The sequence below is a fragment of the Oncorhynchus tshawytscha genome, linkage group LG06 (assembly GCF_018296145.1).
Source record: "Oncorhynchus tshawytscha isolate Ot180627B linkage group LG06, Otsh_v2.0, whole genome shotgun sequence".
Lineage (NCBI taxonomy): Eukaryota > Metazoa > Chordata > Actinopteri > Salmoniformes > Salmonidae > Oncorhynchus > Oncorhynchus tshawytscha.
The window spans coordinates 49,756,792-49,900,970 of NC_056434.1; the positions used below are offsets into that span (position 1 = coordinate 49,756,792).

General features: G+C 42.5%; 2 protein-coding genes, 1 long non-coding RNA gene and 1 pseudogene across 3 annotated transcripts; 1 reads left to right on the forward strand and 3 right to left on the reverse strand.

Annotated features, from left to right (window-relative positions):
- Positions 1-3,494: 3,494 nt before the first annotated feature.
- On the forward strand, positions 3,495-77,587 carry LOC112253493 (copine-8-like). The gene is made up of 20 exons (XM_024425450.2): positions 3,495-3,721; positions 26,636-26,676; positions 30,788-30,834; positions 30,952-31,055; positions 42,234-42,273; positions 52,310-52,386; positions 58,416-58,479; positions 58,808-58,911; positions 60,929-61,033; positions 65,884-65,925; positions 66,275-66,350; positions 66,912-66,968; positions 68,149-68,210; positions 68,718-68,764; positions 69,024-69,205; positions 70,327-70,454; positions 74,234-74,336; positions 75,499-75,556; positions 76,481-76,554; positions 76,904-77,587. Exons 1-20 carry the CDS (start codon positions 3,627-3,629, stop codon positions 77,108-77,110), a joined length of 1,713 nt encoding a protein of 570 aa, XP_024281218.2. The 5' UTR covers positions 3,495-3,626; the 3' UTR covers positions 77,111-77,587.
- Positions 48,751-50,969, reverse strand: LOC121846684. The gene is made up of 3 exons (XR_006083628.1): positions 50,634-50,969; positions 49,867-50,216; positions 48,751-49,723 (listed from the first exon to the last, which is right to left on the reverse strand). It is a non-coding gene; the product is annotated as an uncharacterized LOC121846684 (long non-coding RNA).
- Positions 77,588-102,959: 25,372 nt separating the features above from the next.
- Positions 102,960-117,912, reverse strand: LOC112253494 (annotated as a pseudogene).
- Positions 117,913-118,777: 865 nt separating this feature from the next.
- On the reverse strand, positions 118,778-120,558 carry LOC112253389 (alpha-1,3-mannosyl-glycoprotein 4-beta-N-acetylglucosaminyltransferase C-like). The gene is made up of 3 exons (XM_024425370.2): positions 120,422-120,558; positions 120,213-120,345; positions 118,778-120,101 (listed from the first exon to the last, which is right to left on the reverse strand). Exons 1-3 carry the CDS (start codon positions 120,548-120,550, stop codon positions 118,960-118,962), a joined length of 1,404 nt encoding a protein of 467 aa, XP_024281138.2. The 5' UTR covers positions 120,551-120,558; the 3' UTR covers positions 118,778-118,959.
- Between the last annotated feature and the right edge of the window lie 23,621 nt (positions 120,559-144,179).

A 144,179-nucleotide genomic window follows, 5' to 3' on the forward strand; every position in this document is an offset into this window, starting at 1 on the left:
ACTTCATGATGACGGAAGTGAGTGCTACGGGGCGGTAGTCGTTTAGCTCAGTTACCTTAGCTTTCTTGGGAACAGGAACAATGGTGGCCCTCTTGAAGCATGTGGGAACAGCAGACTGGTATAGGGATTGATTGAATATGTCCGTAAACACACCTTGACTAGGCCAGCTGGTCTGCGCATGCTCTGAGGGCGCGGCTGGGGATGCCGTCTGGGCCTGCAGCCTTGCGAGGGTTAACACGTTTAAATGTCTTACTCACCTCGGCTGCAGTGAAGGAGAGTCCGCATGTTTTCGTTGCAGGCCGTGTCAGTGGCACTGTATTGTCCTCAAAGCGGGCAAAAAAGTTATTTAGTCTGCCTGGGATCAAGACATCCTGGTCCGTGACTGGGCTGGATTTCTTCTTGTAGTCCGTGATTGACTGTAGACCCTGCCACATGCCTCTTGTGTCTGAGCCGTTGAATTGAGATTCTACTTTGTCTCTGTACTGACGCTTAGCTTGCAAATCAGTGGAGGCTGCTGAGGGGAGGACGGCTCATAATAATGGCTGGAATTGAGCAAATGGAATGGCAAACAAATAGCAACCATGTGTTTGATGTATTTGATATCATTCCACCTGGTAAACTCAAGCCATTACCACGAGCATGTCCTCCCCGATTAAGGTGCCACCAGCCTCCTGTGGTGCAAATGAATAATGAAATCTTCGAGGAACTCATTTGTGACACTACAAAGGCAATCATGGCCCACCTGCTTTTCAATGCACTGGCATGCTAGCGAATTCCTGACTTTTCCAAACAAACCACAATTTGCTCTCAGACATTGGGTGTCCTGTGTCTACCTGGTTTCGTCTCAAATGAGTCTTTATCAGCTTGTTTAAATCATATTGTACACATAGTTATCCGCTTGCTTGGGTTTTGACAGTGATGAGAAGCTGCCTTTATACAGGCAGTGCAATTTTTATATGTTGTCCCTATTTGGTCTTTTGACCAATCAGTTCAGCTTTGAAAAAGATCTGATTGGTCAAAAGACCAATTAGTGAAGAAAAAAAATAGAATTGGGCTGCCTGTGTAAGCAGCCACAATGATAAAATGAAATGAAATGAAATTGTATTGGTCACATACACATGGCTAGCAGATGTTAATGCGAGTGTAGCGAAATGCTTCTAATTCCGACAGTGCAGTAATATCTAACAAGTAATCTAACAATTCCCCAACAACTACCTAATACACACAAAGCTGAAGGGATGGAATAAGTATGTATAAATATGTACATATAAATATATGGATGAGCGATGGCCAAGAGTGTGCAAGATGCAATAGATGGTATAAGGTACAGTATATGAGAGGAATAATATAAGATATGTTAACATTATTAAAGTGGCATTGTTTAAAGTGGCCAGTGATTTGAATCTCCATGTAGGCAGCAGCCTCTGAGTTAGTAATTGCTGTTTAGCAGTCTGATGGCCTTGAGATGGAAGCTGTTTTTCAGACTCTCGGTCCCAGCTTTGATGCACCTGTACTGACCCTGCCTTCTAGATGGTAGCGGGGTGAACAGGCAGTGGCTCGGGTGGTTGGTAATGATGCAGATGGCGCAAAGAGACCACCTGAGAAATTTCCTCTATTAAGTGAATGATTTCTCTACCAGATGCAGCAGCCCAATGAGCTAAAATATGAACAGCTGTGTCAAATTAGATTAGACACTGAACAAAAAGCTTATTTTTCTCAAATGTTCAGCACAAATTTGTTTACATCCCTGTTAGTGAGCATTTCTCCTTTGCAAAGATAATCCATCCACCTGACAGGTGTGGCATACCAAGAAGCTGATTAAACAGCATGATCATTACATAGGTGTACCTTGTGTTGGAGACAATAAAAGGTCCCTCTAAAATGTGCAGTTTTGTCACACATTGCCACAGATGTTCCAAGTTTTGAAGGAGCGTGCAATTGGCATGTTGACTGCAGGAATGTCCACTGGAGCTGTTGCCAGAGAATTGAATGTTCATTTCTCCACCATAAGCCACATCCAACAAAACTAAGGAGATGATTGTGGACTTCAGGAAACAGCAGAGGGAACACCCCCCTATCCACATCGATGGAACAGTAGTGGAGAGGGTAGCAAGTTTTCAGTTCCTCGGCATACACATCACAGACAAACTGAATTGGTCCACTCACACAGACAGCATCATGAAGAAGGCGCAGCAGCGCCTCTTCAACCTCAGGAGGCTGAAGAAATTCGGCTTGTCACCAAAAGCACTCACAAACTTCTACAGATGCACAATCGAGAGCATCCTGGCGGGCTGTATCACCGCCTGGTACGGCAACTGCTCCGCCCACAACCGTAAGGCTCTCCAGAGGGTAGTGAGGTCTGCACAACGCATCACCGGGGGCAAACTACCTGCCCTCCAGGACAGCTACACCACCCGATGTTACAGGAAGGCCATAAAGATCATCAAGGACATCAACCACCCGAGCCACTGCCTGTTCACCCCGCTATCATCCAGAAGGCGAGGTCAGTACAGGTGCATCAAAGCTGGGACCGAGAGACTGAAAAACAGCTTCTATCTCAAGGCCATCAGACTGTTAAACAGCCACCACTAACATTGAGTGGCTGCTGCCAACACACTGACACTGACACTGACTCAACTCCACCCACTTTAATAATGGGAATTGATGGGAAATGATGTAAATATATCACTAGCCACTTTATTAAACAATGCTACCTTATATAATGTTACTTACCCTACATTATTCATCTCATATGCATACGTATATACTGTACTCTATATCATCGACTGCATCCTTATGTAATACATGTATCACTAGCCACTTTAACTATGCCACTTTGTTTACATACTCATCTCATATGTATATACTGTACTTGATACCATCTACTGTATCTTGCCTATGCTGCTCTGTACCATCACTCATTCATATATCCTTATGTACATATTCTTTATCCCCTTACACTGTGTATAAATAAGACAGTAGTTTTGGAATTGTTAGTTAGATTACTTGTTGGTGATTACTGCATTGTCGGAACTAGAAGCACAAGCATTTCGCTACACTCGCATTAACATCTGCTAACCATGTGTATGTGACAAATAAAATTTGATTTGATTTGATTTATTGTCATTCAATAGATGTTCAAAGCACAGGCATTACAATGATTTAGCCTGTTAATTTGGCTACAAATCCCTTAATTGGTTAGACTGCATGTATGCAATAAAGCATTTGCTAATTGCAATGGTTCCCTAAAAGCATCAGCACAGACTAGGCCTTAAACTATAATGTGTTATCGTGTTTGGTTCTTTATTTTTGTAATTGTGTAACATTTCCCAAAGCTGAGATCTGCACATGTCTTGGATGCACTCCTCCCGGGAGTCGCGCCCTCCGCACTATCACCCATATTAGCCTGGGTCTATGCCTCGCTCTCAACTCTGCATACTAGCACGAGCTGAATCTTTCAACGGTTACACATGACGCTGGGCTGTTATGGGCGACGCTCTTGCAGCTGGCTGAGCGACACGCCTCCCGAAGCCTCGTGCAACAGCGACCCTAAGCAGCGCACCGTTTTTAACGGTTTCTTTCTTTCATGCGACCGAAGAAGGCCCGTTTAACGGGAGATTTCGACGATGAGTAGCTTCATGAATATGGCGTGTATTGGAGACTTTGACCCATTCACCGCTGCCATTCCCGCCACCAGAGTTGAGCTCACGGTGTCGTGTAGGTGAGTAGAGGGGCACTGATGTCAATTGAGTGACAGAATGCTTCTGGTATAGGCTAAGATTGTGGAGAACGGTGGATATGTTTGGTGAACTGCTAAATATAAATAGTTTAGTCCGAATTTAGTCAAGCATTCTCGCATTAATTCTGTATTTTTGGGACTTGGCCAGAAAACAGACATAGCCCATTAGGCTATAAAAATAGCATTTAATCTATACATTTGATTGAATTAAATAGTACCATTGTCATGATGGTCCATTGCTTTAGTTTATCAATCACGGTTAGTCTACATTTGAGGGATGTTTAAATTAAGTTTATGACGGTGGAACAATGTGCGTGCTATTAGTGTTTCCTAACATGACAGCTCACGATCCCTTTTGGGCTCGGCTCCACTTAATTAACTAAACAAACCGCAGTCCAGAAAAATGGATGCTGCTGAGAGAATTGATGAATGCTTTATCGTCTTAGATTAAATGTGACTTGATACAACTATAGTAGCGGGCAGCAGCTGGCTGGCTCGGGCTCCTGTGTTGCGTAAGAGCCACGCGCCTCTGTAAGACTGGGGTCTCCGCGGAGTTCCTTCTACCAGAGAGAGCTGATGATCCCGCGACTGGTCGGTCTCAGTCAGTCACAACACTCACTGTGGAGATCATTTAACACACACAGAGAGGGAGAGACGTGGAGTCGCTCAGTGCGGTGTCGGTGCACACCTGAGATTGTGGTGCTGAAGGTTGGAATTTCGATTCAATCACTGTCTGCGTCAATGATGCTCAATCTCCGATAACCGCAATTACAGCTTCTTTGATTAAGAGCCAGATCGCAATTTACTGGAGGGGAGAGTTGTCAATCTTTTCTTTTAATTTGCAGAGGGTTGTGTGTTTTATTTTATTTTATTGGGCACAGTGGACGTTAGTGCGTTTTTCCTGGTTAACATTATTTTGCAGGTTTTACTAGGCTATATAATTTCTTCCATCCTAGCCAAATTTCCTCATCTGCTTGCATGCGCCTCCCCTATATCAAGGTGGGGACTTCCCTTGTGCACTACGCTTTTCCATGTGCTAACTTTTATTATAAACTGGGTGGTCAGCCAATGCGGATTGGCTGACAGCCGTGGTATATCAGACCGTACACCACGGGTATGACAACACATTTATTTTTACTGCTCTAATTATGTTGGTAACCAGATTATAATAGCAATAAGGCACCTCTGGGGTTTACGACTAAGGGCTGTGTCCAGGCACTCCGCCATGCGTCGTGCATAAGAACAGCCCTTAACCATGGTATATTGGCCATATACCACACACCCTCGTGTCCTATTGCCTAACTACACCACAGGTCTATCAGTCTAGCTGTCGATTCTCTCCTCTATTCACCATTCATAGTGACAATAGTAGTAGTTGGATCGTTTGTCCAGATTTGCAACAGGCTAACGAGCAATCATACTACAAATAAAGGCATTCAAAGCTGCATCAATTTTCAATATGAATTGACAAGAACAAATGGGAATAGATGATAGGCAATGGACAGGCCAGGTGCATCATTGGGCATGAAAGAACAGTGAAGACATGAAACACACAGCTCAGAAAGCTCCGCTATTGATCTTGTTTCGGGACAATACAGTTATCCTACCCAGACTATAGAATTCATAATTGCATTATTGTTTTCAATTGAGTACACAATTCTACTCTAGGCTGCAGTGAAAATGTAATTTGAATGACGGCGCAAAAGCCCTGTGATTTGAATGTTTAATTCGATTTGGATCCGTTGTGGGTCCACTCTCAACAGTTTATACGGTCTAGAAAGGCACAGTAGCAGGCCAGTCTGGCTGTATTTTATTTATATTTTTACTTCTGATACAGAATGCGCTGTCTGTTTCAGATCATCATTCTTCAAAGTCGTCCTATAATAATGTCGCCACATACGCTCCCTCCGGGCAGGGCCATTCAGGAAAGTTTAACACGCACTCTGCCTTCTCTCCAATCCGAGTGGCTATTCCTCGCTCACCTAGAACCTAATGCTTCAATGTAGCCTAAATATGTATCATTTAACTTTTAAAATGTATTACCTGTGTTTACTTGCATAAACACAACCAGTCACAATGTTTTAATCTGATTAGGCTACTTCAAATGTATCCTGTAGGCATGCGCGCGTTCATCCAAAATATAATTCCAGCATCCTCAAAATGGCTTGACATTAACCAGGTTTCCATCCAACCTTTTCATACAGTACAGTAGCCTACAGTACACATTGGATAAAAAATGTCACGCCATCATGGAGTTTCCTGCAGTTTATTAGGCAACATATGAAATTCATGATGATGACTTCACAGGGTGACGAAAATGCACAGTGATGAGCGTTATGCTTGTTTCAACTAAATGGAGGGTCATATTCTTGTGACATGATGATCGATGATTGGCTGGCATTTGACAAATACAACTAATCTCACTTTTGTCCGTAGTAATCAGATACGTATCTGCAAGCTGTTGGCTAGAGCACACGTGTCAATACTAGAGTGGACACATTCGCTATATCAATGCAACATTTATTTGTGAGAAAAAAACATCGGTAGGCCTAGAGTTGAAAATGCGATGGAAACCCATTTAATTTCTGTTTTTTATTCGGTACACATTAATTTAACCTCAAATTATTTTCACTACGCATTTACACACAGACATTTATCTGCAACGAGTCAATTTGATGGAAACACAACTCTGATGGGAAAATGCACAAGGATCTCCCTTGGGATTTGATTTGACGTTACGAGTGAGAGACGTCATCAGAGCGCGCAACAGGACACTGTACTCTCTACACTCGTTTTGTTGTTTACATTAAAACGTTCTCATTAAATCGATTTTAATCTGAACTGAAGTTTTGTTACTAAGGATTCCACAACGCGGTTAGCCTTTACGGCTGGGACTGCAAGTTTCTGTTCCCTTTTTGTTGTTGCGTGGATTCCGCGAGTACTACAGACACCTGTCGTCGTCGTGGGAAAGACTCATTGTTATCTTTTCATAAAACAACTGGTTGCAGTATAGAGCTAATCTGAATACCAAGCAAATCCTGAGGGAAATCGACGAGTACCAACAGCTTTACGCTATGGGGGAACAACATACTCCTTCGTGGAAAGATACGAACACTTCACAAAATAACTTTAACTCGACAAAAAAAAAAGAATAACAGATTCATCTACAGACACGGACGATTTACTTACCATTGAGTTAGTGTCTAGTGCTCTGGCTGGAATCCATGCAACAATGGAAAAGTTGTGTAAGGTAGCAGGGCTGAGGCTGAGTTTGGAGTTCAGCCAGAGTGAAATTCTCAAGCTCCAAAGAGAAAACAAGACACTCACAGCCAAGGAAAAAATACACAATCCCAACATGGATTGTCAACTCAGAGAAACAAGGTGATGAAGTACACTCTACTAGACATACAAAGTCGTAGCATGCGTGAAAATCATTTTCTTTTCTGGTATTCCTGAGGACGCATCCAATAATGCGGAGGGTGCGATCAGAGAATTCATGAAATCCGCATTGAAACTTCCTATAGAGACTGTAAACAAGGTGGCTTTCCACCGGGTACACAGACTTGGAGCTCGGAACGACAAGACCAAGGGTCCCCGACCGATCATCGCAAAATTTGAACACTACCAACAAAAGGAGCTGATCAAAAGCAGAGGAAGGGAGCTTAAAGGGACCATATTCGGTCTCAATTACCAATTTCCGAAGGAGATGAACGTTGTAAGAGACTGTATCCGGTACAAAGACAACAAAGGATGGATGGTAGGCGTGCCTTTATCATTGTGGACGAACTCTTTATAGATAGACAGCTCAATAAAACTGTGGCTGTACAAAATTTTACAGGGACTTCAGGTTACGAAAAAAAGAAGGTATGGGAACTGTTTAAAATATCTGAACATTATGAAGTGGATATGAACACACACGTACTCAACTACATGGTTGCTTACACATACAGACTTATACATACACACACACACACCTGATTTCGCTCTCTTCTCTCACTTTCTCTCTTTTGTCTTCTCTTCTCTCCCTCTTATTGTCGAGAACTGTTTTATAATTGAATGTGTTTATTGTTTGTCTATCTTTTTTAATGTATTTGTCTACAAGTTTATATGTGTTTACAAGAAGCAAGGGGAAGATATCAGAATGGGGCATTGGGGAATAATAACATATTGTACGGAATATATTTGTACTGTGGTGAAGCCGTCTCTAGAGTAATGCACATGATCATGTGAAACGTCAATTGCTATGGAGATGCTGGGATGTGTTTTTCAATTATGTTAAAGGTAATTATGATGCGACTATGATGGTGATACGATATGGATTACAATTATGAATATTAAGTCTATACGCACTACATGTTACACACGTAGACACTCAAACATGCAAATTGGCAGAGTTATTATTTATTTGGACATCACACATTCTAGTCTTACTCTTATACAGACATCATACACACACTCATTATATCATATCCAACATCAAACACATCAACATACTCAGATTTGTTACACACATCATTTGTCTCAATTTTCTAACATCTGTGGCATTGGCTCAGAGGCAAACAGGCAAGGGAATAAAACAAATATTGCTAGAACCTATTTCTTGAATTCTAAATATCAGATATTTAAAAGCTCTAGTTTTGACCTTCATAATACCTCTGATGGCAATAACTTTACAAACACTAATTATGGTCACTTTAGCCTGAGAATAGTATCTAGTTATGGTAAGGGGTGAACTAAGTATAGCTAGTTATAATTGTAACGATTTGGCAGATTTAAAAAAACGATCAGTCTTTACATGGTTAAAAGAAAAGGAATATAGCATATGCTGTTTACAAGAAATCCACTCTACATCCTTAGATGAAGTTGTGTAGAAAAAGGAATGGGGTTGTGAAATAATTTTCTGTCATGAACAAAGGATATCAAATCAAATTGATTTATATAGCCCTTCGTACATCAGCTGATATCTCAAAGTGCTGTACAGAAACCCAGCCTAAAACCCCAAACAGCAAGTAATGCAGGTGTAGAAGCACGGTGGTTAGGAAAAACTCCCCAGAAAGGCCAAAACCAAGGAAGAAACCTAGAGAGGAAGCAGGCTATGAGGGGTGGCCAGTCCTCTTCTGGCTGTGCCGGGTGGAGATTATAACAGAACATGGCCAAGATGTTCAAATGTTCCTAAATGACCAGCATGGTCAAATAATAATAATCACAGTAGTTGTCGAGGGTGCAACGGGTCAGCACCTCAGGAGTAAATGTCAGTTAGCTTTTCATAGCCGATCATTGAGAGTATCTCTACCGCTACTGCTGTCTCTAGGGAGTTGAAAAAAGCAAGTCTGGGACAGGTAGTACGTCCAGTGAACAGGTCAGGGTTCCATAGCCACAGGCAGAATAGTTGAAACTGGAGCAGCAGCACGGCCAGGTGGACTGGGGACAGCAAGGATTCATCATGCCAGGTAGTCCTGAGGCTTGGTCCTAGGGCTCAGGTCCTCCGAGAGAGAGAAAGAAAGAAAGAAAAAGAAAGAAAGAGAGAGAGAAAATTAGAGCATACTTAAATTCACACAGGACACCGGATAAGACAGGAGAAGTACTCCAGATATAACAAACTGACCCTAGCCCCCCGACACATTAACTACTGCAGCATAAATACTGGAGGCTGAGACAGGAGGGGTCAGGAGACACTGTGGCCCCATCCGATGATACCCCCAGACAGGGCCAAACAGGTAGGATATAACCCCACCCACTTTGCCAAAGCACAGCCCCCACACCACTAGAGGGATATTTTCAACCACCAACTTACCGTCCTGAGACAAGGCCGGGTATAGCCCACAAAGATCTCTGCCACGGCACAACCCAAGGGGGGGCGCCAACCCAGACAGGAAGACCACGTCAGTGACTCAACCACTCAAGTGACTCACCCCTCCTAGGGACGGCATGGAAGAGCACCAGTAAGCCAGTGACTCAGCCCCTGTAATAGGGTTAGAGGCAGAGAATTCCAGTGGAAAGAGGGGAACCGGCCAGGCAGAGACAGCAAGGGCGGTTCGTTGCTCCAGTTCCTTTCCGTTCCCCTTCACACTCCAGGGCCAGACTACACTCAATCATAGGATCTACTGAAGAGATGTGTCTTCAATAAAGACTTAAAGGTTGAGACCGAGTCTGCGTCTCTCACATGGGTAGGCAGACCATTCCATAAAAATGGAGGTCTATAGGAGAAAGCCCTGCCTTCAGCTGTTTGCTTAGAAATTCTAGGGACAATTAGGAGGCCTGCGTCTTGTGACCGTAGCATATGTGTAGGTATGAACGGCAGGATCAAATTGGATAGATAGGTAGAACCAAGCTCATGTAATGCTTTGTAGGTTAGCAGTAAAACCTTGAAATCAGCCCTTGCCTTAACAGGAAGCCAGTGTAGGGAGGCTAGCACTGGAGTAATATGATCAAATGTTTTGGTTCTAGTCAGGATTCTAGCAGCCGTATTTAGCACTAATTGAAGTTTATTTGGTGCTTTATCTGGGTAGCCGGAAAGTAGAGCATTGCAGTAGTCTAACCTAGCAGTGACAAAAGCATGGATTCATTTTTTAAAATTTTTTGACAGAACATTTCTGATTTTTGCAATGTTACGTAGATGCAAAAAAGCTGTCCTTGAAACATTCTTGATATTTTCGTCAAAAGAGAGATCATGGTCAGGAGTAACGCCGAAGTCCTTCACAGTTTGAAATGCTGTGTTTGTCACAATATAATAGCCTGCACTTATAGTCTCTATAAACAATTGTTTGATTTACTTTTGATATTACCTAAATAAAGTTTAGAAGATTTTGTGAAGGTTTGGTGTTGCTATTATTAAGCTTTAGCTACTGCAAGCCTGTGATATGAAGGCCGTGCGCACCACCACTCAAACTGACTCCCAACAGTTGAACTTGAGGCGAGGCAGGATGCTTTAAGGCCTACCAGAGTTACGCCTTATAATCTAGCAATATTATGCTCGTCTTTATACAAAATACTGTGATTGAACATGAACAAATGAACCTCCTTCTCCTTCCTTCTACATCTGTATAGAAGACACAGTAGCTATCTGACGTTGAGATATGCTGGTGACATGCATTTCTTTCTCTTGGGATAGGCCTAAGCTTCTCTAATATCATACAGTAGATACCTGAGCCTAAAGGCCTATACATGCAATGCCCTGATGCATTTCGTGCTCAAATCTCCCACAGGTGAGCCGCAAGGTGGACAATCATTGTTTTAGGAAAGTAGCATAAAAAACAATAAAAGATATAGGCTATGAAGTTTAGCATATGCTACACATTGAAACACAAGGACTATGTTTTTTGTCATTTGTTATAGGCTGTTCAGGACATTCAGGACATGTAAATGCTGCTCATTTTGCCAATATCCCTAGTTTGATAGTGCTGGCTGTACCAAGTCAGATCTGAATGCATATTAATGTCCTGTAAATGTATTCTCGGTCACGTTGTCTGGTGCCAAAACCATGAAATGCTCATATTGTTTTATATGCAGATTTTAGAATATTCACGTGAAAATCTGTCAGAGGTGGGGCTTGGTTAGGGAGATGACCAAGAATCCGATGGTCAATCTGACAGTGCGGAGATGAGAGAACCTCTGTAAAAGGCACATGACATTCCGCTTGAATTTGACTAAAGGCACCGAAAGGACTCTCAGAGCATGAGAAACAAGATTTTCTGGTCTGATGAAACCAAGATTGAACTCTTGGGCCTGAATGCCAAGCGTCACATCTGGAGGAATCCTGGCACCATCCCTACGGTGAAGCATGGTGGTGGCAGCATCATGCTGTGGGGATGTTTTTGAGCCGCAGGGTCTCGGAGACCAGTCAGGATCGAGGGAAAGATGAATGGAGCAAAGTACAGAGAGATACTTGATGAAAACCTGCTCCAGAGCGCTCAGGACCTTAGACTGGGGTGAAGGTTCACCTTCCAACAGAACAACGACCCTAAGCATACAGCCAAGATAGCCACTTCTACGTTTCGGGACAAGTCTCTGAATATCCCTGAGTGGCCCAGCCAGAGCCCAGACTTGAACCCGATCGAACATCTCCAGAGAGGCCTGAAAAACACTCCCTATTAAACTTGACAGAGCTTGAGAGGATCTGCAGAGAAGAATGGGAGAAACTCTCAAATACAGTTGTGCCAAGCTTGTAGTGTCATACCCAAGAAGTCTTGAGGGTATAATCGCTGCTAAGACCCCTGCAATCTGCTCTGGCAACCTGTCAATTAACTTCTGTGCCACATCCTGACTGATGGCAGCCCATTCTTGCATAATCAATGCTTGGAGTTTGTCAGAATTTGTGGGTTTTTGTTTGTCCACCCGCCTCTTGAGGATGGACCACAAGTTCTCAATGGGATTAAGGTCTGGGGTGTTTCCTGGCCATGGACCCAAAATATTGATGTTTTGTTCCCCGAGCCACTTAGATATCACTTTTGCCTTATGGCAAGGTGCTCCATCATGCTGGAAAAGGCATTGTTCGTCACCAAACTGTAACTGGATGGTTGGGAGAAGTTGCTCTCGGAGGATGTGTTGGTACCATTCTTTATTCATAGCTGTGTTCTTAGGCAAAATTGTGAGTGAGCCCACTCCCTTGGCTGAGAAGCGAGCCCACACATGAATGGTCTCAGTATGCTTTACTGTTGGCATGACACAGGACTGATGGTAGCGCTCACCTTGTCTTCTCCGGACAAGCTTTTTTTCCGGATGCCCCAAACAATCGGAAAGGGTATTCATCAGAGAAAATGACTTTACCCCAGTCCTCAGTAGTCCAATCTCTGTACCTTTTGCAGAATATCAGTCTGTCCCTGATGTTTTTCCTGGAGAGAAGTGGCTTCTTTGCTGCCCTTCTTGACACCAGGCCATCCTCCAAAAGTCTTCGCCTCACTGTGCGTTCAGATACACTCACACCTGCCTGCTGCCATTCCTGAGCAAACGCTGTACCGGTGGTGCCCCGATCCCGCAGCTGAATCAACTTTAGGAGCCGGTCCTGGTGCTTGCTGGACTTTCTTGGGCGCCCTGAAGCCTTCTTCACAACAATTTAACCTCTCTCCTTGAAGTTCTTGATGATCTGATAAATGGTTAATTTAGATGCAATCTTACTGGCAGCAATATCCTTGCCCGTGAAGTCCTTTTTGTGCAAAGCAATGATGACGGCACGTGTTTCCTTGCAGGTAACCATGATTGACAGAGGAAGAACAATGATTCCATGCACCACCCTCCTTTTGAAGCTTCCAGTCTGTTATTCGAACTCAATCAGCATGACAGAGTGATCTCCAGCCTTGACCTCGTCAACACTCACACCTGGGTTGACGAGAGAATCACTGACATGATGATGTCAGCTGGTCCTTTTGTGGCAGGGCTGAAATGCAGTGGAAATGTTTCGGGGGGATTCAGTTCATTTGCATGGCAATGGGGGACTTTGCAAATAATTGCAATTCATCGGATCACTCTTCATAACATTTAGGAGTATATGCAAATTGCCATCATATAATGTGAGGCAGCAGACTTTGTGAAAAATAATATTTGTGTCATTCTCAAAACCTTTGGCCACGACTGTATATCCACAGTAAAATGAGTCGACAAAATCTATTTCGACATACCCTGAAAGGCTGCTCAGCAAGAAAGAAGCCACTGCTCCAAAACCAACATAAAAAGCCAGACTACGCTTTGCAACTGCACATGGGGACAAAGATCGTACTTTTTGGAGAAATGTCCTCTGGTCTGATGAAACAAAAATAGAACTGTTGGGCCATAATGACCATCGTTATGTTTGGAGGAAAAAGGGGGAGGCTTGCAAGCCGAAGAATACCCTCCCAACCGTGAAGCACGGGGGTGGCAGCATCATGTTGTGGGTGTGCTTTGCTGCAGGAGGGACTGGTGCACTTCACAAAATAGATTGCATTATAAGGAAGAAAATGATGTGGATATATTGAAGCGACATCTCAGATCAGTCAGGAAGTTAAACCTTGGTTGGAAATGGGTCTTCCAAATAGACAATGACACCAAGCATACTTCCAAAGTTGTGGCAAAATGGCTTAAGGACAACAACCTCAAGATATTGGAGTGGCAATCATAAAGCCCTGACCTCAATCCTTTGGAAAATGTGTGGGCAGAACTGAAAAAGCGTATGCGAGCAAGGAGGCCTACAAACCTGACTCAGTTACACCAGCTCTGTCAGGAGGAATGGGAAAAATTCACCCAACTTTTTGTGGGAAGCTTGTGGAAGGCTACCCAAAACGTTTGACCCAAGTTAAACAATTTAAAGGCAATGCCACCAAATACTATTTGAGTGTAAACTTCTGACCCACTGGGAATGTGATTGAAGAATAATGAAATCAATAATTCTCTCAACTATTATTCTGACATTTCACATTCTTAAAATAAAGTGGTGATCCTAACTGACCTAAGACAGGGAATGTGTACTAGGATTAAATGTCAGGAATTGTAAAACTGAGTTTAAATGTATTTGGCTAAGGTGAATGTAAACTTCCGACTTCAACTGCAAATAAAGGTTAAATATGAAATTTAAAAAAACAAAATGGATGTTTCTGTTCTTCCATCTTTGTGGCAACAGTTTGGGGAAGGCCTTTTCCTGTTTCAGCGTGACAATGCCCCCATGCATAAAGCCCGTACAGTCAAAACCTCTCGTGCTCTTCAGCATATCATATTAGGTGTGGTAACGTGACACTGCAGTAATACATCACTGCTTAGGAACAGCATAGTAACAGATATAGATCACAGATACTATATTAACGTTTAAGAATAATTTTAAATGTTGCATGTACTCCTGTCTCCTGCCTGGTCATTTTCTCCACAACACAAGTATTACAGTTATCTTCACACATATTTTAGACACTTTTCACTGACAGCTGCAACTAAGTTAGATAAACCTTTTGCCAATCACAATACCCCAAATCACAGGCTTCCCGAACACACTTACGATTTTTCACTGTCTTTTTACTGTTTTTATTTCTTTACTTACTTATTGTTCACCTAATACCTGTTGTATTCGGCGCACGTGACAAATAGACTTTGATTTGATTTGAAACAATCCACAGCAATTTTTTTAAATTAAGAATGATCCTCTGTGGCTAAGTCATGCTCCCTGGTCAAGTATTTTTAATGAAATCAATTTACTTTAGGGCAATCCAGCATCCTAACAGTACATTGCACCCACCAACTTTCCTTTCCAATTCTCAAGAGGTTGAAACCAGAGCTCTGTATATAATGACGAGATGCTCATGTCTCCGCCCTGACAATGGGAGTCTTTGTCCCAAAAGCGGGAAGGCAGGCGACAAGCATAGGTCTGCATATTATTCCCATAGAAAGGCATTGAGCTTATACTGGACAGATTTTGGCGAAAGTGAGCCCTCTCGCTTCGCCTCTTCCTCTCTGCTGAAACTATATCATGTGAGAAAGCATCCGAGCAAGCGAAACGGCTCCCCTCTGTATGTAGCCCGTGTATCTGATGCTGTCTGGACAGAAATAGTATGACATGCCATACTCTTTCTGTCCAGACTGCATCAGATACACGGGCTACATATACTGAGACAGACGGGAGCTGTTTCACTCGCTCGGATGCTTAAACTGAGATTGATGTGTCTTTCTGTTGGCACACATCTCAATCAAATAAATGATCAATATTTCAATATTTTATTTGGACGGGCTAGGAGGTATGGTAGGGCGGGCCAGGCCCCGTAAGGCCTGCCCATAACGCCGGCCCAGGCCTAAACTTAATGTTTTAACCCTATCGTAAATCTTGACACTTAGCCATTCGGAATGAGTGCCTAAACTTAACCCTTAACTTGAAAATTTGAGAAACGGTACAATATAGAGCAGTGGTTTCTAAATTTGACATTTGGAGAAACATGGAGACACTTCTACTTTTACAGTGAGCGCTTGTTGGTGTAGATACAGTGTCTTCAGAAAGTATATATAACCCTTATTTATACTCCAAAACTTATTCCACATTTTGTTGTTACAGCCTGAATTCGAAATGGATTAAATATATACTTTTTTCTCACTGATCGACACACAATACCCCATAATGACAAAGTGAAAACATGTTTTTAGACATTTTTGCAAATTTATTGAGAATGAAATACAGAAATATCTAATTTACATAAGTATTCATGTTAATACATGTTAGATTCACCTTTAGCGATTACAGCTGTGAGACTTTCTGGGTAAGTCTCTAAGAGATGTGCACACTTGGATTTTGGACATTATTATTTAAAATTCTTCAAGGTCTGTCAAATTGGCTGTTGATCATAGATTTTCAAGGGGATGTGTGTATATTTGTCAATAACAGCTGGTGCGCGATGTCTAACATTAAAGATGTCTCGAGGTATTGCTCACCTGAGGTAGAGTACCTTACGATAAGATGTAGACTGCGTTATCTATTAAGAGTGTTTATCTATATTATTCGTAGCCGTCTATTTACCACCACAGACCGATGCTGACACTAAGACCGCACTCAACCAGCTATATAAGGCCATAAGCAAACTTCAATCTGTTTTACCTCATTTCTACCAGCATGTCACATGTGCAACCAGAGGATAAAAAACTAGAGACCACCTTTACTCCACACACAGAGATGCATAGAAAGCTCTCCCCCGCCCTGCATTTGGCAAATCTGACCATAATTCTATCCTCCTGATTCATGCTTACAATCTAAAACTATAGCAGGAAGTACCAGTGACTCGCTCAATACAGAAGTGGTCAGATGACATGGATGCTACGCTACAGGACTGTTTTGCTAGCACAAACTGGAATATGTTCCCGGGATTCATCCAATGGCATTGAGGAGAATACCACCTCAGTCATCGGCTTCATCAATAAGTGCAACGACGACGTCGTCTCTACAGTAACCGTACGTACATATCCCAACCAGAAGCCATGGATAACAGGCAACATCCACACCGAGGTAAAGGCTAGAGCTGCCGCTTTCAAGGAGAGGGACACTAATCCGGACTCTTATAAGAAATCCCGCTATGCCCTCAGACGAACATATCAAGCAAGCAAATGTCAATAAAGGATAAAGATTGAATCCTACTTCACCGGCTCTTAACTAGGCAAGTCAGTTAAAAACAAATTATTATTTACAATGACTACCTACTAAAAGGCAAAAGGCCTCCTGCGGGGACGGGGGCTGGGATTAAAAATGAAAAATAAAAGGACAAAACACACATCACTACAAGAGACAACACACATAAAGAGAGACCTATAAGACGACAACATAGCAAGGCAGCAACACATGACAACACAGCATGGTGGCAACACAACATGGTAGCAGCACAAAACATGGTACAAACATTATTGGGCACAGAAAACAGCACAAAGGGCAAGAAGGTAGAGACAACAATACATCACACAAAGCAGCCACAACTGTCAGTAAGAGTGTCCATGATTGAGTCTTTGAATAAAGAGATTGAGATAAAACTGTCCAGTTTGAGTGTTTGTTGCAGCTCGTTCCAGTCGCTAGCTGCAGCAAACTGAAAAGAGGATTGATCCAGGGATGTGTGTGCCAAGTCTAGATTTAACTTTAGCCTGCAGCTTTGATATGTGCTGAGAGAAGGACAGTGTACCGTCTAGCCATACTCCCAAGTACTTGCATGAGGTGACTACCTCAAGCTCTAAACCCTCAGAGGTAGTAATCCCACCTGTGGGGAGAAGGGCACCCTTCTTACCAAACCACATGACCTTTTGTTTTGGAGGTGTTCCGAACAAGTTTAAGGGCAGAGAAAGCTTGTTGGACACTACAGTGGTTCCTCCTTTAAAAGTTGTGTCATACTGCAGCACACCCTGCGTGCTGCTGCAGTATTCTGTGGCACGTCATTCAATTCTCAGACATTTCTTCTGTTACTGCAAGTTATTGCTAGTTTGACCAGCAGAGGGCATCTTTGAGAAGCATTTATTAGCATTCCGTATTGGCATTACCAGAGAATTTAAAACCTTTTTTGTAATAACATAGTAAAGGGATTGATTTTAAGAAATTTGACTTAATTAATTAAATTAATATTGTGGTGTTTCCATTCAGAGAAAAATTGTCCGTTTGTAAATTCTGACCGTTTCGCTCTCGGAGCGCACACTGGACGTTCGGGCCGAGGAGTAGGGTTGATTTGAGCAATCTAGCCTTAGAACGGCAGTCAAGCACACAAGCTAATGTTGGCTAGCTACTTCCAGACACAAATGAGACCACTCTGACCATTTTACTCGCCCTAGCAGAGCTGGTAAGGCAGTTTTTGTGTTAACCAGAGCGAATGGTGAGGTGATTGTAAATGTGCTGCTGGAAACCAATTTAATTATGCTTTTTTCCCAACGTTTACTGACACCGGCCATATTCAACGGGTGTTGAGCGCTCGTTAAGTAATTATTCTGCGCTCTGGTACACTCAGACAAGAGTGCTCTGAAATCCGTGTAGATTAGTAGGCTGGACACAACGTTCTTTTCTGATAAAAACTAGTTCATTGCATCCGCCGTGGAGCCCAGTTTCATAATATGACCATATTTCCCAGCTGCTTGCCATCGTTTTGAAGTAATCGCGAAAAAAAACGGCTTATTTTTGTGCATTTTTCACCCTGCCAGCTCCTATAAGTTCTATTGAGCACCGTGGCACCACTCGCCTTCCGAACGTTCTATTCCCAGCATATTGTTCAATGTCACAATGCCTGCTTCGCTATTGTTGGCAATGAGACCTGCTCACATTGTTTTATAGTTCAAATGTAAACAACAAAATGTAACCAACCAAAAATAATATTGGAACTCTGCGGTCTTCCCATTGTTTCATATGGGGGAAATATAGACATGCTAATAGCGTTTCAATCGGTGACGTCACTCACTCCGAGACCTTGAAGTAGTTCTCCTTGCTCTGCAAGGGCTGCGGCTTTTGTGGAGTGATGGGTAACGATGCTTCAAGGGTGGCTGTTGTCTATGTGTGCAGAGGGTCCCTGGTTCGAGCCCAGGTAGGGGCGAGGAGAGGGATGGAAGCAAACTGTTACATGTTATAGAAGTTTTTATTTTTTCCATACTTTTTCATTACGCAGACATAAGCACAGTTGACACCATTGAGCTGCCGATGTTTACTTTCTACACAAGCTGTTTCTTCCAGTTTCGTCCGACAAACCGATTGTAGTGGTATAATAAAAAGAGATACATTTTTAATGGAATTCTAAGCATCGCTCCAGTCAAACAGGCTCTGCCAACGTTCGATTCCATTAATTTGCTATGGACTCGCGCTAGTGTTCCAGTTTAGCCAACGTATTTAGAATTCAAGGCACACTTAACCAGCATGGCTACTACAGCATTCTGCAGCGATACTCTATCCCATCTGGTTTGCGCTCATTTGTATTTCAACAGGACAATGACCCAACACACCACCAGGCTGTGTAAGGGCAAATTTGACCAAGGAGGAGAGTGATGGAGTGCTGCATCAGATGACCTGGTATCCACAATCACCCGACCTCAACCCAATTGAGATGGTTTGGGATGAGTTGGACTGCAGAGTGAATGAAAGGCAGCCAAGAAGTGCTCAGCATATGTGGGAACTCCTTCAAGACTGTTGGAAAAGCATTTGAGGTGAAGCTGGTTGAGAGAATGGCAAGAGTGAGCAAAGCTGTCATCAATTCAAAGGGTGGCTACTTTGAAGAATCTCAAATATAAAATATATTTTGATTTGTTAAACACTTTTTTGGTTACTATATGATTCCATATGTGTTATTTCATACTTTTGATGTCTTCACTATTATTCTACAATGTAGAAAATAGTCAAAACAAAGCAAAACCCTTGAATGAGTAGGTGTGTCCAAACTTTTGACTGGTACTGTATACATACTGTGCATTCGGAAAGTATTTTCAAGCCCTTGACTTTTTCCACATTTTGTTACGTTAAAGCCTTATTCTAAAATGTATTACATTATTTCTCCCCCTCATCAATCTACACACACTACCCCATAATGAAAAAAACAAAAACAGGTTTTTATAATTGTTTGCAAAAATAACCCTGGAAATATTACATTTACATAAGTTTTCCGACCCTTTCACTCAGTACATTTGTTGAAGCACCTTTTGGCAGCCATTACAGGCGTGTGTCATTTTGGGTATGACGCTACAAGCTTGGCACACCTACAATGCATCTGGATAGTATTCAGACCTCTTGACTTTTTCTAAATTTTGTTACTTTACAGCCTTATTGTAAAATGTATTAAATAAAACATTTTCCTCATCAATCTGTGCACAATACCCCATAATGACAAAGCAAAAACAGCTTTTTAGACATTTTTGCAAATTCCTTAAAAATAAAGAACAAAGACCTTATTTACATAGGTATTCAGACCCTTTGCGATGAGACACGAAGTCGAGCTCACGTTTCTATTGATCATGTTTCCATTGATCATGCTTGAGATGTTTCTACAACTTGAATGGAGTCCACCTGTGGTAAATTCAATTGATTGGACATGATTTGGAAAGGCACACACCTGTCTATATAAGGTCCCACAGTTGACAGTGCATGTCAGAGCAAAAGCCAAGCCATGAGGTCAAAGGAATTGTCCATAGAGCTCCGAGACAGGATTGTGTCAAGGCACAGATCTGGGGAAGGGTACCAACACATTTCTGCAGCATTGAAGCTCCCCATGAACACAGTGACCTCCATCATTCTTAAATGGAAGAAGTTTGGAACCACCAAGACTCTTCCTAGAGCTGGCCACCCGGCCAAACTGAGCAATCGGTAGAGGAGGGCCTTGGTCAGGGCTCTAGAGTTCCTCTGTGGAGATGGGAGAAACTTCCAGAAGGACAACCAGCTCTGCAGCACTCCACCAATCAGGCTTTGTGGTAGAGAGGCCAGACGGAAGGCAATCCTCAGTAAAAAAAGCATATGACAGCCCGCATGGAGTTTGCCAAAAAGGCATCTCAAGGGCTCTCAGACCATGAGAAACAAGATGCTCTGGTCTGTTGAACCAAGATTGGCCTGAATGCCAAACTCACATCTGGTGGAAACCTGGCTCCATCCCTACAGTGAAGCATGGTAGTGGCAGCATGATGTTGTGGGGATATTTTTAAGCATCAGGGACGCAGCCTAGACAACGCAGGAGTGGCTTCTGGACAAGTCTCTGAATGTCCTTGAGTGGCCCAGCCAGACCCCGGACTTGAACCCGATCGGACATCTCTGGAGAGACCTGAAAATATCTGTGCAGCGACACTCCCCATCCAACCTGACAGAGCTTGAGAGGATCTGCAGAGAAGAATGGGAGAATCTCCCCAAATGCAGGTGTGCCAAGCTTGTAGCGTCATACGCATGAATACTCGAGGCTGTAATCGCTGTAAATGAATACTTATGTAAATCTGATATTTCCTTTATCATTATGGGGTATTTTGTGTGTGTGTAGATTGAAGGGGGAAAAATGATTTAATCAATTTTAGAATAAGGCTGTAACGTAACAAAGTGGAAAAGGCAAGGGGTCTGAATACTTTCCAAATGCACTGTAATTAATTCACCAGTTTCTTGCAGTTATTTATTCTCTCAAATCTACTGATAATTTCATCTCATTATATGCAGACAATATTTTCCAATATCTAGACAATGTATCTCAATCGCTCCCGAACGCATTGAAGATCATTAGATAAATTCAGCATCATCTGAAGTTATGAAATGTATCTAATCAATTCAGCCCGACTGCCTCTCAAGACCCTGTTGGATTTATGCAAATTGTTTCCCATTTTAAATATTTAGTGGTAGATACAGTGTATTTCCTTCCTTAGATAAAACCATTAGCAGATACTTTAACAGAATGCTCAAATCAAATTCAATCCGACCTCAGTAGAACCTTCCAATTACTTTAACCGGAAGAATATCTATTTTCAAATGGAATATTTTGCCACGGCTGAATTTCTGTATTTTAATGCTTCCTACAGTATGTCTCCCACTTCTGGCTATTGGGATCAAATCCAAACGTAGTCCTCCTGTGTCTTTTTCCTCTATCTGTACCAAATTGTAAAATGTATATTTAATTTTTCATTTAACCACCCCCTCCACAAAAATTGGATTGGTCACGAAAAACAAAAGTTAAGATACAATATGTATTTTATGTGGAATTAATTCCTTCAAAAAATGAGGTGCATGTGGCACTCTCTAAGAGATTTTTTTTATTTTGAAAGTTTCCATTACAGAAGCCTAGATTGAGAAGCTATTATCTGCCTGGTCTGAGCTGCGGGAGGGAGGCAGATATATTATGTGTGACCTTTGGGCAGAAAGGATATGAAAGGCTGTGATGTGGCTGTATTGAGCCGGGACACCGACCTGCTGGTACTTGACTTTAGATCTTAGTGGAGGCAGGTTGATGTGTCATCCTGGGTAGGAATGAATAGAGTCACTGTTTCCTATGAGCACATGCATACTGTGAATTAAGCTCTGTACAGAATTATATATTTTACTCTCGGGGGGATGCTGGATGTCTCTTAGGGGTGCCCAACATCAATACCTTTGACAATTTTAAGAGCCCATATTGATGTTTATATTCTGATGGCCCTGATTGGTTATGGGGGTGCCCAGCCCTCCTAGCCCTGTTGGAATTACGAACCTGCTTGTGAGCTATTAGAGCTGTAGCAAATAATTAACAACACTGCAGGACATAATATAGAGGCCACAGAAGGTTAAATTGTTCAAGACCCAGAGCATAGAGGCTCCAGTGGCCTAAATAGTACCAAGACCTGGACAGACGCAGATCAAGATTGTGTAGCCTTCAGGTCAGGTGGCCCCGGGCCGAGCCCCACGGGGTGGGTTAAAGTGGTTGTGTGAGTGGCACAGAGCTAGAGCCACAGCCCCAGGGGGGTCATGCTGAGTGACTACGTTAATGAGCTTTTCAGAAGAGCCATTTGGTCTCATTAAGGCCACACCAGCTCCTCCGTGACATTAACTAGTTACTTGACAGAGAGGACGGCGGGCACCTCCATCACTTTCACATATTGTTTGACGGTTATTTCTCTCTCTGTTTCTGTCTGTCTTTCTCGACTTGCTCCCCCATTACAAAATTGTTTTTTTCCCCCTTGAGCAGTGCCCTATAATTCTTGACACGATTCTTGAGTCACTCAGAAGTTAGTTAGAATGTGGAACGTGTTTTTTCTACTCTTTATTAATAGCTTTCATTTTCAAAAACGCTGTTGCTGATACTTCAGAGATGTCTCTCTTTCGAAGGTCCATTGATTTACACTGCGTCTGATTTAGTCCCACGCCATTGACCTCATTGATCACAACAGAATGCGGTCTTCCCCAGAGACTTGGTCTAGTGTGTTTATTTCACTCGGACAGTGTTTGTTTCACTCATATCAATGAGACTCTTTTTTAAAACTAGAGATTGCCATTCTACCTTATTAGCATTTTACGTTATCAGCATGTTTATTATAACACTTCTCAGCATGCCCCATTTTGCTATCCTCCCCTGTTTTACAAGTGTGCTGTGTTATTTACAGCGTTTGCCTTCACTTAACGCCTTATCACCCGTGAAATAGCATTAACTATTTGTTTGCCTCACATGGTGTGCAGTGATTCTACAGATTGGCATGGAATATTGACTATGAGACTGCTTTTTGTCAATCCCTGTCACCTCCTCCCTCTCCTAACAAATGACCAAACACGCCCCCCGAACGAAACATGAAAGGAAATTTGAGAATTACATTCAACGCACCCGTTCGACCGGGAACCTACTGACGGACGGACGTCTGACTTCTTGCTGCTGTGCTACAGTAGTTTTACCCTGTACACATAGTGCTCGTGTTACTTATAGTCATAACTACTAGCCTCTCTATAGGTTTCTATACATTTCTAACTGGGGGCTTAGTGGTTTTAAAGCGAACCATTCAAACAAATTATTTTTACGCTATTGTCATCTTTTTTCTACGTTTTGAATTGAATAAAGAACCTTTGACTGTGCTTCGGCCTGTCTCTGTAGTTGTTTGCCGTGGGTTCTTAGAACTCTGCTTTTGACATTATATTATATGATATAATATTACATTATATTCACAGTAGGGTGCGGGTGTGCATGGCTAGTGTTAGAAGAATTGTCCATATCACATAGGCCTAACACCATTACATGTGACTTTGTCTTTGCGGGAGGAATAATAGACAGCTTACACGGAACCCAAACCGGCTGCGTGCGTGCACCATCGTGCATACATTCATTTTGTCCCCCCACACCAAATGCAATCACAAAACACAGTTTAAAATATTAAAACAAACTCTGAACCAATGACATTCATTTGGGGACAGGTCAAAAAGCATTAAACATTTATGGCAATTTAGCTAGTTAGCTTGCACTTGCTAGCTAATTTGTCCTATTTAGCTAGCTTGCTGTTGCTAGCTAATTTGTCATGGGATATAAACATTGAGTTGTTATCTTACATGAAATGCACAAGGTCCTCTACTCTGGTCCTCTACACAAGGTCCTCTACTCTGTTCAACCGAATTGTTTCTGGTCATCTCTCCTCCTTCCAGACCTTTTCATCTTTGAACTTATATGGTGATTGGCTTCTAAACATTCATAGTATTACTAAGCCGACCGGCAACACAGTTGGTCTTTCAATCACCCACGTGGGTATAACCAATGAGGAGATGGCACGTGGGTACCTGCTTCTGTAAACCAATGAGGAGGCGGGAGAGGCAGGAATTGCAGCGCGATCTGCGTCAGAAATAGGAATGACTTCTATTTTAGCCCTTGGCAACGCAGACGCTCGCGCACGCGACGCGAGCGGTGTGGTCAGCCTGTTAGGGGTGTTCTGTCTGATGCTATTTCTATCATGGAGAGACAAAACATTGAATGGAGGTGAGGAGGGAGACTTGAGGAGAAAGATTTTAAAGATTTAAAGATTAAGATTTAAAGATTTTTTTTTTTTTTAAAGAAAGAAAAAAAAGAATTGAAAGATTAGTGAGAATTTAGCAGTTTGGTCAATGCAGCAGTCTGGCAATGTTGAATGGATGTTCTTATTCATTGTTCAGTGATTCTCATTATTGTTCATGTGCTGTGTGTCCTTTACCTGCATAGGTAGCAGAAGCATCTTCTCTGAGTCTGTGGGTTTTCCCTCTCTGCCTCTGTCTGATTCTCTAAAGGTCTAATGATCAGACATTGGCGTTTCATCAATAGCCTTTGCTGGTGACAGGTCGTGGTAACATAATCGTTTTGAATAATGAGTCGGCATCTTTGGGAGACCGATTGATATCACCAACAACCTTGGCCCCTCTGTCAAAGAGTGCTCTTATACTGTACTCTTGGGCTAGCTTTTCCTTTTTGTTGTCCTCTCAACCGCCAATGTCAAGAATATTTAATGCACCCCTTTTTGGGATACTGTCTCATCTCCAGTGCCATCTCAGGTGAAAGTTGGTCCCTCTCAACTCACACAGTTGACTTGGGGATAGAACAGAACTCACACAGAAGTCAGACTTGGGGATAGAACAAGGGAGATGTTAGGTGACTGCTAGTACTGCATGATGTAAGTGGTGGGATTTCAAATTAAATGTTGATGTTGTGTTGGGACTGTGCTCGTAAATGTTTGATGAATGGTGAGGAGGCACTCTGTTCGGCCCACCTGATATTCCTGGACTGTGGGTGATGGGGAAAAGGGTATTTTTTAAGATTTCCCCTGAATGACCAGTCAGTGAGAGAGAGGCAGCTTGAGTAGAGTTACACACACACACACACACACACACACGCATGCATGCACGTGCACACACCCGTTCTATCTCACACACACACTTTCCTCCCGCTCCTTGCACCTGACCCCTTTCCACCTATGGGCTCTGGGGAGAGAACACATTTTGGGTATTTTTCAAACGAAGCATAACACGTTTGGTATTTGATATCACGGCTACCCACACACTCTCCCAGACTGAGCTGTCTCCAGCCGTTATAAACAACGCAATTCTGTTGCTTATTATCCCTTATTTTTGGTTTCAGTCAACTAAGGGGCTAATTGTGCTCTGAAAGAGGCCAGGCATAGTGTGATACCATTTGGGTCACGCTGGGATCAGCACAACATGGGTGGTTGATCTAGATACATCACTAACGATCAATCGCCTAAAGACACTCCCTGCAATCCGCTCGACTGCCTTGTCACACAATGAATGCCGTGCTGTGTACACCTAGCTAGCATGATAGTGGTAACCAACCCTCTCACACTCTCTCTCTCCCAACAAAACAGAGCATGAAAGTTTGATGCAGTTTCATATAGGATCCGGCAGGAATTCAAGCTGCGAGCGGTTTTGGGTCGTCTTTGTTGGACCTGGACTCACCACCTGGTGCAAACCAGTGTGGCATGTAGTGCAGTTAGAAACCAAACAGAGTAACAGACCGATCCTGTTGCTGCTGATGTATCACAAATACACACACACACACACGGAGACTTGCTAACGAGGCATGCCGCATGCCGGGACTCCCCTCCCACTGACTCTGATGTTATGTGCCGGGGCGTTTCGTCTCGCCGTTCCTCTCCGAGTCTCTGATGCCAAAGTGATGGTGTGCATATCTAATCGCGTCCCCCTGCTTTTGAACTCCTGGGTGCCTCACTGGCTCGGTGCACCTGGAAGGAATTGGGACTTGTCTCTTCCATGCCGATTCTTACAGCAGGACAAGACAGTGGTGTCGTACGTTTGATGACTGATTGAGTCTTGACTTGACAAATGACGTGTCAAAATTGGAGAAAAAAAATGCATTTGGATTATTTGTTTGAGAAATGAATGGAGAAATGTCTATAGGCTGTACCGGGTGCTTTATTTTATGCTTTATTTTTCAGTCCCCTTTAAAATGTAGTTAGGCTAAAAATTCATGACTACATCACTACCTAATAATATATTGAACAACGAATAATGGCTTGTTTCTTTGCATTCTTGTTTTACAGAAATCTCCTGGACAGAGACACATTCTCCAAATCAGACCCAAGTAAGATGGTTTCCTACACACACACACCCTCTCGCTCTCTTCCTCGCTCTCTCACTCTCTCTCTCTCTCTGGCTCTTTCTCTCTCTGGCTCGCTCTCTCTCTCTCTGGCTCTCTCTCTCACTCTTGTGCTTCCCCCTGTGAATCAGCAGGCGTTTGCATATGTCAGAGGTTGTAATCTCAGCTCTACTTGACTGAGCAGCAACAGATTGTCATCATATACACCAGCCATAGGTTGCAGGATTCCCTTATTCCCTGCCGATTACAGAAATTCTCCAAATTACATCAAGATTTCTGAAAAATCATGGTACTTTCTGAATTTTTGCAACCCTAACAGCCATATCCGTCATGAGATAAGGATCCGTCTGTGTAGTGTGTACATATTAGTACATCTTTAAATTGAGAACATTTGGGCCACTGTAGGAGATGTGGTCAGACTCAGCACAAGGAGGGAGGAAGGCCATCTGATCCCAGGGGCCTGCTGGCTGGCTTCTGTAGTATGTTTATCCAAGGAGGCACTTGTGCTGTCTCTGCAGTGCTGACGGTACTGGCCTCAGTCACACAGCATTAGACCTCCTCAGCACTGTACTGCAGGCCAGGGGGCCAAAGACGCACATGCACACACACACACACACACACATATGCTGGCCACAGGGAGCCTTACACACATTAGGGTAGGCTAGCCTATAAGACTTGACAACACAACACTGTTGACAACACAACATGTGTGTTTTCGTGTGTGTGTATTTTCATGTGATTGTGCATGTTCCAACCTAATGCATGGGGACCATATGCAGTCCCAGCTTTCGTTAGCAGCTGACAGGGTTTCTGTGCAGTCAGACAGCTGAGCTCAACCTCACACAACAGCATAACATGACATGACATTACACCACGTACACAACAGCCAGCTCTCTTCAACACTGTTAGCCGAACCCACTGAAACATGCGAGCCCTGACACTGAGGTGGGCCAAGAGCCATGACCTCTGCCATAGCAAGCATGTGATGCTACCACATTATCTCCAGAGCTCTGTTCACTAGCATACATACAGAGCTAGTGAGGGAAGGTAGCATAGAAATATACTGAACAAAATGTCAATGATTTTACTGCGCTACAGTTCATATAAGGAAATCCGTCAATTTAAATAAATGAATTAGGCCCTAATCTATGGATTTCACATGACTGGGCAGGGGCACAGCCATGGGTGGGCCCGTGAGGTCATAGGCCCACCCACTTGGGAGCCAGGCCCACCCACTGGGGAGCTAGGCCCAGCCAATCAGAATGAGTTTGCCCCCACAAAAGGGCTTTATTACAGACAGAAATACTCCTCAGTTCAGCTGTACAGGTGGCTAGTCTCAGACGATCCTACAGGTGAAGAAGCCAAATGTGGAGGTCCGGAGCTGGCGTGGTTATGCGTGGTCTGCGGTTGTGAGGCCGGTTGGACGTACTGCCACATTCTCTAAAACAATGTTGGATGTGGCTTATGGTGGGGAAATTAACTTTAAATTCTCTAGCAGCAGCTCTGGTGGGCATTCCTGCAGTCATCATGCCAAGTGCATGCTCCCTCAACTTGAGACATCTGTAGCATTGTGACAACTGCACATTTTAGTGGCCTTTTATTGTCCCCAGCACGAGGTGCACCTGTGTAATGATCATGCTGTTTAATCAGCTTCTTGATATGCCACACCTGTCAGGTGGGTGGATTATCTTGGCAAATGTGAAATGCTCACTAACAGGGATGTAAACAAATGTGTGCACAAAATTTGAGAGAAATAAGCTTTTTGTTCATAAGGAAAATTTTTGTGATCTTTTATTTCAGCTCATGAAACATGGGACCAACACTTTACATGTTGTGTTTATATTTTTGTTCAGTATAGAATCACTCATCTTAATTCTATGGACAGAGGCTATTGAAGCTTTTTCAGAGGTGGATGGGGGCTCTGACCCCTCTGATTCTGATTAACTGGATTTGATAAAAATGTTACACTGCTCCCAGTGGAAGGAATTGGCTCAGTTTGTGTGTGTGTGTGTTTGATTTTAAACAAGATATGTTCTAGTTATTTTGGTCGATATATTTGGGTGGTATCATGTCAAATGTAATTAAATTTGTCACATACACATGTTTAGCATATGTTATTGCGGGTGTACCGAAGTGCTTGTGTTTCCCGCTCCAACAGTTCAGTAATAGCTAACAATTCACAGCAATACACACAACCTAAAAGTAAAATAATGGAATTAAGTAATGTATAAATATTAGGATGAGCAATGTCGGAGTGGCATAGACTAAAATACAGTAGAATAGAATATAGTATACACATATGAGATGAGTAAAGAAAAAATATGTAAACATTATTAAAGTGGCTAGTGATTTCAAGTCTATGTATATGGGGCAGCAGCCACTAAGGTGCAGGGTTACGTAACCGGGTGGAAGCCGCCTAGAGATGGCTATTTAACAGTCTGATGGCCTTGAGATAAAAGCTGTTTTTCAGTCTCTTGGTCCCAGCTTTGATGTACCTGTAATGACCTTGCCTTCTGGATGATAGCGGAGTGAACAGGCAGTATCTCGGGCGGTTGTTGTTCTTGATGATACTTTTGGCCTTCCTGTGACATCCGGTGCTGTAGGTGTGCTGAAGAGCAGGTAGTTTTCCCCCAGTGAAGCGTTGGGCAGACAGCACCACCCTCTGGAGAGCCCTGCGGTTGTGGGCGGTGCAGTTACCGTACCAGGCAATGATACAGCCCGACAGGATGCTCTCAATTGTGCATCTGTAAAAGTTTGTGAGGGTTTTAGGTGCCAAGACAAATTTCTTCAGCCTCATGAGGTTGAAGAGGCTCTGTTGCGCCTACTTCACCACACTGTCTGTGTGGGTGGACCATTTCAGATCGTCAGTGATGAGTACGGCCGAGGAACTTGAAGCTTTCCACCTTCTAAACTGCTGTCCCGTCGATGTGGATTTGATCGTGCTCCCTCTGATTTTTCCTGAAGTCCACGATCAGCTCCTTTATTTTGCAGACATTGAGTGAGAGGTTATTTTCCTTGCACCACACTCCCAGGGCCCTCACCTCCTCGCTGTAGGCTGTCTTGTCATTGTTGGTAATCAAGCCTACTACTGTTGTCTGCAAACTTGATGATTGAGTTAGAGGTGTGCGTGGCCACGCAGTCATGGGTGAACAGGGAGTACAGTAGTGGGCTGAGCACGCACCCTTTTGGGGCCCCTGTGTTGATGCTCAGCAAAGTGGAGGTGTTGTTTCCTACCTTCACCACCTGGGGGTGACCTGTCAAGAAGTCCAGGACCCAGTTGCACAGGGTGGGGTACAGACCCCGAGTCTTAAGCTAAAATGTACAACACCCATTGAAGATGGCCAGTGTCAGTTGGCAAAAAAGTGTAATGAGGTTGTTGCCAGCTGAGCTGGTTAAGCTGTTTTCATGTTATGCAGAGGTAAATAAATAATCTGCCAGAGTGTCAAGTGAACGCTCCGAGAGCGAAACGAGATGGGTGCGGCGAAAGCTTAAGAGGGTGTGAACGATGCTGAATGGGTGTAGACAAAGAAGAGCTCTTCACTAGATACCAAAACATTCAAAGGCCATTCTCTCAAAAGTGAGTTTACATGTTTATCAACTTTAAAAGCAGAATTACTTTCCCATTGTTCCTCAAAAATGCAGTGTATGTCATTTTGTGGCTGTGTGTCTCTGGTTTTATCCAATGTAAAAAACAACATTTCACATTTTGCTACATAAGACCAAATCCAGGAGGATAGTCACATTTTAGTTTTTGCCCTGACACTAACACTAACTAATTCTAATCAAAAGCTTGATTATAAGTGTGTTACTTTGTTAGTGCGAGTGCAAAAACTAAAAACGTTCACCCCTTTGGTTCCCCAGGATTGGGAAACACTGCCTTAGCATTCTTGCACTCTCAACTCTGCCTTTTTAAAATTTTCTCTGAGAAATATCTTCCTTGTTGCCTGAAAGGCAGAGTTACACTGACATTTAATCAGGGAATATGTCTTAGCCTAGGAGAGAACATTTGTATCTTCTGGGTTTTTCTCATGCCTTGTTTCCTCTGGATTTTAACTGTTGTTTTACTTTTCTTTCTGTTTTTCTTTCCTCTTAACAGTTTGTGTGCTGTATACACAAGGAATCGCCAACAGGGAATGGAGAGAGGTGAGTTGAGGTGAGGGGGGAGAAGGTCCAAGGATCCCTTGGAAGTCAGAGTATTGCCTAATTAATTTGAAATCAATACAAACCAGTGTCTGTTCCTCCCTCCCTCTTTCTTCATAGTTTAGTCGGACAGAGATGATTAACAACACCCTGAATCCAGACTTTGTCCGGAAATTCACCCTGGACTATTTCTTTGAAGAGAGACAGAATCTACGATTTGACCTGTGAGTTAATACCGTTCTTAACATGTGTGTGTCTGTGTGTGTGTGTGTTTGTTTGAGCATGTTTGGGTGAGAGAGAGTAGTGCTCTGTGTGAGTCTATATGTTCAAGTTGAGTTAAGAGTAAAGTATGTATCAAGTGTGAGAAGGGAGATGTGACAGTGGTGTGGAGAAGGGGGGGTCAATGTGAATAGTCTGGGTAGCCATTTGACTAGATGTTTAGGAGTCTTATGGCTTGGGGGTAGAAGCTGTTTAGAAGCCTCTTGAACCTAAACTTGGCGTGCCGGTACTGCTTGCCGAGTGGTAGCAGAGAGAACAGTCTATGAATAGGGTGGCTGGAGACAATTTTTAGGGCCTTCCTCTGACACCGCCTGGTATAGAGGTCCTGGATGGCAGGAAGCTTGGCCCCAGTGATGTACTTGGCCGTTCGCACTACCCTTTATAGTGCCTTGCGGTCGGAGGCCGAGCAGTTGCCATACCAGGCAGTGTAGCAACCTGTCAGGATGCTCTCGATGGTGCGGCTGTAAAATCTTTTGAGGATGTGAGGACCCATGCCAAATCTTTTCAGTCTCCTGAAGGGGAATAGGTTTTGTCGTGCCCGCTTCACAACTGTCTTGTTGTGGTTGGACCATGTAAATTTTTTGGTGATGTGGACACAAAGGAACTTTAAACGCTCAACCTGCTCCACTGCAGCCCTGTCGATGAGAATAGGGGCGTGCTCGGTCCTCTTTTTCCTGTAGGCCACAATCATCTCCTTTTGTCTTGATGACGTTGAGGGAGAGGTTGTTGTCCTGGCACCACACGGCCAGGTCTCATAGGCTCATGTCAAATCAAATCAAATTTTTTATTTGTCACATACACATGGTTAGCAGATGTTAATGCGAGTGTAGCGAAATGCTTGTGCTTCTAGTTCCGACAATGCAGTAATAACCAACAAGTAATCTAACTAACATTTCCAAAACTACTGTCTTATACACAGTGTAAGGGGATAAAGAATATGTACATAAGGATATATGAATGAGTGATGGTACAGAGCAGCATAGGCAAGATACAGTAGATGGTATCGAGTACAGTATATACATATGAGATGAGTATGTAAACAAAGTGGCAAAGTTAAAGTGGCTAGTGATACATGTATTACATAAGGATGCAGTCGATGATATAGAGTACAGTATATACGTATGCATATGAGATGAATAATGTAGGGTAAGTAACATTATATAAGGTAGCATTGTTTAAAGTGGCTAGTGATATATTTACATCATTTCCCATCAATTCCCATTATTAAAGTGGCTGGAGTTGAGTCAGTGTCAGTGTCAGTGTGTTGGCAGCAGCCACTCAATGTTAGTGGTGGCTGTTTAACAGTCTGATGGCCTTGAGATAGAAGCTGTTTTTCAGTCTCTCGGTCCCAGCTTTGATGCACCTGTACTGACCTCGCCTTCTGGATGATAGCGGGGTGAACAGGCAGTGGCTCGGGTAGTTGATGTCCTTGATGATCTTTATGGCCTTCCTGTAACATCGGGTGGTGTAGGTGTCCTGGAGGGCAGGTAGTTTGCCCCCGGTGATGCGTTGTGCAGACCTCACTACCCTCTGGAGAGCCTTACGGTTGTGGGCGGAGCAGTTGCCATACCAGGCGGTGATACAGCCCGCCAGGATGCTCTCGATTGTGCATCTGTAGAAGTTTGTGAGTGCTTTTGGTGACAAGCCGAATTTCTTCAGCCTCCTGAGGTTGAAGAGGCGCTGCTGCGCCTTCTTCACGATGCTGTCTGTGTGAGTGGACCAATTCAGTTTGTCTGTGATGTGTATGCCGAGGAACTTAAAACTTGCTACCCTCTCCACTACTGTTCCATCGATGTGGATAGGGGGTGTTCCCTCTGCTGTTTCCTGAAGTCCACAATCATCTCCTTAGTTTTGTTGACGTTGAGTGTGAGGTTATTTTCCTGACACCACACTCCGAGGGCCCTCACCTCCTCCCTGTAGGCCGTCTCGTCGTTATTGGTAATCAAGCCTACCACTGTTGTGTCGTCCTCAAACTTGATGACTGAGTTGGAGGCGTGCGTGGCCACGCAGTCGTGGGTGAACAGGGAGTACAGGAGAGGGCTCAGAACGCACCCTTGTGGGGCCCCAGTGTTGAGGATCAGCGGGGTGGAGATGTTGTTGCCTACCCTCACCACCTGGGGGCGGCCCATCAGGAAGTCCAGTACCCAGTTGCACAGGGCGGGGTCGAGACCCAGGGTCTCGAGCTTGATGACGAGCTTGGAGGGTACTATGGTGTTGAATGCCGAGCTGTAGTCGATGAACAGCATTCTCACATAGGTATTCCTCTTGTCCAGATGGGTTAGGGCAGTGTGCAGTGTGGTTGAGATTGCATCGTCTGTGGACCTATTTGGGCGGTAAGCAAATTGGAGTGGGTCTAGGGTGTCAGGTAGGGTGGAGGTGATATGGTCCTTGACTAGTCTCTCAAAGCACTTCATAATGACGGAAGTGAGTGCTACGGGCGGTAGTCGTTTAGCTCAGTTACCTTAGCTTTCTTGGGAACAGGAACAATGGTGGCCCTCTTGAAGCATGTGGGAACAGCAGACTGGTATAGGGATTGATTGAATATGTCCGTAAACACACCGGCCAGCTGGTCTGCGCATGCTCTGAGGGCGCGGCTGGGGATGCCGTCTGGGCCTGCAGCCTTGCGAGGGTTAACACGTTTAAATGTCTTACTCACCTCGGCTGCAGTGAAGGAGAGACCGCATGTTCTCGTTGCAGACCGTGTCAGTGGCACTGTATTGTCCTCAAAGCGGGCAAAAAAGTTATTTAGTCTGCCTGGGAGCAAGACATCCTGGTCCGTGACTGGGCTGGATTTCTTCCTGTAGTCTGTGATTGACTGTAGACCCTGCCACATGCCTCTTGTGTCTGAGCCGTTGAATTGAGATTCTACTTTGTCTCTGTACTGACGCTTAGCTTGTTTGATAGCCTTGCGGAGGGAATAGCTGCACTGTTTGTATTCGGTCATGTTACCAGACACCTTGCCCTGATTAAAAGCAGTGGTTCGCGCTTTCAGTTTCACGCGAATGCTGCCATCAATCCACGGTTTCTGGTTAGGGAATGTTTTAATCGTTGCTATGGGAACAACATCTTCAACGCACGTTCTAATGAACTCGCACACCGAATCAGCGTATTCGTCAATATTGTTATCTGACGCAATACGAAACATCTCCCAGTCCACGTGATGGAAGCAGTCTTGGAGTGTGGAGTCAGCTTGGTCAGACCAGCGTTGGACAGAGCTCAGCGTGGGAGCCTCTTGTTTTAGTTTCTGTCTGTAGGCAGGGATCAACAAAATGGAGTCGTGGTCAGCTTTTCCGAAAGGGGGGCGGGGCAGGGCCTTATATGCGTCGCGGAAGTTAGAGTAACAATGATCCAAGGTCTTTCCACCCCTGGTTGCGCAATCGATATGCTGATAAAATTTAGGGAGTCTTGTTTTCAGATTAGCCTTGTTAAAATCCCCAGCTACAATGAATGCAGCCTCCGGATATATGGTTTCCAGTTTGCAGAGAGTTAAATAAAGTTCGTTCAGAGCCATCGATGTGTCTGCTTGGGGGGATATATACGGCTGTGATTATAATCGAAGAGAATTCTCTTGGTAGATAATGCGGTCTACATTTGATTGTGAGGAATTCTAAATCAGGTGAACAGAAGGATTTGAGTTCCTGTATGTTTCTTTCATCACACCATGTCACGTTAGCCATAAGGCATACGCCCCCGCCCCTCTTCTTACCAGAAAGATGTTTGTTTCTGTCGGCGCGATGCGTGGAGAAACCCGTTGGCTGCACCGCCTCGGATAGCGTCTCTCCAGTGAGCCATGTTTCCATGAAGCAAAGAACGTTACAGTCTCTGATGTCCCTCTGGAATGCTACCCTTGCTCGGATTTCATCAACCTTGTTGTCAAGAGACTGGACATTGGCAAGAAGAATGGTAAGGGAGTGGTGCACGGTGTGCCCGTCTCCGGAGTCTGACCAGAAGACCGCCTCGTTTCCCTCTTTTTCGGAGTCGTTTTTTTGGGTCGCTGCATGGAATCCACTCCGTTGTCCTGTTTGTAAGGCAGAACACAGGATCCGCGTCGCGAAAAACATATTCTTGGTCGTACTGATGGTGAGTTGACGCTGATCTTATATTCAGTAGTTCTTCTCGACTGTATGTAATGAAACCTAAGATGACCTGGGGTACTAATGTAAGAAATAACACGTAAAAAAATAAAAAACTGCATAGTTTCCTAGGAACGCGAAGCGAGGCGGCCATCTCTGTCGGCGCCGGAAGTGATATATATATGTCACTGGCCAGCTCTCAGCTGTGCTTCCCTTTGTAGTCTGTAATGGTTTGCAGGCCCTGCAACATCCGACGAGTGTCAGAACCGGTGTAGTACAACTCGATCTTAGTCCTGCAGACACTTTGCCTGTTTGATGGTTCGTCAGAGGGCATAGCGGAATTTTTTATAAGCTTCCAAGTTAGAGTCCTGCTCCTTGAAAGCGGCAGCTCTAGCCTTTAGCTCAGTACGGATGCTGCCTGTAATCCATGGTTTCTGGTTGGGCTATGTACATACGGTCACTGTTGGGACGATGTCATTGATGCACTTAATTATGAAACCATCGACAGATGTGGTGTACTCCTCAATGCCATTGGAGGAATCCCGGAACATATTCCAGTCTGTGCTAGCAAAATAGTCCTGTAGCATAGCATCTGCTCCATCTGACCAATTTTTTTATTGATCTAGTCACTGGTTCTTCCTGCTTTAATTTTTACTTGTAAGCAGGAATCAGGAGGATAGCATTTTTGTTCAGATTTGTCAAAGGGAGAGCTTTGTATGCATCTGTGTGTGGAGTATAGGTGGTCCAGAGTTATTTTCCTTCTGGTTGCACATTTATGTTGATAGAAATTAGGTAAAACTGATTTAAGTTTCCCTGCATTGAAGTCCCCGGCTACTAGGAGCGCCGCCTCTGGGTGAGCGTTTTCTTGTTTGCTTATGGCGGAATACAGCTCATTCAATGCTATCTTAATGCCAGCGACTGTGGTGGTATGTAAACAGCTACAAAGAATATAGATGAATATAGATGAAAGCTCTCTTGGTAGGTAATGTGGTCTGCAGCTTTTCATGAGAAACTCTACCTCAGGCGAGCAATAGCTCAAAACTTCCTTAGATATTGTGCACCAGCTGTTGTTTACAAAAAATACATAGACCCCCGCCCCTTGTCTTATCAGACACCAGCTGTATGTTGATATTGTTGTTGTTCGGCCACAACTCCGTGAAGCATAAGATGTTAAAGTTTTTAATGTCCCTTTGGTAGTTTAATCTTCCCAATAACTTGTCCATTTTATTGGTTCTTGTCGGGATTCTAGCAGCCGTATTTAGCACTAACTGAAGTTTATTTAGTGCTTTATCTGGGTAGCCGGAAAGTAGAGCATTGCAGTAGTCTAACCTAGAAGTGACAAAAGCATGGATTCATTTTTCTGCATAATTTTTGGACAGAAAGGTTCTGATTTTTGCAATGTTACGTAGATGGAAAAAAGCTGTCCTTGAAATGGTCTTGATATGTTCTTCAAAAGAGAGATCAGGGTCCAGAGTAACGCCGAGGTCCTTCACAGTTTTATTTGAGACGACTGTACAACCATTAAGATTCATTTTCAGATTCAACAGAAGATCTCTTTGTTTCTTGGGACCTAGAACAAGCATCTCTGTTTTGTCCGAGTTTAAAAGTAGAAAGTTTGCAGCCATCCACTTCCTTATGTCTGAAACACATGCTTCTAGCGAAGGCAATTTTGGGGCTTCACCATGTTTCATTGAAATGTACAGCTGTGTGTCATCCGCATAGCAGTGAATGACATCCCCAAGAGGTAAAATATATAGTGAAAACAATAGTGAAAACATATAACTTTTTTTCTACATTTCGGTATAAATTCCCCTTTATGGGATGTTTTGGAACATAATATGTTCATGGGGCAAAATAAGGTTTTAGAAAGACGGATAAAAAATAACAGTTGTGAGACATGAATATGATGCTGTTTGTTTAAGAGCTATGCGGTAAACAGAGGTACATGTTCATTTTCTGCCCGCGTATGTGTGAATGCCTGCCTGGGTGTTTGGTCGGTGAGAGTATGAGTAGGTTTGAGAGACAGAGAGAGCGTGAGGGTATGCGTGTGTTTGGGTTACAGAGGGAGTGATAAGGAAAAGAAGATTGTGTTTGTAGCGTGTGTTTGTAGCTTAACTCTGTTGTGAGTGGGTGAGCATCAGGCTGTATTACCATCTACACTGATGGCCTTCCAACAGCTCTTAGCAAAGAGCCGGCGGCCGAGGCTCTGCCACACTGACATTTTACATTTGAGTCATTTAGTGCATTCATATTCATAAAGCTAGGTGAGACAACCACATACAGTTGAAGTCTGAAGTTTACATACACCTTAGCCAAATACATTTAAACTCAGTTTTTCACAATTCCTGACATTTAATCCTCGTATAAATTTCCTGTGTTAGGTCAGTTAGGATCACCACTTTATTTTAAGAATGTGAAATGTCAGAATAATAGTAGAGATAATGATTTCTTTCATCACATCCCCAGTGGGTCAGAAGTTTACATACACTCAATTAGTATTTCGTAGCATTGACTTTAAATTGTTTAACTTGGGTCAAACATTTCGGGTAGCCTTCCACAAGCTTCCCACAATAAGTTGGGTGAATTTTGGCCCATTCCTCTTGACAGAGCTGGTGTAACTGTGCTTGGTTTGTAGGCCTCCTAGCTCGCACATGCTTTTTCAGTTCTGCCCACAAATTTTCTATGGGATTGAGGTCAGGGCTTTGTGATGGCCACTCCAATACCTTGACTTTGTTGTCCTTAAGCCATTTTGCCACAACTTTGGAAGTATACTTGGGGTCATTGTCCATTTGGAAGACCCATTTGCGACCAAGCTTTAACTTCCTGACTGATGTCTTGACATGTTGCTTCAATATATCCACATAATTTTCCTGCCTTATGAAGCCATCTATTTTGTGAAGTGCACCAGTCCCTCCTTCAGCAAAGCACCCCTACAACATGATGCTGCCACCCCCGTGCTTCACAGTTGGGATGGTGTTCTTCGGCTTACAAGCTTCCCCCTTTTTCCTCCAAACATAACGATGGTCATTATGGCCAAACAGTTCTATTTTTGTTTCATCAGACCAGAGGATATTTCTCAAAAAAGTACAATCTTTGTCCCCATGTGCAGTTCAAACTGTAGTCTGGCTGTTTTATGGCGGTTCTGGCACAGTGGCTTCTTCCTTGCTGAGCGGCCTTTCAGGTTATGTCAATATAGGACTCGTTTTTACTGTGGCTATAGATACTTTTGTCCCTGCTTCCTACAGCATCTTAACAAGGTCCTTTGCTGTTGTTCTGGGATTGATTTGCACTTTTCTCACCAAAGTGCATTCATCTCTAGGAGACAGAATGCATCTCCTTCCTGAGTGGTATGATGGCTGCGTGGTCCCATGGTGTTTATACTTGCGTGCTATTGTTTGTACAGATGAACGTGGTACCTTCAGGCATTTGGAAATTGCTCCCAAGGATGAACCAAATTTGTGGAGGTCTGCAATTTTCTTTTTGAGTTCTTGGCTGATTTCTTTTGATTTTCCCATGATGTCAAGCAAAGAGGCACTAAGTTTGAAGGTAAGCCTTGAAATACATCCACAGGTACACCTCCAAATTTAGTCAATTAGCCTATCAGAAGCTTCTAAAACCATGACATCATTTTCTGGAATTTTCCAAGCTGTTTAAAGGCACAGTCAACTTCGTGTATTTTAACTTCTGACCCACTGGAATTGTGATACAGTGCATTATGAGTTAAATAATCTATCTGTAAACAATTGTTGGAATGATTACTTGTGTCATGCACAAAATAGATGTCCTAACCTGACTTGCCAAAACTATAGTTTGTTAACAAGACATTTGTGGAATGGTTGAAAAACTAGTTTCAATGACTCCAACCTATGTGTATGTTAACTTCCGACTTCAACTGTATCATAGAAATTGTATTTGTCGTGGGGATAAGACTGAATGAGAGACTCTTTGAATAGGTAGGGTTTTCAGCTGACGTCTTGTAGGTGTGGGATGGTTAAGAGACAGAGGCGGCAGTGCTAGGGTAGGAATGTATGGTTTGAGCATAGCCTGAAGGTAGAGCGAGTCAGTTCCTCTTGCTGCTTTGTAGGCAAGCACCATGGTCTTGTCGTAGATGCGAGCTTCGACTGGAAGCCAGTGGAGAGTGCACAGAAGCAGCGTGACATGGAAGAACTAGGGAAGGTTGAACACCAGGAGAGCTACAGCATTCTGGATAAGTTGCTGGTGTTTGATGGTACAAGTGGGAGGCCCGCCCAGCCAACAGAGAGATGCAGTAGCCCGGACGGGAGATTACAAGTCCCTGGATTAGGACCATCACCTCTTCCTGTGTGAGGGGAAAAATTGTACTCTGTGGATGTTGTAGAGCATGAACCTGCAGGAGTGAGTCACTGCTTTTATGTTTGCCGAGTGTGTTGTCCAGGGTCACGTTTATTTGTACTCTGGAAGGCGGACATTGTGGAGTTGTTCACCGTGATGGAGAAGTCTTGGAGCTGGCAGGCCATCTCCGGGAGGCAGGGCAGCTATGTATATCCTCACTAGTCACATGATTTCATCTGGAGAGAGAGGGGAGAAAGAGGTCAAGGCGTAGGGTACCTCTGTGTGAGTGAGGGCAGTGGACTCAATATGCTGAGTGAAGGAGGAGCGGAAGTCGTCGACATTCTTTCCAAAGTGGTTGACAAAGTTGTCCAGGGAGAGGGAGGTGCGGGAGGATTAGAGAAGGAGGAGAAGGTTTAAAAGAGTTTCCCTGAGTTGGAGGCAGAGGCTTGACATTTTGAGTGATAGAAAAGCTGCTTTAGCAGCAGATACAGAGGAAGAGAAGGTAGAGATGAGGGAGGGGAAGGATGTAATTTTCCTCCGAAATTGTTTTTCCACCATTTCCTCTCCGCTTCCCGCAGCCCTGTTCTTTTAGCATGAAGTGAGTCAGTCTGCCACTGAGTTGGGAGGGCCAAGCTGGCCGGGAGAAAAGGGGACAGTGAGAGTCAAAGCATGTGAAAAGGGAGGAGAGTAGGGTCGAAGAGCCAGTCAGGAGACAGGAGGATTTAGCAGAAGGGAGAGATGATAGGATAGAAAGAACAAAGATTGCAATGTTGCATTACCATCTGGGTAGGGGCTGACTGGGTAGGTGTGGAGGAGAGATGGAGAGAAAATAAACAAAGTAGTGATCAGAGACCTGGATGGGGGTTGCAGTGATATTAGTAGGCGGACAGGATCTAGTAAAGATGAGGTCAAACGCATTACCTGCGTTGTGAGTGGGAGGTGACTGGGAAATGGTGTGATCGAAAGATGAAGAGGGGGAAAGAAATTAATTAATTAAATTAATCAAAAGCAGATGTCGGGAGGTTGAAGTCGCCCAGTACGATAAGTTGTGAGCCATCGTCAAGAAATTAGCTTATCAAAGTGTCAAACACACTGAGGAACTCTCCAAGTGCACCTGGTGGATGGTAAATGACAACAATGTTAAAGGGACACTTTGGGATTTTGGCAATGAGGCCCTATATCTACTTCCACAGAGTGAGATGAATTTGTGGATACCATTTTTACCCATAGACTTCCAGTAATTCCACTAACGCTAGTTAGCATTGGCTCGCGAATCTAACTCTGACTGGACACATAGACATAAAAATGGTATTCACGAGTTCATCTTACTCTGGGGAAGCAGACAAGGAGGGCCTCTTAAACAAAATCCAAACGTATCCTTTAAGCTTCAGTGGACAGTGACAGTGACTGCATGAAATGCAAATGAGGACATGGACAGGTGAGCAAGGGGAAAAAGAGAAAATCTACACTTAGGAGAAATGAGTAACCCTGTGCCACCACCACGACGACTAGATGCTCACAGACTATGAGAAAATGTGTAGTCAGATGAAGAGCGAACAACTGGAGTAGCAATGTTCTCTGGGGTAATCCATGTCTCCATCAGGACTGAACTCGGCCTTGTTGATTGCAGATTTGCAGTTCCAAACGCTGCTGGAGACCAGGAATTCCACATGGGTTGTGTGCACAGTGTACACTAAATTAGAAGGGTTGCAGCCACAGGGTGGGGAGAGTCTGTAAAATGTACAGGGAGAGGAGCAAAGAGGTATAGAAAACATGCACATAGTTAACAAAGCTACAAAAGAGTGCAATTAGGTCATCTGAAAATAACTAGGTAAGATACTAAAGTGAGAGAGTGGTGTGAAGCCTTCCTCGTATTCCTTCCTCATAAGGAAGTGTGTGTGACACACACACACACATTTATCCAACCAGGAAAGCAGCCTGCCACACACGCTCAGCCGCCCGGGGGCATCCTCTCTCACAAACTCTCTCACATCAAATCAAATTTTATTAGTCACATGCGCCGAATACAACCTTACTGTGAAATGCTTACGAGCCCCTAACCACAAAGCAGTTTAAAGAATGTGTGTTTTTGTGTGTGGGTGAGACGGAGCATGTGCAGCCAAATGCATGTCGGTGTTTTTTCTTCTCCTTCTCATTAAATGAATCCTTTATGAATATCTGTGAGTGACCGAGGCAAAGACGAATAGAACATTACGCACACCTGTGCATTCTGCCGTCGGCGGGTCGGTTGCGTACCAATGTTCCCTAGTCTTATGGAATTACGTTTGCACCAACGTGGTATTGGATCATCTCTCTCCTTCTCTCAGCTGCTTGGGTGTCGGATCTCTTTTTATCTTACATGGCACTCTGTCTGTACAGAGAAACAGATACCATCACACCTGCACACACACGCACACACACACACACACACACACACACACAAACACACACACCTGCGCATGCACCCGCTCACACACAAGCTTGCACGCACTCATTAAAACACACGCACAGGGATATACTGCACTACAATAGAATTGCTCTCATCATCTTTCTTTTTGAAAAGCGTCAGCACACAGGTTGCACTTGTTTTTTAAATTTTAAATAGTTTATGTAGAACCTCCATTCTTGCTATGTCTGAGTGTTTATAACCATTGTTGTTGGCTGCCGAGCCTTTTTGTAAAATAGTACAATGATTTTCCGCAAACAGCGATTTATACGTAATTTTCTGTTTCTGTCCAGGTACGACCTCGACTCGAAGAGCGACAACCTGTCTAAACATGTGAGTTGCCTTTTCCATCTCGTGCGTAACCACTCTCACTGTTTAGTAATGATCTCATGGGACACATACGGATATTCTCTAGAAATCCTTCCAGTCCCAAACCATATTACAGACATGAAGCCAGGTAACTTCTCCAGCTCCTCAGCCTCAGCTCCAGCCCCAGCTCAGAAATTCCATCATTTAGTGTTTTGTTGATGGTGGTGCAAAACGCTGTCTCAGGCGCCGCTCCAGAATCTCCCATAAGTGTTCAGTTGAGATCTGGTGACTGAGACGTGTGCGTGTACACACACACTTTCAACCCCCTATGCTCCTTTGAGACCCAACTTTCAATGTCACTGAAATCTGTTCTTCTAGCCAAAGTAACCAAAATAATGGGCAACTGGGCATTTTTACACATGACCCTTAGCATTGATTGTTTGTTAGTCATCTCAGGAACCCTGCCTCTGTGGAAGAACCTGGTTTCAATATACTTTTGTATCCCTAATTTACTCAAGTGTTTATTTTATTTTGACAGTTACCTGTATATGATACAACAAAATAATAATATATGATAAAGGCATACTTCTCTCCGAAGGGACTCAGAACCTTTTTTCTATGTCTATGTGGTCTATGTGGGAATCAGACCTACGACCGTGGCATTGGTAGCGCCAACCTTACCAACCTTACCAACCTTACCAATTGAGCCAGATCAAATGCTGTATTTCTATTGTTTGAGCCATTGTGTCATTTACGTTTTTTTTTATGCAACCTTTAAGAACAAATTATTACAATGACGGCCAAACCTGGACAACGCTGGGCCAATTGTGTGGTGCCCTATGGGACTCTCAATCACGGCCGGATGTGATACAGCCTGGATTTGAATCAGGGACTGTAGTGATGCCTCTTGCACTGAGATGCAGTGCCTTAGACCGCTGCGCCACCTGGGAGACCAAATGGTTGTAAGGGCTTTCATAAGGCACTGTATTTCATATCTCCCGGCTAGCTGAAGGGGTCCATCAGCCAATTCTTGGGCTACAATACCTATTTTGCCAATTGGCCTGGACCATTTTACTGCCGACACGAAGCCCCGCCGATCCATCACGACTGGTCTGCAGACATAACCGTCCGAGGGGGTTTCAACAGGCTCCTCCGTCAGGACGTCCCCTGAAGGCCCATCTGCTAGCCTGCTAGCCCCGGCCCGCTAGCTGTCTGAATCGCCGTGTCTCCAGCTCGCCTAGCTACTTACTAGACCCTATGGTCACTCGGCTACGCATGCCTTTCCCAAATGTAAATATGTCCTGTCCATTGCTGTTTTGGTTAGTGATTATTGTCTTATTTCACTGTAGGGCCTCCAGCCCTGCTCAATATGCCTTAGCTAGCCCTTTTGTTCCAACCACCACACATGCGGTGACCTCACCTGGCTTAAATTACGCCTCTAGAGACAAAACCTCTCTCATTGTCACTCAATGCTTAGGTTTACCTCCACTGTACTCACATTCTACCATACCCTTGTCTGTACATGGTTAACCTAGGCCCTGCAGCACCTAGCTCCACTCCCATTCTCCAGGCTCTCTCATTTGTTGACTTATGTAACCGTAAAAGCCTTGGTTTCATGCATGTTAACATGAGAAGCCTCCTCCCTAAGATTGTTTTATTCACTGCTTTAGCACACTCCTCCAACCCGGATGTCCTAGCTGTCTCTGAATCCTGGCTTAGGAAGGCCACCAAAATTCCTGAAATGTCCATTCCTAACTATAACTTTTTCCGACAAGATAGAACTGCCGAAGGGGGCGGAGTTGCAATCTACTGCAGAGATAGCCTGTCATACTATCCAGGTTTGTGCCCAAACAATTTGAGCTTCTATTTTTAAAAACCCACCTTTTCAGAAACAAGTCTCTCACCGTTGCCGCTTGTTATAGACCCCCTTCAGCCCCCAGCTGTGCCCTGGTCACCATCTAGCTTCGGAGTTCGTACTGTTAGGTGACCTAAACTGGGACATGCTTAACACCCCGGTCGTCCTACAATCTAAACTAGATGCCCTCAATCTCACTCAAATGATCAAGGAACCTACCAGGTACAACCCTAAATCTGTAACCCTATTAGATATCATCTTGACCAACTTGCCCTCTAAATACACCTCTGTTGTCTTCAACCAGGATCTCAGCGATCATTGCCTCATTGCCTGCGTGCATAATGGGTCCGCTGTCAAATGACCACCCCTCATCACTGTCAAACGCTCCCTAAAACACTTCAGTAGGGGATGCATGGTTTCTCTTTTAAAGTGCTTTCTTCTCCATCTTAAATAAGCACGCCTCATTCAAAAAATGTAGAACCTAACCCTAACCCTTGGTTCACCCCAGACTTGACTATCTTTGACCAGCACAATAACATCCTGTGGCGTTCTGCATTAGCATCGAATAGCCCCCGCGATATGCAATTTTTCAGGGAAGTCAGGAACCAATATACACAGTCAGTTAGGAAAGCTAAGGCTAGCTTTTTCAAACAGAAAGTTGCATCCTGTAGCACTAATTCCAAAACGTTTTGGGACACTGTAAAGTCCATGGAGAATAAGAGCACCTCCTCCCAAAGGATAGGAAACATTGTCACCACCGATAAATCTACAATAATCAATAATTTCAATATTTTTTTCGGTTGGCCATGCTTTCCACCTGGCTACCCCTACCCCGGCCAACCCCTCAGCACCCCCTGCAGCAGCTTTCCCTAGCCCCCCCACCCACTTCTCCTTCACCCAAATCCAGACAGCTGATGTTCTGAAAGAGCTGCAAAATCTGGATCCCTACAAATCAGCTGGGCTAGACAATCTGGACCCTCTCTTTCTAAAATTATCCGCCAAAATTGTTTCAACCCTTATTACTAGCCTATTCAGCCTCTCTTTCGTATCGTCTGAGATCCCCAAAGATTGGAAAGCTGCCGGGTGCATCCCCCTCTTCAAAGGTGGAGACACTCTAGACCCAAACTGTTATAGACGCATATCCATCCTGTCCTGCCTTTCTAAAATATTCGAAAGCCAAGTTAACGAACAGATTACCTACCATTTTGAATCCCACCCTACCTTCTCCACTATGCAATCTGGTTTCCGAGCTGGTCATGGGTGAACCTCAGCAAAGCTCAAGGTTCTAAACAATATCATAACTGCCATTGCTAAAAGACAGTACTGTGCAGCCGCCTTCATCGACCTGGCCAAGGCTTTCGACTCTGTCAATCACCACATTTTTATCGGCAGACTCCACAGCATGGCTTCTCAAATGACTGGTTCACCAACTACTTCTCAGATAGAGTTCAGTGTGTCAAATCCGAGGGCCTGTTGTCCGGAACCACTGGCAGTCTCTATGGGTGTGCCACAGGGTTCAATTCTCGGGCCGACTCTTTTCTCTGTATATGTCAGTGCTGCTGGTGTTTCTCTGATCCACCTCTGCGCAGACGACACCATTCTGTATACATCCAGCCCTTCTTTGGACACTGTGCTAACAAACCTCCAAACGAGCTTCAATGCCATACAACACTCCTTCCGTGGCCTCCAACTGCTTTTAAACGCATGTAAAACCAAATGCATGCTCTTCAACCGATTGTTGCCCGCACCCTCCCGCCCGACTAGCATCACTACTCTGGACGGTTCTGACTGAATATGTGGACAACTACAAATACCTAGGTGTCTAGTTAGACCGTGAACTCTCCTTCCACTCACATTAAGCATCTCCAATCCAAAATTAAATCTAGAATCGGCTTCCTATTTCACAACAAAGCCTCCTTCACTCATGTTGCCAAAAAAATACCCTGTAAAACTGACTATCCTACCGATCCTCGACTTCGGCGATGTCATTTACAAAATAGCCTTCAACACTCTACTCAGCAAATTGGATGTACTCTATCACAGTGCCATCCATTTTGTCACCAAAGTCCCATATACTACCCACCACTGTGACCTGTATGCTCTCGTTGGCTGGCCCTCACTACATATTCGTCGTCAAACCCACTGGCTCCAGGTCATCTACAAGTTTATGCTAGGTAAAGCCCCACCTTATCTCAGCTCACTGGTCACCATAGCAAAACCCACCCGTAACACGTGCTCCAGCAGGTATATTTCACAGGTCATCCCCAAAGCCAACACTCCCTTTGGCCCGCCTTTCCTTCCAGTTCTCTGCTGCCAATGACTGGAACGACTTTCAAAAATCACTGAAGCTGCCTCCCGGGTGGCGCAGTGGTTAAAGGGCGCTGTACTGCAGTGCCAGCTGTGCCACCAGAGACTCTGGGTTTGCACCCAGGCTCTGTCGTAACCGGCCGCGACCGTGAGGTCCGTGGGGCGATGCACAATTGGCCTAGCGTCGTCCGGGTTAGGAAGGGTTTGGCCGGTAGGGATATCCTTGTCTCATCGCGCACCAGCGACTCCTGTGGTGGGCCGGGCGCAGTGCACGCTAACCAAGGTTGCCAGGTACACGGTGTTTCCTCCGACACATTGGTGCGGCTGGCTTCCGGGTTGGATGCGTGCTGTGTTAAGAAGCAGTGCGGCTTGGTTGGGTTGTGTATCGGAGGACGCATGACTTTCAACCTTTGTCTCTCCCGAGCCCGTAAAGGAGTTGTAGCGATGAGACAAGATAGTAGCTACTAACAATTGGATACCACGAAATTGGGGAGAAAAAGGGCTAAAAAATTTACAATTTTACAAATAAAAAACTCACTGAAGCTGGAGTCCTATATCTCCCTCTCTAACATTAAGCATCAGCTGTTAGAGCAGCTTACCGATCACTGTACCTTTCCACAGACGATCTGTAAATAGCACACCCAACTACCTCATCCCCATATTGTTACTTATCCTCTTGCTCTTTTGCACCCCAGTATCTCTACTTGCACATCATTATCTGCACATCTATCACTCCAGTGTTAATGCTAAATTGTAATTATTTCGCCTCCATGGCCTATTTATTGCCTTGCCTCCCTGCTCATCTACATTTGCACACACTGTACATAGATTCTTCTATTGTGTTATTGACTCTACGTTTGTTTATGTGTAACTCTGTGTTGTTTTGTCGCACTGCTTTGCTTTATCTTGGCCAGGTGAGAACTTGTTCCCAACTAGCCTACCTGGTTAAATAAAGGTGAAATAAGAAAATAACATACTGAACAAAAATATGAACGCAATATGCAACCATTTAAAAGATTTTACTGCGTTACAGTTCATAGAAGGAAATTAGTCAATTTAAATGCATAAATTAAGCCCTAATCTATGGATTTCACATGACTGGGCAGGAGCGCAGCCATGGGTGGGCCCGGGAGGGCATAGACCTACCCAATGGGGATCCAGGCCCAGCCAATCAGAATGGGGTTTTCACCACAAAAGGGCATTATTACAGACAGAAATACTCAGAAATACCTCAGTTCATCAGCTCTCCGGGTGGCTGGGCTCAGACGGTCCTGAAGAAGCCAGATGTGGAGGTCCTAGGCTGACATGGTTGCACGTGGTCTGCGGTTGTGAGGCCAGTTGGACATACTGCCAAATTTACTAAAAATGACTTTGGAGGTGGCTTATGGTAAAGAAATTAACATTAAAATCTCTGGCAACAGCTCTGGTGGACATTCCTGCAGTCAGCATGCCAATTGCATGCTCCCTCAAAACTTGAGACATCTGTGGCATTGTGTTGTGACAAAACTGCACATTTTAGAGTGGCCTTTTATTGTCCCCAGCAGAAGGTACACCTGTGTAATGATCATGGTTTTTAATCAGCTTCTTGATATGCCACACCTGACAGGTGGATGGATTATGTTGGCAAGGGTTGTTGCTGTTAAAGAGAATATGTTCTCAGTCAATTTACCTGGTCAAATAAGGGTTAAATAAAAATGTCAATTGCTTGTGTTTCTTGGCCCAAGCAAGTCTCTTCTTATTGGTGTCCTTTAGTAGTGGTTTCTTTGTAGCAATTCGACCATGAAGGCCTGATTCACGTTACTTGAATTCTGAGAGGCATTTATTTGGGCTGCAATCTGAGTTGCAGTTAACTCTAATGAATTTATCCTCTGCGGCAGAAGTAACTCTGGGTCTTCCTTTCCTGTGGCGGTCCTCATGGGAGCCAGTTTCCTCATAGCGCCTGATGGGTTTTTTTGCGACTACTCTTGAAGACACTTTCAAAGTTCTTTGTTTTCCGCATTGACTGACCTTTATGTCTTAAAGTGAACTGTCGTTTCTCTTTGCTTATTTGAGCTGTTTTCTCTATAATATGGACTTGGTCTTTTACCAAATATTCTGTATACCACCCATACCTTGTCACAACACAACTGATTGGCTCAAACGCTTTACAAAGAAAATAATTTCCACAAATGAATTTAACAAGGCACACCTGTTGAATTGAAATCCATGGTTGAGAGAATGCCAAGAGTGTGCAAAGTTGTCATCAAGGAAAAAGGTGGCTACTTTACTACATGATTCCATGTGTTATTTCATAGTTTTGATGTCTTCACTTTTATTCTAAAATGTAGAAAATAGTACAAAATTAAGAAAAACACTTGAATGAGTAGGTGTGGCTAAACCTTTGACTGGTACTGTATATTCTCGTTACCTCTCATTCACAGGTGTCCATTTCAATTAACTTGGGCGTACCTGGAACTACTACCACTCTCGTTGTCAGAGTCAGAGAATGCATTTGGTATCATGGCTGCAAGGATTAGGATTCTTGGTCGTCCAATCGAGTGTAGCCCTGAAAAGGCTAAGGGCATTCTCCAAATTCCAGGGCGACATTTTTTGCAAGTTAAACAAGTTGAAGGATCCCCCCCCCCCGGACGTGTGCCATGGCAGGAAGACGTGGTTAGGAGAGGACAACTCAACCCAAGGCCAAGCAGTCATGCAGAAAAGGCCTTTGTTTGAACTGCTCACACACCCCTTGATGGACACACAGACCCAGTTCTTTGTGTGCACTGTGAACCAAAGTACTTTGGCTTAAAATTTAGAGTTTTAATCTTGTTAATAAAATGAAACCTGATTCTATGACGTCTCAGTGAGCAGTAATTTAGATTCAATTCATGTTCAAATAGAATGCATTGAAACACCTTGTATTGAGATGAAGAAATGCCAACAGAGCTTTTTCAGCACACAAATATAAACCTTTTTTCTTGCTTATGGGCTCTGAAAGTAAACCACAATACAAAAGTGTGCGAGACCAGACAAGTAAACAAGTGTCTATGGAATAAAATTGAAGTCTGTGTAGTTACAAAAATTCCCGATCAGTGTCTGCTATGAACAGACGTGTGAACAACAAAAGTGTCTATGGAATAAGATAAAAATCTGGTGTCTGGCTCCAGAGATGTCAGAACAACAACAGAACAAGTGAATTTCACTGTGTTCCAAGTTGTTTGGTTCCATGTCCTCTTCTTGAAGTCATACACAAACTCATGCAGCTGGTGATCTAATTCCTGCCAGAGTTTTGGCGAGAGTTCTCCCATGAAATCAGCTATAGGTGCCAGGGCCCTGTGGATAGGATGAGAAGAGGGGTGGGGAAATTAGGATTGCCTGGAGAGCAGTGTGCATGGTGAGGCGAGGAGGAAAAATCACAACAGAAGAGAGGAAAGGGGATCGGAGGGAAGGAGGAGTCTGAAAATATTTGTATTTACCTCTGGGATAAGTCTTCAATCATTTGCAATGCCTTTGCGAGTGATGTGTTAAGTGCTGAGTCTGCAGGTCCTTTCTCCCTTCTCACACCAATGCTACTTCTGCTGCTGTTCTGTGGCACTGGTGAGGAGCAAGCCAGTAGAGTAGGTCTTGGAGGTGAGCCCAGGATAGAGCTTCCCAGGTCCTGCATGGAGATTGTTTCTAATTCTGCACTGCAGCTCAGTGCGTGAGATGGGCTGGGGCCGATGACCAGTCAATACCGAGGGCAGATGTAGTGCTTGGGCTAGTAATAGGCAGTGCTGGGGCGCAGAGAACAAAACCAGGTGCTGTCTCCATTCACTGGTGTTTGTGCCTTAAAATAAAAAAGTTTAGTACACATATCCAAACCATCCAAAACGATCAATGAACAAAATATCAAATATCATTAACCGAGATTACAATAGACTATATAATGTTGCAAACGTCCTGGCCTAGCTTCTTATCTCTGTTCAAACATTTGCACATTTTTCACTAGCTGGACCTTGCTACCAAACTTTGACTTTGGTGTTACCAATGTGGGAAGCTTATGATTTTCTTTCTCTGACAAAATGATTTTTGATCAAAAGTTGTAAAGATCTTTAGTTTAGTTGATTGGCTTGCTTTCACTGCACGACTATGCTGCTAGGCTAGCTAGCAACTAGCCAGCCATGTAGCTAGCGCCAGAAGGCTAGCTATTGTTAGCGAAACATGGCTACTCTTTTCATCAACTACAATAGAAAATACAATATACCTCATCTTTTGGTGAAGACGGCATGTAGCTTTCAGTCTTCCCATGCTCCACATGCCAAAAAAAAGCCAGCAGTAACATTCCTGAAGTAGCCTTTCCACCGGCATCTCCACTGCTGCCCTTGTTTCCTTTCTTTGCCTTGAAAAACTTGTTGTGAAACCTACCCCACTTTTTCCAACAAGTGGTTTGTTCGGATCCCAGTGTCTCCTCAATCTCCCTACAAGAATTTGCATTTACATGTTGGTCTTTATATAAGGCAGTAGTTGCGAAGGTATTTCTGTACCTACTCGGTCAACCGATGCTCAAAGTTGTCGTTCGAAATGGTTGAATCCACGCCGAGTTTCGGGCTGAACCTACAAGAAGAAGAAACTTGCGTCACCCCTACAGTTGACCAATCACGGACGAAGGGGCACAGACCTTTCAAACTTTGGCTGGCCTTGAGAAAAATGTTTGATTGCCAGCTCAGCTGACTAAGCCCTAGCTGAACACCAAAATGAACAAAATGTCATCATAATATATGCATAAACTGTTCCGAACTGTTTCGGTTGGGAAGCATGCGCCCGCCTATAGCCTAGCTGAGACTAGGCCTATTCTCCGGGTTCTGATGTGTACAAACCTGTTCCTCTTTGCCTCTACTGGAAAGCTCACCACCACCTTTAGCCCGTCCCGCATATTAGTGACAGCACAATCCCCCGGGTGTTCTAAAATATACACTGAAGGAGGGATGGCTGTTTTCCACACTCTCTCTTTCCGTAGAAGAGCAATGGGCCTAAGTTGCACGGTGGGACAAAAGGAGAGGAGTGATAATCACCGACAGGCAGAATAGATCCTGGGAGCAGCTTTCTGCCCGTTGGACCAAACACAGCTCATCTGTCAAGTGAATTTATTATACGCAGAGCCAGGCTGGGCCCAGTAGCATAGTACAAGGCCTCACTCTTTTGAGTCTCGACACACTGAGTTTAATTTCATTGCTCCAGCCCAAAGGGCCTGTGCGAAATACACCATGCATACAAAACTAAACAATACTACCCTCTCTACTTATGTGAGCCACCACAGTATATTGGGCAGAGAGAGAGAGAAAGACTCAAGACCATCTGTTTGTGTCAAATGATAAAAGCTACATAGCTTTCACACCTTCCATGGCTCAGTTGGTTAAGGCATGACGGGGCGCCTACGGTAGAAGACCAGGTTGTGGGTTTGATTCTCACCTGGAACAATGCGTTAAGTGTATGTGCTATATGTGTTAACTCTGTGTTACCTGTAAGTCAGTGAGAACGAAAGCATCTATAAAATTACCTTCTTTACTATTAGGCTTTGTTCATCACGTATCAATGTCATTCTTCATCCCATATGCTCATAGGATTTAATAGAGAAGCTTTACAAAAAAATATTTAGTCGAAATGTAAATATCCTAGGACATTATCTTGGGCTGTGTGGCATGGTGGGGGGCTAAGCCAGGGGTTTGGGAGGTAGATGGAGGAATATTAGAAATCATAGCTAGAATCAGGGTCACTTTTTTCCATTTGAACCTCCTTGATCTGCTCGCATAGCATTTGTGCTCATTACGTTCTGAAAATCTTACAAAAAAATGTATATCAAATTTGTTTATTTCTCATCTATCTTTTGGGCCATTTCTCTCACACACTCACTCGCTCTTTCTTGTGTGTGTGTATGTGTAGGACTTCCTGGGCCAGGCATTCTGTACCCTGGGGGAGGTGGTGGGCTCCATGGGAAGCTGCGTGGAAAAACCTCTCATGTAAGTAATGTACTGTACCGTTCTGTCACAAACACACACACACACACACACACCCTAATTGTTGCTATTTTTGGCCTATTTTGTCCTCATTATAAAAAGCCAGGCCCAAGAGGCCACATAATTTACATGGTTTAAAGGGTTCTATTTTATTTGAAATTTTGCGTCGTTGGTATTCTATTGATGTACAGTATATTCAACATTGGGGCCAATATCGTCGCAATTCCAGTCAATTAAGGAAATAGATTGATCATTAATAATATGATTCCTAATACACTACCCCACTTTGAGAACTCTTTGTTGTTGGCTAAGCAAGGTTACCACAAATTAATGTTGAGCATTAAAAGAACCCTGTTCGTGCCTATTTAATGAAACTCAGTTGATGTACAATGCATTCGGAAAGTATTCAGACCCCTTGACTTTTTCCACATTTTGTTACATTAAAGCCTTATTCTAAAAAAAATTTTTTTTTAAATGTTCATCATCAATCTACACACAATACCCCATAATGAGAAATCAAAAACAGGTTTTTAAGAAATGTATTAGAAATTTAAAACTGGAATATCACATTTACATAAGTGTTCAGACCCTTCATTCAGTACTTTGTTGAAGCACCTCTGGCAGCGATTACAGCCTCGAGTCTTCTTGGGTATGACGCTACAAGCTTTGCACACCTGTATTTGGGAAGTTTCTTCCATTCTTCTCTGCAGATCCTCTTAATCTCTGTCAGATTGGATGGGGAGCATTACTGCACAGCTATTTTCAGGTCTCTCCATAGATGTTCGATAGGGTTCAAGTCTGGGCTCTGGCTGGGCAACTCAAGGACATTCAGAGACTTCTCCCTAAGCCACTCCTGCTTTATCTTGGCTGTGTGCTTATAGTCATTGTGCTGTTGGCTCTCTCTGTACTTTGATCCTTTCATCTTTGCCTCGAAACTGACTAACCTCCCAGTCCCTGCCGCTGAAAAACATCCCCACAGCAGGATGCTGCCACCACCATGTTTCACCGTAGGCATGGTGCCAGATTTCCTCCGGACGTGACGCTTGGCATTCAGGCCAAAGAGTTCAATCTTGGTTTCATCAGACCAGAGAATATTGTTTCTCATGGTCTATGAGTGTCTTTAGGTGCCTTTTGACAAACTCCAAGCGGGATGTCGTGTACCTTTTACTGAGGAGTGGCTTCCGTCTGGGCAATCTACCATAAAGGCCTGATTGGTGGAGTGCTGCAGACATGGTTGTCCTTCTGGACGGTTCCCCCATCTCCACAGAGGAACTCAAGAGCTCTGTCAGAGAGACCATCGGGTTCTTGGTCCCTGACCAAGGCCCTTCTACCTCGATTGCTCAGTTTTTTGCCAGGCGGCAAGCTCTCTGAAGAGTCTTGGTGGTTCCAAACTTCTTCCATTTAAGAATGATGGAGGCCACTGTGGTCTTGGGAACCTTCAATGCTGCAGAGATGTTTTGGTACCCTTCCCCAGATCTGTGCCTCGACACAATCCTGTCTCTGAGCTCTACGGTCAAATCCTTCGACCTCATGGCTTGGTCTGACATGCACTGTCAACTGTGGGACCTTATATAGACAGGTGTGTGCATTTCCAAATCATGTCCAATCAATTGAATTTACCACAGGTGGACTCCAATCAAGTTGTAGAAACATCTCAAGGATGATCAATGGAAACAGGATGCAACTGAGCTCAATTTTGAGTCTCATAGAAAAAGTTCTGAGTACTTATGTAAATAAGGCATTTCAGTTTTTCTATTTTAAAATATTTGCAAACATTTAAAAAAAAAACTTTTCACTTTGTCATTATGGGCTATTGTGTGTACATTGCTGAGGAAAAACTTGTATTTAATACATTTTAGAAGAAGGCTGTAACGTAACAAAATGTGGTCTGAATACTTTTGAAATACAAATAGAACGTAAGAATCCACTTAGATAATGACAGGTTTCTTTCTCATCCATAAATGATTTTATACACTGTATGGGATGCCAACAGTGTTGTTGTTGCCAGCTGCTGTTTTTTACACAATGGGATAAGAAGGGGCTTCACTTGCATAATGTTTCAGCATGTTTAAAAAATAACAAAGATGATGACACATTCTCAAGTGAATTATTATCAAGTTAGAAATACACATGCGTTAATTTGGGAGCCATGTCGCTATGTTAATCTGTGTCATTTTGAGGCATGATTGATCAAGGAGCCAGGAGTCTTATTGGAGATTGATCAAATTGACTAGAGTTGAAATTGAACTGGAACTACAAATGAACTACAACAGAACTTAAATGTTGATTAATATGCACTGTCACTGTCAACTAAATGTGATGAATAGTTTCCAACTGGGAAGTCTTACACAAATTGGAATTGCAAATTTGTACATTTATTTTTTAATAAAAGCATATGGCCGCTCTGGAAAAAAAGGCTAATATGGCCTGTGCTGTGCTCTACAAATATACATGCTTTATCTTCAGTGATGTATTCCAGTATAATGTAAAATACTGTACAATATGGCCTGGTATTTTGAAACAGGTTTGTTAGTGTTAGGAGCCCCTCTGTCACCTCCACTAATGGTTCCTCAGGGGGGTTTAAGTGCAAAGAGAAAAATACCTGCGTCCCAGATGGCACCCTATTCCCTTTAGAGTGCACTCCTTTTGACCTGGGCCGGTAGGGGTTTAGTGCACTACATAATGAATAGGGTGCTATTTGAATGTCCATTTATTTTCTTCCTGAGGCACTGAGAGCAGGGTGTGTTCTTCATGTGTGAACTGTAAGGGGTGGCCCTCACTCCACTGTGTGTGTGTTTGTGTTTGCCTGAGATGATTGTTTGTGTGTGTGCGTGCGTGCGTGCCTGCCTGCCTGCGGGTGTCTGACTGAGTGTGTGTGTGTCTGTGTGTATGCACGTGTGTGCATGTGGCAAATGTATATACAGAATGAATCAATGGGTTGTCGCAGCTGAATGGGTCTGCAGAAGAATGACACAAGACGATGATATAAGAATGTGCCGCTGTTGTTGAGTTATATAATCATCTCAGGCTACACTTTGTGTGTGTGTGTGTGTGTGTGTGTGTGTGTGTGTGTGTGTGTGTGCGTGCGTGCGTGCAGCCGGTCCTCTGTATCTTAAAGTGGCACCTCTATTTACATAGAGACGGCCGAGTCAGAAGCGTGGCACTTGTGTTCAGTGGAGTGGAGGAAGATTTGACAAATAAAGAGCAGAGCAAAGGAGGAGCATATGTACAGAAGTAAACAATGCTGGCTGTAGACAGATGCTCTTAGGAGGCACACCACAAACAGGCATTCAGATAATAATTTCATAATTTATCCTGATGATAATAATGACTGCCATGAACATGTCACCCAGCATTTATTATACTATTACACATGACCGGTATACCCCTTTTTACATTGTCCTGTGATACCCACCCTACTGTGCTGGTCCAGATATTTTCTTTTCACTTAAAAATGGGAAGTTGAGCCAAAAAAGTATAGATTGTCCCTGTTCTAGACTATAGGTGAGAACTTACAGTTATGACTAACTGTTCCCTGAAGGTGGGAAACAAGGTACAACACAACTATGGGGAGTTTTTGCACTACTGAAGAACATTTGAACCAATCCTGACAAGGCCAGTGTGCCTCACCGGAAGCCACAAGTGATAATCCCGAGGCACAGATAAGTTTGTTCCATTCAGTATCGCCCGCTGTTCATCGAGTGCAGAACTGGGCGGTGCGGGGCCGAACAGGTGATGTACCTCATTTCCCTCCTACAGGGAACATTAGTTACAGCCATAACTATACATTCCCTTTCAGTCGGTCAACTCCGTACAACCCAGCTATAGGGATATGAAATCACGCCCCATGCCAACCTTAGCGTACACCAAATGAAATGGCCCACGGCAGACCACCCAGAGTTCCAACCTGACAGGAAAGCCTGTTGGACCCAGGTATTGTGCAATCTGTGCGCTGCCTAATGACTCTCTCCCGTCCTAGATGTAAGCACACTGTGGGCTACCCTGGGGCGGCAGGGTAGCCTAGTGGTTAGAGCGTTGGACTAGTAACCGAAAGGTTGCAAGTTTGAATCCCCGAGCTGACAAGGTACAAATCTGTCGTTCTGCCACAGAACAGGCAGTTAACGTACTGTTCCTAGGCCATCATTGAAAATAAGAATTTAAAAGGTAAAATAAAGGTAAAATAAAATAAAAAATTAAAATAAACATGGTGTAGCTGCAGAACTTATATATGCTAAACAAGAGAGCTACACGATCAATTCCAAAATGGGAGGCAGGAATCACCAATGCCAGTACACTAGCTAGCTCGCCTTGAGGAGTCAGCTACCCTGTGGGTAGCACGCTATGCAGCTCTGTTTAGCTAGCCTGATCCCGTCCACATAAGACCTGATCATCGACCATCTTTGGGACGAGAGGTAAACGTGTTTGATCGAGGCAGGTACAGGCGGCCTGGCATGCCCACTGACCCGGCCGTCCTCTCCCTTCAAGTCGCCTCCCTTAGCCGGTGATAGATCGCAAAGCAACCGGGTTGAGCTGGGGCGGCTTTTGTGTGCCTCAGTCATAACTGGGAGACAAGATATTTAATCCGACCAAAGCCCCAAATCATCCTTGGGTCACGTAACTCATACCCAGACGAGGTACGGGCACCCGTGAAAGCCATAAGAATTCCACACGTTCCCCAAAGGAACCTGCGCGCACCATGGACTAGGGGAACAGTGACAGCTGCGTGCAAGCCAGTGTTACTGTCACCGTCCCGCACACAAGCTGACCCAAGCGGGGGGCAGATGGAGCATGCACCGCGTCGAGACAGACGACAAAACGTGAGTATCTTTTTTATCTATTTAGACAAGGTCTTGAACCCGAGCCCGGCTTGTTAGCTTTCGTTGTTTTGGTTACTTTACTCGGCCAATTAGCCAGGCTAAACACGCAGAAGATTACCTAACAGATTCAGCAGGAAAATCACGAAACCAGTTACCAAGCTTTTAAAACGCAATTTCAAGAAGGATGAGCACGTCCTCCTTAAGTCAAATCAAATCAAATGTATTTATATAGCCCTTCGTACATCAGCTGATATTTCAAAGTGCTGTACAGAAACCCAGCCTAAAACCCCAAACAGCAAGCAATGCAGGTGTAGAAGCAAGTGTGAGTGGTAAGTTGAAGTAAACCCTTGTTTTTCACGTTCCCCATGTTCATTATTTTTAAAGAACACGTGAAATTGTTCTGCTCAGCTCGAGGTGAAGCGCAGAAGAATGGAAGGAATGAATTCGTGCCTTGGGTTTATCACCTGTGGAAGGCCAGACTTCCGGTGAGGCACGGTGTTCATTGGCCTTCTCAGGCGTGATTCTAACATTATTGAGTAGAGGGCGTTAGCGTATGAACTCCCCATAGCTGTGTTGTACCGATTTCACTGACTGAAAGGGAACCATATCTACTATGTAGATCATTTAATGGAAGGACTCGTATGAACTGCAGAGTTAGTTCAATGCCATTCGTGTTCTTTATCCAGTCTTCACTTTCCTATACCCTCTCTCTCTTCCCCCCAAGGTTTTATGCTCACTGCTCACCCAGTCAGTCCATTTCAGTGAGTGCTTCTCTCGCTGGGCCTCCGAGAGCCCCGGTTGCATTTCAAAGACTCACTTCAATTTGCCATCTATTTTCCTCCATGCATGTTATTGCATAATTCCAGCAACATTATATAGCTCTATTTAGCCAAATGAAAAACAATGTTGCTCTCTCTCTCTCCAGTCTAAATCAAGCCTTGGGGTTCTGGCATTCATGTGTCTATTTTTACTTGGTCAATTTCTTTCTGTCGTCATTCTGCACAAAACGCTAGGCCTCATCTTTGTCAAGGAAGGTATTGACGGACAAGTCGTCATTGTAAATAAGAATCTGTTCTTAATTGACTTACCTGTATAAATAAAGGTGTCCTAAAATAAAATACAATAATGGACGGAGAGCCATGAACAACGCACAAATGTACAGTAAATGCTGCCAGAAGTGATGATTCTAGTCTCTCTCTTTTTGTGGTTTAACAGTGGGATTCCAGGGAAGAAGTGTGGTACCATCAAAGTGAGAGCAGAGGAGCTGAGCAATTGCAGGGTGAGTTGGTTTTTGTGTGTAAAAAAAAGTGTTCCCCTTTTTAATGAACAGTCATCATGAAAATGGAACAGCTTTAGCATTTTCAACAGTGACTTTTCAGTCATACATGTACCACACATACTCTACATGGGAGCACAACAATGACTTGTTGCCTTTTTTCCTACAAATAATCCACCAAATACTAAGGGATTCGGTCAATCAAAACAGGTCATGAAATGTAAAATAATTAGAAGGAGGGGGGGAAGCAAACAGAGAAAAATGACTATTTTCCCAGGCTGTGGTTTTCATTGTCTGTCTGTTCCATCTATCGGTAACATGTTCTCTCTAGGAGTCAGTGATGCTGCAATTCTGTGGGAACAAGTTGGACAAGAAAGACTTCTTTGGGAAATCGGATCCTTTTCTGGTCTTCTACCGCAGTAACGAAGACGGATCGTAAGTCATCACAACAAGCGTTGATTTATTATTACATACAAAATCGAATGAAAACTTGATTCATTCACAACCACTAATCATGTTTGTTTGCATACTGTATACTGTACTATGTGATGGGTGGCAGGTAGCCTATCGGTTAAGAGCATTGGGCCACTAACCGAAAGGTCACTTGTTCAAATTCCCGAGCTGGCAAGATGGAAAAATCTGCCATTGAGCAACAGCAACTGACTGCTCCCTGGGTGCCGATGACGTGGTCATCGATTTAAGGCAGGCCCCACAACTCTGATTCAGAGGGGTTGAGTTAAATGCGAAAGACACATTTCAGTTGAAAGCATTCAAACAGGCAAAGCGTAAATACAGCACTAAGATTGAATCCTACTACACCAGCTCTGACCCTCGTCGGATGTGGCAGGGCTTGCAAACTATTACGGACTACAAAAGGAAATCCAGCCGCAAGCTGCCCAGTGACACAAGCCAACCAGACAAGCTAAATGACTTCTATGAGCGCTTCAAGGCAAGCAACACTGAAACATGCATGAGAGCAGCAACTGTTCTGGATGACTGTGTGATCACGCTTGCCGTAGCCGATCTGAGTAAGACCTTTAACCTTTTTGGGATAGGGGGCAGCATTTTCACTTTTGGATGAATAGCATGCCCAGAGTGAACTGCCTCCTACTCTGTCCCAGATGCTAATATATGCATATTATTGTTAGTATTGGATAGAAAACACTCTGAAGTTTCTAAAACTGTTTGAATGATGTCTGTGAGTATAACAGAACTCATATGGCATTCAAAAACCTGAGAAAAAATCCAACCAGGAAGTGGGAAATCTGAGGTTTGTAGTTTTTCAATTCAGACCCCATTGAAGATACAGGGTGATATTAGTTAAGTTTCACTTCCCAAGGCTTCCACTAGATGTCAACAGTATTTAGAACCTCTTTTGAGGATTCTACTCTAAAGGAGGGGCTCATAAGAGATCTTTGAGTGAGTGGTCTGGCAGACACAGTGGATAATAGGTCTGTAGCTTCCAGTCGAATCTCGTATCCACAACAAGACCATGGGGCTTACCTACGGAACAGCAAGAGTCGTCTCCCGTCTGGACTACTGCATCTCTCTGTTGGTTGGGCCTCCCGCTTGTGCCCTCAAACACCTGCAACTTATCCAGAACGCCGCAGCCCGCCTGGTGTTCAACCTTCCCATGTTCTCCAATGTCACGCTGCTCCTATGCACCCTCCACTGGCTTCCAGTCGAAGCTCGCATCCACTACAAGACCAAGGTGCTTGCCTACATAGAGCACGAGGAGCTTCCGCTCCCTACCTTCAGGCTTTGCTCAAACCCTACAACCCGAGCACTCCGTTCTGCCACCTCAGGTCTCTTGGCCCTCCCACCCCTAAGGGAGGGCAGCTCCCGCTCAGCCCAGTCCAAGCTCTTCTCTGTCCTGGCACCCCAATAATGGAACCAGCTTCTCTCTGAATCTTGGACAGCAGAGTCCCTGCCCATCTTCCTGAAAACATCTGAAACCCCTACGTCTTCAAACATTGTCTTAAATAATCCTCCTCCTCAAACCCCCCCTCCCCGAACCAGCATTTGCACAGTATAGGTGGTAAGGGATGAGTGGACGTGAAAGAAAGGATGAGAGGAGAAATTAATCAAATGAAAGGCAAGGAAAATAAAGGGTGAGCCTGAGTTAAACATACATTGTACGGGACGGCTTTGCCCAGCAGATGTTTGTATGCGAGCTGACTCCCATATCTTGCACTCAACAGATTTGGCTTTTGTGCAGCTGGATATTTACTGAAGCAGTTTAAATGGCTAGCTCTGGGGCACAACAGCAGCATGATCTCCCTGACCACATGGCCACACTGTATCCTGTATAAGAACATGAAGCTGCTGCTGCTGTTGTTGTTTTGAATTCTATACAGCAAAAAATATATATATATATATATATATATATAAGTAGGAGTTAAAAACAACATGTTCTCTTGAAAGGGTCCTGACAGACATTGTGTGTTTCTAGATTTACTATCTGCCATAAGACAGAGGTGGTGAAGAACACTCTGGACCCAGTGTGGCAGGCCTTCAAGATCCCTGTCAAGGCCCTGTGCAACGGAGACTATGACAGGTAACTCATTCCTTAGATGCAGGTAACTGACAGATGCATAGATTCAACGCTTTGAAATAAAAAAGGAGAATGGCAGAGAGAGTCCCTTTGAAGTGACTTCCTCCTTCTACGCTACACCCCCCTTCAAGCTAATGAGCAGTCATTCTGACTGTAACATTCTAACAGTGTAATTCATACATTTCCTATATGCTATTGCAATTTTTTTTTATGTGGTTGTGTTTGAAGGCCTTGGGTAACATTTTCAAATAACACAATACCATTTTCATTCATTTACAGTATGTAACTGTAGGCTATATGTAAAAAAGTTATATTTGTAGAGTGCCTTTGTTGCAACTATGAAACATAAAGCATATGTTTTGGAACACGGTAACAGCTTCTTTTTATGACAACAAAATAAAAATACCCCAACCACCAAGATGCATGGTCAAGACGCACAGTCAAATTAGGAAAGCATCAATAGCCTTAACATCATTATAAGTGGCCTTGATAAAGTGGCCTTGATAAATTGTGAAACTCTATAATGGACATTAAAACCAGATAATGGGATAATTTGAAAATATATTGGGACACCTTACAATCATGAAGCAATATGCGCCTACACATGCAGACCGTACTTGCTACAGAGGTCCAACGAGGAAAAAACGTAGCTAGCTAGCATTGATTTGCAGATCATTTTGGGGGGGAGCATCTGTTGACCTAACATGATGAGTGATGAACATTTACTTCTCCGGTCCCCTCCTCCGCTAAAGCTGTCAAATCCTCCCACGTTTCTAGTTTGAATTTGTTTTTCATATTGGCGGGATGGCTAGCAACAAACTAGCTAGCTTCTAGCCTAGTGTTTGATATGCGATCGATCTCGTAATTAAAACCTGTTGGTACTAGGGGGCAGTATTTTCATTTTTGGGAAACAAAACACTAATGTTTCCAAAACTGTAAAGATATTGTCTGTGAGTATAACAGAACTGATGTTACAGGCGAAAGCCTGAGAAAAATCCAATCCGGAAGTGCCCCAGGTTTTGAAAGCGTTGTGTTCCAATGAGTCCCTATTCAGCTGTGAATGTGCCATCAACGAGCTTACGCTTTCTACGTATTCCCCAAGGTGTCTACAGCATTGTGACTTAGTTTTACACATTTCTGTTGAAGAATAGCCGTAGACGGCCACATTGCGTAAGTGGTCACATGGTGGCTCCGAGAGAGATTCTCGCGTAAAATACAGAGGTAGCCATTACTCCAATCGGTCCTACTGAAAAACTAATTGTCCCGACGGATATATTATCGAATAGATATTAGAAAAACACCTTGAGGATTGATTATAAACAATGTTTGCCATGTTTCTGTTGATATTATGGAGCTAATTTTGAATATTTTTGGGGGTTGTGGTGACTGCAATTTCCGGGCGATTTCTCAGCCAAACGTGAAGAACAATCGGAGCTATTTCGCCTAGAAAAATAATATTTTGGGAAAAAATGAACTTTGGCTATCTACCTGGGAGTCTCGTGAGTGAAAAAATCTGAAGTTCATCAAAGGTAAACGATTTAATTTGATTGCTTTTCTGATTTCCGTGACAAGGTTGCCTGCTGCTAGCAAGGCATAATGCTATGCTAGGCTATCGATAAACTTACACAAATGCTTGTCTAGCTTTGTTTGTAAAGCATATTTTGAAAATCTGAGATGACAGGGTGATTAACAAAAGGCTAAGCTGTGTCTCAATATATTTCATTTGTGATTTTCATGAATAGGAATATTTTCTAGGGATATTTATGTCCGTTGCGTTATGCTAATTAGTTTCAGGCAGTGATTACGCTTCCGCATGCGGGTTTGGGAGTTACAAAATGAACAGTCAGTGTTGACGAGTGTCCTGACGAGAAGGCAAACATTTCTAGCTATGCCAGGCAAAATCGGGCATTATCAGCTCATTGTTAAGAATACATCCAAATGAATGTCAATAGAAAACAGCTACCTTTCTGTTATTCTGGCTGCAGCGGCTGTGCCTGTGTTAGCCTTAGCTAGCTAGCAAGCAAGGGATAAGAGCGTCGCCAGCGAGCATGGCAATGGAAAATAAAGAACAAACGACTGTGTTGCGTCAGTAAATATAGAAATAATCGAGCAAACAACGGATTAGAAAGTATGAATTTGACAGTATAACAAAATGTTTTATTTCTGCTGGTAAATGTGTGCTTTCATATTGTTTTCTTTGGCAACTGTGTTATAAGAGGAATAAATGCCTCCGTTCTGTACATTACCTTGGAAAAATGAACTCCATAAAGGGACTTGGCAGCGATGTCCATTGCTTGTGTGCGTCTTCACACGATGGCATCAGTTGGATTTCATTTAGCTAACAGTTGACAAAATGTTCATAACTTTCACTTGCTTGACAAAGTTAGACTTACCTTTGTTTGGTTGTAGTGCGTAATAGTTTCTGGTTTTCACTTTATCGTGTCCCCATCACCTTGTCATTCTTCAGCACCATTGTGGAGCAGGCCTACAACGGCTGTGCAGGTGCCTTATTTTGCGCATAGGGAGGGAGCTCCGCTCTCACTTTGTTTATGGTGCCGGCCAGACTTGTTGTCTTTGCCAGCAACTTATTAGCCAATGACAGTTGAAGTGAAGAAATTGTCCATGATGACATTTCTCCCCTTGCGAACTTAAGGTTCCACAAGCCTCTTCATCACATTCTCCAACACCTGCTACCTGAAGTGGATATTGTCCCATAGATAGAAAGCTATTCAGCATGTACAATTACGCACACTCCCACTGTGTAGCGTACTCCAAGCAGGCCAGAGTAGACTGATAAGACTGCTTTGATTCGGTTGACATCTTTGAGGAAAGGCTGTTATTATGGATACATTTCGAGTATGATTGTATGCAAAATTTCTGTGCAAATCTAACTTTCATCAACGGCTTAGGTGATGTATAATTGGTTTCCTTTCTCTCTTTGTCAGTACTCGGTAACGGATGTGACAGTTAGACTCTTCATAACATGTCAGCATCACTGCAAAACACGATCGTGATAAAAAAATATATTCTTGCCCTTCATACTGCTTCCGAAGGATTTTTATGTTAGCAAAAAAGGTAGCGGGCAATCTTTCTCTATTTCGGGTGTACTCACGTTCTCATATGACCTGCAATCATGCGCTGCTCAGCTAACTGGAGCATTGCATGGGATCACATGGCACAATAAAGGTCTTAAATTCATAATCGTAATCAAGGTCTTAAAAATCCATAAACTTTCACCAGTCATGCTGAGTTTGTTTACTTCCTTGAGTAACTACGGGCCCCCCCCCAGGGACAACATTGGCCTTTATCTGTGTAGTCTGCCCTGTGCATGCTTGTGAACTGCAGCTGTCAAGCACGAGGTGATTTACAATCTGACAAGAGATGTCTACGAAAGTGTTAACCCTGTGCCACTGGTAGGTTATAGTTGAATTAAACTTTTTTTTTTTTTACCATTTCAATAAAACGAAAATGAAGAATTTGAACCCTTCGTAGGAAAGACATCACCCTAATGACACTCATTGTCTTAAATGAGTTGGTGTGTCCAAACCTTTGACTGGTACTGTAGTATGAGTGTTGATGAAGGGGAGGAGACAGATTAAAGAAGGATGTTTAAGCCTTGAAACAATTGAGGCATGCATTGTGTATGTGTGCCATTCAGAGGGTGAATGGGCAAGACAGAAAATCATAAGTGCCTTTTGATTGGGGTATGGTTGTAGGTGCCAGGCGCACCGGTTTGTGTCAAGAACTGCAACGCTGCTGGGTTTTTTACACTCAACAGTTTCACGTGTGTATCAGGAATGATCCACCAACCAAGAAACATCCAGCCAACTTGACACAACTGTGGGAGGCATTGGTGCCAACATGGACCAGCATCCCTGTGGGAACGCTTACGACACCTTGTGGAGTCCATGCCCCGGCTAATTGAGGCTGTTCTGAGGGCAATTAGGAAGGTTTTCCTAATGTTTGGTATACTTAGTGTATATACAGGCAGTTTTTGGGTCCGGTAACTTATAAAGACTGACTGATGCTGGTGAAATGCAATTCTTGAGGACCACACAGAATTTGTGTACATCGTGCCAGCCAAGGATGACAAGGCTTGGGTGGCTGCAGGTCTATTTGTCCAGTCCATGTCGTTTTTTGGACAAATGGGAGGAAGTACCATTTCATAGAGCCTGCATTTGGCAGACTGAAGGATGTGAGATTAATTCAAAGCATGAGCTTATAAAAAAAAAAACTTTGAATGCAGTTTCAGTTTTGTATATTTATTCTATTACTCAGTAGGTAATTATATAATATTTTAAATAAAACACGTGTCATTTAATGATCTAGAATGAAATGTGTCATCATTTGCTGTCTATCTTTTGGCACCCTGTCACATCCATAACGGAGAATGTCACATTCATAACACAATTTTCCTCTCGTGTTATAATGAATGTGTTTATATTTCTGTAATTGTTGAGGAATGCAGCACTCTGATTTGCAATGAAAATAGAGACGAGAGGGCTTTGTGTTGGAGCCTATTTCTTCCTATTTAGGAAATAAGAGGTAAGCCCCCCCAAGCTTTCAGGGAGGGTTTAGTTAAAATATATTTTCCTGAAGGGAAGGCCACCCATTTTCATTTCAGAGAGGTCCAATTTTCTCTATGTAACCCTTAATGTTCATTCCCTTAGTACATTGAATCCCAAAAGCAGACACCTTTCTGAGAGCACACCCTCTTAGAGCCAGACCATCCTCTTTCACAGATGAGCACCTCTCTTTTAAGCAGCAGAGATTTTCAATCAGACACACTAATTTGTTTTTCAAATGGGGTTTCTATCTCTCTCTTTCTCTTTCTCTCGCTCTCTCTCCTTCAGGAGCATAAAAGTGGAGGTGTATGATTGGGACCGAGATGGAGGGTGGGTACTGTCTCAGAAACATACGCACGCACCCACTTCACTTATTATCTGCACTTCTGCTATAGTAATTGCCCCAGGGGTAACCACATGAATAGTCTGCACTCAGAAATATTGCTTATGTATTTCATGTATGTCATGACACAATGTAGGTTATTGTTAGATGACTGCGAACAAACTTGATGCTTTGGTGTCACCCTGTGATGGAGTTTGTAACAATGTACCCGATGTTGCAACAAAGGCATTTTGAAAAGTCATGTTTAAACCATCGGATCTGTTCCTGGAAAGGCGATCCCAGCTGGAGAGAAATCCCAGCAGGTGTGTGAGACACTGTGTGTGTTTACTCTTCCAGCCATGACTTCATTGGGGAATTCAATACCAGCTACAGAGAGATGTCAAGAGGCCAGTCACAGTTTCACAGCTACGAGGTGAGACATGTTGCAGCAGGTGTACATACACACACGTTCACACACGTTAAACGCACGCCCCCACAAGGGTGTGTTTACCCAAATATTGAGCCTTCCAGGGTGGTATTGCAGAGTCTAGGAGAGGGGTGTCATACATCTGGACCACGAGGGGGTCCAATCAGGCATGCGGGTGGTTTTAGTAAAATACAAACTCATTATACTTTAAAATGACTACAACCAAATTGAAACTGTGTCGAAATGTGTAGAAACTGTCCAACTCGCTAAAAATCCCCAAGATGAAAGCTGGACAGTCAGGGAGCATTGAACATTCCCAAAACGGTGGATAGAGGACTTTTTTTGTGTGCAAATCTTGGCGGTGAGGAAATATAACAATTTTCAGTGCACCCTCTGGACCTTATTGAAGACCAAATGTGGCCACCAGGGCAAAAATTGTTTGACAAAATTTGATTGATGAAAAAAAAACAAATTTTAAGTCAGGCTTTCAGTTGCCTTGGCTTTGTGTTCAACTCCAGATCAACGAGACACAACAAAGTGAACCAAGCCGTGTTCTGTTCTCTGCAGGTGGTCAATCCAAAGAAGAAAGGCAAGAAGAAGAAGAAATACCTCAACTCGGGAACAGTGAGTCGATACCCTTTAATACTCTTTGACTTGAAAAGGCCACCTAATCTTTCAACCCTAGCTGTGTCTTAGTGGGATTGTATGTCTGTGTCTCAAATGGCACCATATTCCCTACAGCCCTCTGGGCTCTCGTCAAAGTAGTGCACTTATACAGGGAGTAGGATTCCACTTGCGATCCATACTATGGATGTAATTCTGCACTTATTTTTTGCATGTTCATAGCTCAAAGGCGTCACAGTTGAATTAGTAGCTTAGTACTCTACTGTATGTGTTTTAGCCAACTCTTCTATTGTTGTCGTGCCATATTTAAATAAGGTGTTATAATTATGATACTACTGTATTTCCACTGAAATCCTGATGTGCGGCATGGCCCTCACAAACTTCTACAGATGCACCAGATGCATTCTGTCGAGCTGCAGCACCGCCTGGTACGGCAACTGCACCGCCCTCAACCACATGGCTCTCCAGAGGGTGGTGCGGTCAGCCAAACGCACCATGGGGGGCATGCCGCCTGCCCTCCAGGATATTTACAGCACTTGCTGTCAGAAGAAGGCCAAGAAGATCTTAAGGATCTCAGCCACCGAGGCTGTCCACTCAGCTACCGTACAGGCGCATCCAAGCCGGGACCGACTGAAAAACAGCTTCTATTACCAGGCCATTAGACTGTTGAACAGCCATCACTAGCCGGCTACCTGTCCAGTACTCAGCTCTGCATGTTGAGACTAACACCCAATGTATATATGAATGCTGGTCACCTCATATTCTGTTTATATACTGTTGTTTACTCACTGTGTATGTACAATATATACTGTATTCTCGACATAGCTCATCCTAATGTACATACTCTTTTTTTTCTCCAAATTATATACTGTCAATACACACCACATTTATATTCTGGATTCTGACACATGCTCACTCTAATATATCTACGATTTTTATTTCTTGATTTCTTGTTTAGATTTTTTTTGATTTTTTGTATTTGTATTGTATTTGGGAGACATTCTACTGCAGCGTTTCGCAGCACCTGCTATAACACCCGAAGATCTGTGTACGTGAACCAATAAGATTTTTGTGTTTTAAAGGGATAGTTCACTTTTATAAAGTTTATCATCTTCATATAAAGTAGAAAATAAGCTAAAACTTCAAAAAGTATCCTTGTAACCTCCGAACGTGTTGCCAGGTAACCCTTCTGTCCTGCCTGGTGGACATGGAACTCACCTTCCTGGATTACATTAAAGGAGGGTACGTTCTCGAGTTGTATTTTTTTTATTCAAGTTTTATTTGAATAGGGACACATTGGATACGCCATCACTCTTTATCTTATGTCTACAATCCCTAGATGAGCATTACATTTACAAGTGAATCATTTAGTACAGGCTTTCTATTGTATATTGCGCTTTCTGATTGTGTTGTTCACCCATCCAACTTGGCTTGCTCGTTTTACATTCCAAGCAGCTGTTTGTGAGTACAGCAAGAGGAATATGTGAATTTGACTGGAACGATTTCTACCGTAACCTTTTTATCGAGCGCGAGGCTCACTTACATCACTAGTGTGGTAATGGAAAGGAGGAACAAACTCATAGATGAGTGGATTACTAATCAGCCCATAGGCCTATATTCATGTTGCGGGAAACAGCAGTTAATGATCCGTTATAACCCCCTTGTCCATGAATTGAGTCAGTGAGATCACGTTGAGTCATGGTGTAATCAAATGTTTTAATATCTTCCTTGTTTTGTTTTGTGTTGTAGGACTCAGATTAGTTTCACAGTGGCAATTGATTTCACAGCATCAAATGGTGAGTAGCTAAGCTCTTGTCAGCCCTTGAGAACCCTCTTGCATGTGTGGCAGCAAGGTCTTCTTGACATCAACTTTGAATCGGCAACCATCTAGCTACAACACCGTACAAGTCTCTGTTACAAAACTGCTTCATATCATGCGAACTTGCCTTGGCTAGGAATTTGAAAAAGTCTCTGACCCCTTGTCTTCCGATGTAGACCCCGAGGAGAGATGTAGCAGCTCTGAGCTCAGTTGTAATGTATTTTGTTGGATTTCAGGCAACCCCTCCCAGCCCACCTCTCTACACTACATGAGTCCGTACCAGCTGAATGCCTACGCCATGGCTCTGAGAGCTGTAGGGGAGATTATCCAGGACTACGACAGTGACAAGATGTTCCCTGCACTGGGCTTCGGAGCTAAACTGCCCCCGGACGGACGGGTCTCGCACGAGTTCGCTCTGGTGAGGAAACTGGAGACACCCCCCCCGTCCGTCTAGGGCGGCTGGTAGCCTAGCGGTTGAGAGCCCTTAACTGAAAAGTTGCTGGTTTGAATCCCCGAGCCTACTAGGTGAAACCCTAATATTTCCTGTAAATCGCTCTGGATAAGAGCGTCTGCTAAATGACCAAAGCGTAAACGTAATCTCCCTCCATCCCTCGTCCTTTTTACCTGCCAGTCTCCCGACCGTCCTGGTTCTGGACCGCTGGTCCGAATTCAGAGGACTGGCTCATTCGTATGGCTGGAATGGAAAGGTATCAGACATTACAACGAGCCCATCCTCTGATTTAAAGTATCAGGCTTTGTTCATAAGTAGTACACTATATAGGGAATGGGGTGCCATTTGGAACGCATACACAGTCCTCTACCGTATAAATTGCTATCCAGATGTGATGCCCATGCAGCCCCGGGCGCCGGCAGCCATTCCAGCTGCTCAGTTGGGTAATACTCAAGGAGAGTTAATCTAAGCATTAAGGATTTACTGAGTCAGCCTTTTAGCAAGGTGATACATGGGGGGAGAGGGAGCGAGAGAGAGAGAGAGAGGGGACACTAGAGGGACAAGGAATAAGAGATGGGGAGTATAGGACAGAGAAGGTGGGATAAAGTAGAAGAGGAAGAAGGGAGGCAGAATTAAACCAAGCTCCATTTGCAAAGCAAAGAGTGGCTGTCTTCTCCATGCTCACGGGAGGCCAACCAAAGCAGCTAGGGTCAAGATGGCTTTCTCCCACTTCACTTTACTGGGAAACTCTGTTATACAGTACACAACATAGTTTACATTATGCACATTGCATACAGTACAAGACAATTAGCACAAAAGAAAATGCATGTTAATCTCACCATAATTGCAAGGTGAAATCCAAGACTATATGGTGTTCTCCCAAAGTTGTTACTTGACACTACAGAGTTAAAAAGTGGTTTATGCATTTACTGATCTTGTATGTTCTGCTTGCTGTTTGGGGTATAGGTCAGGTTTTTGTAAAAACACTGAGATAACTGCTGTTATGCAATGTGTTTTTAAATAAATGTGATGAATTGATAACCAATTAATTCATTCCTACATTGTTTGTTCTTTGTGTGTCTGTGCAGAATGGGAACCCCCAGAATCCGTACTGCAGTGGGATAGAGGGGGTGATGGAGGCTTACTACCAAAGCCTCAAGTCTGTTCGACTCTATGGACCCACACATTTCTCCCCTGTCATTAACCACGTGGCCAGGTAGGTCGCACGCACACACACACACACACACTCATGCACACACACATGCATACGCACGTACGCATGATCGCAGACAACAGACACACACACACACAAACACTTGCACACATACACACTTGCATACATACATACGAGCTTTGTGTTAGCAGTTTAAACAGACAGCTCGGTGCATTCAGCTTGTCAACACTTCTTACAAAAACAAGTAGTGATGTCAATCTCTCCTCCACTTTGAGCCATGAGAGATTGACATGCATATTATTAATGTTAGCTCTTCATGTCTGAAAATCTCTGAAACTGAAACTCTTCAATCTCTTCAATCTCTGAAACTGGAAACACTTATCTCCCTCACTAGCTTTAAGCACCAACTGTCAGAGCAGCTCACAGATTACTGCACCTGTACATAGCCCACCTATAATTTAGCCCAAACAACTACCTCTTTCCCTACTGTATTTAATTTATTTATTTATTTTGCTCCTTTGCACCCCATTATTTTTATTTCTACTTTGCACATTCTTCCATTGCAAATCTACCATTCCAGTGTTTTACTTGCTATATTGTATTTACTTTGCCACCATGGCCTTTTTTTGCCTTTACCTCCCTTATCTCACCTCATTTGCTCACATCGTATATAGACTTGTTTATACTGTATTATTGACTGTATGTTTGTTTTACTCCATGTGTAACTCTGTGCCGTTGTATGTGTCGAACTGCTTTGCTTTATCTTGGCCAGGTCGCAATTGTAAATGAGAACTTGTTCTCAACTTGCCTACCTGGTTAAATAAAGGTGAAATAAAATAAATAAATAAATGTACATTCAAGGGCCAGCCATGCTGCCCTGTTCTGAGCCAATTGTAATTTGCCTAAGTCCCTCTTTGTGACACCTACCTGCACGATTGAAGAGTAGTCCAGGTGTGACCAAACTAGAGCCTGTAGGACCTGCCTCGATGATAGTGTTTTATTGTGGACATACTTCTCCCCATCTTAAATTCCTCATCAATCCAAGGGGATTTAACAGTTTTGACCATCTTTTTCTTAATTGGTGCATGCTTATTAGTAACTGGAGTAAGCAATTTCATAAATGTGTCAAGTGCAAACCACAGACCAGCAAATATTATTGTAATGTTATAACTTATTGTATGACCTCTTATACACTATATTAGGCCCAGCCTTTGGAACTTTGGTTTTCCTAGATATGGCTACTATATTGTGATCACTACATCCGATGGATTTGATACAACTTTAAAGCAAATATCTGCTGTATTAGTAAAGATGTGATTAATACATGTTCATGATTTAATTCCTGTGCTGTTTGTAACTACCCTGGTAGGTTGACTTATAAACCAAACCAGGTTGCAGGCACTGGTTACAGTTTTATTTTTTATATTTTTTTTGAGTGGGCTGCTTGATGAAAGCCAGTCAATATTGAAGTCTGTTGATATCACAGACATTATCAAGCATTTCACACATTCGTGAAAGTATTCGGACCCTTTTTCCACATTTTGTTAAATTTTTCCACATTTTGTTACATTAAATACATTTTGTTCCTCATCAATCTACAGTCGTGGTCAAAAGTTTTCAGAATGACACAAATATTAATTTTCACAAAGTTTGCTGCTTCAGTGTCTTTAGATATTTTTGTCAGATGTTACTATGGAATACTGAAGTATAATTACAAGCATTTCATAAGTGTCAAAGGCTTTTATTGACAATTACATTAAGTTGATGCAAAGAGTCAGTATTTGCAGTGTTGACCCTTCTTTTTCAAGACCTCTGCAATCCGCCCTGACATGCTGTCAATTAACTTCTGGGCCACATCCTGACTGATGGAAGCCCATTCTTGCATAATCAATGCTTGGAGTTTGTCAGAATTTGTGGGGTTTTGTTTGTCCACACACCTCTTGAGGAATGACCACAAGTTCTCAATGGGATTACGGTCTGGGGAGTTTCTTGGCCATGGACCCAAAATATCGATGTTTTGTTCCCCGAGCCACCTAGTTATCACTTTTTCCTTATGACAAGGTGCTCCATCATGCTGGAAAAGGCATTGTTCGTCACCAAACTGTTCCTGGATGGTTGGGAGAAGTTGCTCTCGGAGGATGTGTTGGTACCATTCTTTATGGTACCTGTGTTCTTAGGCAAAATTGTGAGTGAGCCCACTCCCTTGGCCGGGAAGCAACCCCACACATGAATGGTCTCAGGATGCTTTAATGTTGGCATGACACAGGACTGATGGTAGTGCTTACCTTGTCTTCTCCGGACAAGCTTTTTTCCGGATGCCCCAAACAATCGGAAAGGGTATTCATCAGAGAAAATGACTTTACCTCAGTCCTCAGCAGTTCCAATCCCTGTACCTTTTGCAGAATATCAGTCTGTCCCTGATGTTTTTCCTGGAGAGAAGTGGCTTCTTTGCTGCCCTTCTTGATACCAGGCCATCCTCCAAAAGTCTTCGCCTCACTGTGCGTGCAGATGCACTCCCACCTGCCTGCTGCCATTTCTGAGCAAGCTCTGTACCGGTGGTGCCCCGATCCCGCAGCTGAATCAACTTTAGGAGCCAGTCCTGGCGCTTGCTGGACTTTCTTGGGCGCACTGAAGCCTTCTTCACAACAATTGAACCGCTCTCCTTGAAGTTCTTGATGATCTAATAAATGGTTGATTTAGATGCAATCTTACTGGCAGCAACATCCTTGCCTGTGAAGCCCTTTTTGCGCAAAGCAATGATGACGGCACGTGTTTCCTTGCAGGTAACCATGTTTGACAGATGAAGAACAAGGATTCCAAGCACCACCCTCCTTTTGAAGCTTCCAGTCTGTTATTCGAACTCAATCAGCATGACAGAGTGATCTCCAGCCTTGTCCTCGTCGACACTCACGCCTGTGTTAACGAGAGAATCACCGACATGATGTCAGCTGGTCCTTTTGTGGCAGTTGTTCAAAGCTATTAATTCAGCGTTGCATATAGAGAGCATAGTTGTTAGTTTTGAAAACCAATAAGGCTTTGTACCATCGACCAGTAGACAGACACTATTGGAGACGAAGAGAGCGTCGCCTTGTCCACATGGTTGATTAATGGTCATTTTATCCAAACAGAAAACTGGACTTGGTGTCTCTCCGTAGAGTGCATTGTCCCTGTGCTGTACATGCTCTACTTGGTATTCACTATTGGGAAATCTTGCCCAGTCATCTATACACACACAAGATTGACTGTAACAAGCTTTCTCTTCCATCCCTCTTCGCCCCTCCAATCCCGTCTCTTTCTCGGTGTGATCCGTCCGCCCACGTGGCCTAAGAATAGCTTCGCCGTTCATAGCTCATTTATCTTCTGTGTGACCAAAACACACTGAGGGGAATCATTTTCACATAAATAAGCGGCTCCAGTGTCAGACGAGACCGTAATTCTCCCAATACTTGTGGCTGTATTCATTTGTCACTCAGAGAGCGTGCAGTGTGTGCGTGTCTGTTGCATTGGCCCAAAAGCCCAAGACTTGGTAACAAGTCAATGGTAACGTTATTAAACCGTAGGGAACACCCCCTAGGGTTATAGTCAAGATATGGGCCTCAACATCAGCCAAACAAATGACTAGAGTTCCAGGCCTGAGCGCAGATGAGATTAATGTAAGAGAGGTCAATAGCTAACACAAAATACGTTTCATAAATACATTTAATGGGTTGATTTATTGATTGCCCAGTGCATCTCATCCTCCTCTCCTCTCTCTTCTCCTCCCACCAACCTCTCTCTTTCTCCTCTCCTCTGCTCTCTCTCTTTCTCTCCCCCCACTCCAGGTATGCACAATCAGTCAAAGATGGCTCCCAATACTTCATCCTCCTTATCATCTCGGACGGCGTCATCACCGACATGGCCCAGACCAAGGAGTCCATCGTAAACGTACGTACATGTCAACGTTATTATTTCCCAACATTTACAGTATGCCACCAGACCTGTAAAACATAGGAAAGGAGTCCTAGGACTTCAAATGTGTTTGAAACATGTCCATTGTAAACGTGTATCTTGGGACTGTCCTAGATATAGTTGGTTGGACCCAACGTTGATATTGTTATTGTTTATGGGACAGGTGTCAAACTCATTCCACGAGGGGCCAGGTGGCTGTGGGTTTTTGCTCCTCCCGTGTACTTGTTTGATGAATTAAGGTCACTAATTAGTAAGGAACTCCCCTCACCTGGTTGTCTAGGGATTAATTGAAAGGAATATCCAAAAACCTGCAGACACTAGTCACTCGGTGGAATGAGTTTGACACACCTGTTTTGGTGTGTTTTTCTGTCTACGTTGTTAAATGCTGTTTTGGAATGCCCTGATTCCAAAATGGTGTTGCATAGAAACAGAATCGCTACTCTGTGTTACACAAGTTTCCCTTCATCCTTGTAATGTGATTGCGGAGTAAGATATGAGAACATTGAGTGCCAAGCAACCCCCCAAAATAGATGTTCCTCATATCTCTGCCAATTTAATGTCCACCTAAATGGCAATAAAAAGTTATGAAGTGATAGATGATAACATCTATCATTCTCATTCCGCCTTTGGCGAATGGCAACCCACTCGACCCACAATGCAATAGGCATCCGCTGAGGGAGAGGATGGAAATAAGCTTCATTTATAAGCTGTCAGGCTGGCTGGGGTTTAGACACAAGTTGTACATACATGAAATTACAGGTGCTAATTTAGTAATTACTCTACTTTGTAGAAAGGTTTGACAGATTCTTCTACTTTTTCACAAATAGTTAGTCCTATAAAGGCTCGGCAGAAGTTGAAAAACTTTGTCCGTCTTATGACAGTTGATCTCTAGTGTACCATTATATGAGAAGTAGGCAGGCTATTACAGTACTTAGTGTAAATGAATTGGGAGTATTTCTCTGACAACCTGTGGCGATTTTAGATAACGATGGTTATCGACACTGGCGTTGAGAAGAAACTTGTTTCCTCAGGCTCTCTTTTTTTGAAACATCTCTCTCGCTGTCTCCTCTCTATTATCTCTCTCTCTTTCTCTATCTCTCGCTCTCTCTCTCTCTCTTCCCCCCCTCCACATCCAAAGGCAGCTACTTTGCCCATGTCAATTATAATCGTCGGAGTTGGACCAGCAGAATTTAATGGTAAGACAGGAATAATTAAATGTGGGTGGGTGCGCACGCATGTGTGTGCGTGTGCATGTGCTTGCGTGTGTGCGTACGTACATATGTGTTTCTATGTGTATTCTCTAATCTCTTCTCTGCGTTAAATCCATTATTACGCCCCTCACCCAGTTCTCCCTCTTCTGCTTCTCTCCTTCCACACCCTCACCCGGCTATCCCTCTCTTCTCCTTTCCCTTTCCTTCCTCTCCCTCTCTCTCATTTGCTTCCCATCCGGCACTTTTGTTTATGTCTTTCTAAATGGCGATACTCATTTGTGATATTTTACAGTAATTTGTCCTAATTTTCATTCACCTTTTATTTCGGAACAGATCAAGTCCTCTCCTCTCCTAATATTGGAAAGAGATGTTTACAATTCATAAAACACTCCATAATAAACACGTTTCATTCCTTATGAGCAATTAGCCTCTAAAGTCAATGGGTATTAAACATTATCACGCTCATAAAGTCAATGTGCACCATAGCATGACGTCCCTCCCTGTGCCACTGCACATGGTTGCTTTCCTTTACACGTATCCCAGCATGTACGTCACCACACGCGCATCACTCAGTCACCTAGCAGCGCGCAATGTTAACTTACAACCAAGGATTTCACCACTCTACACACACATTCTCTGTACTCAAACTACACGGCAGGCGAAGGAACACTGTCATCTCGTGTAGCGCGCTAGCTTGGCTCCCTGTTGTAATGTAGTGTGTGTGTGTGTGGTCAGTGCACACGGACAGCAGTACAGTAGGTGTAGCCTACGATGTGTCGTGCTCCGTGGCTCTGACGATGTTGACATGTCAACGTTTGTTTTGTTCTGACGTGGGCATGGATGACCGATGTGCTTCTCTCTCTCTTTGTCCATCTCTCGGTGTGTCTCTCTCGCTTTCCTTCTCCTCAGAAATGATTGAGCTTGATGGAGATGAAGAGAGGATCTCATCCCAAGGGAGGTTTGCCGAGAGAGACATTGTTCAGGTATTATAGAGCTTCCTCATTATAGAGCTTCCTCTGTGCGTCTCTGCATGCCTATAGAACTCAAGCATATATTAAAGCAGACTTTCAGTGTCAATGGAAATATGCTTACATTCTAGAATCAATAGAATGTCATGTACATGTATGTAAATGTCATTATCCCATATATTCACTTGTATTCTTTATTTTTCCTCCTCTATACCGCCTCTGTATTCGTTGTATTCCTCTCTATTCGTTGTTGTCTTTTTCTAACGGAATTACTGCACTCGTTCCCTCCCTGTTCCCCCCCACTCCTTCTCCTCCTCACCTCCTCCGTCCTTTCTCTCTGCCCCCCTTTCTTTTCTCCATCCAGTTTGTTCCGTTCCGTGACTACATCGACCGCAGGGGGAACCACATTCTGAGTATGGCCCGTCTGGCCAAGGAGGTCCTGGCTGAGATCCCTGACCAGTTCCTCTCCTACATGAGAACCAGGTGCATCAAACCAGGCCTCTGCCCCCCTGCCTACAACCCCGCCCCCGCCGTGCACCCCCTCCTCACCCGACGGGTCAGCCGAATCTGAGGGGTAAGCCTCCTCCGGGGCCTCTTCCTTTCTTGCTCCTTCTTCCTCACTGGAGTTTGACGATGGCGGTCCGAAGAAGCCAACCGCCATTTCCACTCTCTTGTTGCACTTTTGTGAATTCTGACTTCCTCTCTGCAGAAAGGACAGCAAGGCATTTTGCTTCTATTTAAAGTGTCCCTCAGGAAGGACTTCCCATGAGATGTCAGAGGCCACAGTTTACTGGTCTGACCCAGGAAGGGGGTGAGTGCCTAGAACTGACCAACCAGGAGCAGCATCCAATCTGTGAAGAACCGTTCAGAAGTACATTTCTATCTCTTATTTCTATGCCCTACTCTTCCTCTCAACCCCACTTTTGTCTCACCAACGGTCTCTTTCTAAATGTTTACAAATTTAAGGATGAAGAGGAGGATTTGTACTTGTGGATATACAGTTGAAGTCGGAAGTTTACATACACTTAGGTTGGAGTCATTAAACCTCGTTTTTGAACCACTTGACAAATTTCTTGTCAACAAACTATAGTTTTGGCAAGTCGGTTAGGACATCTACTTTGTGTATGACACAAGTAGTTTTTCTAACAATTGTTTACAGACAGATTATTTCACTTAAAATTCACTGTATCACAATTACATTGGGTCAGAAGTTTACATACACTAAGTTGACTGTGCCTTTAAACTGCTTGGAAAATGCCAGATAATTATGTCATGGCTTTAGAAGCTTCTGACAGGCTAATTGACGTCATTTGAGTCAATTGGAGGTGTACCTGTGGATGTATTTCAAGTCCTACCTTCAAACTCAGTGCCTCTTTGCTTGACATCATGGGAAAATCAAAAGAAATCAGCCAAGACCCCAGAAAAAAAATTGTAGACCTCCACAAGTCTGGTTGATCCTTGGGAGCAATTTCCAAACACCTGAAGGTACCACGTTCATCTGTACAAACAATAGTACGCAAGTATAAACACCATGGGACCACGCAGCCGTCATACCTCTACTTTGGTGGAAAAGTGCCAATCAATCCCAGAACGAGAGCAAAGGACCTTGTGAAGATGCTGTAGGAAACCGGTACAAAAATATCTATATCCACAGTAAAACGAGTCCTATATCGACATAACCTGAAAGGCCTCTCAGCAAGGAAGAAGCCACTGCCCCAAAACCGCCATTAAAAAAAGCCAGATTTCGGTTTGCAACTGCACATGGGGACAAAGATTGTACTTTTTGGAGAAATGTCCTCTGTTTGGCCATAATGACCATCATTATGTTTGGAGGAAAAAGGGGGATGCTTGCAAGCCGAAGAACACCATCCCAACCGTGAAGCACGGGGGTGGCAGCATCATGTTGTTTGGGTGCTTTACTGCAGGAGGGTCTGGTGCACTTCACAAAATAGATGGCATCATGAGGCATGAATATTTTGTGGATATATTGAGGCAACATCTCAAGACATCCGTCAGGAAGTTAAAGCTTGGTCGCAAATGGGTCTTCCAAATGGACAATGACCCCAAGCATACTTCCAAAGTTGTGGCAAAATGGCTTAAGGACAACAAAGTCAAGGTATTGGAGTGGCCATCACAAAGCCCTGACCTCAATCCCATAGACAATTTGTGGGCAGAACTGAAAAAGCGTGTGCGAGCAAGGAGGCCTACAAACCCGACTCAGTTACACCATCTCTGTCAGGAGGAATGGGCCAAAATTCACCCAACTTATTGTGGGAAGCTTGTGGAAGGCTATCCGAAACATTTGACCCAAGATAAACAATTTAAAGGCAATGCTACCAAATACTAATATAGCGTATGTAAACTTCTGACCCCCTGGGAATGTGATGAAAGAAATAAAAGCTGAAATAAATCACTCTCTACTATTATTCTGACATTTCACATTCGTAAAATAAGTGGTGATCCTAACTGACTTAAGACAGGGAATTGTTACTAGGATTAAATGTCAGGAATTGTGAAAAACTGAGTTTAAAATGTATTTGGCTAAGGTGTATGTAAACCTCCAACTTCAACTGTATATGTATTTTTCTTTGTTTGTACTCCAGATGCACTCTGTCTCTGGTTGTAGCGATGACAATGATTATGATGATGCTGACGACAATTGTACAAAGAGACCCAGGAGCCACATCCCATGTGTGGTGGGTATTCTTTTTTAAACGGAGCATGTTCTATATCTAGTAGAGGGGTATGCATGCCGAGTGAATCCTGCACTCAGGGCCTCCTATCCCCTTTCAGACAGGACCTTCACCGTCTATAATCTTCCCACTCGCTACCTTACTTGTCTGCCTGCCTTGACTCACAAGGGGACTCCCTTCCCTTCAGAGTCTGGTCCTGTCATATACAGCAGGGACTCAACCAGCCTTACTCTCTCTCTCTACATAACAAATTGTACTCTTTTCCTTACATAGTGCACAACTTTTAGTGCACCCTATGGGCCCTGGTCAAAAGTAACGCAGTGTATAGAGAGTAGAGCGTAATTTGGGACACAGCCTCTCTCTGTCGGTTACATTCACAGTTGCCATTCTCATAAGGATTTTGGAATAATGGAATCTTCATCCATGCCCAGGAGTCAAAAACACACATACCAGTTAGTTACACCACTTCCACGTGTGTCCTCTGACTCGTCTTACTTTTTTCAAGTTTGAAGCCCGTGAGAAAATGTTGTTTGTATTTTCAGAAGGGTTCTCTCTTTTGTTTCTACCTCTCACTTTGCGTCATGCCGCTAAACCCTGTGTATGTATGTTTTGGAAAGGCAGGATATTCAGTAAAATTATCAAGAAATATTTCAGTTAACCTTTTGGTTTACGACATTGCCTTTGTCTGTCACAAAGTGAAATTATGTTTTACATTTACTTTCAACATTTTACTCGTCTATATTCAGAACATAGAGTACCAGTCCAAAATTTGGACACAGCTACTCATTTAAGGGTTTTTCTTTATTTTGACTATTTCCTACATATAGTGAATAGTGAAGACATCAAAACTATGAAATAACACACATGTAGTGTGTTTTTTCTAGTAACCAAAAAAGTGTTTAAAAAATCTAGATATATTTTGTATTTGAGATTCCTCAAAGTAGCCACCCTTTTCCTTGATGACAGCTTTGCACACTCTTGGCATTCTCTCAACCAGCTTCATGAGGAATGCTTTTCAAATAGTCTTGAAGGAGTTCCCACATATGCTGAGCACTTGTTGCCTGCTTTTCCTTCACTCTGCGGTCTAACTCAACCCAAACCATCTCAATTGGGTTGAGGTCGGGTGAATTGTAGAGGCCAGGTCATCTGATGCAGTACTCCATCACTCTTTTTCTTGGTCAAATAGCCCTTACACAGCCTGGAGTTGTGTTGGGTCATTGTCCTGTTGAAAACAAATCATATTCCCATTAAGCGCAAACCAGATGGTATGGCATTTTACTGCAGAATGCTGTGGTAGCCATGCTGGTTAAGTGTATTTAGATTTGTTTAACACTTTTTGGGGTACCACATGATTCCATATGTGTTATTTCATCATTTGCATGATTTGTTTAACACTTTTTTGGGTACCACATGATTCCATGTGTTATTTCATCATTTGAATGTTTTCACTATTATTCTACCATGTAGAAAATAGTATGAATAAAGAAAAACCCTTGAATGAGTAGGTGTGTCCAAACTTTTGACTGGTACTGTATGTATTAATGTATTCAAAGGAGGGGCAGAGGGTATAGGAAGGAAACATACGATAATAATGTCTTACATTCTCCCGCTATTGAACACTCTATGGAATAGTCTAGAGATAAACAACTATAACAGCCAGTCTTCAGCTTTATATCGAAATATCACTTCACTCCCACTTGGTTAACCATCCATTTCAGTCAACTTTAGATCTATATTCAAGATGTAGATACTGTATGAAATTGGGGAAATAAAGACATTTCAGGCTCATTTTTATGAGTTTGCCCTCAGGAAAGGGAAATAGAAGCTAATCTCAGAGTATATCCGACCGACGAGTGGGGAATCACATTTAACACACACAGTGAACAATAGCAGGATTTCAAAGTGGGCTTTGTGAGGGTGGGTTTGTCACTTGCGCTCGCACACTGCTGTATGTGTGAAATCAAACAGACCGTCTCTTCAAGTCTATGAAAATGTGTGAGTATAAAAAACAATATAGAGCATTTATTGGAACAGAACACTAAAAGTGTTCGCATGGCGAACAAAACAAACCACACACTTCTTGTGGATAAAAAACAGCTTAAATGAAGAATACACGGCCTCCTCCCGCAGACAATGATGTGATGTGCGTCCGTTTCACTTTGCCAAGTGACTGCCCAGCTGAAACAGAACGTTCCCATGACGTTCCCTAATAAAGGTTCTCCTCTTCTTTTTCCACAACGTTCTGGGTACCAAAATGTGTCAGCTGACTGACTGTAACAGAACGCCTCAGAAAGCCCATGTATTCTTATACACATGACCTTTGTTTACTTATGATACTCCAGTGATTTATAATTGAATGCTTGTGATAATACTACTATCCTACTGTTTTGACAGTAGACCATAGCATGCATCATGTTTAACAGTAGATAATAGCATGCATCATGTTTTGCATGGATCATTTTCTATAAAGGAGATGCACCGGTATATTGTATATTATGACATGATTATGTGTATTCAGAAATACTATTCAAACATTGCCTTAAAATCTCACTGAACTCTTGGAATTGTCCAATGCCTTCAGATAAAGTGTATAATGACTGATTATCAATGTGTGAGTGCTCTGTTGTTTTTGTATATTCATTCACAGCCACTCTATAGTGCTCTCAGAAGCAATGGTAGGAATCATAGAACTAGAATGCCATTCTATTTCTATCGTTGGAATGATCTGAATAAGAGGTGTTATGAGCTGAACAGTCAAGTCTGTGATAAAGTAGTGCTCTATGTAGGGATTAAGGTGCGAATTGGAATGCTGCTTGTGTTGTCTAGCTCCCAGGGCATGGCAATCATCGAAACAATATAAATGTTGTATCAATTACTTCAATCTGATCTCCTATGCTGATTGGGGATTGTTTCATCAATGTTGCTTAATAAGAACAAATTATTATTTACAATGACAGCCTACCAGGGAGCAGTGGGTGTTAACCTTGTTCGACAGATTTTTACCTTGTCAGCTCCGGGATTTGATCCAGCAACCTTTTGGTTACTGGCCCAACGCTCTAACCACTACGATACCTGCCGCCACAATCCTTAATCATTACATTAGTAATAGAGAGTGGCCCCAGACCTGCAATGAGTCAGAGGCTTTGATATTTTCCCATGTTGCAATATTAATTATCCAATACCTCTCAAAATCAATCGTCTAAATGCTTGTGTTGATAATGCTTGTTTCAAGAAATACACTTGTAATAGAACTGCAATCCATATTTGAAATCGTTTCAACTTCAATTGAATACTGAATCAAGCCGTAATGTTGGAAGGCAGCTGACACAGCACAGCTTTGACTCTTCGTATTAGATCAGATGAAAACCACTGGAAATAATACAAATTAATATTTCTGTATGAATTTTCAATATTTAAATAAATATTTGTATCTAACAGTTTACATTTTTCAACAATCATTCAGCTCTGAACATTGCACTATTTAGTAGGATGTCAGAATAAGGTCATTGTTGGTTACATTGCATGGTATAGAGCTGACGCAGAGTTTTCTATACATTCTGAAAGTGCTTGAATTGTGCAAGTTCTCCCACTTAAAAAGATGAGAGAGGCCTGTAATTTTCATCATAGGTACACTTCAACTATGACAGACAAAATGAGAAGGAAAAAAATCCAGAAAATCACATTGTAGGATTTTTAATGAATTTATTTGTAAATTATGGTGGAAAATAAGTATTTGGTCAATAACAAAAGTTTACCTCAATACTTTGTTATATACCCTTTGTTGACAATGACAGAGGTCAAATGTTTTCTGCAAGTCTTCACAAGGTTTTCACACACTGTTGCTGGTATTTTGGCCCATTCCTCCATGCAGATCTCCTCTAGAGCAGTGATGTTTTGGCTTTCAACTCCCTCCAAAGATTTTCTATGGGGTTGAGATCTGGAGACTGGCTAGGCCACTCCAGGACCTTGAAATGCTTCTTACGAAGCCACTCCTTTGTTGCCCGGGCGGTGTGTTTGGGATCATTGTCATGCTGAAAGACCCAGCCACGTTTCATCTTCAATGCCCTTGCTGATGGAAGGAGGTTTTCACTCAAAATCTCACGATACATGGCCCCATTCATTCTTTCTTTTACACGGATCAGCTTCAAAGCATGATGTGTCCACCCCCATGCTTCACAGTAGGTATGGTGTTCTTTGGATGCAACTCAGCACTCTTTGTCCTCCAAACACGACGAGTTTTTACCAAAAAGTTATATTTTGGTTTCATCTGACCATATGACATTCTCCCAATCTTCTTCTGGATCATCCAAATGCTCTCTAGCAAACTTCAGACGGGCCTGGACATGTTCTGGCTTAAGCAGGGGGACACGTCTGGCACTGCAGGATTTGAGTCCCTGGCGGCGTTGTGTGTTACTGATGGTAGGCTTTGTTACTTTGGTACCAGCTCTCTGCAGGTCATTCACTAGGTCCCCCCGTGTGGTTCTGGGATTTTTGCTCACCGTTCTTGTGATCATTTTGACCCCACGGGGTGAGATCTTGCGTGGAGCCCCAGATCGAGGGAGATTATCAGTGGTCTTGTATGTATTTGGTTGTGGACAGGTGTCTTTTATACTGATAACAAGTTCAAAAAGGTGCCATTAATACAGGTAACGAGTGGAGGACAGAGGAGCCTCTTAAAAAGATGTTACAGGTCTGTGAGAGCCAGAAATCTTGCTTTTTGTAGGTAACCAAATACTTATTTTCCACCATAATTTGCAAATAAATTCATAAAAAATCCTACAATGTGATTTTGGTTTCTCATTTTGTCTGTCATAGTTGAAGTGTACCTATGATGAAAATTACAGGCCTCTCTCATCTTTTTAAGTGGGAGAACTTGCACAATTGGTGGCTGACTAAATATTTTTTTGCCCCACTGTATAGTCAATCACATGTACAGTATCACACACACACACACACACACACACACACACACACACACACTGACAGACACAGAACAGCATTCACAGACTCACCCTGTTGTTATTCATTTTACCTCAGATTTGCTGTGTTTCGGTTGTTTGGAGGAGAAACAAATACAAAAATTCAATAAGGAAGCTCTCAAAGCAGTGCATATCCGAGTTTAGTAGATTTCTCTTTGTAGTGAATGCTCTGAAGATTAGAGATTCAAAAGTAATAAAGGTGGTTTTCACAACTCAGCTGGAATCCAATATATCAGCAACAGACAACCTGAGCATCTTGTAAAGCGTTGTTGTTTTATGTCCATGTTATTTCCCCACATGACTGTAACACTGCTATTAACCAGTAAATGCAAGACGGACCCAACCAATCACATCTTATTTGTCACATGCTGAATACAACCTTACAGTGAAATTGTCTCTCATCACCTGTCTCGATCAATTAGAGAACTTGAAATAGACAAAATGGCGGTGTACGCTTTGTTGGATTACTTAATGGGAAAAAAATAATTGAAAAAAAACGTAGGATTTTCTCAATTCAAACGCATCCCCTGTGTCATGACTGTCCTGTGAGGATCAAAATGGGTCAGATCAGCTTGGCAATGGCTGACAGTAACCATTCCTTCTCTCACCCACAGGAGAGGGGAGGGGGGAGCTGGTCTGGGGGTTTTGACACCTCACACCTTGTCGTACATTTAAGTAGAAGAGGGTTCTCTTTCTCCCCCCCAGTATTGGTGAAAGGAATGGCCTTTGTTAACAGTCTGTTTCCCGCCGAAACTCTAACCCGCTCAAAAAAGTGAATACTGGAACAATATCTCTAACATAAGAACATGGGGAATGGTCAGTGGGGAGCTATAGAAAACTAATGTCATGTTGTTGTTTTTTATTTTGTGATGTCATTAAATATGGTATGGACAAAACACTGTAACTTAAAGTATTTACACTACAGGTATGAGGTCTCCGTCAATGTTGTGTGTGAAATATGAACAATTTTGGAAATAGTTTTGTTAAGATAGGAATGTGATTTTTGGAGCCATATGAGAAGTTTTACATAACTTTGTACAAGTAAGTAGCCCCGCCCCGAGTGAGGTCAGAGCACGTGTCATACTGACAGAACGTCCCCTTCGGCCAGACTGCATAAAAGGATTGCCAATAGTGTCACGCCCTGGCCATAGAGAAGCTTTTTATTCTCTATTTTGGTTAGGCCAGGGTGTGACTAGGGTGGGCGTTCAATATGATTTTTTTCTATGTTTTTGTATTTCTTTGTTTTTGGCCAGGTATGGTTCTCAATCAGGGACAGGTGTCTGTCGTTGTCTCTGATTAAGAACCATACTTAGGTAGCTCTTGCCCACATGGGTTTTGTGGGTAGTTGTTTTCTGTTTTGTGTTTCTGCACCTGACAGGACTGTTTAGTTTTCGTTTATTCTCTTTGTTGTTTTGTTTTGTGTTCAGTTTAAATAAAAATAACATGAACACTTACCACGCTACGCTTTGGTCCACACCTTCTTCATACGACGACCGTTACAAATAGAGATTAACATTAGACCAAGAAACATGAGGAGGGATCTACACATTTGAAATGGCTCGAACTTTTAACCTCAACACAAGGTGAAGAAATTAACTCACCTTCCTTTAGACGAGAGAGAAGGTGAACTGCAGCTCATTTTCATCGTGGTCCAAATCCTGAATACCAACACGATGGGGAAAACAAACTCCCCTCACATACCATCACTGAGACAGCTGGCTTCAGTCAAATATCTAGGAAAGCGAATCTAAGTGAGACTTTCCTACAACGCTCATCACCAATGGGAACCGTCGACACGGTTGGCTAGTTATCTTCCAGAGTGAACAACAGTATAAGACGGGAAAGGGGAGACCCCTTTTGGACAATCAAAGCTGAAAGAGAATTCTCTTGCCGCTGAAAGGCCAACAACCTTCCTAAGGAGGGCTGGTTCCGACAAAGGTAAACGGCGAACAAAGGCATTCACACGTAAATACATTCATGATTTCTTATTCCAAACGGTCGGTGGTTCGTGTGCAAACTATATGATTACTGTGAGATTAGTTCTGAAATGTATGGACAATAAATGTCTTTTCCCTCTCTATCCCTCCTTGTCGTTGTGTAGAAAGCCACCATATTGTAAAAGTCCGCTAGGGACCTTTGTCTCATGTATTAAGTGTGTATGTTATCCTGATATTATTTAGTTAGCTAGTAAATAAGTAATTAAACCAAGTTGTGTAGTACTGAATCATGAGCAAGGATGGGGCTTTTGCAGATCCAAGAAGGTTATGACTGTTCAGAATGAGGATATGATAAGAGGTAATGATTAATAAGATGACTGTTTATCGATGTAATAGATATATATCTTATAGAGTTTAATTCGGGAGATGGTAACTCTTTAAACAACCTCTTCTGTGGTGTCCCAAATTCCTAATGAGTTAATTGTTACATTATTTGGTATGTTATTTTTACCATAGAACATTCTTGTTGAATACCCAGTGGTTTTTGAGTTGACATTAAATAGTGGACACTCCCCTGTATTTTAGATTTGGACAAATAAATGTTCTTTAGATATACTGTATGAAGGTAATTGTGTGCCGACCCAAAAAAAGGGGTTAAATATGTGTACAAAAATAAATACATACAGTATATATACACTACCGTTCAAAAGTTTGGGATTACTTACAAATGTCCTTGTTTTTGAAAGAAAAGCAAAACATGTTGTCCATTATAATAACATCAAATTGATCAGAAATACAGTGTGGACATTGTTAATGTTGTAAATGTGTTACGGTTTTCTTCCGTCGAAAGAGAGTCGGACCAAAATGCAGCGTGGTAAGTTAGATACATGTTTAATAAACGAATAAACACGAAATACAAAACAACAAATGGAACGTGAAAACCTATACAGCCTATCTGGTGAAATAAAAACACTGAGACAGGAACAATCACCCACGAAACACTCAAAGAATATGGCTGCCTAAATATGGTTCCCAATCAGAGACAACGAGAATCACCTGCCTCTGATTGAGAACCGCCTCAGGCAACCATAGACTTCAACCATAGACACCCCACTAAGCCACAATCCCAAAACCTACACACAAAAAAACATATATAAACACAACACAAAATAAACCCATGTCACACCCTGGCCTGACCAAATAAATATATAAACACAAAATACTAAGACCAGGGCGTGACAAAATGACTATTGTAGCTGGAAACGGCAGATTTTTTATGGAATATCTACATAGGCGTATGGAGGCCCATTATCAGCAACCACCACCTCTGTGTTCCAATGGCACATTGTGCTAGCTAATCCAAGTTGATCATTTTAAAAGGCTAACCGATCATTAGAAAACCCCTTTGCAATTACGTTAGCATAGCTGAAACTGTTGTTTTGATTAAAGAAGCAATAAAACTGTACATATATATATATATATATATATATATATATATTTCCCAAGCTTTCTTATATCTCCTAAATAAAGGACAAATAATTAAATTTAGTTTCTTATGATATATTTTTTTACCTTCTATTTTGCCATTTATGAATGTGTTATTCAATGTGTTTCTCTTGGCTATAGTAGTAATGGCCAAATACAATATTTTATCAAATAAAATATCTTATTTTGATACCTGCAGGGGTCCTAAAATTCTAAATCAAATAGCAAACTGATCTATAGTATGACCATCTTTAAACAATTCCATAAATCAGCTTTTTTAAGGTATCTGTGACCAAGAGATGCATACTTGTATTCCCAGTCGTGTGAAATCAATAGATTAGGACCTAATGAATGTATTTCAATTGACTGATTTCCTTATATGAACTGTAACGCATAAAATCATTGAAATTGTTGCACGTGGCATTTATATTTTTGTTCAGTGTATATTGAAACCCATTAGCCAAGGAACCAATCTTTGAATTTGTTTTTGCAAGAACTTGAACACTCCAATCAAGAGCTCCTTCTGAAACACTGTCGAATACGGCAACAGAGGAGGAGCAAACTGGCCCTCTTTTTACTCTGATTGTGTCTGTACCTTCCAAACCTCACACCTTTCTCGATCGCATACTAGAAGTGTCAAAAAGGCAAGAGAATTCAACATTTTTTGTGTGTGAATTATGTGATTTCCAAGATGTTTGCAAGGAAAGCAAGTTCACTCATTTTGGAATCAAGAAACTGCAGTGCCCTTTTCTAGCGTGTGAGATGAAAACAAACAAGCGTTCAAGCTTCAGCTGTCATAGAAGTAGAAACCATAACACTCAGGATGCATGAAAATACATTTTGTTTATGTTTCAATCAAGTACTCTACTTGAGAGCTATCATTTTTGATACGGTAGTGTTGAATCAAGAAGTGTATCTGTCCTTTCAAGATTATCTTTTCAACATGGTCAGTACTTTTAACAGAATAAACTGTTAGGTGAGCAAGATACCGGTGTTCCTTTCGGGTTGTGTATTGATGACTAAAGAAGTTTGTAATCCTGCAGTTACTGCTCTATACTGGGTCATAATCAATTTGCCAGCCACATTTTTTGCTCCAGTCTACATTCATTTTTCAACTAGCAGTCTTTGGAAAGACAGAATCAGAATATGCACCTGTTTGGATATGAGAACCTTCTTGATCCATTGGTTAAGGATATAAATGATTTGGAACGGGGGGGGGGGTGTTTCTTGAGGTTCTGGGTCAGTACGTAAAGGGAACAGTCTTCTGCGTCTGTGCAGACCACTTTGGGGCCCATGGCCTTGCCGGCTTTCAGGAAAAAGCCTTAATGTTGAGAAGTTCTGCAGATTCTGTTTAATTAGTTCAAACCAAATAGTTACCACTCTGCACCTTTGTGAAGGAGCTCAAAGACAGTGACACGCTCCGGCGTGTGAATGGGGTGAAAAGGGAATGTGTACTGAGCAAGCACCTATCATACTTCCATCCAATCAGAGGATTTCCTCCAGATGTTTTTCATAATTTTTTAAAATAATTATCCCAGTACAATTGTCCTTGTGTCTGAAGAAATTGATTTGTAAAGGATTAATTTCATTTGATGGACTGAATAATCACATTAAGAATTGTCCTTACGCATATTCAGACAGGGTTAATAAACCACAGAAAATTGCTAACCACTGGTGGCAATGGATATGAAAATTGGGCACTGTTATGATTACCCCCCCTCATGATTGGCAGCAATGTAACAGAAAAGGAGCTGTCAAAGAGATTGTCAAGGTACCGTGCTTTTTCCACATGTTGTTGTGTTACAGCCTGAATTTAAAATGCATTCAATTGAGATTTTGTGTCACTGGCCTACATACATTAACACAATGTCAAAGAGGAATTACGTGTTTAGCAATTTTTACAAATGAATAAAAAATGAAAGCTGAAATGTCTTGAGTCAATACGTATTCAACCCCTTTGTTAAGGCAAACCTAAATAAGTTCACAAGTATAAATGTGACTAAACAAGTCACATAATGGACTCACTGTGTGCAATAATACTGTTTACCATGATTTTTGAATGACTAACTCATCTCTGTACCCCCACACATACAATTATATGTAAGGTCCCTCAGCTGAACAGTGAATTTCAAACACAGATTCAACCACAATGACCAGGAAGGTATTCCAATGCCTCGCAAAGAAGGGCACCTATTGGTAAAAAAAAATTAAAAAGTTGATTGAATATCCCATTGAGCATGGTGATGTTATTAATTACACTTTGGATGGTGAATCAATACACCCAGTCACTACAAAGACACAGGCGTCCTTCCTAACTCAGTTGGCGGGGAGGAAGGAAACTGATCAGAGATTCCACCATGAGGCCAGTGGGGACTTTAAAACAGTTACAGAGTGTAATTGCTCTTATAGGAGAAAACTGAGGGTTGATCAACAACATTGTAGTTACTCCACAATTACTAACCTAAATGACAGAGTGAAAAGAAGGAAGCCTGTACAGAATAACAACTATTCCAAAACATGCATCCTGTTTTCAATAAAGCACTATAGTAAAAAAGCAAAAAACCTGGCAAAGAAATCTCCTGAATACTAAGTGTTATGTTTGGGGCAAATCCAACATAACACATCACTGAGTACCAGTCATCATAATTTCAAGCATGGTGGTGGCTGCATCGTGTTATGGATATGCTTGTCATGGGAAAGGACTAGGGAGTTTTGGGGGGGATAAAAGTAAACGGAATAGAGCTATACACAGGCAAAAGATTAATTTGAATTTTCCTGAATGGCCCTGTTAACCACCTTTACACATACAATTGTGCTGTGAAGAGTTTTGAAAAGCCATTTGCTCATGCTTTGTTGCCAGAAATTATGTGCGCTCTTCCGAACCTTGTTGATTAGCTTGAGTGGAATTATGAACAAAGGGTTGCTTTGATCAAAGTTTTAAAGCCAGAATACGCTACTTTAACATAAACAAAATATTAGCCCTGCCTCAAAGCACAACAAAGGGTTGGGAAAACATACATTTTATCACACTCACAACTATCGATCGAGAGAGTAGCAAATAGCACTCTGTCTTTCAGTCTCGGTCTGTCTGTCTGTCTGTCCTTATTCTTCAATAAACAATGCATGCTGTTTATCCATAATTTATGTATTGTAGTGTTAGGGTAATCTGTTAGGGAAGAGATTGAGCTGTGTGCCTTGTTTAGTTTTAATATTTTCACAAGCCTGCTAAGTGATGGTGGTGTCCTGCACACACACAGCAACATTACTTGTTTTTTTCTACAGTGCCTTCGGAAAGTATTCACACCCCTCAACTTTTTCCACATTTTGTTACGTTGCAGCCTTATTCTAAAATAGATTTAACACAACACCCCATAATGACAAAGTGAAAACAGGTTTAGACATTTTTGCAAATGTATTTAAAAAAAAATAAAAAAATACCTGATTTACATAAACATTCAGACCCTTTGCTATGAGACTCAATTGACCTCAGGTGCATCCTGTTTCCATTGATCATCCTTGAGATGTTTCTACAACTTGAATGGAGTCCACCGTGGTGCGCATAATCTCAATGCTCATTTTGGCAAAATACTTGCACACTCGAGTGATCACTATTGAACACAGCAGCAAGTGGCCACTCAATAAAGTGTTCATTTTGAGATTCAGCCATAGAATTAGGCATACTGATTATGTCTCTAGATTGCAGGAAAATGCTGTTTCAGGTGTTTATAAAAATGATAAATTCTCCAACTTCGGACAACCTCCCACATCCTCACGTAGTTCATGCCCGTCTAAAATATACAAAAGTAAGTAAATAGCCTTATTAGACTTAAAGATACGGTATGCTATAAGGTCATTTTGTCAAACTTGTGAGGCTCTCCATGCTCATTAGTTGCTCTTTCAACATATTTGCTGCTACACTGAATCACTTTTTGCAAAGTCTCTGTTTTACATTCCCTGAGCCCAACCAGAATTGGTTCCTTGGCCACATATTTCCGAATTTTCATAATCACATGGGGTTTCTCGTTTCTGCGCCACAAAAGTTTGGGTGACTGCGCCTGAGCGTTGCTCTGCCACTTCTCACAATAGTGCTCATTCAGTAAAGTTAGATCAAAGGTGAATCTATGTCTTGGAAGATCACATAATGATTCATTTGTATTCTATATAACAGAACCAAATATAATAGCATAGTATAACGTTACTGTGAGTCACACCAAAAACATCACCTTGTTTCTTTCTTATGAGATGTTAGGATTATTAGCTGTACAGTCCCCAAAGAATTGTCATGCGGACAAAACTCAACAGTGCACGATACTAGGCAGAATGTGCTTCAATTAAAACAGAATACAGGAAGGCTGAAAGAGAGCAACTCTCCATTTTAGCTGATCAAATTAAACTCGACTTCCAAACGAATACATAGGACGTGACCGGCAGGATTTTTGCCACATTCAACATTTTAAAAAAACTACACCAACAGGTCAATTAGGTGTTGGAAAGATCTAAGGGCAGGTCTGTTTGTCAGCCCTTTCACAACCAGATAACTAACCATTCCACTATTGAAGTATCCCCAGCATCATTCAGGCTGAGATAACATTCCAATTAGTCAATGGGTCTCGTTGGCATGCAAGCTGGATCCCCTGCAAATGTCAAATTAGATACTGATCACCACACAGCCCCAATACCCCATCAGTCATACAGGGAGGATACTGCCCTTGTCGCTGAAGCTTGTTAGCTGTGCAAGCTGGTCGGGCCCCGAGAACGACAACCACCGCTGACTACTTTCTCCTCAGCCTGTTAGGACACACTCATGTCCTGTCACCTCGAGGACTTTGAATCAATTTCAGTAGGGAAGAGAGAGAAAAGAAGCTGTACATATACTGCATGGTACTAGAGTGGCTGACTTGTATTTACAGGTTACTTTCCTGTAACTTGGTTACGCTATTATGTGCTTGTGTCGTGAAAGGCTTGTTATTATGTTTAGCAGAATTGCCCATTTTTATTTTTATGTTGTTTTTTTATTTCACCAGGTAGGCCAGTTGAGAACAAGTTCTCATTTACATCTGTGACCTGGCCAAGATAAAGCAAAGCAGTGCGACACAAACAACAACAAAGAGTTACACATGGAATAAACAAACATACAGTCAATAACACAATAGAAGAAGTCTATATGCAGTGTGTGCAAATGGCGTGAGGAGGTAATAAATAGGCCATAGTATCAAAGGAATTACAATTTAGCAAATTAAACACTGGAGTGATAGATGTGCAGATGATGATGTGTAGAAATACTTGTGTGCAAAAGAGTAAAAAAAAGTAAATAAAAACAATATGGGGATGATGTAGGTAGATTGAATGGGCTATTTACAGATGTGCTGTGTACAGCTGCAGTGATCGGTAAGCTGCTCAGATAGCTGATGCTTAAAGTTAGTGAGGGAGATATGTCTCCAACTTCAGCGATTTTTGCAATTCGTTCCAGTCATTAGCAGCAGAGAACTGGAAGGAAAGGCGACCAAAGTAGGTGTTGGCTTTGGGGATGACCATTGAGATATACCTGCTGGAGCGTGTGCTACGGATGGGTGTTGTTATGGTGACCAGTGAGCTGAGATAAGGCAGGGCTTTACCGAGCGAAGACTTATAGATGACTTGGAGCCAGTGGGTCTGGCGACAAATATGAAGCGAGGGCCAGCCGACGAGAGCATACAGGTCGCAGTGGTGGGTGGTATATGGGACTTTGGTGACAAAATGGATGGCACTGTGATAGACTGCATCCAGTTTGCTGAGTAGAGTGTTGGAGGCTATTTTGTAAATGACATCGCCGAAGTCGAGGGTATGATAGTCAGTTTAATGAGGGTATGTTTGGCAGTGTGATTGAAGGATGCTTTGTTGCTAAATAGGAAGCCGATTCTAGATTTAATTTTGGATTGGAGATGTTTAACCTCTCTTGGGTAGGGGGCAGTATTTAGAATTTTGGATGAATGAAGTGCCCAATGTAAACTGCCTGTTACTCAGGCCCAGAAGCTAGGATATGCATAAACACTCTAAAGTTTCCAAAACTGTTAAAATAATGTCTGTGAGTATAACAGAACTGATATGGCAGGCGAAAACCTGCGGAAAATCCATCCAGGAAGTGGGATATTTTTGATGTGGGTACATTTCAATTGAATGCCTAAGCAGTATGTATTGGGATAGGACCCAGATTGCAGTTCCTATGACTTCCACTAGATGTCAACAATCTTTAGACATTGTTTCAGGCTTGTTTTCTGAAAAATTAGGAAGAATGAGACCATTCTTTCAGTGGACTGTAGAAAGAAGCAGAGCTGTTTTGCGCGCATGACCAATTGTGCGCCCGTTATTTTTCCTTTCTATTGAAAAGGCTATTGTCCGTTTGAAATATTATCGATAATTTAGACAATAGACAACCTGAGGATTAATTATAAACATCGTTTGACATGTTTTGACGAACTTTACCAGTACTATTAGGCTGTATTCATCTGCATGTTGTGACCGCCTTTGAGCCAGTGGATTACTGAACAAAACGCGCCAACAAAACTGAGTTTTTGGGACATAAAGAGGGACTTTATCGAACAAAACCAACATTTATTGTGTAGCTGGGACTCTTGTGACTGCAATAATATGAAGATCATCAATGGTAAGTGATTAATTTTATTGCTATTTCTGACTTTTGTAATTCCTTTACTTGATTGTAAACATTTTGTACGCTTTTGTAAGCGGGGCGCTGTCCTCAGATAATCGCATGGTATGCTTTCGCCGTAAAACCTTTTTGAAATCTGACGCAGAGGCTGGATTAACAAGAAGTTAATCTTTAAACCAATGTATACCACTTGTATTTTTATGAATGTTTAATTGGACTATTTCTGTATTTTGAATTTGGCGCTCTGCAATTTCACCGGATGTTGGCCAGGTGGGATGCTAGCGTCCCACCTGCCCATAAGTAGTTAATATGACTCTGGAAGGAGAGTTTACATTCTAGCCAGACACCTGAAACACTGAACTCTATCTGATAAGTAGTTGGTGGACCAGGCGAGGCAGTCATTTGAGAAACCAAGGCTATTGAGTCTGCCGATAAGAATACAGTGATTGACAGAGTAGAAAAGCCTTTGCCAGGTCGATGAAGATGGCTGCACAGTACTGTCTTTTATCGTTGGCAGTTATGATATCTTTTAGTACCTTGAGCGAGGCTGAGGTGCACCCGTGACCAGCTCGGAAACCGGATTGCAGAGCGGAGAAGGTACGGTGGGATTCGAAATAGTCAGTGATCTGTTTGTTAACTTGGCTTTCAAAGTCTTTAGAATTGCAGGACAGGATAGATATAGGTCTGTAACAGTTTGGGTCTAGAGTGTCACCCCCTTTGAAGAGGGGGATGACCGTGTCAGATTTCCAATCTTTAGGGATCTCGGACGATACGAAAGAGAGGTTGAACAGACTGGTAATATGGGGTTGCAACAATGGTGGTGGATAATTTTTAGAAAGAGTCTTAATGAACATGCGTATTGTACACAATTCTGAAGAAAAAAAATAATATTTATATTTAATTGAACCTCCACCAAATGGTATTATGGCAGCCAGTTTGGATTTTGAATGCCATTTTTGATTTGGGGCTAAATCCATGGTGGCCCCAAAGATGAACTGTGATGGCCCTTGACCTAATTACAAGAGTAGGGGCTAAATATACAAAATCCTTAATTCCGATGTCTGAGCCCACTTGTTTTCCTTCGAGCAAATTACACTAGCCAAAACATCAAAAAACACGTCTAACTGTTTTTTTTTGTCAGGAAGGATGATACAGCACTGAATGAGTTCAAATTTGATTTGGAAAATTGTCTATTAATCAGCTAAAAAAAGTAAAGTAAAGCTTTCATTCATCATTAAATATTCATAGTTTACATTTCCGACTATTGTATCCCTGTGTTTACAGGTCTATATTTCCGAGATTCTTTAATATATCCTAATGCTGTTTATTTGTGTATGTAGGGCAGACAACTGACTACTTGTGTTCCAAATTTTCTAAATATCAGAGCCCCCCAGCAAGGCATTATTCTGCACTTTTTGAGTTCAGGGTATGTCACATTATCTATCAATTTAACCACTTTTGCAGTAAAATATCCTTACGCAACCATCCATTTCATATTTGAGAGACATTAGGGATGTGTAAAAACATGGTTATGTTTTGTTCTACATCGGGTAAAGGTATCTCAAAAACTAAAGCCCTTTTTGATGACCTGGCCACTAGCTTAGTAACAGAGTCTAAGAAAAGACAGGCCTCTACATGCCAAAGTTTTACATCCCGGGTCACATAATTGAAAAAAGGCCTTTCCACTAGCCTTTAACAAAACAAAAAATGTAATCAGTATTGCATCATAGAGTGTCAATTATCTAACTGTTGAAAACAATTGCTTTTTTTTTTAAAGAATCCTGCATATCAATCCTGGAGAAAAAAAATCTTGCATTTTTGTGAGTTAGGGTCTCGCTAAGTTGAATTGTGCTACCTATATTTGTAAGGTGTTATTTGAATAAATGTACAAAAACAGATGATTGAAGTGAGGGCCAGTGGCTAAGAACACAGCACATAACAACAAATATATATATAATATCTGTTATACATTTCTCTAGCTTGGCTGGCTATTTAATAGATGTTTATGTAAATGTCTTTGTTGGTGTGTCCAGGGGCTGTTCTAGAAAGCAGGATCAATGAGTTTGCCAGCTAGCTGTCCTAAATATTCTGGGATAAATTACAGAGTTGGCATGGTATAATTGACTCAACAATCAGCAACCCATATAAGTTCAGCTTACTAAATGAACCAGAAAATCAAGAGATATAGCTGACTGTTTGTCAGGGTTAGCTGGTCAATTTAATTATCTTGCTTTCTATAATGTACAGTTATGAATATAACTACAGCTCCTTGAAGGAGGAAATGAGATATAACATGCTATGGGAAGTCAACGACCAATCATATTCACCTGAAGAAAATTAAATCACACCCAACGGGCCAATGCATGCCGAGCCTACCCTCGTAAGCCTCGCCTTCCTGGTTATAATACCGGCGCTCGCATCCATTTCCTCAATTCAGTACCGCTCTTCAGCAAGCCCAAATCCCCTGACAGCATGGTGCCCAAATGTGTTATACATTGGCTTGCGAAGGTATTCACCCCCCTTGGCATTTTTCCTATTTTGTAGCCTTACAACCTGGAATTAAATTGATTTTTGGGGGGTTTGTATCATTTGATTTACACAGCATGCCTACCACTTTGAAGATGCAAAATATTTTTTATTAAATAAGACAAAAATAGAACTTGAGCGTGCCCCCAAAGTAAATACTTTGTAGAGCCACCTTTTGCAGCAATTACAGCTGCAAGTCTCTTGGGTTATGTCTCTATAAGCTTGGAACATCTAGACATTGGGATTTTTGCCCATTCTTCAAGGAAAAACTGCTCCAGCTCCTTCATGTTGGATGGGTTCCGCTGGTGTACAGCAATCTTTAAGTCATAGCACAGATTCTCAATTGGATTGAGGTCTGGGCTTTGACTAGGCCATTTCAAGACATTTAAATGTTTCCCCTTAAACCACTCAAGTGTTGCTTTATCAGTATGCTTAGGGTCATTGTCCTGCTGGAAGGTGAACCTCCATCCCAGTTTCAAATCTCTGGAAGACTGAAACAGGTTTCCCTCAATAATTTCCCTGTATTTAGCGCCATCCATCATTCCTTCAATTCTGACCAGTTTCCTAGTCCCTGCCATTGAAAAACATCCCCACAGCATGATGCTGCCACCACCATGCTTCACTGTGTGGATGGTGTTCTTGGGGTGATGTGAGGTGTTGGGTTTGTGCCAGACATAGCATTTTCCTTGATGGCCAAAAAGCCATATGTTCCATATGTTTGGGGAGACTCCCACATTCCTTTTGGCGAACACCAAACGTGTTTGCTTATTTTTTTCTTTAAGCAATGGCTTTTTTTCTGGCAACTCTTCCGTAAAGCCCAGCTCTGTGGAGTGTACGGCTTAAAGTGGTCTTATGGACAGATACTCCAATCTTTGCCTCTCCTTCTGGGTTATCTTTGGTCTCTTTGGTGCCTCTCTGATTAATGCCCTCCTTGTCTGGTCCATGGGTGTTGGTGGGTGGCCCTCTCTTGGCAGGTTTGTTGTGGTGCCATATTCTTTCAATTTTTTAATAATGGATTTAATGGTGCTCTGTGGGATGTTCAAAGTTTCTGATATTTTTTTATAACCCAAACCTGATCTGAACTTCTCCACAACTTTGTCCCTGACCTGTTTGAAGAGCTCCTTAGTCTTCATGGTGCCGCTTGCTTGGTGGTGCCCCTTGCTTAGTGGTGTTGCAGACTCTGGGGTGTATATATATTCTGAGACCATGTGACAGATCATGTGACACGGATTGCACATAGGTGGACTTTATTTTACTTTTTTTGTACTTCTGAAGGTAATTGGTTGCACCAGATCTTATTTAGGGGCTTCAGAGCAAAGGGGGTGAATACATATGCACGCACCAAAGTTATTTTTTTCATTTCACTTCACCAATTCACTCCTTCAGGGAACAGTAGTTATATTCATAACTGTAAGTTCCCTCTTAGTTGGTCACTCGGTATAGCATACTAAGGGAAGATACAATCATGCCCCAAGCCAGCTCAGATGGGACCAAACTGGGAGGCCTATGGAAACCCAAGCCCAGAAATTTTACACACACATGTTCTAGGGAACCAGAACCTACTGAAACTTGGCTATGTGCACTGACACACTGCCACTGCAGCCCAAGTACATAGACCCCATGATTCCAAGAACAATACTTTCCTTGCCAGCCTGAAATACCAGAACTCGTACAAGGAACCGCAAGTCCAAAACAACAGAAGCCTGTCGTGACTTGGTAAAGCACACACACGCTCTGCCTACCATCAACCAGAGTTGATGAACCACTTCAGCCCAAGGCTCAAACCCACAGGAAACTGTGGTAACCCTGATAATACGCACTTTATGCGCTGCAGCACCCCAAGGTACAAGGAACCGTAACCCGGATAAATGCACAACATGCACGCTGCCTAAGACCTACACCTGGACCCAGCCATAAGACGCTGAGCCATACTGGGAGCAGTTACATCCAAGCGATAAAACCTCACAAATGTATGTTGTAACCCCAACTCGCTGCTGCACAGATATCACCTATCACCCCATGCCCCTGAACAATGCCCAAGAAGCCACCACACCCCTAGTGGAGTGAGCACACACACCGCTAGGCAACCTTTGCTCTTTGCTGTCATATTTATTTTTATTTACCTTTATTTAACTAGGCAAGTCAGTTAAGAACAAATTCTTATTTTCAATGACAGTCTAGGAACAGTGGTTAACTGCCTGTTCAGGGGCAGAACGACAGATTTGTACCTTGTCAGCTCAGGGGATTAAACTTGCAACCTTCTGGTTAGTAGTCCGGTTACTCGTCCAATGCTCTAACCAGTAGGCTACCCTGCCGCCCCATATGCCATGGGGATCCACAAACCAATGCCTCCACAATCCAATGAGAGACTCCGCTTAGAAAACTCCGCTTAGAAAACTCCGCTTAGAAAACTCCGCTTAGAAAACTCCGCTTAGAAAACTCCATTCCCGGAGCTGAAAAAGCGAAACAGACAAAAAGTTGGTCACAAACGTGGATATCCTTAATTCTATACATATACGTGCGTAAAGCGTGCACCGGACACAGGCCATGCAATTCCTTTGCTCACTGGAAGCAAACTGAGAAAGGGAACGACTCAAAAGCCAGGGGCTCCCAAAAGCCAGGAGCTCCCTAACGAGCTTAGCCGACGCCAAGGCTATAAGCAGGGCAGTCTTGTAGGAAAGTACCTTCAAGTCCACAGACTCCAGTGGTTCAAATGGAGTATCACGCAGAGCGTCCAGGACCAAAGACATGTCCCAGGTCGGTGCCATAGGCTTAGAAACTGGTCTGAGCCGATGCACGCCTTTCAGGAGTCGAACCACCGACAGATGAAACCCTGGGGTAGAGCCTTCAAACCCTACATGACACGCCAGACGTACAGTGTGTAAAAGGAAAGGCCAAGCTCAAGAAGCTCTTGCAAATACATCAAAGGGCTCTGAAAAGTACAATCGCTTTTAACCTGACACCAACCCTCAAACAAGCGCCACATATATGTATACAACACTCTCGTAGAGGGCACAACAGTATAATCCCGTTTTAGGGTAAACTCTTAGCCATCAATGCAACTTTTCAGGGGGCCAAACACACAGATCCCATATCTGCAGCTGTGAGTGCCAAACTCTCCTGTTCACCTGGTAAAATACATGGTGATCCTTCAATGATACAATATATATATATATATATATATATATATATCAAAGTATGGGGACACCCATTCAAATTAGTGGATTCGGCTATTTCAGCCACACCCGTCGCTGACAGGTGTATAAAATCAAGCACATCACTAACTCAGAATCTCCATAGATAAAACATTGGCAGTAGAATGGCCTAAACTAAAGAGCTCAATGACTTTCAATGACTCCGGCACCATTACAGTTATGACTGGTGCTGTATATTCCTATGGGTCTACAATTCAGTCAGGTATTATAATAAATAGCTAACTTTTCTCAATAATTTTTCTTTGGGCTTTAACAAAATGTAGTTGTACCTCTGATGAAAACTTTTGCAAGTTGTTTGGGGAAGGAGCTTACATGGTGATCCTGTTATAGGAGCAAAGTGGGGACCAACTCCATATTAATTCCCATGGTTTTGGAATGAGATTCTCGACGAGCAGGTGTTCACATACTTTTTGTCATGTGGTGTATAATAGTTTAACTCTATTGTCCATATCCCCTAAATTTAATGTTTTGAAACTTAATTAACCTATGCCTCTCTATAATCAACTTTCTAGATTCCCCTTATAACTGTTAGTATGGAGGGAATGAAGATGCACTATATAATTTTTTCCCTATATTGCACTGCCATCTAGTGTGCCAACTGATCCATTGCCTTGGACAGCACCTACAGTTCCAATGTAATATTCAGCACCATGGACAGCACCCAGTACAGCAGCTTTTTTTCCTTCATAATGATTCAACCTGGTCTCATAGACTCGACGTCACCTAGTAAATGTATATCCATTTAGTATACAGTTGAAGTCGGAAGTTTACATACACTTAGGTTGGAGTCATTAAAACTCGTTTTTCAACCACTCCACAAATTCCTTGTTAACTATAGTTTTGGCAAGTCGGGTAGGACATCTACTTTGTGCATGACACAAGTAATTTTACCAACAATTGTTTACAGACAGACTATTTTATTTATAATTCACTGTATCACAATTCCAGAAGTTTACATACACTAAGTGTGCCTTTAAACAGCTTGGAAAATTCCAGAAAATGATGTCATTGCTTTAGAAGCTTCTGATAGGCTGACTAACATCATCTGAGTCAATTGGAGGTGTACCTGTGGATGTATTTCAATGCCTACCTTCAAAGTCAGTGCCTCTTTGCTTGACATCATGGGGAAATCAGCCAAGACCTCAGAAAAAACATTGTAGACCTCCAAGTCTGGTTAATCTTTGGGAGCAATTCATGTTCATCTGTACAAACAATAGTACGCAAGTATAAACACCATGGGACCACACAGCCATCATATCACTCAGGAAGGAGACGCATTCTGTCTCCTAGAGATGAACGTACATTGGTGCGAAAAGTGAAAATAATTCCCAGAACAACAGCAAAGGACCTTGTGAAGATGCTGGAGGAAACAGGTACAAAAGTATCTATATCCACAGGTAAACGAGTCCTATATCAACATAACCTGAAAGGCCGCTCAGCAAAGAAGAAGCCACTGCTCCAAAACCGCCATAAAAAAGCCAGACTGTGGTTTGCAACTGCACATGGGGACAACGATCTTACTTTCTAGAGAAATGTCCTCTGATCTGATGAAACAAAAATAGAACTGTTTGGCCATAATGATCATCGTTATGTTTGGAGGAAAAAGGGGGAGGCTTGCAAGCCGAAGAACACTATCCCAACTGTGAAGCACTGGGGTGGCAGCATCATGTTGTGGGGGTGATTTGCTGCAGGAAGGACTGGTGCACTTCACAAAATAGATGGCATCATGAGGGAAAACATTTGTGGATATATTGAAGCAACATCTCAGACATCAGTCAGGAAGTTAAAGCTTGGTCGTAAATGGGTCTTCCAAATGGACAATGACCCCAAACATACTTCCAAAGTTGTGCTTAATGGCTTAAGGACAACAATTCAGGGTATTGGAGTGGCAATAACAAAGCACTGACCTCAATCACAGAGAACATTTGTGGGCAGAACTGAAAAAGCATGTGCGCGCAAGGAGGCCTACAAACCTGACTCAGTTACACCAGCTCTGTCAGGAGGAATGAGCCAAAATTCACCCAACTTATTGTGGGAAGCTTGTGGAAGGCTACCCAAAACGTTTGTCCCAAGTTAAACAATTTAAAGACAATGCTACCAAATACTAATTGAGTGTATGTAAACTTCTGACCCACTGGAATGTGATGAAAGAAATAAAAGCTGAGTTTAAATGTATTTGGCTAAGATGTATGTAAACTTTCTACTTCAACTGTATGTTGCGTTTGGTAAGGTTACATAAAATAGATGACGGATGGGCGTATAACACCAATGTTTAGCAATCCAAAAGCTGCGAGTTTGAATCTCATCACTTTAGCATTTTAGCGATATAGCAACTTTTCAACTACTTCTACTTTTGAGCTACTTTTAGCATGTTTGCTAACCCTTCCCCTTACCTTAACCCTTTTATCCAACCCTTCCATCCAACCCTTCCCCTAAACCTAACCTTAACCCTTAACCTATCTCCCAAACTTAACCCTAACCCCTAGCCTAGCTAATGTTAGTGAGATAGCTAACATTAGACTCCTAGCCACGTAGCTAGAATTAATAACATATCATACATTTTTAAAAAGAAAACACATTTCATAACATATTGTATGTTTTGCAAATTCGGAACTTGTAACATGTTTTTCAGATTCGTAACATAATAAAAATTGTAATTTGTAAAATATCATAATTGGATGATGGACATTCACATATAATACATACCATATGAAACGTCATATATCATACTAAATGGAGTATCTTGGTTTTACATACAGAATAATACAAAACCTCTGAGACCAGGTTGGATGATTAAGCTACCAGTCTACTCTATTTTTCACCACTTACTGTCAAATTCACAATAAAAGGTCAATGAACAAATAATTATTAGACATCAAATTCCTTATTTAACAGAGTTCAGACCTTGAAATTAAGTGTGTACGTGGGAGGGGGTGGATTTAATAGGGGTGATCACGGACACCATGATGTCCTTCAGACCCAGCCAGGTCTCAGAGGCTGTAGGGATGATCTGATTGCCTGGCAGGATGAAACCACAGCAACCAATGTCCCTCACCTCGAAGACAAAGGAGTACTTCATGCCCAGCTTGTATAACCAATCAATGATGCCGCTGCTTGCTTGGTCTGGGTGGAGGGAGACATCACATATTAGTAAGTGATTATTATTACAAATAGTTTGTATAAGTTGAAAGTATTGGATTGAACTCAAGTACTCTGTTTTCCAGTCCTGGCTGATGGGGGGCATCTAATGACAAAGCAAATGAATTGAAACACTTATACCACATATAGTATAACAATTCTGAACTATTGAATACTGACAGATGGTCTTGCAGATGCTACCAACCTTGTATCTGATCCCATGGAGAGAGCTGAGTTTCTGGTGAGTTCTGTAGCTAGCACCTGTAATAAAACTAAGTGCGCAATGACAAGTAGCATCCAGCGATTTAAGTGTTGATGCCGTAGCATGCGGGTAGATAATATCCGCATAATCTATAACAGATCTAATAATAATAATCTAATAAAAGTAGCTTGCACAATTTGTCTTCTATTTGTAGATGACAAACATGTCCTGTTTCTATAGAGGAAGCCTAGCTTGATTTTTAGCCGTTTACAAAGTTCGTCAATATGCATTTTAAAAGACAATTTATCATCCATATTTGTCAAGTTTCAATGTTTTTTTGCAGCTCATTCGTCACCGACTGCAGCAAACTGAAAAAATATGAGCGACCCAAGGATGTGAGATTTTAGGAATCTTTAAATGAACAGCTGGGAATAGACGTGGATGGAGATGAAGGACTGGAAGTTGCTATGGTTCTTCACCAGGTTCACCACATTCCTCACCTCCATCTCAGAATGGGGAGATGGGCGTGGTAGAAGTCAGAGTAGGGGTTGGTATTGGCACTGGGGGTGGGGGACATGTAAACGTGTTAACCCTCGCAACGCTGCAGGCCCAGACGGCATCCCCAGCCGCTCACTCAGAGCATGCGCAGACCAGCTGGCTGGTGTGTTTACGGACATATTCAATCAATCCTTATCCTAGTCTGCTGTTCCCACATGCTTCAAGAGGGCCACCATTGTTCCTGTTCCCAAGAAAGCTAAGGTAACTGAGCTAAACGACTACCGCCCCGTAGCACTCACTTCCGTCATCATGAAGTGCTTTGAGAGACTAGTCAAGGTCCATATCACCTCCACCCTAGACCCACTCCAATTTGCTTACCGCCCAAATAGATCCACAGACGATGCAATCTCAACCACACTGCACACTGCCCTAACCCATCTGGACAAGAGGAATACCTATGTAAGAATGCTGTTCATCGACTACAGCTCAGCATTTAACACCATAGTACCCTCCAAACTCGTCATCAAGCTCGAGACCCTGGGTCTCGACCCCGCCCTGTGCAACTGGGTACTGGACTTCCTGACGGGCCGCCCCCAGGTGGTGAGGGTAGGTAACAACATCCCCACCTCGCTGATCTTCAACACTGGGGCCTCACAAGGTTGAGTTCTGAGCCCTCTCCTGTACTCCCTGTTCACCCACGACTGCGTGGCCACGCACGCCTCCAACTCAATCATCAAGTTTGCGGACGACACTGCAGTGGTAGGCTTGATTACCAACAACGACGAGACGGCCTACAGGGAGGAGGTGAGGGCCCTCGGAGTGTGGTGTCAGGAAAATAACCTCACACTCAACGTCAACAAAACTAAGGAGATGATTGTGGACTTCAGGAAACAGCAGAGGGAGCACCCCCCTATCCACATCGATGGGACAGTAGTGGAGAGGGTAGTAAGTTTTAAATTCCTCGGCGTACACATCACAGACAAACTGAATTGGTCTACCCACACAGACAGCGTCGTGAAGAAGGCGCAGCAGCGCCTCTTCAACCTCAGGAGGCTGAAGAAATCCAGCTTGTCACCAAAAACACTCACAAACTTCTACAGATGCACAATCGAGAGCCTCTTGTCGGGCTGTATCACCGCCTGGTACGGCAACTGCTCCGCCCACAACCGTAAGGCTCTCCAGAGGGTAGTGAGGTCTGCACAACGCATCACCGGGGGCAAACTACCTGCCCTCCAGGACACCTACACCACCCGATGTCACAGGAAGGCCATAAAGATCATCAAGGACAACAACCACCCGAGCCACTGCCTGTTCATCCCACTATCATCCAGAAGGCGATGTCAGTACAGGTGCATCAAAGCTGGGACCGAGAGAAGCTGTTTTTCAGTCTATCTCAAGGCCATCAGACTGTTAAACAGCCACCACTAACATTGAGTGGCTGCTGCTAACACACTGACTCAACTCCACCTACTTTAATAATGGGAATTGATGGAAATTGATGGAAAATATATCACTAGTCACTTTAAACAATGCTACTTAATATAATGTTTACATACCCTACATTATTCATCTCATATGTATATGTATATACTGTACTCTATCATCTACTGCATCTTTATGTCATACATGTATCACTAGCCACTTTAAACTATGCCACTTTGTTTACATACCCTACATTACTCATCTCATTTGTATATACTGTACTCGATACAATCTACTGCATCTTGCCTATGCCGTTCTGCACCATCACTCATTCACATATCTTGATGTACATATTCTTTATCCCTTTACACTTGTGTGTATAAGGTAGTAGTTTTGGAATTGTTAGGTTAGATTACTCGTTGGTTATTACTGCATTGTCGGAACTAGAAGCACAAGCATTTCGCTACACTCGCATTAACATCTGCTAACCATGTGTATGTGACAAATACATTTGATTTGATTTATTATGTGTACAACAAGGTATGTCATGCTTAGGAAAGAAAGCATTGTCTCATAAGACTATGCACTTGACTAATGTCATCTTTGGGACAGGAAACTATGAGCTGTGAAATAAATCTATTCCATAGTTAACCTGTGACACCCACCACCAATGCGGGTATGGAACTGTAGCCTTACATGGTTTACAGGTATTGGTGGTCAAAATCTCCAAACTGGCATCCCAGTCCCTGTTGGGTTGACACCACGGCACATGGAGCCCGGCTTGAGTCTTACGTCACATACAGTCCTGTGAACCATGAGGGACAAGGGACAAACTCAACCTTTTACTGGTATGCTAGGTAGCACAATCAGGATTGTCCTCATATCACTCTACAACGAGACACACTGAGGTGACACAGATTAAAGGTCACTCTTTACACTTAATTCTGTAACTCCCACCACAATATACAGTAACTGCGTTATAATGCTTAATGGTATATCTATAGTGGGTACCTACACTGGTGTGGGAGTGGACGTAGCCATCAGGGTTGGTCAGAATCAGCAAGTAGATGTCCATGGCGTTCAGGAGAGAGGTCAGGGAGGCACCAGTGCCACATTTCTTTTGTAGAATGTATTAGATAGTATGTTCAATGTTATTTTTTTCAATTAGAATACAATAGAAGTCTGAAGTGTTCTCTCACCTTGTTGGCTGTCCACACTCCAGTGGCCTGAGACACCCACTCTCTGGAGTGGATCCCAGAGTCAACCCAGATGGCGGGACGTTTGTTTCCACCAGTGCTGAACGAGAACAGAGAGAGGACAAGTGTTATTATCACAAATGTATCCAACACTACCCATAATATAATAACACTTCTCTTTTCTTTGTTGTAGTTCAGCACTGGTGGAAACAAACTGATAAATAGAAAACACAAACTGATCCGGACGTAGACACCAAACCCATATATTGACAAAAAACACACATGTACTGTACGTACACTAACAGGTACAATTGTTGTAAATAGGTCTAATGTTTCTGTATCTTGAGCGCATATATGGGCCTGCCCTCATAGGAAGTTCCAATCTGTACCTTGGTGACAAGGTTAGGGTAAGCAGCCACCAGGTCATCCATCCAGCTGTAGATCTTGAGACACACAGTCAGAACGACAACATCAGATAGTGCAAACATTGTATATGTTATGCAACATACATACGTATTATATATGATGTACACTGAGTATACATAACATTGGGAACACCAGCTCTTTCAATGACATAGACTGACCAGGTGAATCCAGGTGAAAGCTATGATCCCTTATTGAGGTCACTTGTTAAATCTACTTCAATCAGTGTAGAAAAAGGGGAGGAGACATGGATTTTTAAGCTTTGAGACAAATGAGACATGGATTGTGTATGGGTGCCATTCAGGCTGAATGTGCCTTTGGGCAGGGTATTGTAGTAGGTGCCAGGAGCTCTGGTTTGAGTGTGTCAAGAACTGCAATGCTGCTGGGTTGTTCATGCTGTTAGATTCAACATTTTGTACATTGAGATATTAAAGACATGATATATCAGTCGCATAGTATATTAAGGAGTGAAAGAGACTGGGTCTCTGTAGAAAGACAGATAGCTGTGGAATGTGTTGGGTGAGAAGAGGAGAGCAACGTGTTGATACAGGGGAGACAGTGGATTAGATGAAGGAGGGGTATTCCGTGACAGACTGACCAGGTGAATCCAGATGAGTCCTATGATCGCTTATTGAGGTCACTTGTTAAATCCACTTCAATCAGTGTAGATGAAGGGGAGGAGACGGGTTAAAGAAGGATTTTTAAGCCTTGCAACTCAATATAGAGAATGTGTTCTAAATGTTTTGTACACTGTGTATGGTTAAATGCACTAAGCGTACGTATTGAAGATGTGCATGCTCATCCCCAGAATATTTTCAAGTGATGTATTTTCAAAAGATTAAGCTAAGAACATTAACCTGTCTAGGACTGGGGTTCCGCTCCGCAACAGCCAGTGAAAGTGCAGGGCGCCAAATTCAAAACAACAAAAATCTCATAATTAAAATTCCTAAAGCATACAAGTATTTTACACCATTTTAAAGACAAAATTCTTGTTAATCCAGCCACAGTGTCTGATTTCAAAAAGGATTTACAGCGAAAGCACCACAAACGATTATGTTAGGTCACCACCAAGCCACAGGAAAACATAGCCATTTTTCCAGCCAAAGAGAGGAGTCACAAAAAGCAGAAATAGAGATAAAATGAATCACTAACCTTTGATGATCTTCATCACATGACACTCATAGGACTTCATGTTACACAATACATGTATGTTTTGTTTGATAAAGTTCATATTTATATAAAAACAATCTGACTTTACATTGGCGCGTTACATTCAGTAGTTCTAAAACATGCGGTGATTGTGCAGAGAGCCACATCAAATTACAGAAATACTCATAATAAACATTGATAAAGATACGACTATTATACATGGAACATTAGATAACCTTCTCCTTAATGCAACCGCTGTGTCAGATTTTTAAAAAACTTTATGGAGAATGCAAACCATGCAATAATCTGAGTACAGCCTTTAGACAACAAAGCAGCCAAAAAGATACCCGCCACATTGGGTAGTCAACATTACTCAGAAATAGCATTTTAAATATTCACTTAGCTTTGATGATCTTCATCAGAATGCAATCCCAGGAATCCCAGTTCCACCAAAAATGTTTGATTTGTTCGATAATGTCCATCAGTTATGTCCAAATATCTTCTTTTGTTAGGGCGTTTGGTAAAAAAATCCAAAAGCGCGTTCAGGTTGTGCGGAACGTTGGGGCGAAAAGTTCAAAAAGTTCTGTTACAGCCCATAGAAATATACCAAACTAAGTATGGAATCAATCTTTAGGAAGTTTTTAACATAAAACTTAATTAATAAATAAATAAATTAATTAATTAATGTTCCAACCGGACAATTCCTTTGTCTGTACGAATGAAGTGGAACATTTCACGTGAGCGCACCAGACCGAGGCAGTGGCACTCTGCCAGACCACTCACTCAAAGATCCCTTGTGAGCCCCTTCTTTAGAGTATAATCCTCAAAACAGGTTCTAAATACTGTTGACATCTAGTGGAAGCCTTGGAAAGTGAAACATAACTAATATCACCCTGTATCTTCAATGGGGGCAGAATTGGAAAAACTACAAACCTCAGATTTCCCACTTCCTGGTTGGATTTTTTCTCAGGTTTTTGCCTGCCATATGAGTTCTGTTATACTCACAGGCATCATTGAAACAGTTTTAGAAACTTCCGAGTGTTTTCTATCTAAATTTACCAATTATATGCATATTCTTGCTTTTACGGATGAGTAGCAGGCAGCTTAATTTGGGCATGTTTTTCATCCAAGCTACCCAATACTGCCCCCTACCCCAAAGAAGTTAAAGTAAAAATCAACCAATCCTCCAGCATTAACACAACAATCGAAGGTAAAATGCTTTATCATAAACAGGGTGGTTCGAGCCCTGAATGTTTATTTTATTATTATTACCTTTATTTAACTAGGCAAGTCAGTTAAGAAGAAATTCTTATTTTCAATGACGGCCAAGGAGCAGTGGGTTAACTGCCTTGTTCAGGGGCAGAATGACAGATTTGAACCTTGTCAGCTCGGGGATTCCATCTTGCAACCTTTCGGTTATTAGTTCGATGCTCTAACCACTAGGCTACCTTCCGCCCCATTATTGACAGGCTGCTGTGGTATACCAGACCATATACCACGGGTATGACAAAACTTTTATTTTTACTGCACTAATAAGGTTGGTAATCAGTTTATAATAGCAATAAGGCACCTCGGGGGTTTGTGGTATATGGCCAATATACCACAGCTAAGGGGTGTATCCAGGCACTCCACGTTGCGTAGTTCATAAGAACAGCCCATTGCCATGGTATATTGGCCATACCCCACACTCCCTCGGGCCTTATTGCTAAAACTTCTACATGTTGAAAGTGCATGGGTGATGGAGAGAATCAAAATGGTGCAGTTTGAGGCCATTGGGGTGTGAGTTTTGGGCAGATGAGAGTCGTTGTTTGTGTGCTTCTGTAAGTTGATGTTCGTATGTGTATGTTAAAAAGAAATAGATTGTTTAAAAAATATATTTTAATTAAAATGTTTAGTGAGGAGATCTTGACAGCATTGTCAATTAGGCTATTCAATATATATATTTACTTTTACTTTTTTTTTACTTTTTACTTTGTCAGAATTACATGGCCAGCATTGAATAGAGGATAATCCTAGCCAATTTTGAACGCTTGAAAGATGGTTTTACAACCGGAGTATGCAGCAGTGGTTTCATCAACTGTGTACCCATATCAACTGCGTGTTGGCCATTTGCGGTTATACACGAGTGCTGTTGCGAAGTTTTTTAAGAGAAAAAAAGAAGAAACCCGCACACTGCTCTTGATAGTATCATTGCTCTTTAATCAGCTTTACAGTAAGAATCGGCCTCAAGGCCTGAAGCTCTGAGGAAGCCCTTGAGGCCGGTATGTAAGGCTGATTAAAGAGCAGTGATACTATCAAAAGCAGTGTGCGGGTTTCTTCTTTTATCTAATTTTATCTCAACTGTTATCATGCACCTGCAAAAAAAGATATCTCAGATGTGCGAGTGCCTTTTGAAGCAAAGTTATTTAAGGACATCGGACATGAGCATTGACATTAATGCATGCTAATAGCTACTGTAATTGGTCAGTCCAAAATTGCTTTTTAATTCTGTCATGGAAATAAATGTACAGTGCATTCGGGAAAGTATTCAGACCCCTTGACTTTCTACATTTTGTTACATTACAGCCCCCTCATCAATCTACACACAATACCTCACAATTTCCACAAAAACATATATATTTTTTGCATTTTTTTTTTTTTAAACGGATCACGTTGACATAAGTATTCAGACCCTTTTGTTGAAGGACCTTTGGCAGCGATAACGGCATAGAGTTTTCTTGGGTATGATGCTACATGCTTGGCACACCTGTATTTGGGGAGTATCTCCTATTCTAGTCTCCAGATCCTCTCAATATATGCACTGCTGCATAGGTATTTTCATATCTCTCCAAAGATTTTAAATCTGGTTCAAGTCCAGGCTCTTTGCTAGGCCACTCAAGGACATTCAGAGACTTGGCCCAAAGCCACTCCTGCTTTGTCTTGGCTGTGTGCTTACGGTCGCTGTCCTTTAGGAATGTGAACTTTCACCTCAGTCTGAGGTCACAAGCGCAGGTTTCCATCAAGAATCTCTCTGTACTTTGCTCCGTTCATCTTTGCCTCGAACCTGACTAGTCTCCCAGTCCCTGCCGCTGAAAAACATCCCCACAGCATGATGCTGCCACCACCATGCTTCACCGTGAGGATGGTGCCAGGTTTTCTCCAGACGTGACATTTGGCATTCAGGCCAAAGAGTTCAATCTTGGTTTCATCAGACCAGAGAATCTTGTTTCTCCATGGTCTGAGAGTCTTAAGGTGCCTTTTGTCAAACTCCAAGCGAGCTGTCATGTGCCTTTTACTGAGGAGAGGCTTCCGTCTGGCCACCCTACCATAGAGGCCTGATTGGTGGAGTTCTGCAGAGATGGTTGTCCTTCTGGAAGTTTCTCCCATCTCCACAGGGGAGAGCTCTGTCAGTGTGACCATTGGGTTCTTGGTCACCTCCCAGATGAAGGCCCTTCTCCCCCGATTGCTCAGTTTGGCCGGGCGGCCAGCACTATGAAGTCTTGGTGGTTCCAAACTTCTTCCATTTAAGAATGATGGAGGCCACTGTGTTCTTGGGCATTCAATGCTGCAGAAATGTGTTTGGAACCCTTCCCCAGATCTGTGCCACAACACAATCCTGTCTCGGATTTCTACAGACAATTCCTTTTGACCTCATGGCTTGGTATTTTGCTCTGACGTGCTCTGTCATCTGTGGGACCTTATATAGACAGGTGTGTGCCTTTTCCAAATCGTGTCCAATCACTTGAATTGACCACCAGGTGGACTCCAATCAAGTTGTAGAAACATCTCAAGGTTGATCATTGGAAACAGGATGCGCCCGAGCTCAATTTGAGTCTCAGAGCAAAGGGTCTGAATACTTATGTAAATGTGTTTTTCTGTTTTTTTTTAAATTTTGAATACATTCACTAAAACATATACAGACCTGTTTTTGCTTCCTCGTCATGGGGTGCTATGTGTAGATTGCTGAGGATGTTTTTTATTCAATCCATTTTTTTTAAATTAGGCTGTAACGTAACCAAATGTGGAAAAGGGGAAGGGGTCTGAATTCTTTCCGAAGGTACTGCATACCGTGTTGTTAAATATCATGGAAAAGAAATGGTGCTTGAATACATACATTCTTTTCCAGTGTAAATCCCATTGGGACTTGTATGCTTACATATTTACTAATAGGGTAACTTGGGGGCACATTTTACTGGTCCTTTACTGGTCCCCCCCCAGGCAATGTAGGCAGTAAAGGCTGCCATCACTGCTGGCTACAGACCCATTGACGGGGCTTTCTTCAAAACGATATTTTCAGTTCGCGTTTGGTAAAATGGGACAGCAGGTTAGATAAACTAGGACAGCATTGTTATAGGCTTAATTATACCTCAATGACAATTCAATTCACACTTTGTTGTTATGTTGTCATCTTGAGGATGTCAGAATTGTATCATGTGTTGGGCTTATATGTTGAATAGATGTCAAAAGAGGTTACAGAAGACGGAAATGCAAAAAAGCGGGACATCATATTAACTGGGACAGCTTAATGCTGACACGTTTCTATTTCTTGCTCTGATAAGTGAAAATCTAAACTACTTTTACTAAGCCCTTGCAGAGAAACCACATGATCAAAATCACATCACTTCATTGGTGTGCCATCAGAGAGCTGGGCGAATCAAGCTTCCAAGAGGAAGCTCGCCGAGTGAAGCACACGGTATCTGTGACATAGCTTGCCAAACTGTGGTGTAAATGTGAATACTATGTGCTGCTGCATCAAAATAAATACAAATGTTTCCAATATGAAGTTTACTTTTTGTAAATCAGTCATTTTTTGCTGCTGTCTTGCTTTACCAACCATAGCTAGCTGAAGTAGGACAGCATGGAGTAGCCAATGTGGGACAGTCTTTTAGGCTTTTCCAATAGAGGAAAGAGATCCAGTGTACATTAAGGACCCCCTGTACCTAGGTTTAGGCAAGGCTCTGGTTCTTGTAGTACTATTATCCTATTGTGGTACTAGGTACTATGGTACGATATTATAGTACTATGAGTACAATGGCACCAAACAGAACTATAGTAGGCATACTGTGTGTGTATGCATCTGGGAATTGATAGTGTTTGTCAAATGGTGAATACTGTTATTCCATGGAACCTTTCCGGTGATGTGTAGTCTACATGTGTGTCTCAGATTACGTCCCTAATGGCACCCTATTCCATATAGCCTAGGGTGCACTACTGCCTGAGCTGGCCATAAGTAGTGCCTTATAGGGTTCCTGTGCCATTTAGGACACAGCCCCAATCCATGCAGATTGCCTTTCCTGTTTTTCTCTTTCTACCAGCTGTGATGTACCTTCTATGAGAAGTCCCCGGTGAAAGCAGATTGTCAGAAGACCGTGAGCACCTCCAACTGGACCATCTGGACCTCTGCCTCATCCACGGCCCCATGGGAACGAAGGTGCACTCTCTCCCTATAGTCCTCTTGACATGCGCACTGTTCTCAACATGTCTTTGAAGAATCCTTGCCACTTGTATCTTGTAATACTCTTGTAATAAATCACTTGAGCTGAAGATTTGAAATTATGTTTTAGGTTGTTTTGATGAAATAGTTCCATTTAACGCTTACAGTGCCTGCACTGTCTGACTTGCCCGTACAATTATCTTTGCTCCCATTTATTAAATTACTCACACATTTTGTCAGGCATAATTTAGAAAAACAATTCCACCCTTTGATGATTAACTGGGGGGGTGATATGCGCTGATCATCATCACTCAATTATTTATTGTTATGTTGTAGATTAGGGATGAGCTGTTTCCTGTGGACAGCGAGGGGTTCACTGTAGCCAGGGCAACCAGCTTCCTGGACACCTGGGAGGTGAGAATGACAGGAAGTCAAATTAAGATCATTTCTGGGCCATTTTTTACATCATCATTACATTTAGAATATCACCCTTTGAACATATCCATTTGGGTGTTCTGCTCACCATATATCTCAGGGTATGGAAGAACTTGTGGATGCAGGGATGGTCAAAGCCATAGGAATCTCTCATTTCAACCGGATCAAACCGAAGCTATTCTGAACAAGCCAGGCCTCAAGCACCAACAACCAGGTGTTCTTTGCCCTCTCTCCCAGCCCAAAATACCCCTCTGCATTTAGAGATCTTTTAGAGCATAATGTAATTGTGTTGAAATTATCTGATGTCCTAGGTTATGGGCAACATTTTCCTCTCGCAAACACACCTGTGTTGTGAGCAAATGCCTGGTAACGTATGGATGGGTGAAGTTGTAATGTGCAGTGTGATTTATTCTATTTTATTCGGAGTGGCTGTGGATCTGACTTTTCTCTGACCTTTTATTTTGAGCATTTTTCCTCTCATGTGGCCAAAACTCAACAGTGCGCGCCACTAGGCAAAACACACAGGTAGGCTATGCTTCAGTTTGTTAGCACCATCTGCTCTACAATTCGCTCACTGTACATCATTCAAAACAGCACTGTAGGCTACTTCCAAACAACACTGTATAACTCAAGAAGATCTAATGCATATCCCCATGAAACTGATAAGATTGAGATGAACTTGTTGGTATGCAGAGGGTGCATGAACGTTTCACCAATAAAACTTGAAAAATTATCAGTCACGATTGACAGTGAGAAATGTGAAGGGAAGGAGAACACAAAAAATGTGTGCTTAGAGTAGAGGTAAAGAATCATATGCTCAGAAGCATTTATCGGGAAAAAAAGGACCGGGAAAAGTCAGATGCACAGCTGCAGCTTATTTTATTTGACTAATGTGGTTGAGTGTTCTTATGACATCATCGGATGTCCCTGTCTGCTCCAGCTTGAGTACAGACACATGGAGGGAAATGTCCTATTGACACACACACCCAGTTATTTGTCACAAATAATTATATTCTTCTAGTAACCTGCTATTATCCCAATAAGTTACTATGGTAACTGTCTGATCTGATGTTCTTGTATTAGGGCCAAACCAGATGAACCCTGTTTATTTGAAGACCCAAACATCAAGCCCAGAGGACCATATCTCAGGTAAAGTGGGAGCCATAGTAACAGTCATGGCTTTTAGGTAAATAGAGATTTGGTATAGAGTCTATGGACCTTGCTCTGTGTTGTCCCTTAAAGGGGCAGTGCGGTCAAAAACATGATTTACCTGTGCTTTATATATTTCCACACTATGAGGTTGGAATAGTACAGTGAAATCATGATAATGCACTGGTGATAAGTTTATTAGTCTAATAACAAAGAGAGTTTGCCCTCCTCTCTGCTGATAACAGGTCGTTTTCAGGTTACACATTCCTCACAGTAGGCTCATCCAATTAGGCCCTTCTCTCAGACCACTAAGAAATTATTTGAAATTGAGATTTTAAAAAACATTTCTTACTGTGATTTAAATTGAACCTTTATTTAACTAGGCAAACCAGTTAAGGACAAATTCTTATTTACAATGACAGCCTACCGGGGAACAGTGGGTTTATTGCCTTGTTCAGGGGCAGAACAACAGATTTTTACCTTGTTAGCTGCTCTGGGATTCAATCCAGCAACCTTTCGGTTACTGGCCCAACACTCTAACCACTAGGCTACCTGCCGCCCCAAAATATGTGTTATTTATATTTACAATTCCCTTATCCAAGCAAATTACTCATTTACTACAGTACCAGTCAAAAGGAGTGTGCAAAGCTGTCATCAAGGCAAAGGGTAAGGCTACTTTGAAGAATCTCAAATATAACATATATTTAGATTTTTTTTAACACTTTTTTGGTTACTACATTGTTATTTCATAGTTTAGATGTCTTCACTATTATTCTACGACATAGAAAATAGTAAAAGAAAAACCCTGGAATGTGTAGGCGTGTCCAAACTTTTGACTGGTACTGTAGCTCTTATCAACTTGTAAATTCCAGTGTATGGAAAATTGTGTTATTTCGATTGAACAAAATTAAGTAGATGCTTTTTCCACTTGGAACTGGTAGGTTCGCTTGACCTCAACTCAGGTCAGAATCGGGCCCAAAATGACTACTCACTTGAGGATAATACAGTACTTAAACATTGAATGTTGTGATCCAGGTGGTCAAGTCTTGAGGGGGTAAAGCTGCCATCTAACCCCTTTTCCCCACAATGAAACAACCTTTCTCTGCTAATGATAAACATAATGTTTGTTATTAATGATTTCAAGTGTTATGTAAATCAATTCATAGAAAATCTATTTGGCTAATAATATTTTCTGCTTTGTGTTCAGTAAACCCGTCTACTGATAGATTTGTTTTTCCTTGTCATGACTCATCTTCAAAACAAATTTTATTGGTCACATACACATATTTAGCAGACGTTATTGCGGGTGTAGCAAAATCTTGCTGTGGGCCTGAAGCACAGAGACCTGACCAATCGCTTCGGGGACTGCCAATCCACCATGAGCCAGATCATCATTTCCTGTACTGCCTGCATGGCACCGCCTCCATCTGGATGTAACCAGAGTGTCTTAGCCCACCTGCCCTTGGAATTCAAGGACTTCGCAGATACCCAGGTTCTGGTTGACTTCATAGAATTCCTCTGCAACACACCATCTTCCTCTACGCAGATGACACCATTCTGTATACTTCTGGCCCTTCTTTGGACACTTTGTTAACTTCTTTGGGATAGGGGGCAGTATTCGGAAGTTTGGATGAATGAGGTGCCCAAAGTTAACTGCCTGCTGCTCAGGCCCAGAAGCTAGGATATGCATATAATTGGTAGCATTGGACAGAACTCTGAACTCTGAAGTTTCTAAAACTGTTAAAATATTGTCTGTGGGTATAACAGAACTGATTTGGCAGGCGAAACCCCAAGGACAATCCATCCAGAAAAATACAATTCAGCTCACCTCTGATTACAATGGCTGGGAATGGGAATATAAAAGGAAGTCCTCCCAGATTGCAGTTCCTAGGGCTTCCACTAGATGTCAACAGTCTTTAGAAAGTGTTTCAGGCTTGTTTTTTTAAATGGCTCCCATTTTGGCTGTAGTGTTTGTAGTGGGTTCAAGTGAGTACATGTACTTCATTATTTATCTCCGGTAATGGTCTATGGTATTCTCCGTCTTAAATTTTATCATTTATTTACATAATAGGGTACCTGAGGATTGATTAGGAACGTTGTTTGACTTGTTTAGAAGAAATGTATAAGTAACTTACGGGATTCAGTTTGTATGTATTTTGAGCGAGGGAAACCGGTTTGTTATGTAGCTGGGACCCTTGGGATTGCCAAAAGATGAAGATCTTCAACGGTAAGTGATTTATTTTATCGCTATTTCTGACTTTTGTGATGCATCTGCTTGGTTGGAAAATGTTTGTGGCGCGCTCTGGTGAGGGCGCGCATTTGGTTATTTTTCTCCGGTATTGAATATACTATTCATCTTCTTAACTTTTAGCATTTATAACATATTATGGTACCTGAGGATTGATTAGGAACGTTGTTGACCTGTTTGGACCAAGTTTATTGGTAACGTTTGGGATTCATTTTGTATGCATTTTGAACAAGGGGAAACAGGTGGATTATTGAATGAAGCACGCCAAATAAACTTACTTTTTGGGGATATAAAGAAGGACTTTATCGAACAAAAGGACCATTTGTTATGTAACTGGGACCCTTATTCTTGGCCAGGTCGCAGTTGTAAATGAGAACTTGTTCTCAACTAGCCTACCTGGTTAAATAATATATATATATATATATATATATATATATATATTACATTTATTTTAATTAGCGGTAAAGTGAAGAGTCTTCCTCCACCTTCAATGGGATGGTGGGGATGGCACCTCATGCCGCGGACATTTTGTATCTGTACTTTATCTGGATCTGTAAAGTGACAAGGAGATATTCCAGCAGTGTGGAATTGTTCCCTTACTCACCTCAGACACAGCCATTGCAACGTCCACTGGCCAACTTCCCGGTAAAAGGGCACCTAGATGCCAGCAGGGTGCAAAGGTGATGGAGGGTGAGACATGGATCATTGCAAAGCTGAGGGGAATGGTAGAGTGGACCATGCGGAGAGTCAAAGACCACAAGCTTGTTTGAGACAGTGTTCCCCCTGTACCTCTCAGATACCATGAATCAACTGTTCACTGTGGCATGCCTGCTGGTCAACAACCAACATGAACAACTATCAGCATGGTTCAGACGGAAATGGTACAGGCGGAAAGGAAGTGAGGGGGGAGTTGGGCATCTTGTTCCGTCTACTCCTCTCTGACCAGATACTGTACTGCTGGAAGTGATTTTGAAGATCCAGCAGGGGGCACTCCTCTCCTCTCACTGCTTAAGCAGAAACCAATGCCGCACAAATGATGCAGTTGTTCGACCAATGTTCAAGTGCTTTGCAAAGTTGTTGCACATTCTGTAGAACTATTTGTCTCAACTCACCTTTCCTTTCCTGAGAAGATTTCATTTTGTTGGAGGGTCATTCATAGAGAAAAAGTTTAATGTAATTCCAGGAGAACCAAACATCATCCAATTCACTGAAGTAAATACTGTATGTGTAGAGAAAAAAAGATCTACCTCATTCCTTTGAGTGTAATGCACTCTATGACAGCTCCTTGGAAGATGGGGAAAAGCAAGTGTTACGTTCTCCACTTGAAAAGTATCACAGTCATCCTTTAACACTTGTCTCTGTAGAATTGTTGCTATTTAAGGAAATACATGAGTGTATTTTCTGTAAACCTGTGTAAAACACATATTTGATAACTTTTTTTTTTTAGAAACCCTTTTAGAAACCCAAACACAATTGTCTGCATTTTATTTTATGAAAAACATACGATGTTGACAACCCAATAGTCTAATTGTTTCAGATTCTAAAAAATGTAGGCTACAGTATGCAAAGTAAAAAGGAATATAAACCATAGAGCATCCAATATAATCAATATATATAAATGAATACAACACTTTAGTCCAGATAGTATGGGCCCTCTGTGTGCCAACTATGTCGTCCACAGACTTATTTTCCTAATAATCAGCCATTCATTCTGACTGGCAGTCACCACAATGCGAACACACTGGATGTCAAAGGCAATCTTGTGGTCCACGTCTTGAACGTCAATGTTGCCATTTTTAAACTCCCCTAACGTGATGTAGGAAGAACACTGCCTTCCTCTCTTTGTCCCCACCAGCTTCTCTCCTACTTCCAGAGCTCCATGGTGCAGGATGTCATTCTGACGATCGTCCGTTCCTGTCAAGATTTTGATATTGCTAATATTGCTTGGTTCGTGAAAGACAATGACAAAGAAGTCTCCGGTAGAGGGGGGTTTCCCCCAAAAGTATTCGTCCACACTGCTATAAGCCTTGGTGGCGTCATAGTTTTCAAATACATTCATGTTAGTGTACAGGCTGGCAGGAGGGTTGTCAGGGATATCAATAGAGTCCTCTTCAAAGTCATCATCCTTCAACTTGTTCTCTGCTCCCTTATATGAGGAGTAGTAGCCCATGTGCTGGAACAGAGAGGGCTTGAAGCGGATCACATTTTTCTGGGCCAACAGGCCCCGGAAGTGAATAAGGAGCCAGTCGCAAGGCATCTCCTGGTAGAACATGAGCAGGAAGTGGACCAGGCGCGGCAGGTCTCTTGATTGGTAGAGCTTCCCTATGTAGCCAAGCTTGGAGAATTCCAGCATCACCCAGTAGGAGCCTTCCCTGGAGGTGACCACCTTCTTCAGGGATGTTAAGAAGTTCCGTGAGCAGAGCACATCGTCCTCCAGCATCATGTAAAAATCTGAGAGGTTGGTGCAGAAGTTGAGAAGGAAGGCGTAGTCCACGTTCTGCTTGGAGCGGAAGCGTACCCTGTCCTCTGGGTCGTTGTAGTTCCTTTTCAGCCCATCCAGTGATGGGTAGTATTCTTCAGGGGCATGGATCACCAGGAGATGTCCAGCGATGATGTGGTGGGCAAACTTCCTGGAGATGTCCTGCACCAGCTTTTCACACCAGGCCATGTCAAAGTCTGCCAGGTGAACCACCACCACAATCTCTTTCAGTTCCTCATAACTGGACTGGTCAAAAATGGATTTGATCGTCTCCATCAGGTAATTCCCTTTTTTTCTTTTCACAGATGACAACCCAATGGTTAGATATTCTGTAAACACAAACATTGATGTGATTCCAAATGAAATTATTTTTGAACAAATCATTGAGTTTCAGGATAATATGTGTATCTCTACATATCTAAAATAAAAGGTATATTTACTTTTTCGGGGCAGTGGATTCCCAGCGAGGTAACGGTATGTGACGTTTATGGTTCCAGAGAAATTCGTGAGGTCTCTAAAGTTGTGAACATATCTCTCAGAGTTTGAAGGGTGCATCAGCTGTCTTTTACCCGCCTCCTAAAAAAATGACTATATTGTTACTCAAATGTAAAATACAAATATGATGCAGAGACAGCCAATAATAACCTACCAAGACGTATCCATCCTCCATGTACAGGTTGAAGAACAGAAGACATGTGATCAGGACCCCCAGGAAGGGGATGGTGGAGCGTTTACGGAAACACCTCATCTTGTCCAGGGACTTCCACACCAGCCTCATGATGGAGACACACTTCAGGTAGGACAGAAAATAAAAAGGTTTGAACAAATTATTATCATCATTATCATTCTCTGCTTACGTTGTAGGTAGGCGATATTGATATCAATCCAGTATTGTCGAATGTACAGAACTGCACTGCCTGTGCCATGGGTTTGTTGATGTGCTTGTTTGAAGTCAGCAGTAAGCATATGAAATGTAAATATATAAACTGCACGTGTGTGTGTGTGTGTGTGTGTGTGTGCACCTGCACGGCTGTGTGTGATGGGCACTGAACCATACACATACTTATACGGTGTGTTGCAGAATACGGCCCTCCATCTCCAACCCTCCCCAGTGAGCCTCTGGTGGAGCGCTAACCTGGGTCAAAGTGCTAAATGCTGAGAAGGGCCTGGGAGAGGCTCGCTCACACAATCATTTCTCACTCCGCCCGTCTTCATTATTCTCACCACTGATGGAACAGCAAAGCCTTTCATGGTTCTCTCTGACCTTAAAAAGTAAATACCAGATAACAGCCTGGATCAAAAGCCTTATTGAATAGGAACATATCTTTTCCACGCAGCAGAGAGAGAGAGAGAGAGAGAGAGAGAGAGAGAGAGAGAGAGATATGTGATTCCACCTGAAAATGTTCTGTAATGTATAAACAGCTCTCTGAGATGAATTTATGCTGACAGGAAGAAATTGATCGTACTCTGCCTATGAAAAACATAATATTGAAGAGGTGAATATATTCCTTACAGACAACTAACTGGCCTCTCTTGCCTCGGAGCGGAAGCTCGTGTTTAGAATTCAGCGTGTGCATGCACACCAGCCGAGCTCCACCTTAGGCTCATTTCCTAACCATTTCCAAGCTTCCTATTAAAGTACACTGTTGCAGTGAATCCATTTGCAACACAGAATGATAAAAAGCTATTTAATCGTATGTGAAACGGCAGCTCAATGTGGCTAATGAGACGCCATTTTAATAAGCGGGTATGTTGTACAACAAAGCCATTTGGTAAACAATATTGTTCATTTGTTTGATGATATGCAGACAACATATGTAGCAGCCGAAGATGCCTGTCTGTTTCTGCATCTGCCAAGTTGTTGTTGCCTTCTCAGACAAATTGTCACGGGTGTCGTCACGGGTGAAGTAGACCAAAGTGCAGTGTTGTGAGCGTACATTTTCTTTATTTTTAAAATGTCACCAACAAAACAACTGTGAAGCTTACAGGGCTAAGTGCCACAAACAAAGTTATCTACCCACACTGAAAGGAGGGAAAAAGGGCTACCTAAGTATGATTCCCAATCAGAGACAATGATAGACAGCTGTCCCTGATTGAGAACCATACCCGGCCAACACATAGAAACACAAATCAGATAAATAAAGGACATAGAATGCCCACCCAAATCACACCCTGACCAAACCAAAAAGAGACATAAAAAAGGCTCTCTAAGGTCAGGGCGTGACACAAATTACATTGGATACAGGCAACAGAGCTGAGACTGTAAAAAGATTAAGACAAAATATTGCATTCAATATGCTCAATGTATTCTGTAAACATCATCGATGTTGTTAGATAAGTGGCTATATTTCAGCTACTGTAGGTTATGGTAGTTATTTTTTTATTTCACCTTTATTTATGGGTGAAGATGCCAAGGCAAGTGTAAAACTCTTAAGTGCTGAGGTCAAGGAATTGGGTTATCATCAACTTTTAAACAGCATTGCTTTCAGAAGAAAACAATTCTGCTGTGACTGGACGTTTTCCGACTGTTTACTTATTAATCAAGGAAGAAGGCTGCTAGTTCTCCGACATATTAATCAAGGAAGAAGGCTGCTAGTTCTCCGACATATTAATCAAGGAAGAAGGCTGCTAGTTCTCCGACATTGGACCCCAGCAGTTATCCCCTTCCTGCTTCTGGACAAGAGGGGCAGACCCCATTAAAGATGCATGGGGACCTGTGAGTTGAGTTTAACGTTCTCAAAGCTCTCTTCAAATATTCATGCCCATTCATGCCGTCTTCAGCACATGGAGTTAATGTATCGCTATCCACTGATGCATTGGAGGTTGAAACACTGAAGACAATGCCAACCAAGGAGAGAAGAGCTTCACTGCTATGTTGAACCTCCAGTTTGATCACTAAATCCATCATTTAAAAAAACATGACAAGTGACAGTTACATTATCTCTGTAACAATGACAAGAAGCCAATACACAACCCCTCTCTTCAACCAACCCACTCACCTCCTTGACATAAGAGGGCTTTTATTGGAAGGACGATGACATATACTATCCATAGCCTGTGATATTCGACGTACTGCATGATCTTGAAATAGGATCATGCTGTCCACAAGTCACTTATTCACTTAGCTGTGGTTCATCAAAATGTCCACATCTCTCCCCTTTCATCTCACCACATTCTAATGGCAGTGATGCTGAAAGTGGTTACGGTGTCATTGAGTGTCCTCGGTGCTGCTGGGCTGTGACTGTGGCAGCGTCCATTTTGTCACTTTGTTTTATGACCGTCTCAGATGGGAAATGCATGGGCGATTATTTCCTTGTGTTCAGGATGAGTGATGATGGGCACTGAGCCTGGCCTGGTCTTTCTCTACTCTCGTTTGTGTGGGCTGTCAAAGCTCAGCTGGCGGAAGGAGAAATCGATGATCTGGGTTAGGGGTGTTAGGGGACATGTCATTTTGTGTTATTGTGTCTCGGGGAAAGCTTCCATATGTCACTAATAATAATAATAGGAATGACTATTGAGATAACAAAGATGATGAAATGCACACTGGTATGAGGAACTGGAAATAAAGCTGAGATTGGCAGGCCAATATGTACAGTACCAGTCAAAAGTTTGGACACACCTATTCATTCCAGGATTTTGCTTTATTTGTACTATTTTCTACATTGTAGAATAATAGTGAAGACATCAAAACTATGAAATAACACATATTGAAACATGTAGTAACCAAAAAAGTGTTAATCAAATAAAAATAGATTTTATATTTGAGATTCTTCAAAGTAGCCACTCTTTGCCTTGTTGACAGCTTTGCACACTCTTGGCATTCTTTCAACCAGCTTCATGAGGTAGTCACCTGAAATGCATTTCAATTAACAGGTGTGCCTTGTTAAATGTTAATTTGTGGAATTTCTTTCCTTAATGCGTTTGAGCCAATCATTTGTGTTCTGACAAGGTAGGGGTGGTATACAGAAGATAGCCCTGTTTGGTAAAAGACCAAGTCCATATTATGGCGAGAACGGCTCAAATAATCAAAGAGAAACGACAGTCCATCATCACTTTAAGACATGAAGGTCAGTCAATCCGGAAAAACCATCAAGCGCTATGATGAAACTGGCTGTCATGAGGACCGCCACAGGAAAGGAAGACCCAGAGTTACCTTGGGTGCAGAGGATAAGTTTATTAGAGTTAACTGCACCTCAGATAGCAGCCCAAATAAATGGTTCCAACTGCTATGTCTTTTTGTTAGACGCAGGGTAGGTGAACAGATGATCTCCGCATGTGTGTTTCCCACCATGAAGCATGGAGGAGGAGGTGTGAGGGTGTGGGGGTGCTTTGCTGGTAACACTGTCTGTGATTTATTTAGAATTGTAGGCACACTTAACCAGCATGGCTACCACAACATTCTGCAGCGATACGCCATCTCATCTGGTTTGCGCATAGTGGGACTATCATTTGTTTTTCAACAGGACAATAACCCAACACACCTCCATGTTGTGTAAGGGCTATTTGACCAAGAAGGAGAGTAATAGGGGTGTTGCATCAGATGACCTACCCAATGACCTGACCAATTGAGATGGTTTGGGATGAGTTTGACCACAGAGTGAAGGAAATGCAGCTAACCAGTGCTCAGCATATGTGGGAACTCCTTCAAGACTGTTGGAAAAGCCTTCCAAGTGAAGCTGGTTGAGATAATGCCAAGAGTGTGCAAAGCTGTGATCAAGGTAAACATTTAAGAAAAACCCTTGAATGAGTAGGTGTATCTAAACTTTTGACTGGTACTGTATGTATGTTCTGATAATGTTATTCCACCTGAATGTTTCCAGTGCAGCTGTTGATATTTGAAAATAGATCAACTGTCAGTTCCTAGGGCTGATCCCTTGACACTTGACATTTTTCTTGACATTATTCTGTAATTTAGATGCTAGTTCTAGAACTAGTGGACCAGTGGGAGTCAAACGTATTTGACTGAGGTCACTGTTCAGTCTGGTCCCCAGCGCAGATATAATCAATTCCCTTATTATTGCATTATTATTCCAGTTGCTTGAGACCCTGGGCCATCAGGCTGTGGAATGTGATGATACTTACCCAGCATGTGATGACTTTCAAATCAGCGGCGCTGATGTGTGATTTGGGTGGGCATTCTATGTTCTTTATTTCTGCCCCTGAACAGGCAGTTAACCCACTGTTCCTAGGCCGTCATTGAAAATAAGAATTTGTTCTTAACTGACTTGCCTAGTAAAATAAAGGTAAAATTACATTTAAAAAATCTATGATTTATATTTCTATGTTTTGGAAGGGTATAGTTCTCAATCAGGGACAGCTGTCTATCGTTGTCTCTGATTGGGAATCATACTTAGGCAGCCCTTTTTCCCACCTGTGATTGTGGGAAGTTGACTTGTGTTAGTGGCACTTAGCCCTCGTAAGCTTCACGGTTGTTTATCTTGTTTCTTGTTTTGTTGGCGTCATTCCACAATGAAGGAAAATGTACGCTCACCACGCTGCACTTTGGTCCACTTCTTTTGACGGCTGTGACAGGCGCACCAGGGCAGTATTGGGAACTTTCCAGCTATTCTGAGTTACATTTCCAATAACGAATGGCCCTTTGTGACAAGTCAACAATGCCCTGAGGGACCACACTTGCAATAGATCGTTCTGGAAACATGACAATGTGGTGTGTTGTTGCACAAATGCCAAGAAGAGAATAGTGATGATATCAGACTGTCAGAAGAAGCAGTTATTTTGATTTCGAATTTATATTACATGTGAGAGAATGGTTGTAGACACTCAACGGGAAAGCACGTTAGTAGGTAGGATAGTATTGCGGATTATTACAGACGAATATGGTATTTTGCTCCATTACTCCAGCAGATTTACATTGATGTGAACCCTGACATGTTGAGCAATTTGCCCTGTCCATGTCAAATCTGCATTCACAAGCCTAGCATCACTTCCCTCCCTTACACAATCCAGTAGTCACATTGTGTTTACAACCCAAAGAGCACCAATACAAAACACTAGTCTTTCAGGAGTCTTTCAGGAGATAATAGGAGAGGATTGAAAGATGCAATATACAGGCCTCGATTAGATGTTGGTCTCCATAGTGACCGCCGGTGTAACGGTGTGGTAACATCAGAGGGTCCTGCAGGTCTGATCTCAGTGAGGCAAAGGAAAACAATTATAATGACTGATTAACACAGTTGTATTAACAACTGTTCGCAGCAGACAGTGTTGATTAATGACACAGGGGGCTTCGTGACACCAGAAACAAACCCTCTAATGGAGCTGTAGTTAGAGGCTGCAGGGCAGCGTTGTAATCTAAACCAACGTGACACTTAGTGGCTAAACTGACATGAGGAGTGAAAATGTAATATTTCCAGGAAACCTAGGAACAGTCAGAATGACAGGCTGGGGGATGTGAAGGAATGTAATAGCAAGAAGTGTCTGAGTTGGGTTCAGGATCAGGAGCAGAGTATGTCAGGCAGCTTACATGATCCAGCAGCAGTTATCGGTGACACTGTCATCAAAGATGAACACTGATGAAGGTGTGTTATTCCCCCTGGTACTTGTCCTATATCCACATAACTAACAATGTCACAAACACAGCTTGGGTGGAAATAAGTGTGGAAATCCAATCACTGTTCATTCCACAAGGACTACATGCAGAAAGTTCTGCAGTGAATGATGAGGCAAGCTTAAACTTTGCCACAACGACACCGCCAACAACAAACTAAAATGCCACTGAACAGCCGGACTCAACTAACCTGAGTCATTATATTATGGTCGGTGTCACATACCCAGACGAAATTCTCACTAAACAAGAATCCCTCTCTCTTCAACCCAACTGTCTGTTGGGGGCATTGAGGAGAGGCTGAATCTTAATACAGCCTGATGTCTGTCTAGTTTCCAATCTGCTCCTCTGCAGGCCTGTCTGTCTGGCAGAGTAATGAGAGGCCGGTTCTGCCACCGACATTTCCTCAAAGACTGCTGGATTACAAATTCACTGCAGGTGGTTGGAAGGTCTCTTCCCTGTTCTCACCAAATCCATTCTAATTGTGTTCTTCCGTTCGATAACTTGCACACTGCTCTGCTATTTCAGCTCTTTTGCATTCGTCAACAGGTTATGTGATTAAATCCAGTGTAAATCTTCTCAAAGTTTCACGCACAGTTTCACCCTGCTTAAAACAACAGCAGTTGGATGAATAAAAGCATCACTGAATGTTCAGCTTTGGCACACCTGAGGCCAGACCACAGAAAATGGACCGGGGATGGGGGTCCATTCCCCCGGAAGTCACAACATGTAGACTGTCTAGAACCTGTTTTCTTTTCCCATTTAGAAATCACATCTGAACTGTCTGTGATTCACTAAAGCATTTCCTCCCACATATCTCAGTCGGTAATGACTCCAGAGAATGTGTGCATGAATGCTATGAGTCAGTCGTACATAATTCCAGCTAAGCCAAAGGTGCGATGCTGGAGAGAGGCCAGACAATAAAGCTCAGTCAGGATCAGTAGAGTTGGTCTCCACTGACTCTCTCTGCATTGTCGGATGCTTCACTCCCTCTTGCCTATGTTAGCAGTGATCATCAAAGGCACTGTCAAGATAATGTGAAACTGGGGCTTCTAGAGACTGCCTGCAACGCTTGACACATTCAAATAAGACAGGCTTATTAATTCTTCAAAAGCCACACGGCTTCCTAAAAAAGTGTAGACGCTCGGTTGTGTATTCTGACTTGAGGTAAACCTGGGAGCTTGTTATGCTTATGGGGTGTGACATCTACATCTTGGGCTCTATTGTAGCAAACCTAACAAAAGGGTAAATCTTAGCAATGGTGGTAATGGCATATATTGAATTTTAGTCTGTTATATCGTAGTTTGTTAAATTAAATAGCCCAAAATAAACTAAATAAAATGTATGTAGGCATATCCTATCTTTGCTAAATATGTTGAACATGTTTGCAGTCCACATTGTAAGAAGTCCAATTGCATGGCTTCAATATGGAAATATATTGTTAAACATGGAATTAACATTGATATAGGGGCTAGACCTACTGTAAATTGCATTATGTTAATAAGCAAGATTTAATTCACTATTGACAAGGCTTAAAAAGAGTGAATAATTATATTCCAATCAAAACTAAACAACACCTTGTTTCAAATAGGTTATGTCTAAATATAGTTACAGGCACCATAATTGCTCCCAGTGGGTATATAATATTATGGTAGAATATGGAGGTTTTATGCACATCCAAACTTTTCACAGGAGCTGGACAAAGATCTAATGCTGCTTCCTAACTTGATTTTTTAATAAAGCTTTGGTGATTAATATTTATTGCAAAGCAGTCTCACGGGTCAAACCTTTCATTGATATTCTACATTTGGCAGGACAAAAACAACCAGACCCTTATTGAGGGGTGTGGAGGCTATGCTTGGTTTTTGATTGGTTTTTAATTTGAATAAAAACGAGAAACAATTTTTTTTAAGTATAAATAGCTGTGCCGTTCAGAATTGTTATGGTATTTCCTCATAATTTGCATTGATGGAATTTGGAGACCAAAGCTACAGGCATCTGTAGTGCCGGACCTACCGAGATGATTTATGCGCTCTAGAATGTTTTAATTACGTGTATGCCCAGGCTTTTCTTATTTTTCCCCCTTTTTTAACATTTGGATCATGTTAAATATTAGCCACTATCGGTAGCCACTGTCAGTAATTCCCACATAGATTTATAATTGTCACTTTAGTGAGTTTTCTCCAATTCGTAGCCTACATTTTGCATCATTCCATTACACTCCGTTTACCTTCCTTTCCTCTGTCACATCCTTGTAGTTGCTCCTGAGGGTTGCTAGCAATAGTAGACCATATTAGGCTAACATTGAGCAATAATTCGGGACATGTAGCCTATTTGAATCATTATGGAACTCAGACCAGACATACAGTGGGGCAAAAAAGTATTTAGTCAGCCACCAATTGTGCAAGTTCCCCCACTTAAAAAGATGAGAGAGGCCTGTAATTTTCATCATAGGTACACTTCAACTATGACAGACAATTAGAAAAAAAATCCAGAAAATCACATTGTAGGATTTTTAATTAATGTATTTGCAAATTATGGTGGAAAATAAGTATTTGGTCAATAACAAAAGTTTATCTCAATACTTTGTTATATACCCTTTGTTGGCAATGACAGAGGTCAAACGTTTTCTGTAAGTCTTCACAAGGTTTTCACACACTGTTGCTGGTATTTTGGCCCATTCCTCCATGCAGATCTCCTCTAGAGCAGTGATGTTTTGGGGCTGTTGCTGGGCAACACAGACTTTCAACTCCCTCCAAAGATTTTCTATGGGGTTGAGATCTGGAGACTGGCTAGGCCACTCCAGGACCTTGAAATGCTTCTTACGAAGCCACTCCTTTGTTGCCCGGGCGGTGTGTTTGGGATCATTGTCATGCTGAAAGACCCAGCCACGTTTCATCTTCAATGCCCTTGCTGATGGTTTTCACTCAAAATCTCACGATACATGGCCCCATTCATTCTTTCCTTTACACGGATCAGTCGTTCTGGTCCCTTTGAAGAAAAACAGCCCCAAAGCATGATGTTTCCACCCCCATGCTTCACAGTAGGTATGGTGTTCTTTGGATGCAACTCAGCATTCTTTGTCCTCCAAACAAGACGAGTTGAGTTTTTACCAAAAAGTTATATTTTGGTTTCATCTGACCATATGACATTCTCCCAATCGTCTTCTGAATCATCCAAATGCTCTCTAGCAAACTTCAGATGGGCCTGGACATATACTGGCTTAAGCAGGGGGATACGTCTGGCACTGCAGGATTTGAGTCCCTGGCGGCGTAGTGTGTTACTGATGGTAGGCTTTGTTACTTTGGTCCCAGCTCTCTGCAGGTCATTCACTAGGTCTCCCCGTGTGGTTCTGGGATTCGTGTTCACCGTTCTTGTGATCATTTTGACCCCACGGGGTGAGATCTTGCGTGGAGCCCCAGATCGAGGGAGATTATCAATGGTCTTGTATGTCTTCCATTTCCTAATAATTGCTCCCACAGTTGATTTCTTCAAACCAAGCTGCTTACCTATTGCAGATTCAGTCTTCCCAGCCTGGTGCAGGTCTACAATTTTGTTTCTGGTGTCCTTTGACAGCTCTTTGGTCTTGGCCATAGTGGAGTTTGGAGTGTGACTGTTTGAGGTTGTGGACAGGTGTCTTTTATACTGATAACAAGTTCAAACAGGTGCCATTAATACAGGTAACGAGTGGAGGACAGAGGAGCCTCTTAAAGAAGAAGTTACAGGTCTGTGAGAGCCAGAAATCTTGCTTGTTTGTAGGTGACCAAATACTTATTTTCCACCATAATTTGCAAATAAATTCATTAAAAATCCTACAATGTGATTTTCTGGATTTTTTTTCTTCTCATTTTGTCTGTCATAGTTGAAGTGTACCTATGATGAAAATTACAGGCTTCTCTCGTCTTTTTAAGTGGGAGAACTTGCACAGTTGGTGGCTGTCTAAATACTTTTTTGCCCCACTGTAGCTGTTTAAACCTGGAGCCTGTGGCACGGTTCATGGCGAGTGGGCCGTTGTCATCACAGTTCTATGATTAGTAGGGTAGATTTAAAGGACTATTTTTCAAACCCTACTGTAAACTTTTCTCACCTTCCAATATTTAAAACATCTTATGGCTGGGGGGCAGTATGAGTAATAATGTGCCCAAAGTAAACTTCCTGCTACTCAGGTCCAGAAGCTAAGATATGCATATCATTAGTAGATTTGGATAGAAAACACTCTGAAGTTTCTAAAACTGTTTGAATGATGTCTGTGACTATAACAGAACTCATGTGGCAGGCAACCTGAGATAAAATCCAACCAGGAAGTGGGAAATCTGAGGTTTGTAGGCTTTCAAGTCTTTGCCTATCCAAGATACAGTGTAAATTTGGTCCGATTGCACTTCCCAAGGCTTCCATTAGATGTCAACAGTCGTTAGAACCTTGTTTCAGGCTTCTACTATGAAGGGAGAGCGAATAAGAGCTGTTTGACTAAGAGGTCTGGCAGAATGCCATGAGCTAAATCATGCGCGTGGCCATGAGAGCGAGCTGCATTGCTTTTCATTTCTAAAGACAAAGGAATTGTCCGGTTGAAACATTATTGAAGATTTATTTTAAAAACATCCTAAAGATTGATTCTATACATCGTTTGACATGTTTCTATGAACTGTAATATAACTTTTTTGACTTTTTGTCTGGACTAAGTGCCTGCCCCTCGTGAATTTGGATTTGTGAACTAAACGCGCAAACAAAAAGGAGGTGTTTGGACATAAATGATGGACTTGATTGAACAAAGCAAACATTTATTGTGGAACTGGGATTCCTGGGAGTGCATTCCGATGAAGATCATCAAAGGTAAGTGAACATTTATTATGCTATTTCTGACTTCTTTTGACTCCACAACATGGCGGGTATGGCTTGTTTTGGTGCCTGAGCGCTGTACTCAGATTATTGCATGGTGTGCTTTTTCCGTAAAGCTTTTTTGAAATCTGACACAGTGGTTGAATTAAGGGGAAGTCTATCTTTAATTCCATGTATAACACTTGTATTTTCATCAACATTTATGATGAGTATTTCTGTAAATTGATGTGGCTCTCTGCAAAATCACCAGATGTTTTGAAAGCAAAACATTACTTAACAATGTAAGATGTTAAACAACTGAGATGTTTAGATATAAATATGAACTTTATCGAACAAAACATACATGTATTGTGTAACATGAAGTCCTATGAGTGTCATCTGATGAAGATCATCAAAGGTTGGTAATTACTTTTATCTCTATTTCTGCTTTTTGTGACTCCTCTCTTTGGCTGGAAAAATGGCTGTGTTTTTCTGTGATTAGGTGCTGACCTAACATAATCGCATGCTATGCTTTCATCGTAAAGCCTTTTTGAAATCGGACACTGTGGTGGGATTAACAACAAGTTTATCTTTAAAATGGTGTATAATACTTGTATGTTTGAGGAATTTTAATTTTGAGATTTCTGTTGTTTGAATTTGGCGCCCTGCACTTTCACTGGTTGTTGTCAAATCGATCCCGTTAACGGGATTTCAGCCGTAAGAAGTTAATGGTTTGAACAATTGAATATGGCAACTTTTAGAATGAATCAAACTGTAATTTGTTTTATTCAGCAATATATTTTGTGTGTAAGGCTCTCCAAACCTGTTTCTTTATGATTCATAACTACTTTGCTAACCCTAAATTATCTACAAGATGAGAGTATTTTTTATATCTACCAATTGCTACTGAAACAAAAATGAATATACAAATATTTAGATGGTTTTCTTTCATTGATCCCTAATATTCGGAACCTGTTCTCTCTATATATTATATTGAGTCTGTTGGGAAAATTCTAATTAAGCTACACAGTATTTAAAGGGATGGCTTTAGATAAATGTTCTGAAAACACCCATAAGAAAGGCATACATTTCCTATGTCTGAATCGGGCCCCAAAAGCATAGATGGAAATAAAATGTGTTCTGATGACTGAAGAAGCATCTTCAATGCTCTTAAACAATAACTTCATAATATAATATTCGGAATCCTGTACAGTGTTGCGGGTAATACATTACAAAAGCTAATGCTAAGTAGTCAGATCACTCTTATGAGTAACAGAGTAAATTAACTCGTTACTTTTCCAAATTGGGTAATAATATTACCCCTCGATCACACCTACAAATGTTATTGCGTTTTGGTACCACAATAAATATAATAATTTCAAATGGAACTCTTGCGTTTACCTTGCAGCATTGCGTTGCAGAGGCAGTTCCAGTCTGTTCTGTGTGGTGCATTCTTGCATATATGGAACATATGCATCAAATTGCATTCGTAGGCGGTTTGACAGAAATGGTAGCAGAAGGCGAATTTTGAGCTTTTGTTACACACATATCCAGATGATGCTGCGTACTATTTAGTGCAATGACACTGTACAGTAAGTGTGTTCGAGGCATTACAGTTTTTTGTCAATCAACGCGTGGGTTTCTTTCAGAATCATATCTCTACCGGGTGCGTGTTTCCATGATCTGATCTCAACTTGTTTCCTCATTAGTTGTCAAGCGAGCGGGGAAAGGCTAGAAATGTCATGACCGCTTCTGTCCATATAAAATGTATAGTGGGCACACCTCTGATCTTTTCCATTGATCACTTCTGTGATAGCAAAGCCCATGGAGCGATTTTCCGTCTAGTGGCAAGTGTGCCCTCTATACATCTCTCGGGGTCGTCCGTGTACGTGTAGTCTATCACCAGAACTGCCGGCTCGAGAGAAAGATTTTGAATGAAAAGATAGGAAATCTGTACATATGTTTGGCTTACAGTACATATGGCTAATTAAGCAGCCCATATGATAGTGCAGCACTTGTAGACGAGCACAGCTAGAGATGGAAGGAGGGACTTGTTATCAAACCTTTATCTTCTGCAGATTTGATATGGCGGTTGGCAACCAACTATAAGGTGCATTACCACCATCAACTGGACTTGAGTGTGGACGTGAGACAGGGAAGGTCTAAGTCCTACCCATTATTTTTGTCTCCCTAAGGAAACAAAATACATAATTAAATCCTGAAGATTTTTTTTGCAGTTCTCTTGAGCTTGGCTCTTCAAAACCATCACTCATTAAATCTAATAACAATCTCTCACGTTCTCTCCCATATTGCAGGCACTGAAATAGAACGTGTTCCACAGTCTCAATCTCCTCCTGACTGGTACAGTAAGTATCTGGATAACATGTGTGAAATGCTTGATAATGTATGGGATATCAACAGAGAGGTATATTTTCTGGGTGATTTAAATATTGACTGGCTTTCATCAAGCTGCCCACTCAAAAAAAGCTTCAAACTGTAACCAGTGCCTCCAACCAGCTTCAGATTATCCGTCAACCTACCAGGGTAGTTACAAACATCGCAGGAATTAAATCATCAACATGTATTGATCACATCTTTACTAATGCTGCATAAATGAGCTTGAAAGCAGTATCCAGCTCCATTGTGTGACATGGTGAGGTTGGACCCAGGCGCAGAGAAGAGACCAGACAAGGAATCAGTGGTTAAGGATAAACTTTGTCTTTGACATTTAGTCTGGCAGTCTTTATCCCAGTCTAGAAGGTGTCCCATGGACCAGGAGAATTGTGGGTTATGTAGTGCTAGCCACGGGTACCCTAGGATAAGGGAGTTCTCCCCGGGAGCAGTGATCAAAAGAAAACTAATAGTCTGAGTGGTTCAGCCCAACCTGCAGTAGAATGGGCTTGGTCTGATATTCCACCCAACCGAAGCCAATGGGCCATCCATTGAGGCCTTGAATCTGCAGAGGAATGGGACATTTCACGCAGTGATCTGAAATTCTCTGGCTAAGTCCTGATCAATTAAATGTTCTGCTGCCCCGGAGTCCACCGAAGGCTTGAATCTTGTGCTGACGTTTGTCCCAGTGGAGGGTTGCAGGTAGTGACAGACGGTGACTGGGTTGCCGGGAGGTAACTGCACAGCTCGTCAGGGTCTCCCCTTGTCCTGGCGAGCCCTGGCGTTTCCTGTCAGCTCTGGGCATGTAACACGGATATGGCCGAGACCTCCGCAGTAGAGGCAGCAGCCTTCGCTCATGCGCCTGTCATGCTCCTGTGGGCTCAGATGTGTGCATCCCATCTGCTTGGGCTTCAGGGGGCTTGGGGTGCTCAGGCAACAGGGATACTGGGGTGGTGTCAAAAAGGCCATTGTCAATCCTGATTGCCAGCGTTATCAAGGACTCAAGGTCCTCTCCCAGTTCCTGAGAGGCTAGTTCATCCTTGATGGAGTTAGACAAACCCTGGTGGAAAGCGGTGACCTGGGCCTGCATATTCCACCCACTCTCGACGGCAAGGGTGCGGAACTCAATGGCGAAGTCAGCCACTGGTCCGTTTCCTTGGCTGGTGTTGAACAGTCGGTTGGCCGCTTCTCATCCGCCAACTAGGGGGTTGAAGACTCGTCGCAGCTCGGCAGTGAAGGCTAATATGGAGCTGCAGGATGGTGGCTGTTGTCAAAACCCTTGATTGTAAAATGTCATGGTCAAACTATATTGATACAACAGTAGCAAAGATGGGGAGAAGTCTGTCCATAATAAAGGGCTAGTCTACCTTCTTAACAGCACTATCAAAAAGGCAGATCCTACAGGCAGGTCCTAGTTTTGTCGCCCCTGGACTACTGTTCAGTCATGTGGAGAAGTGTCACAAAAAGGGACTTAGGAAAATTGCAATTGTCTCAGAACAGGGCAGTGCGGCTGGCCCTTGGATGTACACAGAGAGCTAACGTTAATAATATGCATGTCAATCTCCCCTGGCTCAAAGTGGAGGAGAGAGTGACTTAATTACTACTTGTGAAGTCTCATTTACATAAAGAACCGCCCTAAATGAACATTTATGGTCACAAACCTTCTCTTTAAAGCTGCAAGAAATGTCCCAAATTTCTGTCCGCCAACATGGAGAAATCATGGAAGACAAAGAAAAAAAAACATTTCGGACGCAGAAATAGAACTTTTGCAAAACAAGCCCTACTTTTTGGAGCCCTCAGCAATGGCTTGACAAATAAGAGAAATAAATATTGCTTGGGAGCAGGTTAGAGCTGTGGTAAATTCTGCCTCATCTGCAGAACAGCCTGCTATGCGCATTGGCAGCATAATTGGAGAGACCTCTCTCCCAGACCCTGAAGGAATACCAGACACACCAACTGATGGTAAGTCAAGCTTTATTTTCGCAACCATATTCAGACATGGGGTGTGTGTGTGTGTGTGTGTGTGTGTGTGTGTGTGTGTGTGTGTGTGTGTGTGTGTGTGTGTGTGTGTGTGTGTGTGTGTGTGTGTGTGTGTGTGTGTGTGTGTGTGTGTGTGTGTGTGTGTGTGTGTGTGACAAAATGAATATAACAAAACATGAAATCTTCACAGATGTCGGTGATTTGCCTGACCCCCTCAGCCATCCCCAGGCCTACCAGAAGGGTGTCCCTCTTTGGCGAAGCGCTTCAGCTGCGCCACATGTTTTGACTGACGCAGTCCTGAAACAACAAGAAGAGATCAACACATCAATTCTTGGACTCAAACAGCAGCTGGGGGATGTATGCAATGGCCTGAGAGAGAAATCAATCATTGAAAGAACTTGTTGATTGTGTCAACATGTGAGACAATAAATTCTTGTGCAATGTAAATGTGTTTTCCTTGTTGATTTGATTACAATATTTGGAAGAACAGATACCTAAAACAGTAGTATGATATTGACTCTTGTCCTCAGTGCCAGAGCCATAGGTGGTGGGAAACACACCCTGTCAGGCATGGGCTCATCGGGTCTGGGTGGATCATTCAGTGGAATGCCATTTTTGATTGCAATGTTGTGGAGCACATTGCAAGCCTTGACAATGTAGCAAACCTAAAAAGGAATTCGCACATTGTACATTCACGTAACGGCATTTGAAGTAATGTCATTTCAGAGGCAAACCTTGCTAGGCTGATATTGCAGTGTGCCTCCTGTCCCAGACAAGCACAGCCAACGCCCTTTCAGCAGGCCTATGGTGCACTCCAATGGGGATCTTGTGCCTGCGTGTGCTTGGTTGTACCTTGCCTCTTGTTGGTTTGAGGGGTTTGTGAGTCATCAGCCATGTTTTTAATGGGTAGCCCCGGTCTCCTGCAGTTATGAACACAATTCAGATATTGTTTCCCAGTAGAGGTCTAACATGGCAAATAAAACCTTGCAAATAAAACAAGTCACTTACCAATAAGCCATCCATCCTCAACAGCTCCTTCCTGGACGTTAAGGCCGACTGAACGGTTCTGCACAATGAATGAATCGTGTGTCCCACCTGGCTGTTTGGCTGCTACATTCAACAAAGCCAAATGTGAATCACAGATGACCTGCACATTGCCAGAATGGAAACATTTTCTGTTGATGAAGTTGAATTTGTTCAATGATAGTGTTTTTATTGTGATGTGGGTGCAGTCACTTGCTCCTGCGACATTGTGAAATCCAGCTATGGTATGGAAATCTCTTTTCACTCTGGCCTGTTGCACAGCAGTGTACGGAAACTGTATGTATTGTGGGGTCAATGAAATAATGCCATGAAGGACTGCAGGCAATATTCGGCTCATGGTTGGTTGTGAAATGCCAGACCGATCCGCAATCTCACATGGAATGTTCCAGTGGCCAAAAATCCCAGGGTGGAAACGACTTGGGTATGCACTGGGATGGCATTGCTGCATTTCGTCTCCCTTACTCATACTGGAGAGAGTTGGTTGCAGAGATACAATAAAATATGCCTTGGAAAATGAAATATACTAATAAGCCCAGCGTCGCTCTCAGCAAAAAACTCTGCACGCTCATTGAAAACACGCTCCCTGCAAGATGCAGCTTGTGCCAGATGCTCCAGCAATGCAAGATTTGCCATTTTGGACAAGTCACAATGCCTCTGTGTTGCCTTTTTAATATTATTCAACTGGTTTAACTAAATTGCCTCAACTTACATTCCGCTCTCTTTCAGATTGACTTTATTATTCAATTAGGCTTAAATGGTTTTCACGTTTATAAATCCAATAGCGCCCTGAGAAAACTTTAAGTAGCTTAAGTGTCTATAAAAGAAATACATGAATAGACTGTGAATGTATTGTCTTTTTTCTTTCATGGTTTATGATTTTGTCTAGTATGTCAATCCTTTCTCCATTTGGTGGATGGTAATTTCACTAGCAGTTTGACTTTTCTACTGGTGCTGTGTGTACGCAGGGTCAGAGGTGTGCTAAATTTACACACATTCTCAAGTATCAGTACAAATGGATAAATCCCACACTTTGCTTAGAAATGATCGCACGTATGGTTTACGAACATTTCTGTTCATACGCAACATTGGCCCTGAATTATGTATGCCACACAATACTTTAACTGGACCCTGTCTCCACATTCCCCATATTCATCTTCTCACCCACATCACGCTGCCACATGCGCCATCCTTTGACAGTTATAGCCACGCAATGGTTTCGGAAACATAAATTCGCACATAATAACTCATATACCCAATCCTAACTTTTTCTGGCAGTACCAGATCCTCAAAGTTTAGTAGCACTGACAGGCTATCCACCTTCTTACCATCTCGTGTCATCTGGAGGCACTTTTCCTCAATAAGAAAGCCTCCCTTCAAGTGGTCCTTTATTTACTTCACGTTGAGGTTTTCTGGAACTCCCGTAATAACGCCCTTTACCCAATTCCATCCGGTTTGATCAACCACACGTTTACATACCTGCTTGAGTTTGAGAGCCTATTCATGCTGTTTATCATCGATACACAACACTACCAAACTTCCATCACAAAGACTTTAATAGACACAACCTCCCCGAATGTACTCTTTTAAACACTGGTCAACGCGATCAGACTCACTTCACCAACACTTAGAACTCCACTTTTCTCCATACAACACTGCGAACTGAACCTCCCTCATCACCACTCTCCCCTGACGAGACCTGCAAAAGATCCTCCATCTTCCTCTTCTTCACATCTACTCGCACAACCCTTTCTCCACCGTTTCCCCCTCCATCGCTACACTCCATCCAATCCTCCTCAACCCCTAACCCGCCTACCTTTCCATCCATCTCTGCTCCAGTCCCAGCCTAGTGTTGCTCAACCACCTCTACTTCAACACTACGCCTTCCCTTTCAAAACGTTTACTCACTGAATAGCAGTGATCAAACCTGAGTTAGTTAGTGTCCTGTCTGTGGTAGAGCACATGCAACTCGCCTTGCTCCCTATAACAGCCAAACCAACGGTCAGATTTAGAGATTCATTTTTTTAATGAAAGTAACGCAAAGTGATCTCACTAGTAATATAACGCATTTATTTTGTTCAATGCAATGAGTAGTATGTAATATATTACTTTTCCAAGTAACTCATCCCAACACTGATCTTCTAACTCATGACATATGGCTAGTGGCTTGTGTGGATATTTTTGTATATGGTGGTTAGACTACCTGTGTTGCTGCTGGCCTGACATACGTGCACCTCCCAACTGAAGAACGAATGGAGTTAGGTCGGAGATGCAGCCCCTCCTCTCTCTTTTTCTGCCTCTCTCTGCCATGTGCAGGCTATCAGCCAATCAGACTGAATATTGATGATGATGTAAATGATGCCAGTCTTATCAAGTGTTAATAAAATGTTATGCTGCTGTGGCAGTACTGTTGATACAGTGAGCTCCAAAAGGTATTGGGGACAGGGACAAATGTTTTGTTGTTTTGGCTCTATACTCCAGCACTTTGGATTTGAAATGATACAATGACTACGAGGTTAAAGTGCAGACTGTCAGCATTAATTTGACTGTGTTTTCATCCATATTCATAGCACCCAATGATTACATCAAGCTTGTGACTCTACAAACTTGTTGGATACATTTACTGTTTGAGATTATTTTGTGCCCAATAGAAATTAATGGTGAACAATGTATTGTGTCATTTTGAAGTCACTTTTATTGTAAAGACGAATGGAATGTTTCTAAACAATTCTACATTAATGTGGATGCTAACATGATTACGGATATAACTGAATGAATCGTGAATAATGATGAGTGAGAAAGTTACAGACGCACAAATATCAATATCAATACCCCAAGACAACCTCTCACCATTACAAAAACTTTTTTCACTCATCATTATTCACGATTCATTCAGGATTATCTGTAATCATTATAGCATCCACATTAACGTATAAGTGTTTAGAAAAGTATTATACTCTGCATGATCAAAGATTTTATATAATGGACTTTGGCCAAAACAAAGAGGGAAATGTGGACTAAACTAGATATAAACTGGTTAATGACTTGGCAGAGACTCTTTATCCACATTATCTTTTAAACTCAGCAAAAAAGAAACGTCCTCTCACTGTCAACTGCGTTTATTTTCAGCAAATATTTGTGTGAACATAACAAGATTCAACAACTGAGACATAAACTGAACAAGTTCCACAGACATGTGACTAACAGAAATTGAATATTGTGTCCCTGAACAAAAGGGGGGGTCGAAATCAAAAGTAACAGTCAGTATCTGGTGTGGCCACCAGCTGCAAAGTACTGCAGTGCATCTCCTCATGGACTGCACCAGATTTTCCAGTTCTTGCTGTGAGATGTTACCCCACTCTTCCACCAAGGCACCTGCAAGTTCTTTGACATTTCTCGGGGAATGGCCCTAGCCCTCACCCTCCAATCCAACAGGTCCCAGATGTGCTCAATGGGATTGAGATCCGGGCTCTTCACTGGCCATGGTAGAACACTGACATTCCTGTCTTGCAGGAGATCACGCACAGAATGGGCAGTATGGCTGGTGGCATTATCATGCTGGAGGGTCATGTCAGGATGAGCCTGCAGGAAGGGTACCACATGAGGGAGGAGGATGTCTTCCCTGTAACGCACAGCGTTGAGATTGCCTGCAATGACATCAAGCTCAGTCTGATGATGCTGTGACACACCGCCCCAGACCATGACGGACTCTCCACCTCAAAATCGATCCCGCTCCAGAGTACAGGCCTCGGTGTAACGCTCATTCCTTCGACGATAAACGCGAATCCGACCATCACCCCTGGTGAGACAAAACCCGACTCGTCAGTGAAGAGCACTTTTTGCCAGTTCTGTCTGGTCCAGCGACGGTGGGTTTGTGCCCGTTGTTGCCTGTGATGTCTAGTGAGGAACTGCCTTACAACAGGCCTACAAGCCCTCAGTCCAGTCTCTCTCAACCTATTGCGGACAGTCGGAGCACTGTTGGAGAGATTGTGCATTCTTGGTGTAACTCGGGCAGTTGTTGTTGCCATCCTGTACCTGTCCCGCAGGTGTGATGTTCGGATGTACCGATCCTGTGCAGGTGTTGTTACACGTGGTCTGCCACTGCGAGGATGATCAGCTGTCCATCCTGTCTCCCTGTAGCTCTGCCTTAGGCATCTCACAGTACGGACATTGCAATTTAATGCCCTGGCAACATCTACAGTCCTCATGCCTCTTTGCAGCATTCCTAAGGCATGTTCATGCAGATGAGCAGGGACCCTGGGCATCTTTCTTTTGGTGTTTTTCAGAGTCAGTAGAAAGGCCTCTTTAGTGTCCTAAGTTTTCATAACTGTGACCTTAATTGCCTACCGTCTGTAAGCTGTTAGTGTTGCCTACCGTCTGTAAGCTGTTAGTGTCTTAACGACCGTTCCACAGGTGCATGTTCATTACTTGTTTATGTTTCATTGACCAGGCATGGTGTTCATTGTAGTGTTTAAACCCTTTACAATGAAGGTCTGTGAAGTTATTTTGATTTTTACTAATTATCTTTGAAAGACAGGGTCCTGAAGAAGGGACGTTTCTTTTTTTGCTGAGTTTACATACACATCTGGTACATACAGTAGAACATTTCGAACACACACGTCTTACGGTAATAGGCCTATACTTTAGGCTGAAAACACAGTAGGTGCTCAGCCTAATTCTTGAGTTGTTGTTTGTTTCCACAAAGTGATAGGCTAATTCAGATTCCTTGAACAAATTACAGTCTCTGCCACCCATTAGTGAACAGGATTGGCTTGTAACTCTGGATGTCTCTTCTCTACATTTCTATACCTCACAAAGGAATCCTTTTAAAATCTTAATAGGATCTGTGTGTCTTCAAAGCTTACTGAGTGAAACACATGATCGATCAGAGGAGATTGTTTTGAAATAAGAGGATTGAAAAATACATCAAGAAGCTCTTACTTTGACAGCTTAACCTTTGTGCCAATATGTTTAACCGGCTAGCCACTCTTTCACAGATGAAAAAGGCATAGATCTGAAAATTGAAATAAAACTAACATTCACGTTAGCCTAAAAGCCACAAACACAATATTGTCTGGGATCTATGTACAATGAGTGTACAAAACATTAGGAACACCTTCCTATTGTTGAGTTGCACCCCCTTTGGCCCTCAGAACAGCCTCAGTTCGACTAGCCATGGACTCTACAAGGTGTCGAAAGCGTTCCACAGGGATGCTGGCCCATGTTGATTCCAATGCTTCCAACAGTTGTGTCAAGTTGGCTGGATGTCCTTTGGTTGGGTGGACCATTCTTTATAGACACAGGAAACTTTTGAGCATGACAAACCCAGCAGCGTTGCAGTTCTTGACACACTCAAACCGGTGCGCCTTGCAGGTACTACCATACCCCATTCAAAGGCACTTAAATATTTTGTCTTGCCAATTAAACCTTCTGAATGGTAAGCATACACAATCCATGTCTTAAATGTCTCAATGCTTAAAAATCATTCTTTAACCTGTCTCAATCTCTTCATCTACACTGATAACAGCTTCTTGTCACACCTGCTTCCGCTCCCCCTCTCTAGTGCTCGAGAGCAACAGGCTGCCCTTCATTACGCACACCTGTCACCATCATTACACGCATCAGCGCTCATTGGACTCACCTGGACCCCTCTATATCTGTCAGTTCCTCAGTTTAGTTTCCCGTGTCAGCATTATTGTCATGATGTTGTTTGGTTCCCTCTGTCCAGACGCTGTTCTTGTTTTGTTTGATGTTCAATCCCTGTACTTGCTTCTCGTCTCCAGCATCGGCCCTTACACTTCTACCCCCAAACTATAAGAATGCTGAACAATTGATCAAATCCCCCTTTGTTTTTACACTGCTGCTACTCGCTTTCCCAGTGTGTGAACCCGTGAATCTATCACAGCTCAACCGAGCTGAGTTTTTTTTCATTCCATGGCCATGTAATGACCGTTACTCCCATGAAGCCCCCTCATGGTCCTGTCAGTCAATATATCTACAGTGACAGACACTGATTCTGTCTTCTCCCCAATTGAAATAGATATGTCGTTGTCTGCATATTTTTTGCAGAACGCGGACGTTCTAGAAGACTTTTCAGCCCTCTGTATTAAACTACTTTCTCTGTTACAGTGCCGCCTGCTCCATGTTATCTGACATAATGCACAACAAACACTGACTTGCCCAGTACTGACTTGCATTGTTCACGAATCTCTCATCTAGAGTCCAAGTCAAGTCTCAAGTCAATTAATCACAAGTCTAAGTCAAGTCGCATGTCATTTTCTTTGCGACTTCAGTGTGACTCGAGTCCGACTCTGACTCGAGTTTCCATCTCTGGTTTACATATTACAGTATATCAAATATATATGAATGTGTTTTCTTTAAAATCACTTGCACTTCTAGAGGCCTTAAAACCTCTTAGAGCTCCCCCCTACTTTGTGCAATTTCCGCCTGAAGACCTACCCAAATCTAACAGCCTGTAGCTCAGGCACAGAACCAAGGATATGCATATTCTTGGTACCATTTGAAAGAAAACACTCTGAAGTTTGTGGAAATGTGAATTGAATGTAGGAGAATATAACACAATAGATCTGGTTTATATAAAACAATGAAAAAAAACATACGTTTTTTATTTTTATTTTTGTATCATCATATTTTAAAATGAACAAGATAAAACAAACATTCAGATAGGATGATGGGGACAATTTCAGTGAAAAATATAAGAGGGCAACAGTACTTGTGCAAAGTTTCAGAATGATAACTTCCAAAATGAGTGTGCTACATGACATTTATCATGAAGTCACCCAGGTGTCCCACACAAGTAGCCCAAATGTACCCAAGTGGCCAAATTGGTGAAGGTATACATTTTGAAACAAATAACTATATACAAAATACCAAAATGGTATTCTAACACACACCCCCCAACAACAACAAAATTTGAGAAAAAAAATGTGAAAAAAATAAATATGAAAAAATATATATATATACAGTTACAAAATAACATGGGTAACTATTTACACACTTTCAATATTTGGAATACCCTCAATCCTCTATCAAATCAAATCTATTTATATAGCCCCAGCCTAAAACCCCAAACAGCAAGCAATGCAGGTGTAGAAGCACAGTGGCTAGGAAAAACTCCCTAGAAAGGCAAAAACCTAGGAAGAAACCTAGAGAGGAACCAGTCTATGAGGGGTGGCCAGTCCTCTTCTGGCTGTGCCGGGTGGAGATCACAGTGGTTGTATAGGGTGCAACAGGACAGCACCTCAAGAGTAAAAATGAACAGTTTAGGGTTCCATAGCCACAGGCAGAAGTGTTGAAACTGGAACAGCAGCAAGGCCAGGTGGACTGGGGACAGCAAGGAGTCATCATGCCAGGTAGTCCTGACGCATGGTCCTAGGGCTCAGGTCCTCCGAGAGAAAGAGAGAATTAGAGAGAGCATACTTACATTCACACAGGACACCAGATAAGACTCCCATTCGGAGTCAGTGTCACTGTGAAAGAAAATGTTCAGTTAGAATAGTTTCACATATGAGCCCTGTATCAACAGGTATAATAAACAGATATATATAGAGAGAGTACAGGGAACATAAGGTTGAATACATTATTATGACCTGCT

Excerpts from the sequence above, each read along its gene's own strand:
- LOC112253493 (XM_024425450.2), top strand. The coding sequence starts at position 3,627 with ATGAGTAGCTTCATGAATATGGCGTGTATTGGAGACTTTGACCCATTC. Across the intron at positions 66,969-68,148 it reads AATACCTCAACTCGGGAACA|GTAACCCTTCTGTCCTGCCT; the intron begins GTGAGTCGATAC and ends ACGTGTTGCCAG. Across the intron at positions 68,765-69,023 it reads TGATTTCACAGCATCAAATG|GCAACCCCTCCCAGCCCACC; the intron begins GTGAGTAGCTAA and ends GTTGGATTTCAG.
- LOC112253389 (XM_024425370.2), bottom strand. The coding sequence starts at position 120,550 with ATGAGGCTGGTGTGGAAGTCCCTGGACAAGATGAGGTGTTTCCGTAAA. Across the intron at positions 120,346-120,421 it reads TGGAGGATGGATACGTCTTG|GCGGGTAAAAGACAGCTGAT; the intron begins GTAGGTTATTAT and ends TTTTTTTAGGAG. Across the intron at positions 120,102-120,212 it reads GAATCCACTGCCCCGAAAAA|AATATCTAACCATTGGGTTG; the intron begins GTAAATATACCT and ends TTGTGTTTACAG.